This window comes from Stylophora pistillata, chromosome 8 (genome assembly GCF_964205215.1).
Source record: "Stylophora pistillata chromosome 8, jaStyPist1.2, whole genome shotgun sequence".
Lineage (NCBI taxonomy): Eukaryota > Metazoa > Cnidaria > Anthozoa > Scleractinia > Pocilloporidae > Stylophora > Stylophora pistillata.
This window is the reverse complement of record NC_142526.1, coordinates 33,419,877-33,530,332: the sequence shown is the minus strand read 5'-3', so window position 1 is coordinate 33,530,332 and position 110,456 is coordinate 33,419,877. Positions and strand designations below refer to the sequence as shown.

Sequence of the window (110,456 nt, the reverse complement as noted above, 5' to 3'; positions counted from 1 at the left end):
TCACTTTCGGATAACATCTACTCCTTTTTTTTTTTTTGTCAAAGCGTCTGGAAAACTATAAATAACGGAGTCAAATCTGAACAGATTCAAAGTCTAATAATCTGATAATTAAAAGCATATCTAAAACTTTACAGAAAAGAGAAAGGTGAATGGCAAATCTAGAACCCTATTTCTAGATTTTAGTTAAGTTTGCGAAATCGTTGCAGATTAGTGACGTAAATTGATATTGGAGAAGATTCTTCCTAGTGTGGGACTGACTTAAGACTAGGCTAGGCTGTGTACAATTCCTGAAAATCTTGTTCGTTATTTTACGAATCATTTGATGTTTCAGTGTTGACAAGTTTTTCGTATTACATTACTAAAAAAATTGACTTAACGCTCCAAGGAGAATCTCTCTCAAACTTAACTTTTTAAGAGATGAAGCTACCGTCTAAAATTCAAACGTTGCTGTTGGGTTTATTAGCGCATTGACAACCTTGTAAATTAGCTCAAACACACTGAAAACATTTGTATTAGTTTTTGTATATCTTTATACTTTGTTCAGTGCGATCTTACACATTTCGGGTTTGAACTTTTCGTTGGGAATAAGTGGTACAGCTTACATGACATATTTTATATTTAACCGCTGTACTATAAATTTGTGTGTTCGACCCTCGACGAGCGCCTTCGATATAGCATCACCCTACTTCTGTCACGCACTCCCCGTAAATAAATATCCGCGAAATTCGCCCGCATTGAAATAATAGTTTGGCGTGTTGGATGATAAATAACTTATTAGACGTTTTGTTGTGTAGTATCGCTGAGTATTTTTACTCGTTATTTGTATTTTGTTTCGCCCTACGGGCTCGTCAAAATACGGCACAACTCGTAAAAATACTCAGCGATACTACACAACAAAACGTCTAATAAGATGTATGTAATCCATCGTAAAAATCGTAAAGTAATCCATTGTTCAAATTCACGTGCTTTGCATGCCTATCATGGATCGGATGTCGACTCCTTATTCTCCTACGTCACGGGAGGTCAAAGACCCGTCAAAGGACAGTGATCCGAAACATCAGAACTTCTAAGACATGGCAGGGACGAGTGTTCGTCGAGCACGACACGGGGTCGAGTTACGTGGACCCGAAGTCTGCGGATACGCTTAGTTTTCTTGGAAAGGAACGGGTTCGCTTTCCGATTACAGACGAATATCCATCTTTGGCAGTGTTTACTAAGAAGTTCGCGGAATTGGCCGGAATAAAGGCAGAGGCCGAGAAACGTGGCCTCGGTTCTTGTGTTGAACTTAAATTCTGTTGCCTGGAAAAGGGAAAAGATGGCAGTAAGGCCTTTGCGATAAATACACAAGAGCAATGGGATGAGGAGAGACCACTACTATCAGGAAATACATCTTCATTATAAGGTAGGAATTTGTTTACTTCTTATGAAATAATTCAAGGGCCGTTCTGAAAGATACAGACGTGCCGACTTTTCTGTAAGTCAATGTCGTTAATAAGTTACTGATCAAGGTTAAAAAGAAGAGCAAGAGACTAAGGCGACCACGTCAGAATGATGACATCGCTCAAAGCGCGCGGAAAGAATTAAAAGTGACACGAAGGTTTTTATGACCTCTTTATGTGTGGCTTATGACCCTAGAAAATACTTTTTCCATATTACTTTCCAGTAACCGTTCTGAGAAAAGAAAATATCTTTGAAAAAGCATCGCCTGTTATCAAGGTCTGCCGCGCCACCGATAATGTAGATACTAGCAAGCCAATAAGCAAACCCAGAAGAACTGGAAGGAAGAGATCAGCAACAAAGCTGGAGGACGAAGAACTTGTACAAGAGAGGTTAAGAGTTCGAGCGAAATGAAAGACAGAGGAGAGACCTCGAGGAGATGAACAAAGGTGGGTGTAAAAGTTTCCGTCGCTTGAAAGAGAGGGGCGATAGGTATTTTTGTAGTTATTTTAATCGCGTGGGTGGCAAGGGGGGGTAGGGGATGGGGAAAATCTGGCCCGTTGTTTGGTCCGTATAAGGACGTTAACGCTTAAATAATAAAGACGAAGATCTATAGTGAGGAGGCCGTAGTCATTGCTGTAACAAAAAAAGAAGGTAATTCAAATGGAAAGGGAGACCAAGCAACATTTGCGCAGGCTATGGGCATATGTGTGGAGCACGAGAAGAACACTTTCATCACCGATGCTCAAACAGGCTCTGTGAAGCTGGTTACCTCGATAAAAGGCATTGTAAAGTATCTAGGCCATCTTGGACTCCTTTATAAAGCCTTTTCTGGTCATGTGAAACATCAGACTGTACCAAAACGTTCCCTACCACAAGCAATCAAGCTTCTGGAAGAACTTGACAGTTAATTGGAAACAATAACAGAAAAAGCGTTATCGCATAGCAACAATGTCAACGATACCAGCACAGGTAAACCAAGCGGTCCACAAGGAACTATTTCTGATCAGACAAAGCGTTCAGTTAGTAACATGATCGTAAATGGACTGAAAGATCTGGAGGCTTTAGTTAAAGAAGAGAATCTAGGCTTCGCCATTGATCTGTACTCCTGTGTTACAGTTCAGGTTGGAAACCTCCACGCAGTTGGTCATTTCAAAGACCAGTTTCCTACGCTTTTGCAGTACGCACGGAATCTAGCAAATACCGTATAAGAAAGCATTAAGCGTGTAGTACCCTGGAGTGCCTACTACTTCGCGCACGACAAATCGTATTATCCTGTGTTACGCCAGAGCACTCCACTAAATGCCATTCCGAAGCTGGAGCATCTCAACGCTATAAGGGAGTTGAATATTCAGGAAAAAGACCTCATGATTGAGTGGGCGACAAATAATGGGAAGGCTGCACGGCAGAGAAGTGTGAGGCAAGAGACCACCATGTTCAAGGCCGGAACATTGCCGTTAAATATGTACAGAGCATCTGTCTATCCTAAAGATAAAGTCTGATTCAGCCATAACACTATCCAAGAGGGGACTGTTACTTCTGTTACAACCGTTACGACTGTTACGCATTCTACATCGCACGAAGCCATCGAAGACGATAAAGTAGTAGAGGCAGCAGAGGTAGAAGAGGAGGAAGAGTATGACACTGACTCAGACGCTGAATATTCTATTGCGGACAATGACGAGGAAGATTCTTTAGACGATTTGGTTTTTCTTCGGGCAGTTACAACGCGAAGAGGACGAAGGGTCAGAGTTTCCAACGAGAGTGATTTGAGTAGGTGATTTACGATATGCAGCCTTTACGTAGCTTTTCACGATTTTGGTTCTTCTAACATTCTTTCTAGCCTAAGAGAAGGTTATTAAAAGGAGTATCTTACTTCTTTATTTTCGCGATTCGGGAAAATGAAATTTTAATATCCGTGATCGGTGATTCGTCATTTTTTCTCTTCGTGAACCGTGCGACAGACACCACCCCCCCCCCCCCCCCCCCCTGTATGACCCTCACAGAAGCTCTTATCATCAAGAGTCAGCTCAGGTGGAGTGGCCATGTTGTCCGAATGTCAAAAGATCGACTTCCAAAACCGGTCTTCTATTCACAACTTAAAGAAGGATCGAGGAAGAGAGGTGTTCAGAAAAAGAGGTACAAAGACACTCTGAAAGCCAATCTGAAGAAGTGCAACATTGATATCAGAACCTTGGAAACTGATGCGAAAAACAGAGATTTCTGGCGTGAAACCACACATGAATGGGGCAGCGTTCTTTGAAACAAGTAGGTGCGCACCATTAGAGGAGAAGAGACGTTTGAGAAAGGAGAGACAACAGGAAGCTAGAAATGATCTCCCGCCGCCACCTGGAACCACCTGTCCTCAGTGCCAAAGAACATTCAAGGCTCAAATTGGTCTCGTTAGTTATCTAAGAGTCCACAAGCAGGGTAATTGATTTGAAGACCATCATCCTCGTTTCGAGGGATAGCCTCGACGACGACGACTATTATTCAACAACAACTCGGGTATCGAAGTAATTTGAATGTATCGTTTCTTTGTTCCCGTCGTAATTCTATTTTAATCACTTCCCGCCATTTTAGTTTGCCGCGGTAAACTGGAACTTAGGCTTGTTCCAATATAACCTTGTCCGTAGATATTAATTTCAATTGGTGGTTTGGCGGTTCCGATGATTTATTCCAAGGTACAAAAAGAAATAAGTTCAACTGGCGTCTGAGCTAATCAAACAATGGAATAGCGGAATGGAGCAATGGAATGTAGAAAACATGTCACTTTCAGAATTTAATTTGGACAAGTTCTCCTATCAACGAAAGTTGTTGGCATCTGCGCGCGATCACACCGGCATTTCTAGTCAACCATGTGCATCTACGAATAGGTTCACTTTGAATTCGCAGTCAGCGCATAGCTCGAGATCTGGAAGGAAATCAAAGGACTCGCTTTCGAACTGTCATAGCAATGAAGAAGATAACGGGCTCGGATCATGTGCAGACGATTCAAGTTCTACCGCTGCAATAGTTGCTGACCAAGAGCCTTTGGACGTGATGGAAACTCAACCAAGCGAAACTCGGGTACAGGTTGTCGACGCTTTAAATTCTTCCAAAGAAAACGTGAATCCAGGTAACGAAATCACAATTATAGATCAACTTCTGGTGATTTTAGTGATAGTTATTAATTGTTAATCATGGTAAGGTTATGTAACCACACACTAAGCTAATAATCGTTGATCGTACATTGCATTCATTGTTTTTCAAATTAACCCGTGGCAGTTATTTACAGCAGTGGGGTTGGTGTGGTTATTTTGACTCCTCTAGATATTTCACAGAGCACAGATCAGATCTTTTGTCCTTTTGTTTGAACCCTTCAACTCCCAAGATGTGATTATCGATTCTCCCCTCCAGCTACTACACTTTTCCTTGTTAAATATGCTACGAGAATTTGGTGTTAGATCATGATAACAACTTCCACCTCATGAGTTTGAGTATTCTTCTTACCATTTTACTGGAACACATGTGGATATTATGGGGAGAAGTTATACTTTAATCACCTCTGGGAGTTAGTGTTAAACATGTCTAAGAAAAAAGGTTGTGATTTTCCTACACAACTGCTTAACAAAATGGTACCATTGACTCATTAAAGGTGATACTCCAACAGATATTTTTTTCTTTAATTGCAGATTCAAATACCTCATTTATTATTTGCCAAAGGCGAGGTGAATATCGTTGAATAATCTCCAAGATGAAGTCAAGGAGATTATTTGTCAATATTCACCGAACCTGAGGCGAATAATTGTTTTAGTATAATATCAAAGCTGAACAACAGAGAAATTTCTAAAATCATAACACTTTTAATTAGTAACATTTATTAACATTTCATTTTAACATTTTATATAAACCACGTAGAGCGGTTTATATAGCATCATAAAAGGAACCGCTCGACCAATCAGATTGCTGGAAACTCTTTGCTCAGCTCTGAAATTCTACTAAATTTAGATAGAACCAGCCAGGCATATAGCAGTCTCTCAGGGTTTTCAAATTTAAAGAAAGTAGCAGGAGGAAATTGTAAAGCAGGTGGAGCATTATCTCATCTTGATGACAGTTTCCTTGTGGGGTAGGGTGTTGGAATGTGAAAAGTACCCAGTGCAAATGCTTGAAGTAGCTGGTGACTTGTGCCAGGTGCTGGCTAAATTTGAAAACCCTGGTCTCTGTCTGCAGCTAGAGTAGTTATATGCTAACATGCAGGTAGTGACTTACAATACCACTAGCCAGCATTAGCTTTGGTGCAACCCCAATAAAACTTTGTCTAGTACCATTCCCCTAATTTGGAGTATTTGATGTGAATTAAGATATCAATTAGTTAAAGTGTTTGTTTGAAATTTCTAGATAAAGACCACATTGTGAGTTTTAAAGCAGGAAATAAAAGAAAGAGACATTTCTTTATGGAAGATGAGGATGATGGAGATAACAATAAAGACAAGAAAAGATCCTGCAAATCAGAGGAACTAGGAGGTCTGGACACCAATTGCAACTCCAGAAAAAATTCTACAAGAAGGGATGTGACTTATGGAAAGAAAGGTCAGCATTTTAAGAAGTTGAACATGTGCATGTACACTGTAGATGTGCTCATACAGGTACCTTAACCTTTTAACTTCAAGTGATCAAGACATAATTTTTCCTTACAATATCAATTCAGTATCCAGCAGACAAGTGATGAGAGTAAAGAAAGATATCACAAGGGGGTTATTCTCCAAATTCACAGCATTAGAATAAAGTTGCATGGCAGACCGGCAGAGAGGGAAATCACTCTTTAGGAGTGAAAGGGTCAAAATGTGTGCTATAATCAGGATTTATTCTAGGAATTGGCAAAAAGGGTCATCTGGTGGCTGAAACAAGACTAAAACTTTGCTGTCCCCCACCCCCCCCACCCCAACCCCACCATTCCAAAATTTGCAAGCCTGATGTTCTAAACATTCATCTTTGCTTCTTCCTGTGTTTGGTCTTGCACAGAAGCAAGGAAGCTTGCATCAATTATTTGAGCTTGAACTAGTTTGTCTTGATGTAACAAGAATAAAGGTCTAGCTCCTCTCTGTCACAGTTTAGGTATCTCTTACAAGATTTCCCTTCCATGTACAATGCACTGTTACCAAATTTGTGTTCTTGATTGGAAAGAGACACTGGCATTTGTGATGGTTTGCCATATTCCCAAGAACACTTATCAATGAATCTGTAATCCAGATCAGTGCTCAATTCTACACTTTTTGGTCCAGAGTCCTTTTTGGTTTACCGCATCGTTTACTTATTTACCTCAAATGTGTTTTAAAACTGTATTAAGTCTGTAAATTACCTGTTAGGTTACTTTTACAGCACAAGAGAAATAGACAGTTCATGGACTTTTCACACTGTACAAGCTCAGTACAATTTAGGTATAGCAACGCTGCTTTTTCATGGGATAATAATTAAAGTTAATAGTATTGTACTAATTGCTTCATTTCTTTTTCAATTTCATTTCTTAGAAATTCCTGAAGTTGTCTGTTTATCAAGTGATGAAGCTGATGATAGTGATGTTGTTATTACTGGTGAGTTACACAGGTTGTTATTTATCACATTCTTAACAGGTTATATTTTTAGTGTGCTGCATAAGGTCTCATAAATTGTCACAAATATGATCATCTACATGGTAATTGATGAAAATTCATAGAAATCTGAGTTTTACTAAACATAGATTTTTAGAATCAAATACATGAAAACATTGCAGATGGTTATTCAACTGTTCAACCAATTAAGTGAATGATTTTGATGAATTAAAGAAAGGCAGTACCATCAATAATTATCTCAGCCTTTCAAAGGCTCAGATATGTAGGTCAGAGAGTCCAGAAGCTTCTTTGCAAGCTTGGCATACATGTATCAACTCACTCATGCTCCTTTAAATTGTGATTATGGCAGCTACCACTTGATGCCTGTTTTCACCTCCTAAAAAAAAGGGCAGCAAATTAGTGAGCATATAAAAGGACCTTGTGCTGCAACAATTAGATCACCCTGATGAAGGTACTAGACAAGAGTGTGGAAATGCTGGATCTGCTGACGAATTGTAATTTCCTGGTTACATTCGTGAAATCCTTAAACCAGAGTAACATCTTGAACAATGTCTTTTATTCAAGCTGGTTGCTTTGTGAACTTTAATTTATCTTCTTTGTGTATTAAATTTGCAGATTTCATAGATATCAGTCAAATTGATATGGAGAATGACAGTGAAGATGACAGCCTGAGTAAAGAGGAGATGGTTACTATGCTTTCATTTTTCAATGACTGTACCGTTCAAGAGCTGGCAGCTGTTCCTGGTTTGTCCTCCAAAAAGGCTGAAAAGATCATTAAAATGAGACCATTTGAATCCTGGACTGATCTTGTAAGAAAACAGCTACTGCCACACATTGTTCTGGAGCTTATTGGAGACAATTTTTATCCTTAATGAAATAAATGTTTTGCTAAAGTTTGTCCCACAAGACTGAAATTTTTAATAAAACCTAACTGCAGAGTAATTGTGCTTGAGAATATGCAACTGAGAATCATGTTATTGTTTTGTTTCAAATTCTTAAAAGTTTTTGGAATTAGACACATTGGAAAATAAAATAAAATTTTTTTTAATGACATCCCTCTCCCCTATAATGCTATTTTCTCCTCTGTTATTTTTATCCTAGGTTTCTAAACTGGACTCTGCTAAGAACTTATCTTCAGAGGTAATTTTTCTTATTTTTATTTTTAATATTATGTACTTAATACCTCAAAGACAGCCATTAATTTTGTTTCTACATGGAATTACAGAGTTCACAACGTAGTCCAATTAATAATTGATATTGTGAAAATTGTACATACAGGAAATATTTTTGTTAATTTTTTTTTGTTGTTGTTGTGAAAAGCAAGCAGTTGTTTATAGTATTCTGAATAATTGCTAATTGGTCTTTTAGTTGATAGACAATTGTCAAAGTCTGCTCGAAGAGCGCAAAGCTGTTGAGAAATTGATGAACAAATGCGAGAACATCTCCAACAAAATCCAAGACATGTTGAACTCAAGATTAAGTGTAAGTTGTAAATAATAAAGGCTGATAGTTTCTAATGAAACTGTTTGGGGCTGCATCGGTGGGGGTAACGAAATAATTTGAATATATCAACAAAGTTGAAATGGTAAATTGGCCACCGTTAAGTTGTAAATAATTGGGTATTGACTAAATGATGATCATTGAAATAAACTGGCATCAAAATTGATCTCAGCTTGTCATTCAAATAGCTTTTTTAGACGTTTTGCTCTGTGTGCTACAGATAATAATTTTGAAATAATATTTTGTATTTAGGTTGACAAGAATGATTCTTCAAATAGTAAAAGAGGAGCTGTGATAACTTCACAACCAAAAATATTAAATAAAAGGTAATTAAATAACTGTGAATATATATATATAATTTTATGAAAATCATATATTTGAACTTCACTGACATTGGATTTTTTATTATCTAGACTTGCTTCTCTGGTCCCATTTTTTGTGTGAATATTAATCAGTGAGACTTGGGATCTGTAACAACTTCTTTCCATTAAACTAAGCATGTGGTTAATTAAAAATGCTGTTGGTCAGAGACAGCAGTGCCATATTTTCTTTTAAAACTTAATCCCTTTAATGTAAATTTGAGATTTTCACCTTTGTTAGCCTTCAGCTTAAGCCCTACCAGTTGACAAGTCTTAATTGGCTGGTTCTGATGCATGAACAAGGAGTCAATGGAATATTAGCTGACGAAATGGTAAATAATGTGTTTGCTGCTTATTATTAGCAATACTCTAAGCTTCTGGGTCATGTTTTTGATACATGAGCATTTACTGTACATGTTTCAGGGTCTTGGCAAGACAGTTCAAGCCATAGCTTTTCTTGCACACTTGTGTGAATCTGGAGAAAAAGGCCCTCATCTGATTATTGTACCAGCATCAACTCTTGGTAAGAAGTATTTTATTGGTTTTTTTTTGTTGCCTTTTATTGTTTTCTCCAAAAGTGTTTTCATGTGTTTAAGGCACAGTAAGATTTGCATTCAAACTGACTTCAAGTTAAGTGGTTTTGTAAAAATAGACCTTTTAGGTTGTTTCCTTTTTTAATGATCGCAGATAATTGGTGCAGAGAAGCCAAGAAATGGTGCCCATCATTAGAATTCTTTTTGTATTATGGTAAGAGCTAGGGAAAGTTCCTTATTTGGATTTCACTTTCAGTTTTGTTTTGGTTAATTTAACCTTATAAAACCCGTGGGAGACACTCTTGAAACCCTTTGGAACCCTACGGTAACTTTCAAGAGTCTTTTAAAAGCATTTCGGGAACATTGGTAGGAACTCTCGAAACCCTTCGGAAACTTTCGGAGACCCTTTACAAACCTCTCGGACATTTTCGGAGACCCTTCGGAACCCTTCGGAACCTTTCAGAGACCCTTTGCAAACCCTCTTGAAACTTTCGAAGACTCTTTGGAAACCTCCCGGAAACTTTCGGAGAACTTTGGGAAACCCATCGGAAATTTCCCGACACTTTTTATGACCCTTCAGAAGAAATTGGAAACAGTCAGAAACCCCGCAAAAACCTTATCGAAAACCATTGTCCCTAACTTGACCGAGCCAACCGGGTTAGCAGTCCCGTATGAAGGGGCTCATTAGCCATGTTTTCATTCAAACTACCACAATCGATAGCGCTAGTACAATGTACAATAATTTATATCATTACTATAATTGCTACTTTTAGGAAGTCAGGCAGAGAGGCTTCAGCTGCAATGCGAGGTGGATTTAACGGAACGAAAACCTGATATTTTCATAACGACGTAAGTTTAAAGAAGTGTTCCTTAAAATCACCGGTGCTTGGCGTTTTCGCCGCTACTCGCTTCTTAAGCGTTAGCTTCTTAAATTAGACAAAGGAGGGAGATATTTCCTTGAAATAAATGTTAACCATTAGTATCTGTTAGCAGTGACAGCTCTGGGGGAAGTTTATTTGGGTAAGAAAAAGAAACGCAGAGGGAAGAAAAACCGGCAGGTGAACACACAGACAACCATGTAAACTGGATTAAAATTAAAGTTTTTTTGCTGTTTTGTAGCTACACAGTCGCCACTGGTACAAAAGATGATCGTTCCTTTTTAAGAAAACTCAATTGTAATTACGTAGTACTGGACGAGGGGCATATGTTGAAAAACATGCAGTCACAGAGATACCAGGGACTTATGAAAATGAAGGTGGGTATGCTGTTTACTGTCTGGTAAAACGTTGCATCAACCGCGTTTGCGTTCAAAGGTGAATGGTCGAGCATGCTCAAATTTCTTGATCCCGTGTTTAGTTCTCCAAGGAAACAAGAGAAGCAAGTAACTTACTTTTCTTTCCTGCTCGTTGGCTGGGTTTACTTAGGAGGTTCACGAAAAAGCACAACCCAGAGAAGCCGTCTAATGTTTTCAACTTAGAGACTTGTAGATATAAGTTAAATGATCGAACCCATGCCACGGTTGTGTTCACGCTTTCAGAATCTTTTTTGACCTTCATAAACAGAACCTCAGAAGAAGTTGAGACTTGAAATTGTGCGGAATAAGTGGTGAAATCACGAATAGCAATTATTTAGTCACGCTCTTCGCGTTTCACGTAAAATTCTCCCTTTGGCCGCGGATTACGACGAATGGCAAGTTGAAATTTAGATACGAAACGCTTGTACAATTGTACCGGTAGATGTACCATCTTACGTTCTGTTTCTTTTATCCCTTAAAGGTCCGTCGCGGGCTTCTTCTCACAGGGACACCACAGGTACATTTTGTACCATTAGATATACCTTCTTATGTTTTACGTTTTGTTTCTTATATCGCGTATAGGCCCGTCGCCGGCTACTCCTCACAGGGACACCACTACAGAACAACTTGTTAGAGCTGATGTCCCTGCTAAGTTTTGTGATGCCGAGCATGTTTGGTGACAGTGTTCAGGGGATCAAAATGCTCTTTTCCAACAGCAAAATGGTACGACCACTGTCTATTTTCTCCTTACAATATTACCCCTGAGTCAAGCATTGAGGTCACTAGAATAAAGGAAATGATCACAAACTAAAGTAGTTCTTGATTGATTGTTAAACAAATTCTCTTAGTAAACACTTTAGGAATTATAGAGAGAATGGTAGGGGGGATATTAATCAGAAGTGTTTTATCGGGGTCTTATTGTCAGTTTTCCAAGTGCAAGTTATGTTTTTCATAGAATGGTGAACCAGGTAGTAACTACCAGAAAGCAACAGTAGCTCAGGCCAAGAGAATCATGAAACCATTTGTTCTGAGAAGGCTCAAGAAAGATGTAAGTATTCTTGAAATGAAAAACGATTCAAAAGTGAACCTTTATTTTTCTTTTACGCTATTTAATCTTGGTTAAATACGCTCTCAATCTGAGCCCCGTTTCATGATTCGTGTCTCATTGAGTTGTATGCAGTCTGACTTTCTGTCTGTCTGTCTGTCTGTCTGTCCGTCCGTTCGAGACAAAGGTTATGAGACGAGAAGAGAAAATATCAGTCTAAGAAGAGATTGGAATGAGACACCCGTGCCTTGTCTTAGTCCCCTGTCGTCAACACCTCAACTGTGTGTTCGCTTTCCTTGGGTAACACGCTCATAGAAATGTTTCTGGAAAGACGGAGAGCAAGTCGTCCAAGTTGCCATTGCGGGAGGGAGGGAGGGTAGGGGAGACTTGAGGATCGAGACATGAGTCAGATTTTTTTTCTTTATATCTGCCTCGACCTTTTCATCCTTGCTTATTTATCAAACGTCCCTCTGATCGCGTCTTTTATTCTCCTTAACTAACATCTCGAATTATATCGTCATTTGGCGGAGAAATTATGTTCTGATAACTTTTACTGATTATCCTTCTCCAGGTTCTACAACAGCTTCCTGCCAAACATGATCTCATAGTCAAGGTGGACTTGACCGAAGAACAGCGTCAGTTGTACAACTACAACTTTGTGAACTGTTCAAGACAATTTAAGGAGTCGGGTAAGGTTGTAGGTACATTTTTCATGGTCAAAATTGCGTCGCCATAGTACTTCATAAGCTACAACTTTGGTCATTCAAAACGGTCGTGAATGCTTGTCTAGTTTGTGATTGGATATTGAAATCGGAGTAGCGCCATCAACCGGATAAAATCGCTATCAACTGGATAAAATCGTTATCAACCGGATAAAATCGTTATCAACCGGGTAAAATCGTTATTCACCGGATAAAATCGTTATCCGACGGAAAGTTGCAAACAAAGCAAACTACGCTATCCTCTGAATAGCATAGTTTTCTCCATGAAAAACAGCTTTCCCTAGACAGAAAATCGGTGGACAGACCCGCTATCGATTTCTTGTCCAACTTCTGGGAGCGAAAAGGCTCACAAGATCGTAGCTGCCAATTTTTCCCCTGATCATATCAGACCACGTGATATCAACCAAGACCTGTTCCTTTGTCTGATATCCTTTGAACGATTACTGTTTGACTTTCAGGTGAATGCGACTAAATTCAAGTTGCGAATTAGTAGTATAGAGTTACATTCGAAGCTATGGCGTGTTATGAAATAATGATAAAGAAAACTCCATATACTGGATTTAATTTTTGACGTAAACGATTTTTTGTTTTCGGCTAAGAGAGACCAGCGTCTATTTTCTCCTTACACAATATCACCCCCCAGTGGCAGATCCAGACGTTGAGCTAAGGGGGAGGGGGAGGGGGACAGTTTTGTGTGTGTGCGTGTGCGTGTTTGTGTGTGTGTGTGTACACCTGCCCGCTTTTCTTACCTCCACGTTTATTTTTTACCCAAAATAAGGAAGGGGGTGGCGGGGCCCCTGGGCCCCTCCTCTAGATCCGCCACTGACCCCTGAATCACACGTTGAGGTCACGAGAATAAAGGATTAAAGATTAAAAAAGCTCTTGATCGTTAAAGAAATTCTCCATGTCAGCACCCGAGGTAATATATAGAGAACAGTAGGGAGAATATACAAACTGATGTTAGAATGTAAAAGGTTAACGTGCTCTTTCTTCTCTTCAGATGGCGGCTCACAGTACAGCAATATTTTGATGTTACTTCGGAAGGCCGCCAATCATCCTCTGCTGCTACGTAATCGCTTCAACGATAGCATACTACTGAAGATGGCTAAGAAATACTGCAAGGTTTGAACTTTTATTAAACTTAAAAAACAATCTGTGAAGTGATTAATGACGATGACGTTGACGAAGACGCAGTTTGTCGCATTTACATTACTGCTCGTTTTTTGAAGTTTAAAACAAATTTGTAAGAATGAATAATGCCGGTGATAACGTCTTGAAAAGATGGCGAAAACTTCTAAGAGTTTGCTTGTTTGTAAATCGATGTTATAATGATTGATGCGTTGGTTAATGCTGCTGTCTGTAATTGTTGTTTTAAACAAATAAGAAAAATTTCTGTTTATTTCCCAGGACCCTGCGCACCGCGATTGTGAGCCGGATCTGGTTTTCGAGGATATGACAGTAATGTCAGACTTTGAACTGCATTGTCTCTGTCGAGAGGAACAGGTACAATGGAAGAGAACATTTCTCCTGATATTTGTAGGAAAAAAAAAACAACAACAAATACAAAAAAACAAAAAAACAAAAACTCTTCGTGCCATGGGCGTTTCTTTGCAGCTTCACGCTCGAAGATTTGCGTGACCGACAGAATTACAGTGGAACCTCGATTTAACGAAGGGCCAAGGGACTGGGGAAATTGGTTCGTAATATCGAGGTTCTGTGGCATATATTTTACTGTAACTTTAGCCGGGTTGAAACTGAAGTATCGTTCGTTATACCGAGGACTTGGTTATATAGAGACTAAGAGGTTCGTGAAATCTAGGTTCCACTGTATAGTGAAGACGATGGTTTGTTCGATCACGTTATGTGAACTAAACTGAGAACTTTAACCGTGTAACTTCCAAGATTTTTATTTACTTCAGAAATTTTCACCTCTAGTGCCATACATTTTTCCTTATAGCGGTATGCAAAAGAAATGCCAACGGTCATCCCTACAATAATCTATATTAATCAACTAGTTGCAGTTGTATTGTTTTATATAATTTTTCTTGTTTTGGTTTGTTGTTTATTTGCTTTGTTTTCATTTTTATTTAACGATGCAGAGTTTGGCAGATCATTGTCTAAGTAAAGAAATTATGATGAAATCAGGAAAATTTGAGTACTTAGATACGCTATTACCTGAATTAAAGGAAAAGGTTTGTATTTGTCTGACATAAGTACTTCGTAAAAATATTCGAACATGAACGTCATCCAAACGTATCACATATGTGTGTGATCAGAGTTTTAACTTCAGTCTATCGGTGTCCACTGTCGCTTTTTAGCCTCTTGTAGCACTCATTACTTTCCGAAGAGCGGGCGAAATGTCGTCAGAGAACTTACGCGAACGTCAAGCGAACTTACGCGAACGTCAAGCGGTAGTAACTGATAATTTGCTTTCTGTGTGTCGGATGTTTGTGTGAAAAGGAGATATTATATTTTCCGTTGGGTCTACAAGGATCTATAAGCAAAATCCGAAGTAAATGTTGCCGATTGCCGTAAATGCGGCATAAATCTATTACGAGGTCGCGATCGTTCGCTTGCCTGCATCGTAAGATACACTCCACTTCGCTCGTAGGCCGCCTTCCGGGTTTCGTGAACAAGCGATAAAGCCGAGAGAGGTTTGGGGCGAAGCTCCGCTGCTTGAACAGAGTGTTAGAGAATTACACAACTATTAAAGGTTCAGTTTAATCAAACCTTGACTCCTTAAGTTCCGTTTTGTTCTTTTGGTGTTTCTAGAATTGCCGTTTGTTGCTGTTTAGTCAATTCACCATGATGATGGATATCATTGAAGTCTATCTGTCGAACAGAAGTCATCGTTACTTGAGACTGGATGGAAAGACAGCTGTAGTAGATAGGTAATCTTCTGTTTAGCATTTAGTTTGTAGTCTCCTTCACGGTGGTTTTTTGGATCTCACCGCTTCCCTAGAAGGTTCTTTTGGAGGGAGCGTTGAGTGAGATGCCCAAAGAGCGGCCGCAAAGGGTGATGAAAAAAAAAAACCTGACGCCTTACCACCCTAAAGTGCAAAGGTAGCCTATACAGCCTCCTACTTTTTTCTTGTTCGTTTTTCCAGATCTCATTTTGGAGCAGTAGGATTATTCTTAAGTGGCACCATGAATAATCTCAGAGCTCCAGCATGTTGTATTGATCCATGTCTTGATTTGAAATAGATTGCAACCCGTCACATAATCACTTAATTAACTGATTTGATAAGATCTTTTGTCTGAAAATGTGGCCATTCCCTGCGAGTTTAGCCGAATTTTAAACAATGCACCCCTCTTTTCCGTTTACAGGCAAAACCTAATTGATGAGTTCAATGGTGATCCGGACGTCTTTGTCTTTCTTCTCTCGACCAAAGCAGGTTTGTCATTCTTGGCTAATTCATTTTCTTTTCCAACTTAGGCGTCTCAATCTTTCATAGTCAATCTCCTTTTGTGAGTAAACGTGATATGGCTATCTAATGGTTAGCGCGAGGTCTGGTTGTGGACCTGGCTGGGTCACCGTGCCGTGTCCCTGGGTAGGACGCGTTTCTCTCTTACGGTGCCTCTCGCCATCCAAGTCCATGAATGGGTTCTAGCGAGAAAGGATGGAGTTAACTCACGGTCCCTTATTATAGGACGGAAAGAAAGGATGGAGTTAACTCACGGTCCCTCATTATAAGCAAACTCCTAGGCAAATTAGGACGAAGATTGTGCGACGGACAAGCATACCATCCAGGAATAGCTGCAAAATTCGACCGTAACCTTTGGTAGTCATGAACCAATTAACTCGTAAGAGTTAACCTTCGTTTACAAAGCCGTAGATATAGCCTCTTCAAAGCCCTCTTTTCAAAAGAACCATGTCTTCAAACATAATGAGAGATACTTTCTTCATCTGTAGGAGGCTTGGGTATCAATCTGACGGCCGCCAATGTTGTGATCTTGCACGACGTTGACTTTAATCCGTACAACGACAAACAAGCAGAGGATCGGTGTCATCGGGTGGGTCAAACCAGGTACGTAGGGGTAACGGGTAGAGTAATTTCTTGGACCCTTCATTCATGGGGCGACATTTGGACTAGAAAATTTCCCTTGAACATATTTGTCCCTTCAACGAAGATGGCGTGCAATAAAGGTGTGGTGCCAGAGTTACAAGAACCTTTTTTCAGTGGGAATTAAGGTGTGTCTCTTGGATAGAGGTGTCACAGAAGAGAGGAGCTGATACAGGTATAAAATCAAATGGGATTCACCGCTTCATAAAGTGACGTTATGTTCACCTAACCAAGCCGGAGAATTTAACAGTACGCTTTTTGTCCGTGTTTACACAATTCTGATCCAATCTGAGTTCAGAACAACTCCGGATATACGGTGTGGTCCGCATGTGAAAGGAATTTAGTTTGAATAAAGCTTGAGTGAGATTAATCTGTTAGACCTGAAATGAACCAGATGAGTTGTCATGTCCTGTTGAACTGATTGACTATTACTTTAATATTCCCTTGCCTTGTTCTATGTGATTTATTCGACAACATTCTCCCCTCAGGTCTGTGACAGTGTATCGGCTGATTGCTAAAAACACTGTAGAGGAAGCGATTCTCCAATGTGCGCAGACCAAGCTTCGACTGGAGCAGGATATGGCCCTAGCTGGTGAGTTAAAATTTTACACTTCTATCACTTGGCTCTGACGCTCTTTAAAGCGCAGTTTCGCGTTATTTTGCTTCCTCTTGCTTTTTCTTACCATTATCGTGCAATCTCTGGGGTTCCCCGTGGGTCTTGCTTCATAAACGTTTTTTTTTTGTCTTCGGCAAAGTTCGTAACAGGAGTAAAAAAATTAGTGCAAAATAAATATTAATCTCAGCGCGCCGGAAATCGATATTTTTTCACTGATTTTTTTTTTGTTTTTTTGGTTTTTTTTTTTTTTGGTTTTTGTTTTGACTCGGGTGACGAACTTTACTGGAAAGGAGGGGCTGCTGGTAGCTTAATTTTTATTTCTTGACTTTTGGTTCGTTTGTTTGTCCAGGTTTAAAAACTGATGCATAATACCTAGTCCACTCCTTTGTAATTTTCATAAACCACTCCGAAAAATAAATAAATGATAGAACAAAAAGGATAAGAAAGGACAACTTTTGTTGACGTTCTTCGAACCACTAAGATACACGAGGACGCGGCAAATACAAATGAAATAAATGAAGCGCAAAACTGACAGGAGACCAACTTGTTAGCTTTTGGAAATGTTCATTATCTTGATAAATCCGGCGATAGCTGCGAAGAACAGTTGCTGATTTCTTGAAACGATATTTCCTTGTTTTTTTTCAGACGATACAAAATCTGCGAAAGATGTGTCAGAACTCCTTAAAGATGTGTTCAGTTCATCATGATGCATAAGAGCAATTAATATGTTCGATTAGCATAATGAGTTTGTTAGCAAAAGTTAAATTGAGTATGGTTAAAATTGAATTTGACGATTCAAATATCTGGAGAATGCCTTAATCGTAGAATTGTAGTAATAAGACTTGTTTACTCTAAAAATAAGACTATTTTGAACATAAGAAACAGTAGTGCATAGCATAACTTAGATGCGATCAATCTAGGAAAAAAAACTGTACTTTTGTAAGAGTTTTTTAGCCGTTTTTATTCCTTGGGTTTTTTTGGCTTGTTTCTTTGTTTGTTTTTTTTCATGAGGCACAATCGAACAGTAAGGGCTTTTCAAAAATTTATTTTATTTACTAAACCGAAAGAAAGTAATTGTGTTCATATATATCATGGTATTAAATCGCAAGAAAGTGTCATTTATTCATGTGGTCTTTGGTGTGCAAAAGGTACAAAACCCGTGTTCCATTGTTTAATACTATCAGTGATAGTTGGTGTTAATATTCCTAAGCGGCTTCTTGCCCTTAACAGATGGCTCAGGAGCTTTTAAGCCAGGAAATTGCGTCGTAATTTCTCCCGTGTCTGTGCTTGCTGTAACGTTTTTCGTTGGACGGCGTGTTCTAGAGCGAGGCGGTCTATTTCTTGTAAGTTGTACGAGTTGAGGGGTGTACGACTCTAAACAAGCAAACAAAGGGAAAAAACGACGCGTTACTATTAAGAGGTCGTTATGCTCTCCAATTTTATTGAACTGAAAAAAAATTGGGTTCCATTTTTTTAGAGGAGCTGACTTGGTTTATTCATTGACTGAGGTCTGATTGTCTCAAGCACGTGAATAGCCGTTGTCAGTCTAAGAAGTACGTCCAACGGTTAAGCTAAGGACTTTCGCTACAGACGGTTCTGCAACGGACGGCTTAAAAAAATCAGTTCTCGGTGAATTCCAGCGTGGAAACGACTTGCTTTGATTGCGGTCTTATACACGACGCACTAACGAAACGCTCTTACTTAACATGCATAACGCTGCACATGCCAGCCTGTTTATACTTACCTAGTCCACTAAAGGAAGAGGGTTTTTCCTCACAGTTCTCTTCTTCCTGTATCCATGAACATTGTCTTGTTAACAGTTTTGGGGACGAAAATGTTGCTTCAGCTGTAGCTTGTGTAGACCTAGAACGGACAAAGAAAACCGTTCGTTAGAAAGTCCACTTTCCATCCCGTTGCCCTTCCGTCATTGAAGGGTAAACAAGTCGTCAGCATCGAGTGCGGGTCAAAACGAGTTTGGTCCCAGTCCCTTTCGTCAATATCCTGTCAAATGTAAGTACGCGTAACCAAAGATGTTTTATCGTGATGATGTGGTGCAGCGACATTTTTCGCGCATCGTTGCCTGGAGACGACCCATAAAGGTCAAACAGCTCTCAAACATCGCTGGTGGTAAAGCCCAGCTGAACATTTCTATCAGCTGTTTTTACTTGTACACCTAAGACACTTTTAAGCTGTAAGTTTTCGGTTATGTTTCTTGTATTTCTCATTTCTAAATTGTTTCTTTATTTTCTATATTGATTAGTTTACACTAAATGTAAGCCAGGAATTTTACACTGTTAAGTGTAATATTTAAAATTATTGAAGCCTTTATTTCTTATTTTTCATGAGAAGCTTTGTTCCAACTTTGAATTACATTAAAAAACTCACCCAGAGGCTTGGCTGTGTTTGGAATCAAACATCTACAGGAACATAAGTAATAAAAACTTGATTGAAATATTGCTTTGCACTTGTCTTGCCATTCTACTAAAAATGTACGTGTAGAGTAGTAAAATAGGCGGATTATTGAACATTGACTCTGGACAGTGTTAAATGAAGCCAAATCATGGTATCATCCTATCCTCTAGTCCAAGGATCAAGGAGATGTGGAATGCTTTATACACTGTTAGCAGGTTTTCTGTATTGTGGTTTTTCTCACCTATATATCAAACAACAAGCCACTGCGCCCCAACGTTAACTACTCGGCAACTAGCCTGCAGAACAGACGTAGTTTTTTTGGCGTTTCTTAGTCGAACGGATGCGAACACAAGGGGAGTACAAAGTGCGAGTCACGTGCGAGGTGATAGGAGAAAAAAAATCTAACTTTCGCGCTCCTCCTCAAGCGCGCGACTCGTGCTTGCCTCGCGTTTGCTTCCGTTCCCCTGAAAACGGGAAAACTGAAACTACGCCTGTTCTTCAGCCTACTTGGCGACCGGTTCATGGATCAAGATGAAACGCGAATGCGTTCTACGGCAATTGTATCAAAATGTGCAGCACACACTTGGAAAGGCTGTGCAATCTTCAATAAAAACTCTCAATTAGCTACAATAATGGCATACCTCAATCGGTTTGTCGAGAGAAAACTGTGCTGTGCTTAGGTCCAGAGATTTCACTCTTAGCCTGCCGCTTTCGCAAGCTCTAATTCCAGTGCTACAATGTATGATATCAAAAGTAAAACCTATTAATTAACTGATGAGAACTGCTTACAAAGGAAAAGCAAAAAGGGGTTTATTTAATGTTCTGCCTGGAATGAATATTTATACTTACTAATTCTTATTTTTTTTTATTTATTTCTTATTTTTTTGTTGTTATTGCGGCAAGTTTCCTCATATGACGTTATCTAGGGAAAACAAACTCTTACATGCAAAAATTGGATCTTTGGACCTTTTGGCAGAAAAGATCAGAACAGAAGAAACCAAGAAAATTTTATTAGGACACCATTACGGCAAAGAGCACTCTTAATCAGCCGACATTTTAACAAGTGCTACATGTCTGTTTTATTGCTATGATTACCCATTGGATTATAAGCTCGACTATTGTAATTGTTTTGACGTAAACTTACTTTTTTCCCAGAACTTGACTAAAAGACACTGGTGTTTTTTAATGATATACACCTGTCTTACTGGCTACCAAGGAATAGATAGCTAGCTAGTAGCCTAGCCAATTAGATTGCAGCATTTGTGGTAAAACTCGATTGATATCAACTTGCAAAGGATACGACGGACGTAAAATTTAAAATTTTTTGAAAATTGCTATTTGTAGCTCTTAAAAACTGTAAATTATATTGACTTACCTAGGGGTCTGGTTTTGCTTTGAATTAAATCTCTACGGGAAAGTATTAAAAAAATGAAAATTACATCTATGCAACGAAAAGTTCTCCAGATATACCAGAAGACCGAGTTGGTTGTATATAAGCCAGGGAAGAATAACTAAAGTACTGCTTAAATTGTTATTTTGGCTTTTAAATCGATGAAGTTCATCGGCTAACTGCGTTTGTTGATATAGGATAATTCCATGGAAAGTGTATATGAACGATTTTTATTCACGAGTTACCCGCATCAAAAAAACGAACGAGTAACTGCAGCAAACGAGAGAGGCTGTTGATGCATTGTAACGAGTGGGTAAATATCGTTCAAGCACTTTCCGTGGTATGATGTTTTTATTTTTACTGTTTAGTTTTAGCAAAACAAAAACCTATTAGGACTTAGTCCCTCGCGGTTTTCCTCGATTTAGGCAGTTCGGTTGATTTTGCTTTGAGTTCTCATTGGCTCTCAAATGTATTTTCCTCTTACTACTTTGGTTTTGGTCTTAAGACACTCGAGTCGAAAAGATCACTATCTCAAATCTTGTTTTATGTGCATTATGCGTCTTTGTTGCGAGCAAGTGGCTGCATTTACACTTTGCTTGTCATGAGAAATTAAAACAGTGATGGCAAAAAGTACCCTAAATAATGAGGACATACCTCAATCGGTTTGTCGAGAGAAAAATGAGCTCTGCCTACGTCGATTGACTTCGATCTTCTACTACTTTCTTCTCCAGAGCTACAAGAGAATGAAATAAAGGTCGTATCGATGTTATAAGTCAATGAATGACGAGGGGGGGGGAGTTTCTAAAAAACTGTGGTGTTGCGTCAGCGGGAGAATATAAAAAGTAATTTGACGAAGGACTAACGCTGGAAACGTCAGCTTGAAAACTCTTTACGGTGGCTAATTTACACTCTCAACTCAGTTAATAAATCCAAATTATGAAAATTCATTACTTGACGAGGGAATTCCGCATTAAATTGCACGCGAAAACCGATAAGTTTGAATGCTTTTGACTGTTAAAATAATATTTTTTTGTAATCAACAGGTGGATCACGGGCGCCCCAGCCTTTTCTCTCCTACCAGCTTCGCCATCGGTCTCTCGCCGACCAAATTTATTAATGTCTTCTGCTACACTATCGAGGAGACCTGAAAAAATGTCGGAAACCTGTGTTGAACTAGACAGGCAGGGAAATTATACTTGTACTATAGATTACAGATTAAATGAACTTGAAAACTCAGCCGGTGAGAAATAGAGACCAGTCAACTGCTGGGTAAGATATTTTTCATTCCTACATCAAAGTGACTGAAAAAAAAAAAAAAAAAAAAAACAGGCAAGTTGCTAAGTCTTTCGGTCATTCTGATGTAGGAGACCTGGTGGTCGGAGCACCTGACCTTACTCTTCTGTTCCGGAAATCATGGTCTTTCGCAGTTCTCATAAATGTCGTAGTTTGTGGATTGGTAGAAAATCATAAGGTCGAATAAGTCGTGCTATTGCAACGGATGTTCCCTAAACTTTAATATGCGATAAATAGAGGGCTATATTGTAACAACATCGTAGAATTACTTCATTTCCATTCCAGACTTGCTCACTGAGTTCAGGGCATTTCCACGCATGGAATATAACCTTACCTGAAGGCTTGACTTTGTTTCGAGCGATACTCCTTGAAAAAGAACAAGATTCAATCATACATTGTGTGTACGATCTACTTGATCTAAATTCCTTAAACTGCAGTCCTAGGTTAATATTATTTATCATTGAAGCCCCGGTCATACATAAGTTTAGTTTAGCAACAAGTCAATGTAACTCAACAGAGAGACTGTGTTTGTAGTGAAATGATAAACTGAACTGAACGTTGTACCGAACGTAAAACCATGGAGTGGGCATGCCGTAAGCCTTTAGTTAGACTTACCTCAATTGGTTTGTCCAGGGAAAAATCCGTCTTGCCTATGTCAAACGATTTCTCTCTCCCCATTTTGTTTTCTCGGGACATATCACTAGACGTACAAGCTTTCTAGTCCATAGCGAGTTCGGCTACATTGTTTCTTTTATGACGTACTTGATTTCGTCATAATGGCTGCGCGTGCACTCTGTTCATCGCTGTCAAAAAGTGAAACCCGACATGAAGGTCATTAACAACAACGACGAAAATTTGTTTATTCATAGAAATTGTAAGTCATCATTTAGATAGGCCATGGCAATGGCCAAGGGCAAAAGGCAAAAGACAATAGGCAAAGTGTTATGCAACAGCACAGTGTTGTCAAACCAGTATATTTATGTCGGTAACTTACGCTTTTTTGCTCGTACGTTCTCTTAACTACTTTTATTTCTGTGTTCGGCGACCTATATATCCAAAGTCTGTTTATAATAACTAAACAATGGCCGCCAATAAGAAAGCATGATCACAATCTTTTAGTTATGGGGAATTTGAATGATAATTTCTCGCTATGCCTCCAACTGAAGGAAAATTAACTTTTCTCTTGGTCGGTCAGTTAAGGCGCTGGTATGGCGCACGCACGACCGGTTCATCGTGGGGTTCGCACTGACTTATGGGATATGCACACGGGAAACACTTCGCAGAAACAGCAGGGTGCGATAAATCCATTTACGAGAAGGAATAGCTTTATTGCAAACTACGTATGAATTTCGAAAGTAGACCAACAGCAAAAAAAGATTTGTACAGTGGTATCTGTTGCTATTTGAAACCGTGTAGCTCTAAATTTGACTCTTTTAATCTTTTTCGGATTTTCCTCCATTTCAAATTACTAGGAATTCAGAGATTAAGATTTTTATTTCTCTAATCTTGGGAGCCATTAATTTTTTTTATCTAAACAGACTATGAACATATAGGTCACTGGTCCTTTTTAATTTTCGTACTAGTGAGGAGACTCACTCTATTTAAACGTAGCAGTCCATACCATTTTGTGGCTAGTGGACTGAATCGTAACTTTGAGTCGTTTGACTTTCTCGTGATTATTGAAAGAAAGCAACCCCATAAAAATTCATGGAAACTCAATAGCTGTCCAGAGGATGGATTAATATGCATTTTTTATTTACTTAAGCCCAGTATTAGTCTCTACGCTGGACGTTTCAATCCTCTTATTACTAATGTCTTATCGTCTATCGTCCTCCATTACTTACCAAACGATCCTTAAAAATATCAAGTGTTTGTATAAATTATTACCTCTGCGCTATAACCACTAAAGAAACAATCTTCAAAACATAATTTTACAAGTTTTACCAGTCTTTATCACGGAAATCTGACATACATTGGTCTTTTTATCCGCTCCATTTTCCTATGGAGATTTTGCACTGGTGTGGGCAAAGCAGGTTTTGCCAACTGCTCTGTTTATTTTGTCACATGGTAGGAATTTCATAATGGCAAATGGAAAAAAAAGCACTAAATGTGTTTGGTGGTTATGGAACAAATGTCCTTTGCAACCGCGGAAACTCTATCATTTTAAGAATCCCTCTGTTAAGGCGTCCGGCACGAAACCAAGATATCCGGCGCATTCTGGGTGCTTCGTACGTTTGAATAAGTCAGGAAGCAGAAGGCCTAACTAATTATAATTAGCTCGGCCGCTCAGATAAATAGAAATTTGCTTTTATGTTGTTGGGAGTGCTGACGGGAAAGGGACTAATTTTTCATTCCCGAGATATCCGGGAGAATAGCCTTGACGTCAACACGAGTTTTGTTTCAGTTTACCGCCTGCGGCGATAACACGTTTTATTTATACGTTTTCCCGGTCAACAAGAGGCGTATCTGGCGGTTGTTTGTCCTTCAGAACAAAGCTGCAAGCGGTTAGCGCGCAAAGGTAAGCAGAATTAACATCTGACATTAGATAATACAAAACCAACTGTTCTGCCTCTCCATGTAATGAATGAGCGCACTAGCTGTGCGAAACAGGAAGAGATGAATCAGTGTTAAAGTTCGTATTTACAATTCAGTTGACTTCGAACCGAATATAGCATATTTATGTTTTCGCCGTAGAGTCTTTTTTAGTCTCTAAGAGTGCGAAATATTTGGCATTACCAGTGAAGTTTAGCGAGTGAACATCGAGCAATCCGGCTTTAATGTTGAAATGTTCGTTTTCTCTCGTAATTTTCGCTGAGGCCGGTTCCTTTAAGTGTGGTATTTACGATGGATTAAGTCATGATGCAGAGAACTTTCGTCGTTGAAGATTAGACTCCTTGAATTGCACGCTTGCATGTTCGTTTCTTGAGAATTGCACCCATGCATCAGAATATTAATTGCTCATTGATTACAAAGTCATACACGCATCCCTTAACAGACTTACGAAAAGATGAGCTTATTCAATTTTATGTAGGAGTATTTATTTTATCTTTGAAGTAGCTAGACACTAATATCAAAGCAAAACCACTGCATTTTTAAGCAATGTGCATTCAATGAAATCCTTATCTCGGAATTTGTTCTGGACCAATTTTGACTCATTGTTACTCGAATTTGTTCCACGTGCATTCAAGATGTCATCGCATACAATAAATTTCGGAAAATATTTGTCACTAGTGTCGGTTTCATGCATCGGTTTATTTTCTTTAGCTTTACGGGGGCATAGGAACAGGATTATAACAATTTTATCGAAAAAATCCTGGAAAAACTCAAATCCTCTTATAATAATTCGCAAGTGATGCTGATGTTTTGGCTCAGAGTATTGACCATAAGGTCGTGACCTGGGCCATGCCACCCGCGCATCAGAGACGGAAAACTGGTACGACAAACTCGCCTGATTCACATCCGGTTAAAAGAAATTAAGTCATATCCGGTCGCAAAATGATGGCGGTGACAACGCGAACATTGGTCCGATTTAACAATATCTTTCGCTCAATTGTGAAGTGAAATGGCTGAATGCGGGTGATGTATTGATTTCACGTTCAATAAAATACTGGCATTTGTTCTGTTCCGAAAATTAAAATCTTCCTCGCGCTTAGCTCTATAAAAACTAGCATTCGGATCTTCTTCTCCTATCCTCCGTTGCCCAGTCTCCAACACTGCCTTTGTTTGTTGTTGTTGCCTCGCGTGACTTTCGCTTCATTCCCAGAGAGCGTTTGTGAAAGAGAGAACGACTTGCGTGACAAGAACAAACATCGGCTGCAAAGATGACAAGCACCCATAGCGAAAACCATTTCGCCCAAACAACCTACATTTCAAGTCCAATGTTTTTCCTCATGGAAATACTCCTGACTTTTCGCCCTTTAGGCCAGACTAGAAGGATGTTTTTCATGTGACTGGCTAAGGTTAGCCTGCTAAGTTCAGACACAACTAAACTAGAGTTGTCCTCTATCAGTGCCTTCCGGCCCCCATAGTTGCCGTTTGTGAAGGAAGGATAAGTGCTGTTCATCTTGATCACTGATAACAGTGTGAGCCTGCATGGATGCATTCTTTAATGCCGAAAAAACTAATTTGAACGCAGATTGCTAACAAGTCTACCGCCAGGCTCTCCGTCAAGAGTGGAGACAAGTGAAGAGGATATGCGGGCGAAAATAAGGCGGGAGATTAGGAAGTCCCCGAAAATTACTACGCGTCGCTTGTTCGTCCATGGATTGAGAGTCTGATAAAGGCTGTCGTGCTAACATGTCAGCAAGACGCTGGTACAGCGGTGACCTCTATGAAACCTTTTAGAGAGAAAAATTTGCACAGTCCTTGTTGCTGAATTTACAACATTTCTTTTTAAAATTGATTTCTCCCTGGAAAGATGAGCATCAGGCTTGAATTTCGCTGCTGTTTCGCGTCCAACCTCCGATTTAGGGCAGGTTCCCATACGGAAAGATGAGCATCAGGCTTGAATTTCGCTGCTGTTTCGCGTCCAACCTCCGATTTAGGGCAGGTTCCCTTACGGAAAAGGTTCCCTTTAGCAAGCCCATCTTGGCGCTGACATTGTTTAAACTGTCCAGCCTCCTTTTTCACTTGCCGCTCTTAATACCTTAATGTCCCTTTATTATCTAAATTGAAATCTTTTACCATTTTAATTGTGACAGAGACGCAACAAAGGTATCAATTTGCTTCGCGAAGCTATTTTGAATTGAGACCTACGCGCGAATGGTTTCGCATAGTTTATCACAAATTCGCTATTCAAAATTGTCAAAAAGAATGTATTTCAAAGGTATGTCAAAGGGAATTCATATCCTCTAATGTTGATTCTCTCAACCACAAACATAATGAATTAAACATTTTCGTGCTTTAGGACAGTTTAAGCGCAGTTATCTGCCTGAGCAAGAGATATATCCTTTGATACAACGCCATATCAGATAAAAATAATGATATTGCTCGGGCCTAATCACGTAACAGCATAATCATGGCACGATCGGTCTTTAAAAATTGCTTTTAGACCTACGTACATCCCTTAATTATCAAGTTCATTAGTCAGTGTCCGGAGTTACTAATTTAATTTGTGATGAAGGGATGAGAGATTAATGCACGGGTAAGGCCGCTAGTAAGAGCGTGCTAACAAGATTTCAGAACAGGTGAATATTTCAAAATGTGGTTATCTTGTGTATTTGTGTTTTACCCAAAACAAACCTTGCAACCGAGTTTTTTTTTCCTTGCAGATAAGCCTTATGCAATTGAAGTGGTCAAAAATTTCTCTCTCTCCTTATCTCTGGACATCACACTTCTCAGAAACGCTTAGGGCGTAAAGAGCGGCATTGAAAACGGACATTAGTAAACAGGTATGTCATTATCGGCAAATTTGAGATGTTATAACGTATTCAAAAGTAAGGATATACAAATGCTGCATTCCTAATCGTTCAGTATACATATAACCCAAATAGGTCATAACAACAGCACGGTACTGTAAACTGTAAACTTTACTTTAACTTTACTCTAACTGCACTTATCCGGTCAATCCAGTCTTTCCGGTAATTTACTCATTTCAACGTTGTGATATCTTCTTGTATTTTTTTCGCCTCAACACGACAGAAAAACGGCGCCGTGTACTTCCGTAGAGTTTTTGAGATTTCACTGAATTGTCAGATAACTGCCACATTGAAAGGGTCATCTCAGACTTCAATACATCAGGCATGACCTCGCAACTGGAAGCTGTTGTCGTTCGCGAGTTCTTTTCACGAGCAGTGGGCGAATGCGACTCTACGACGAATGGCGATGTTTTGTCGAACGATTCACCGCGGCTGGAAACCGATACCATACAGAAATTTTTATCGGTCTGTTTAAAGCAATACTTTCACTGCTTCCCAGACGAATCAAAGGTAAGATTGTTTTTCTAAACCCTCCTCGTAAACTGAATTTAAATCTTTCCGCTGTGAGGGCTTGTGTTTTTAATATGTTAAAGGTCCCTTATTGAATACAGAAGAAAATTGATGGCTCGTCACCGCAGCGGTACAAACGATAATAAGTGCTGTTTCTCCTTTCGCAAAAAGTGCACTCCAATTTCAGACAGGACACATTTTTTCCCGTTTTTTTAGGTTTTCTTTCCGGAAACCTCCGCCGGCTAGTGTTTTCTGTCAACGCAACTTGTAAAGCTTATTGTGGAAGCCTCTCTCCGGGGCTTTCACACAAAACGTTTCTCTCACTGTGGGTAGAAGTGTGTCATCTGTAATCACCTTTTCCTCCACTAGTTCTTAGTGAGGTCTCTACAGACACTACTCAAGTATATCAGTTAAATTTACAACGAAAAACGTCTAAATTTCCAAGATTTTCCAGCTCTCCCTTCGTTTCCGTTTAAGCAGGCTGACGGTATCGTAAGATACCTCTCTCCTTCCGGAATGTTTTAACTCTGTGAATGATTATCAAGCGCTAGCTAGTGGCAACTAATAGATATTTCGTAAATTCAAATTGTCCCTACCTTTTTCTGTTAATTTCATTATTGCGGTAGACCAAAAAAATGCAATATTTTATATTTCTAAAATTCTGGCCAAAAATCATTTACTTTCCGTTATTTAGACTGCTTTTCGCTTCACTTTCTTGAGTTGGGAGGCCGAGAAACTCTTACGAAATCCCTTATCATCTTTAGCTGTCATTTCACTTCTGAGTGTGACCTTGAGTTGCTTGTTTGCTAAGAGCTTTATGGTATCAGCCATAAGCAGCACTTCACAGCTTTTGTTGGCTGATTAACTCGAAATAAAAGCAAGAAACTACAAATTAGTTAGCCTTAGAAGCCAATTTTTTCTAAGGATGCAACTGACAAATCACCTGAGAGAGTAGTTTGGTTTATTAACTTTGTTACTGGGTAACGTAAACCTGAAGTAAAAGAAGTTGTCACCATGCCATAAATAGCTTTACGCGGTGAGAATTTTTGCCACATTGCATCCAGTTCCCTTAGAATTCCTTGGACGGGGATAACTTTTGGGTATGGGGGTGGGGGGGGGGGGAGGGATAGGGGGTTAGAGAAAAGGCAGGACCAAAAATGGTACGTTTTAGTAGTATTTCGAGAAAACTGAGTACATTGCAATCGTGTCTTCTCTCATTTTATTGATGACAAAATGGCGCGTTTAGGCTCTGCTAACATTGCTGTGAAGGTTGGGGTAGGGCGAAGTGAATTGATTGTCTCTCTTTATAATCTCAAAGATTACAGAATGAGTGGATGAACGATACTTATTTGTGTGTGGTCTCCCGCAATTTATCAATTCGGTGACATGCATCACAAGTTTGAACTGTAATGTGATCACTGATCTTGTTGTTTGTTATCCTCCGCGTTCTTAATCTGACAGATACCATGAAAATAAAAAGCAGCAAGGAAAGGAGAAAGAGGAGGTCCAAGGGAGAGAAAGAACCTTGAAAGGACCATTCATGTTCCGGCTAATTCTTATATTCCCGCGCTCGAGAATAATGATGAGCCTCTCTATAGGTACCCACGGTCTTCGTTTTCTTCGCGATTTTTTGCAAATTTTGGGGGTTTTTTTGGGAAGATCTTCGTTTTTCGGATTGAAATTGTTTAAACGTTTATTCAGTGTTATTCACAATTCACAGTTAATAAAAATTTCACTTCAATAGCAAATTGCATGACTCCCTATTTAAATTCACGAAAAGCAATTTAAACAGTTATTGAATTGTTGGATTCTTTGGCGACGTTCTGTTTGTTCAGTGTTCTATGACCGTTGACACCGTCGTCAAAATTGCAGTGAAATGTGGTCAAATGCCAACATTCAGAAATAACAGAAATTTTCTGTAGTGTTTACGAGTTTTGACAGTGTTATATCTGAGTGTTCAATTTGATCACGCCAATTTTGATCAATTTTCAGATCTTCGCTTTAATCTTGAGATCTTCGTTTTTTCCGCGGTGATCTTTGAGTCTTCGATTTCTTCGGAAATACCCATAGAGAGGCTCAATGATGATAAAGTGCTCGCTCTCCAGACCCCCTAAACACTCATAACCGTGAAAAGCTCTTTAGTACTGAATCCAAATTCCTAGTCAGGAAAAAGCACTTTCTTGGCTCCTATATGGAATGTTGAGTGTATTTTTATAATCTTGTTATAAGAGGTTTAACGTTAATCTTACAAACCCTCTTATTGTTTTAGACAATAGACAGGGGTGACGTGAATAAGATCATCAATCCCGGTCAAATGAGATTGTCAGAATATACCAGAATCCACTGTATGTTAACAGTTGTGATGAATCTCATTACCGCTGCAGACAGCGACGCAACAATCTTTTTGCTGAGGGATTACTCATCACCAAAATTTTTTTGTTTTGTATATCTTCAGGATGCACCAGAAGACAACAGTGTGGAAAGCCAATTAAGTGCAGATATTTCTTGCAAATTTTGCAAAGACGACATGGCACCAGTAACACTGGCTTTGAAGGTGAGATTTTTTAGATGCAGCAGAGCTGCTCTTCTGGGACACTCTTTTCTAGATGTCACTCTCATTCAAGGGACACGAACTTGAGTCCCTCTTTTCAAGGAACATTTTCTCTAATCTTGACTGTGTCCACTAGGTATAGGTTCCGCTGCAGGTCAAACATTCCTAGAAGCGACTGGTAGCCTTTAACTTTGTAGTGTGCATTCTTTTAATCTAATTGGAAACACTGTCAAAATATGCAAGACATGACTGCCAGGGGTCAATATACCCTTTTTGTACACTTTTATCCAGGTGTCAATCTCATTCAAGGCACGCAAGCTTAAGTCTCGAATGAAAAGAAATCTCTAGAACCCTTCCTACAATTTGCTCGATTGATGTGACCTCTTTTCAGGAACGTTTTCTCTAATCCCGAGGGTATCTTCTTGGTAGAAGTTTCCCTGTAGTTTTGACATTCATTGAAGGGGCTGGAAGCTTTAAACAGGGTGTGCATGTGAACTTGGTAACACGAGTACCTATTGCTTGGTAAGCCCAAGATTGTTATTAATCTAATTGAAACGCCGTCTGAATAAGCTAGACATGACTTCGAGAGGTCAATATCCCATCAATTACTCAATTTTCCGTCTTAAAACGGCTAGCGAAATGAGTGATTTTTTGTCCCGGATAATATCAAGGTCTGAAGATATCGGCCTAACCACCACTCCACTATAACTTCATGGCTAACTTTCCTTTCCCTCTACTAGGCCTTCAAACCAGCATTTCGTGAAAATTTACCAGTAAATAATTCAGGCTCTGAAGACAGTTGATGATAAGCTCAAAGCTTCAACTATTTACTCCACCTCGTGTAAATGCTGATGTTTAAAAATGTTAGGAAATCTTGCAACCTCGTTCCCAGGGCCTTTTTCCTTAGTAGGGAACGAGGTTGGAAATCTTGACTAAATGTGAGCTTCCAAAGAACTCTTCATCACATCAAACCCCATGAAAGTCAACATCTGAGAATTATTTTTAAGCTTTCCTTAAAATAAAAGAAGAAACCACAAAGTTATTTTTGAATAAATACATAACATCTATGCGCCTAACACTGAGTCCTTTTGTGAAGATAACTGCTGACGAGAAATGCGTATCGTTGGCTCAGTTGGTTGAAGGCTATTACTGTATTTACAATATGATAGTGCGCTGAGCATTTTAAATTCGTTGAACCAAAACATCTAAAACTTTGCATTTCACAAATATTCAATTGTTCGAGATAGGAGTTTAAAAGGTCACATTAATAATCGACTAGGTATAGCGAAGCAATTTTTGGTTTAAAATAGTCTGCCATCAATTTAATCGTTCTAGAAGTATCGTGTCTTTGAAGTTGACAATGCAAATAATTTATTCCAGTGCAATCACGCGTCATCGAAAAAATTACGACACCAGAAAATGATGAATTAATGTTTTTTTTTTGCATATCTCATCACATTACCCGGCATGAGCTAAATACAATATAGACAATTCACATTCTGCAGTGCATATTTACTAGAAGCCGCTCTGACATCTCAAATTTGATGGCTTTTTTCTTTTTTTTTAAACATTCTTCGCATGGCCAATCGACACAATTACATTTTTGTGAGAAATGGGCGGGAAACTATTGTTGCACAAACAAACGCTCTCGGAAACCTCTCTCATACCTTGTTCAAAATACAATGGAGCAATATTTTTATGCGCGCCTATACTTTAATTTATTCAGTTCTATATTTTACCCCGGCGCAAAAATCTTATGATTAATGACATTCTGCCTTGCAGACTTTGTCTTGAAAAGCCGCTTTAAATCAGTTTTAATTCTTCTTTGAAAATTATGAAACGAAAGCCACTTAAATCTTAAGGTAAGTTTCACGTTCATCTGTGGTAATATTTTCGAATGGTGAAGTCAGTTTTGTAGAGTCGACAAATTGCAAGCGGCGAACATCGAAATTCTTGTCACAAACGAAATTCTATTCGATTTCGTTGATGTTCTAAAAGCGTACAAGAACTTAAACACAGCAGAATGAAAAAGGCTTGAACTAGAGTGGCGGTTGATGTAACGATGTACCCAACTGGTGAAAAGGATGTAAATCGTGTTTTAAAAGAAACAACAGAGGTAACATGCAAGCAGCGCTCCTTTAAACCGCAATAATAAAGTTTGATCAAATTCCATTGCTCATGGCCGAGGGGGCTTCGTTAATGCTTTGATTAATATTCGCCTGTGGCGTTGAAATAATCACAAACTATGATCAACATAACGTTTCTGTCTCGCGTAGTACCGATTGAATTTTGAAGTGTGATTTGCTTCAACTCAACAGACACTCGTCATGTAGACAACTCTACAATGAGCACACGGAACGGTTGATAAATCTCGGCGTTTTGTTAAGAAATCAGGAAAATAAAATCGGAAAAAATTTTTTTCGTTTTAAAGCGATTTAGCATTCACGAACTATCTTCTTAAATTTTGTAATTATTCATCGCACGAGATAATAGATAAGTGGTCCGATAATTTGATGGAAGCAGTTCTTTTCTATCGCACGTTAACGTGTGCAATACGTTTGTCATTATACCTACAAGTTGATGGTCTTGTTGAAAGATGCGATGGTAAAATATTCATATCGTTCTTGACCGCATCATGTCATATTTCCTTTCACATTTTTTTATGTAATTCATCGGAACTCCTATGCTGGCATTTCACAGGTCCATCGGATCTAATGTAAAACGTCGCCAGAAAATTTATTGCGAGTTTGCGCATAGATTTTCATCTCTATCGTCAAAATGGGCAGCTCTAAGCGGTTCTCTCTGAAATATTCGATGCTTTCTCCCCCACAGAATCACCTTGACGTGTGCCCTTTGTTTCCAGTCAAATGTCCTAACATGTGTGGAAAGATGGAGGTACCTAGAGAAAAGGTAAGCTGTATTTTAAAACTTAAAAGTTAGGGCCGCTTCAAAATCGGTCCCCCTAAACGATCTGGCCAGCCTAGTTTCCGATATCCCGTGATTTTCGCTTCACTACGCTTCACAATGCAAGTAGCGTCTCGGCGTGCTTACCGGAAGAAGGCTCGGTTAGCTTGATCACGGTTTATAACGAACCAGAACTAGTTAACCGGAGAATGCAAACTTCGCTAAGCAGCTCTTGCCCTTTTCTCTCTGACAAAGCTAAAACTTCTCCTGTGGTCAGCTCGGTAACCGCGATGAAAATTCCCATCTGAAAGGGAAGCAACTCAAGCGAGATCGTGCCGCTAAACTGACGAGCTCGGTTCCTGAACCTAGATGAAGATGCCTTGATATATAAACTAAAAATTGAACATAATGAATTTCTGTATAACTATTTTTATGAAAATTAGTAATCGATTTCAATTCCACACAATCTCTGTAATATTCATTTCTCAGGTTAGCGAAAATTTTATTATGCTTTGCGTGATCCGGCTGACTGCATTATATTGAGAACTTGGTTAATTTTAGTGTTTAAAGCTCAAATAATCACAGATTTTGCTGGATTTTCGAAGTTCTTGATATCTTTCGGAAGAAAGCACAAGTTCTTATCGGTTATTTTCATTGTGTATCATCAGTGGATCAAAGAGTGCTAGATATATGCTGCCGGAAAATAAAGTGATTTTGCGATAAGAACCATCTGTTGATGTGAAAGGTTATCTAAGTAGAACCATCTTAATTTATTTCAACGATGTTGTTACCCCAAGAAGTATCGATTAATCGATAAGCAACTAGATAGAAATAATCTATTACAAGAAACGCAACTACATTGTGGGAATTAGAATAAGTTCATGAAAATATTTGGGTCAGACTCGGCGGGGTGTCTGTGTTATGAAATGCTAGTTTATCCGTCTGTTCACAATTTATCTTGACCCCAGTAAATGTTAAACCTTCGGCCACTGCGTATCGTTTACCTATCAACTCGAAAACAATGCACTCACTTCATATAGAGCATTTAAGGATATTTTCAAATGTTGCTACCTTTTTTCATTTCAAATTTTCATCTTGTAAGTGGAAAACGACTTCAATTTTCGCAATAGCCTCAACTCTAGTTTTCTTCAGTTTCTCCACAGTTCTGTGTAGCCATTTGTTGAAATAGCTAAATGAAATTCAAGGAACCTTAGTGGCTGTCAATTCGGCCCCAAAGTCTAAATCATATATTTGAGAGAATTTGAACTCGGCGAAGTTCTTAATGCCGTCGCCCTTTACAGTTTATCAGTGCGCAACCTGCTTCTGGGAAGAATTTCCATCAAATGCAAAGTAATTTCCTAAGGATATTTCATCGATAATGTTGGCAAAGGGAGACCAAGGGTGCGATTTAAGGAGTACGTGTTATAACCAAATACTAAGGCTTCGAAAACTGCCTCCAAGAAATTCAAGCAAACTGAAAGTATAGTGATTCTTTGTGAATTGCATTGACCACGTGCACTTATTAAAGGGATACTACTTTAAGGTAGAAGTGAGCATTGCATTTGGATGCGATTTTCCTAACCACTGGACATCCAATTTGCATTTATATGGAGTGGTTGCGAGTAAGTCATAAGTCTATAATTAAGCGAACTTCGACCTAATAGATTAAAGAAAGGCGCCGACATGATGCGTTTTATGAAAAGATAAGCTGCTTCTTCGGAAAACACCTTTTCCGGCTTTTAAAAAATATTTGAAACTATAAGATTTGCAGCTAATGGACTTAGCAAAGGTGTTTTCTTTGCCAAAGACCTGCGCGGTAATGTAGATTACGCAACGTCAAATAAACAAAAAGGTCGAAAAGTTGCTGAAGCGATTATTTTTTCAAAGTGAGGACATCTTGTCTAAAAATTCAATGCTATGTTGTAAAAATTGGAAACTTTCAGCCTATGGCGAAAGGGACTGTCTAATAGGAATTCTACGAGCTATTCTACGAGCTATTCTACGAGCTATTCTACGAGCTATTCTACGAGCTATTCTACGAGCTATTCTACGAGCTATTCTACGAGCTATTCATCATATCTAATACAAAAATATGTTGTTTATTTAGCCCTGGGCTACGCTCAGTTTTGCCACCCACAGAAAAAGATCAATAAACAACGATAAACTGCTATACTTTTTATAAAAAACCAATGTAAATAGTGTTTTTTGCTTTTTAAACTTGCAGCTTTCCAATCACATCATGGAAGAATGCCCGAAGACTTGTGAACATTGTCTCTATCACGACATCGGTTGTGCCTTCCAGGTAATTTCAAAACTTTGCTGTTTTTTTTTCCACTGTATTTTCTTCCCCTGGTCATATTAAGTTATTATAAATAAGATCTATCAGAGAATTGAAATTGAACTAAAATTCAAAGGGTCACAAAAAACATCATTCTTATTGAGTAGATTTTTTCTATCCCGGAAAGTGTTCGATCTGATTACAAGCCGAAGAAATGGGGGAAAAAAGTCCCTAAGTTAGTTGATCGTTTTATACCGAAGCATTCAGAACAAGATATATGTAGGTCTCTCCTTGCCTGTAAGATGGCATTACGAACCTCTACTGTCGTGAAAATGTCCACTGCAAAGTTATACATGGACGTACCAGATTTCAATGGCTTATGTTTCTTGAGCCGTGATGCGAAAATATGAATTCAGTATTCAAAAGCTGCTCAGATATCCCAAGAAATCCACTTTCCATTCATAACAATTGAGATAGAAAACGCAGATGCGCAATAAAATACACACAACGACTTATAAAGTAGGATGACCCACAAACATCATTTCGCCTTCAGAGCTTGGCATATAGCTGTGTCTGAATCGTGACTTTTCAATCTTTTCACTCCAAAATCAGTCTCGTCTTAAAAAATAAGTAACTCCCTCCATGCTTTCTCGTCACTGGGCACCAGTCCACTTCATGGCAATAATAATGGAAGACACAAGCAGTTGTCACGAGCGTCAAATGATGATAAAAAACAAAGTTACACCATGTTACATGCCAGTTTTTCGATAAAAGCGATAAAAAACAAAGTTACATGCCAGTATTTTCGATAAACGTGGTTGCCCTGATTCTGTCGTTCAAGCTGGTTACCACCGCGCCCAACTTATTAATCGACATTCAGCACTACAAACGTAGCAAAAGGAACATTCCGACCGCATTCCATTCACTCTCACGTTTCACCCTCACAACCACTCAGTTAAATCCATCATTCTTAAAAAATTTAAATGACTTCAAAACGATCCAGAGACAAGCACTATCTTTTCGCAGCCTCCGCTCATTTCATTCAAACGCGACAATAACATAGGCAATTTTTTGGTCAGAAGTTCTTTTCAGACTAATGACCAACCAGGCACTTTTAAATGCACTCGTGCACGATGCAAAACGTGTCCTTTCATTCATAACACTGAGAAAATATCGGGACCCAAACGATCTATTAAGATCACCAATCACTTCACATGCACCTCCGCCAATGTAATCTATTACATAACTTGCATTTATTGCAAAAAGATTTACATCGGCAAAACAGGCAGAAGACTAGGTGACCGATTCCGAGAACACCTTCGCGACGTGGAGAGGAATGACAAGAACACATCGAAACCAGTCGCTAAACATTTTAATTTACCCAATCATTCCAAGCAACATATGGCAATCTGCGGTCTTTCCTTACACTTAGGTAGCACGGAAAGCCGCAAAACTCTTGAACAAAGGCTCATCTTTCAAACCGGCACTCTAAATCCCACAGGTATCAACGAACGCTTTTCATTCCACTAAATTATTCGAGTTTTTCTCGTTGCCATGTTCCCACCAATCACGTAGCTCCATTTTCTGCCTTTAAAGCCACACACAACCCACAATTCCTCTATTCGCTCCGACGAAGGGCTAACGCTTTTATAATCGTAACGGTGGCCAATATACCATTTCAACTTTGTTGATATATTCAAATTATTACACCATGTAAGCTTTTAGATTTTAGATCTACAGAGATCGCTATCAGATTCCCTCTAATTAAGCCAAAGAGGACTCATCGGTTCGCCTAGGCTATATGCTAGGGTTCACAAGCTATCTCAAATATAGTTGATAATGAATCATCTATCATGGTGGTTGCTTGTTCTTACTCGGGGTACCAAAGCGATCCCTAAAACACCAAAAATGTGACTTAATCATGGCTCTGAGCGTAAGGACAACAAATCAGTAATTCGTAAATCCAAGAAGCTCATGGGAACTCAAATCTCCCTACCTAAGGGCTATTCTCAACTCGTTGAAGGATTAAACAGATAATGACTAAAGTGGGTAACATCTTGGGGAAGTATCTTCGAAAATCTCCTGCCCTTTTTCCGGAGTAATACTTTACTACCTATAGAGGCTGTACTCTAACGCTCAAATACTTAACTTTATTAATTAAGAGGGATCACGCTGAGAGATTGAATCTGCCGAATGCCTTTGGTAATCCTGGTTGATTTATGTCTAGATCTTTCCCATTTTGGAAGTCCTCGGAGTGTCTAGAAATACCCAATGCTGCATTACGGATATGTATTCAAGTGGACATCCCACGCAGCTTTTATCCGCTTTTCACCATTCATTTCTGCAACATGCGAAGTATAAGTAACATTACTTCCGGGAGACTAGATTCCGTCAGTGTTAAAACAACTTGAAAACTTTGGAATAAGCCCTCAGTTTTAGCTCTTATACCTTCTCAACTTATGATCCGTCTACTCCTGAATTATGAATTTACTCTTTTCCTTTTTGTTCAAACGTGACTTGTGTAGGGTGCTAGGAGTGACTTGACGAAGCACCTTCAGGATAATTCCGAGGAACATTTACAATTAGCTTTGGAAGTGATCAGAGAACAGAGAACTGAAATGGGAATACAGCGAGGCCGACTGAGGAAACAGGAGGACAATATAAATCAGCTGATGGAAAGTGTCGCCAAACTGACAGCACTGTGTGAAGAAACACTAAAAAATAATGCCGACCAGGAAAAAACAATCAATCGATTGTCTGAACAGTTAAAAGAGCAGAAAAAGCATCAATCTAAACACGAGAAAGAGTTGAAGCAGAGAATGGCCGAGTTAGAGAACCGCGAGTTAGAAATGCCCCACAACGGATTAGCTCGTTCTCCGAGACTTGACGGTTACGGAGAACTTGTTTGGCGAGTTTCGAACTTCTCCCGAAGATTGCAACGCGTCCAGTCGGGTCGCTGCGACGACCCGATGACCAGCGAGTCCTTCTATACTTCGGCATTCGGTTACAAGATCGTCGTATGGGCCTACATCAATGGCAGAGGCAAAGAAACTGGGCATTGCTTGTCTTTGTACGCCTGCGTCTTGTGTGGAGAGTATGACGCAGTACTTTCCTGGCCGATCAAACCTCGATACACATTTTCATTGTTAGATCAAAATCCAAATCCTGAGGCGAGAAAGGATTTAACGCGCACACGCAAAGTTCATGACTTCAAACGTGATGACGTCAGAAGAAAGGGAATTGATCGGCCTGGTCGAGATGAGAGAGCCATCATCGTTGGATTTGACGATTTTGTTAGACACGATGAACTCGAGGCTGGTAACTTTTTAGCTGATGATACTTTATTTGTTCGCATTCTTGTCGACATTCCTGAATCTTGAGGAATTTCCTTATGCGATTGGTGTTACTTGAGGGGAATTCCTCGCGATTTATGTGTATTTATGAAAAAGAACCCAGATTTTTCAAATTCGTCATTTACAATCCGCGTCAATTTCCTCATCCTTGAACATCCTCGCTCCTATATCCTCACATAAACTTTCCTACCATAGTAAATTTTTTCAACACAGGGTTCAAACGTCGGGCATGCGCAGAGAGATCATTTTTTTTGCCGGCCGCGCGTCAATTTCCCGCGCAAAATTTTAAAGGAACAGGAAACAATATATGGGAAAAAAATTTAATTCTATAAAAAGAAACACATGTATGAAAATGAAAAACGCAAGCCTTGTTACACACAGAGCTCACGGTATCCTGTTGATTTACCCATTTGTTTTTAGCTATTTGGCTCCAAATACCTTAACTTGCTGCCCTGTGTAGCTGCTTGCAACTACTGCAAGCACATCCTACTCAACGCTCACACGTGTGCAGATGTTTGACGCTCTGTTAACTTAAGATGAGGTCACTTAACATGCCACCAAAAGGAACTAAAACTGTATTGATGCAGCTCGTTCAACGTCAAAGCTAGAACTTGCATATTGGACAATTTGATAAAGATGCTTTTGATTGTTGCGATATGTTACCGGACTTATAAGCCCACCAGAGCGCACGCACTACCTTGGTCTCTGTGATTATTTTGATTTTGGTTCTAATGCACTGAACTGAAACTCGCTCAACTATATACTCAACAAAACGTCTCTCTCGTAATGCTTCAATGACGAATGTACAAACTGGCTCTAAGGTGCAATACGGGATTTCCATATAACTTTTCAGCTAGAATTACAGATTCTTAATTCTATTTAATCAAAACAAACTTGTAAGTTAAACGTTTCAAATGTAGTTTGGTAGTTTCTCTCTGGATTGTCTTCACTGTGAAGTCTCGCCTGGTGTGAATAACCTCTAAAAAGGAAATTAACCTAACCAATATTTATATTATTTGGCGATCTTAAAACATGAAATGGTCACGAGAAATAATGCTAATGGTGTTTCGTAACTGTAAATTCTGATCAGTGAAGTTAAATAAACTGAGCTAAGTGGCAGTAAATGATGTTTGATGACAAGTGATGGTAAGTGACAGTGACGGACGCTTAGTTTAGGCGGAGAATGACATTTAGCGACAGTGAATGACGCTCAGTGACTGAGAAGGACACTTACTGATAGTAAATGGCCTAGTGATGGTAAAAGACACTTAGTGACGGTAAATGACGCTTATTGACGGTTAATGATGCTTAAAAGCCGTAGGTAACGCTTAGTGACTAAATGCGCCTATGACCAAAGATGATGCTCAGCTACAGAAAATGAAGCGCAATGACTGTAAACTGCGGTAAATGATGTACATTTACCATGAGTTATGCTTATTGACATTAAAGGTGGTCCAAAAGGAAAACTGCAGAAAAAAAAAATTAATAAAAAGCAAAACGAAAAAGGGCGACGAAAATGATGACAATATGGGAAAAAATAAATAAAAAAGACAGGAAAGACAGGTTTGTCTGACTGAGAGTGTAATAGAGCGTTTCTGGTCAAGAATAAAGGAAATGAGTCATACCTAAAACTGATAGAGGCGATGTAAAAGAGGACATTAGCACAACCTCATTTGCCGGGCTCGTTAAACTCGACGATTCGGACACTTCTTAAAGAAGCTATCCATGTGGACGCATTTACTTTAAATGCATTTCTTTCATTTTCATCAGACACGGCTTTTATCTGTTTGATCAATCAACAAGGACTTGCAATGTTCGAATCTTCTAGCCGCTTTGCGATTTTGGACACTAATGGCCGATTTTGGACACCATTGGCCCACAATAGAAGAGGAAAGACTTCTCAGCCCAGAACGAAGTCTGCCAAGTTTTGCCCAATATTCCGTGATCTTGGCTTTTGTTTGTTTCGGAACATCTTCGATATTTCAACACTTGGCGACGATTTCTTCGGATTACTTCGAATGTTACTCGGAATTAGCCCGTGATCATACTGTTTCGCGGTGCTACGTGTTGTTTTGTTTCAGGATGGCGCGTGAAAAAAACATAGCTTTACCTTAGTGAAATGACTTGACGGAGCATCGTGATAATTTGAAGGATTTTCTTCTCAAGAGAGAGCATTGTAATGTTTGAATCAGTGAATTATGCCCCATAGATCCGAAGATAAATTTTTTTCAGTTCTTGTCGCGACACACAAAAGATGATGAACATCTCAAAATAATTTAACAGTGCCGTCTTCGGTACGTAATTTACTTGCAGAAATAACGACGTGGGAACTTTTGAAAAAAATTTTGCTTATTCGAAAGGAGAGCATTTGACCGGATCGGAGCCGCTAAATTTGCGAAGCAAGCGAGGTCCGAAATACCTTGAGTTTCACAAGGTGACCCTATGTGATGGGATGATGGTGCGGGTGAATGGCGGGATATCCTTAAACGTGGAATAAGTTACGGTTAACGTATTCCCTTCCTTCCTTCATTCTTAAATGTAGTCCTATCAAAAAACCGTTGGGGAAAATATGAAAGCTTTGGAACTTGTTGTGATTTATAAGTGTAGGGAGCAAAGGGCGAGATAAAACTTGCATCAAAAACTAATTATTTATTCATGTTCGTCTCACACCTTAGGTCAGCGTGCAATGTGGTTGAAGGAGTTGAAGTGTTTCGCTTCTTCGCACAGAAACTCGACGTATTCTGGCGGTTTCTGCGCTCGTAACAACTTCTAATAGTATTTTTAAGACAACTGCTTCCTTATGTCAGGCTTAGGAGCCCAAGTGTGGAGATACTGTTGGTAAGAGACTGCGCAGTACTCTCTACTTCGAAGGTCTAGTCAAAACCTATCTCCTTCATAAATAATTTACAGAATTTTTGATAACTTCGTCTCAGATTTTTATTCTGTCAGTCTTCTGAAAGATACTAGAGAAACATTCTTATCTGTAAGTTGTCTTTGTCATCTCGTTCACAGTTAAGCAAGACACTTTCGCTTTTGTGCTCTGGGTTTGCCGAGTTACCTTACAAGCCAGTCTCTGGACCACTGGAGTTTTTTTTGTAAAAACTTGTGTTTTTTTAACTGCTATCCAGGCAGTTAAAACTTTCACACTTTCAGACACTTTCAGACACTTTCGCTTTTGTGCTCTGGGTTTGCCGAGTTACCTTACAAGCCAGTCTCTGGACCACTGGAGTTTTTTTTTGTAAAAACTTGTTTTTTTTAACTGCTATCCAGGCAGTTAAAACTTTTAGACACTTTCGCTTTTGTGCTCTGGGTTTGCCGAGTTACCTTACAAGCCGGTCTCTGGACCACTGGAGTTTCTTTTGTAAAAACTTGTTTTTTTTTAACTGCTATCCAGGCTATCTAAGGAATAAGTTTAGTTTCCGGTCTGTATCCTATAATCGTACGCGGCACTCGACAAGACGGCTCTATTACCCCGCTGTTGCTTATTGTAGGTTGTTGATTTACTCTTTAAAGCAGAATCTTTTAATTTTAAGATCTCCAAGAATTTCTTTCTGGGAATTTTTCTTTTCTCGGAAAAAAATCCCAGAAATAAATTCTTGGAGATCTTAAAATTAAAAATAACTCTCCTCCTTTAAAGATTAAAAAGAGAAAGAAAAGTGACCGACGGGGCCGGAACCCCTCAGATGTGCTTTAACAATTAAATTAAACGACGGCTGGGGGATACATCCGCCGCTTAATTTGAATTGTTAAATGTGCACTACCGCTAGACCACAGAGGCTTTTGGTAAGAGGACACGGCAAATTTTCATTAGAAGTAGGTTCGCTACCATTGTTAATTGAAACAATAGGTTCGTTCAGAACCTGTCTCACCTGGGTGGGAATAAATTTTTTTTATTTTCTACCTTTGTCCAAAAAAAAATTTCATCTGCCATTTCATAATCGTATTGCATTCCACTGAATATATTATTTGACTTTTCAAGGTAAGATTTTTCCAGCCCAAATGTCTCTTGCCACTCAAGATCAAAAATTAAACTATGCAAATGGGGCTAATGAAGTAAATCCTTGTAGTGTAGGGTTACACAAGAGACCAAGAAAACCGTGTAAAGCAAAATTAACATAGAGTCAATATATTTTTATTTGTAAATGTCTCAAAAGTTTGAGATGTCGACTTTCATCTTATCGTGTATTGTCACTGTAGCTTTCATGAAATTAAAACAACATGTCACTTTGGCAAATTTTAAAACGACTTTATTCTACTAGTAGAAGTCTTATAACAACGTTTCAATTGTATTACTTCTGCACGACTTTCATAGATTTTTAACGACTTTTTTACTTGCACTACTACTGCTAGACTTTGACAGATTTTTGAAGATCTTTTCTCATTACACTACTTATGCAGTTGAGAATTTTTGATCGAATTTTCAGCTGCATTTTGACTGATTTCACAACGACTTTTCACTCGCATTGCTACATTTTGAAGATGACGTTTTAGTTTCACTGCTATGACTAGATTGTGATAGATTTCGAAACGACTCTTTAGTTGCACTGCTAGTTTGACAGATGTTTAAGACATTTACTTGCATTACTACTGCTAGACTTTGACAGATTTTAGAATGACCATTCACTTGCATCATAACTGCTAAGCTAAACATATTCTTGAAGACTTTCAACTCGCACTTACAAATTTCAAAATTCTTGCCGAATGACTTTTTGACGTCTACTATTTCAGAATTTTCACAACTTTTTGAGCGATTTTTCAGCGGCACGTTTACGATAAATTTTTAAACCACTCCAAACAAAGAAAGTTTTCTACGACATTCTGCCTTCTCAACGAAAATTCCCCCCAATAAAGTAAGACTTATTCACTTAAAAGGTTTGGTATGGGCAACATTTTACGACTCTTAATAGGTAAAGTAACACTTGAATAAAATTTCAAAACTACTCTCGCTGCTACGAAGACGTAAAAAAATTCTTACTTCACTTGACAGTTCTTGTTATTGGCTTAGATAAAAAATAGACAGAGACTTCTCTCGTTTCCTTCTTCAATAATGAAATTCCAGCAACCTGCAAAAAGAAAGCAAGAATGCAAGGTGAACACAATAGACCCACACATCTCAGAAGGAGGATGATCAGGATCAATCACAATTTCCAATCTATTATTTCTAGGAACAAAGGGAGCCAACCTAATTCTAGGGTATTTTTGCCGAGATTTCTCACCAAAACCTCTGTGGTCTAGCGGTAGTGCACATTTAACAACTCAAATCGAACGACGGCCGTATCCCGCCGTCGTTTGATTTAAGTTGTTAAAGCAACTCCTGGGGGCCTAAGGCCCCGTTGGTCGGTTTTCTTAATTCATTTAATTTTAGGAGCTCCGAATATTTTTATCCGAAAAATTACTTCTTCAGAAAAAAATTCTCGAAGCTCTTAAAATCAAATAAATTCCTGCTCCTTTAAAGATTAAAGATAAAAAAATGCAAACTTTCAACTTAAATTTAAACGACGATCAGTAGGTATGGTCGTCGAACGAGCCAGGTAATGTGCAATACCACAAAAACATCAGTAATGCCAAATACAGAGAAAAAGAAGAAAACCCTGACGAAAAAATATAATCTACAATAAACATCAAACTTGTAGAGCATTTCCTCTTTTAAAGGCATTCACAATCTTTTTCATGGAGACGTTTCTTTTGTTTCAGATTTCTCTGATGGACATATAATTTTCAACTTTATCAGTAGTAAGAGTCAAATTCCATTCTTAGGAAATTGGATACCATCAATAAGATAATCTCAACTTTACTTCAATATTCAATTGGCTTGTTTGAAATGAAGCAGTTGTAATATCTTGTAGATGTTTGTTCTATATGTGTTAGAAAATATTGATACACTTTTAGTTTGTGTTAAAATTTGAAAATTTTTCCCTCGATCTGTAGCAAACTTTTGCTTTTAAATTTTTATTCGTAGTTAAGCATTACCGTTTCGTTGGACAAAATGATGATTATGTTTAAAATGGTTACTATTTTCGATCTACACAGATTGACACAAATTTATCGCCTCTTTTTTCTTTTACACAGCTACAGTTGTAAAAGAACACATCGAAGGCTCTCCAGTAAGACTGTCATATAAAAGACTTAAAACGATGTAGCACAGTGCACACAAAACTCGATGAGAAGGAAGCTGATTTTGTAACTAGAAACCAAAACTTTCTCCCATAAACGCACGTTCAGGTTTTTTTCCTTGGGTTCCCTTTTGTTTAAAAATATGTGTATCATGGAATTCAATTCCGTAAAAACAATCTGTATGGTTTTAAGGTGAATTGTCTGAGTTTTTCACTTATTCCCAACTTGTCTAAATTTGTCACGGATCACAATTATTTGTCTTTTTCATTCTGAATCAATTTCCCGTTTTTAAAAAACAGCTGTTCCATTATCCAGTTGATTCCATTATGATCTCTCTATATTGGTAAATACACTATTTGTTAGCCAAATTTCCTTTGAGTTATTGTACTTCTTGACTTAACAAAAACGTTCACTAATGGAAGCATTTCCTCTGTAGGGTAAGCCACATCTTTTCCTACTAAGTTCAGTATTTCTCCATTAAGCTTCCATCAAAATTTATCAAATGATCAGGAAGATAGCTTCCATTTTGGTACGTAACTTTTAAAAAATCAGTATCAGCTTAGTTCATGTGTACTGATGCTATAAAGTAGAAAGAACAGCATAGTTATCTGTTCGAGAAAAAGTATTAGACAACCTTAAGAAGTTTTTCATACACGCATAGAACTCTTTCTGAACCCTCGCTTCTAAAAACTCTTTGATGATGATCCATTGCTTTACATGGAAGCTGCCTTGGAGTGAATCTAATCTTTAAAATAAAGTAAAAAATATCGAAATTGTTTGAGTTGATGATCGAAGTTTTTCATTTGTCAACTAGCTATAGTTCATAATTTTTTGCAACACATTTTTCAATTGTCAAACTGAAACTGTTTTAAAATTGCTTAGAACTACTTTACAGTTACAAAATAATTTCTCTTTTGGTGAAATTTTTCTGTTTAAAGGTCTCAGTAAATTTGAGAACTATTCTTTTCAGTTCAAAACCTATTTCTTTGCTGATGAAAGAATATCCTCTTTTACTGAGGACAATCCGCTGATCTAGAATTTTTGTTCAATCACGTGGCAACCTGAATTAGGAGAGGAGTACCTTGACTTTGCTGCACAATTTTTAACATTAACATCCTCTGTTTCTGTCGATGAACAACTTACGAGCGACAAAAAACATTTTCCATGGTACGACCTCGTTCTGAAAAGCTTAGAAATATATCCCTGACACAAAAAAACGCGACTGCCTTAGTATGTACAATTTTGCATCAACAGGTTACGATCTCACTCGTCTACTCTGTTAATTGTTGGTCTACTATCCTTAAGCATTCTTATAAAGGTAACTTTCGGTAATATTTTTGGCCCTTCCTAGATGGATATTGTAAAAAAAAAAAAAGATTAGATCGCCAGGAGACCCTTGTAGAAGTAATAAAGAGATTACTTCATGGAAAATGCGCGCGTACAATTCTTATTCACTCGTTGAGGAGTATCAGAAAACTCACTCGTTCGTTTTCTGATACTTCTCAACGAGTGAATAAAATCGTACAAAGCATTTTCCATGGTGTAATTTGTTTATTTTATAGATATTGAGCATCTTAAACGTAAAAGAGGATAACCTGAATTTTGCTTTTTAATTTGAAACATTAAATCGATGGTTTTAATTTTATAGGAAAAAAGTACTATCCGTGAACAAACACATCGTTATCTCTCTTTTAAGAACTTCTTTTGCAGAGCAAGTAGCTTTACCCCTTTTGATACCACATGAATTTTTAGTGAATGACTCTTTTTCAAGTTGTAGAAATGTAAAGAAATAGTTCCCAACGTAATAGCCGCCGTTCTATCTTAGCTCCTTTAGCTTGCAGATATGAATGAGATTGATACTTTGTACCCTTCCAAAATAGGTTTCTGAAAAGCTTTAGTTTGTCAGGGACCTTAGAGATTTATATAAACACATACTTAAGTAATTTCATTGGTAAATAAGGAAACTAGTCGAGGTACTACCACAAGCAAAACATTGAAAATCGAGTAAATTACTTAGCTTTACTAACTTCAGTTAAAAATTTTCCTTCGACACTTTTCGCCTGCTGAAACTTTCTTCGATGAGTTATTCATTGCATTGGTTCTATCCCTTGGAAATCAGATAATGTGCAAATGGTATCCTCGATACCTTGTATCAAAATTCTCACTATAAAATGTTGAATATGATTTTTGAGATAAAAAAAAAAAGTAGCAATTTTTTCGGGTCTTTATCGTTAAATAACTAACGACTTAAGTAGTCTCCTATTCAAATTCAGAACTTGTCTTCCTTGATTGAAAAATTTTGTCTCACTTAAAAAAGTGAAATTCAAAATCAACGATTGACAAATACTAAACAACACCTTCTCCTAAATTAAATACACCCATAATGTTCGCTCACTTTCCTCGAGAAATATAAAAGGCTGTCTGCTCAATTGACAAAAAAAACAATTTTCCACTTGGTAAATATTTCTCACATAGGTAAAACCAATTGCAAATATCTTTTCTAAATTAAAAAGTTATCTATGGCAACATGGGTGTAAAAAGGCTAATCTCCGTACTGCTGTCCAAATTACGATTGTTAACATTACAAGCTTTCACTGCTAGAAGCTACGGTTAGGAAAATTATCTTAGAAGACCTACTTCCAAAGAGGCATAAAACCATAGCATTAGAAGTTTCCTTTGGCGATGGATACATTTAATGAAACAATAGATACGTAGGAGTCGAATTTTATCCCTTAGAAAGTAACTTATGTGCAATTGATTTTTAAAAAAATGATAGTCAATTAATATCCTAAATTGATCGATAACTGGGTTCTTTTAATTATCGTTTTCAAACTACTTACTAACTTTGTTTAACGTTAATGTTTTGAACATAATTTCTCATTTCGAAAGGCGTTATTTCAACATGGAATTACATAGACCCTTCGATTCGACTTATTATAGTTAAAAAAGTAAATTTTTGGAGTTAGCTGAATATTTTCCCATAGTCTTTAATGTCTAACTTATTAAGAATATTTAGGAGACTTAGCAACTTATCTCTTGCAAGAACGTGTTTCATTCGAGAATCAACGGACCTTTTAACTGGTTTCAACCGCTCAATTTGTTTGGGCTGTCTTTTGTTCTTCACTGGAAAAGGTAATAGGTAATTTTTTAATCATACAAATGCCTTTCTTTAGATTTGTCTTTCTCTTTCTATCTTTATTATTTCCTTTGAAATCTTTCTTACATTGAAAAACGTAGCTTTCAATAGTTTTGAAAAACATCTTTGCGTTTTTGCAATAGTCTAGTGTTCTTTAAGACTAAGACGAACAAAAACAAGACAAGGAAACACGATGGCATTATCGGAATAATACATATTTTGGCGACGTTCTCGAAATTCCTACTGTAATAGATTGCTTTGAAATACTTGCAAAACAATAATTCAAACAACTTACATTTAGCAGGTTTCTTCTTCATTCTTCTGTATATTTCCCATTCCAAAGATCCAATCCTCTTTGAGTCCTTGTTTTTATTTTATCCTTTCGACTTTGCAAATCCAATATAGGAAAAAAAGTGACTAATAAAATCAAACACACATGGTTAGTTTTCGTTTCATAAGATAAGATATAGTATGTTTAAACTAGTACTGCCGGTGTTGTTTGAGTGCTAATAGCCCAAATTCAGAAACTCTTTACGGTGGCCAACTCACATTATCTACCTAGTTGAAAGAAACCAATTATCTTGCCACTTTAGGTGGTGTCAAGTTGAAGGATCATTAGACAAGCAACTGGTCTGTACTGTCTGCTGTTGGAAACCACTTCAATTATAACAAATCCAAGAAATAATAAAAAAAAGTTAATTTCTACGTAGACTTTTTTTTTCTATTTTCCATAACTTCTGACTCTGACTAGTTTTAGCGTTCAATGCAGACCAGACTTACTGCACGAGATACTAACGTACCAATCCAGCGTTAGAGAATTCAAAAAGTGCGCGAGTACTGAAGTAATAATTCAAAGTACGATAATCCCAGAAAATACACGAGATACTAACGTAACAATTCAAAGTAAGACGATCCGGAAAATGTGCGAGATACTATTGTAACAATCGAATGTAAGATAATCCGAAAATGCGCGAGATACTAACGCAACAATGCAACGCAAGATACTACCTAAAAGTGGGCGATATGCTAACCTAACAATCCAGTGTAAGATAATCCTAAAGATGCGCGAGATATTAACGTAACGATGTACGTTAACGTACCTAAGTTAGTCCAATGGAAGGGAATCCTTAGAATGCGCGAAATGCTAAGGTACCAATCCAATGTAAGATAGTCCTTAAAAAGCACGAGATAATAAGATTACTATCCTCTATAAGATAACCCTAAAAATGCGCAGGGTGTTAACGCATCAATCAAATATGAAATAATATAAATAGAGCGCGAAATATTATTGTAACCGTCCAATGTAAGATAATCCAAAAAGTGCGCGAGACACTGAAGGTACAATCCAGAGTTAGATAATCATAGAAGATGCGCGAGATAATGACGTACAAATCCAAAGTAAGATGATCCTAATAATGCCCGACATACTATTGCAACAATCGAATGTAAGGTAATTCAACAAAATGCGCGAGATACTGACGTAAAAATGCAATGTAAAATAATCAAAAAAGTATGCGATATCCTAACCTAAACATCCAATGTTATTTAATCTTTCTTAAATGCACGAGAGACCTATGGGCGAAAATCAAACGTATTATTCAAATAAAATTTTATCCTAAAAGTGCGCGAGATACTTACGTAAATTCCAATTTAAGATAATACTGAAAATGCGTGAGAAACTAATGCAAAAATTGAATACTAGATAATCCATTGTGCGCGAGAGACTAACGTTAGATTTGAATGCAATGTAATTCAAAAACTGCGCGAGATACCAACCTAACAATCAAATGTAAGACAATCCAAAATATGCACGATGTAGTTACGTAACAGTCCAATTTAAGATAATGCAAAAAGAACGGAAGATACTATTGTAACAATTCAAAGTTAGATAATCCTAAAAGTGCGCCACATACTAACGTAACATTCGAGTGTAAGTCAATCCTAAAAGTGCGAGATAAACGAACGTAAAAAATTCAATGTAAAATAAACCTCAAATTGGCAAGGTAGTAGCGCAACGGTCGAGCCGGTAAGATAATACTTACAGTGCGCGAGATGTTAATGTAAAATTCGAATGTAAAAAACTAAATCTTAACAATGCGCGAGATACCGATTTAGCAATGAAATGTAAGATATCCCTACAAGTCTACGAGATACTGAGGCCGCAGACACACACAACGATTTTGTTCACCGATCGAGGCGAATTTTATCTCTTGTAGAAATCGTCGCGATCGGCGTCTAAAATCATCAAGTGTGTTGCTAGCTCAACGCAACGATCGAATGTAAGACAATTCTAAAAGTGCGCGAGATATTAACGTAAAAATCAAATGTAAGATAATCTTAAAAGTGGGCGAGATATTAACGTAACAAACGAATGTAAGATAATCCTAAAAGTGCACGAGATATTAACGTAACAATCGAATGTAAGATAATCCTAAAAGTGCGCGAGATATTAACGTAACAATCGAATGCAAGATGATCTTAAAAGTGCGCAAGATATTAACGTAACAATCGAATGTAAGATAATCCTAAAAGTGCGCGAGATATTAACGCAACAATCCAATGTAAGATAATCATAAAAGTGCGCGAGATATCAACGCAACAATCGAATGTAAGATAAATCTTAAAAGTGGGCGAGATATTAATGTAACAATCGAATGTAAGATAATCCTAAAAGTGCACGAGATATTAACGTAACAATCGAATGTAAGATAATCATAAAAGTGCGCGAGATATTAACGTAACAGTCGAATGTAAGATAATCCTAAAAGTGCGCGAGATATTAACGTAACAATCGAATGTAAGATGGTCTTAAAAGTGTGCGAGATATTAACGTAACAATCGAATGTAAGATGGTCTTAAAAGTGTGCGAGATATCAACGTAACAATCGAATGTAAGATGGTCTTAAAAGTGTGCGAGATATTAACGTAACAATCGAATGTAAGATAATCCTAAAAGTGCGCGAGATATTAACGTAACAATCGAATGTAAGATAATTCTAAAAGACTAGTGCTCGAGATATTAACGTAACAATCGAATGCAAGATGATCTTAAAAGTGTGCGAGATATTAACGTAACAAACGAATGTAAGATAATCCAAAGGTACACGAGACGTTAACGTAACAATCGAATGCAAGATAACTCTAAAAGTGCGCGAGATATCAATGTAATAATCGAATGTAAGATAATCCTAAAAGTGCGCGAAAAACCAACGTAACAGTTGAACGCGAGAGAATTTTATCGCTTTATTCTATTACATATTTGAAGTTGAAAAAAAGAACTTGCAATTGTTTCGTATCAACATTGCCTTAATCCATTTTATGATAAAAAAAAAAGGCGAAGAAAGAGCGTTTCTATCTCTCCCAAATTCTCTTAAGACGTCAAAATAACTTTTCGCTACATATTCCCTTCTGAAAGCCAGCAGTGTTTGCCCGGTGGCGATCCCAGAAACCTTTGCGCAAACACGAGGCTCCCATTATTGGCAACTCATCATCATCATTACCGCTTCTCTTCTTTATGTCAAAGAAGGACTAAATAGTTCTAAACATCATTCATTATTCATATAAAAAAAGGAATGTTTGCCATTCACATCATTTTATAATTGTTGACTTAATTCCTGTTTTCTTAAAACAAGTCTACGTGACAGCGTTTTTCACGATCACTCATTTTGGTTTGCATCTGTGGTTGGGTGTTAGAGAAGCAACAAGCGCGTTTACAACCATCCTAAGTGTGACCGACTGCGTGCATAACTGACTGCATGTAGAATAAAAACGAGTATAAAATGATAAGCGAAAAATTATTACATAAGCTATCAATGATGAGGATGACTTTATTTAAACTCGGACGAAAATGAGGCTTGTTAGGCCTCTAGCATTAGAGATGCTAATATACCGAGGCAAAATATATGAATATAAATTACAGAGTTTAAAAATAAGATAAGCCTAAATATAAATGATGATATAAAATTACAAATTACTTAGATGTCTTATCTCATTCCTAAAAGGGCCAAATTCGGCCATTAATCTTAGCTTATCAGGTAATGCTGATAATAAACTTATTACAAAGGAAGAACTGATCATCGTCACTAGTATATCACGTGGTGCAATGAGAACTGTCATGGCGGCTGCAGTTGAGGGATTGTCTTACTCTGTATCGTGCTTGGCATGCACACATTTCCTTTTTGTATCTTACTCCCCAATTTGATCTTATTTTCGAGGGCAAAGGCGAGAGATACGGGCACTGTATTTCAGTCAAATATGCTTTCATACGTGTGATATTTACCTCAAGAAAACTTGTGACTAAATGACGTTAATCAATCCTCGACGTCAAATCAGTTGAGCTACCCTAATCAGCAACTTCGAAGAAACACACGCTGGACTTGAATGAACGGAGAATATCTAAGGTTATGACGTAGAAGTGATATGTTTTGTGGCCATGGGGAAGCTGCCAAAGACACTGCAATTTCTTGAACTTCTTACGCTCTTTCCACGTGAAAGACTGATCGTAAACATGAATAATAAATTCTAAGAACTAATTGTAATTCAAATGAGTTTTCCGACGACCGACCGAAAAGGATCGAATTGCTCGTTGGTCACTGAATGTTATTCAATTACATAACGAAATGGGAAGGTCAGCTGATAGCTGATTTTAAACTGGATGAATAGCTGTAGAGAAGTGCAAATATTTGTGTAATTGTAGAAATACCTTTTCAAACTCAGATGGGAACGAATCCTTAAAAATGCATATGAAAAAATAAATGAAAATTCCTCAGAAGGCATTATTCGAGGAACTGAATTGCCCGGTTTCCTACAGGAAACAACCAAACAAACAAACCACTTTTTTAACTATTTGCATTATTGAAGGGGAACTTGTTGTTATAGATGTGTTTGGCCGCCATATTTACAATGTTATAAGTGAAATATGAATTGTTTGTCACATGCTTTTAAGTCACCTACGATTTTGCTGAGGTCGCCAAATTTCGCCAGCCTGCTATTTTGCTCGTTTTCGACAGGCGAAGAGGTCAAGTGATTAGTCATGTGATATAAGGGTTAGCTACTATTGGCTCGTTTAGCTAACCTATTATGGACGAATTTTCTCTCAGCAGAGTTGATGTTGTTCTCTTTAATTGACTATATTTCTGCAGGGGGGTGGGGTAGGGAATAAGGCAATAATTTATGTACAGTAGGAGAGGAAATGCAGCGGGAACCTTTAAACAGACTACAAACTTAAGATCATCTCATTGGTCGATGTGTATTTGGATTTTGGAAATTATTTTCTTTGTCCCTACTTAATTGCATTTTTAATCAATCAGTGCCCTACAGAACATGGAATTGGATCATTGAACAGACCTTGTACATACAGGGCTGTCCAATGACCAATAAAACATTTAGTTTTTTTTTTTTTCAGATCTAGAAACAAGAACATTTTGACTGCGAGATAGTACTAGGAGATGACATTCTTTATTTCCAAGGCTCAATATAAAATTGTAACATACCTTGAACGGATCTTCCTCACGACTTCGAAAACATATCGAGCAGGCTGAAGAGAACTTAAGAATAATTGAGGCTTCAAGAACGGCCAGTACCGCCCTCGTGCACGGTCAGTAAGAAGTCAATAATAATAATGATAATAATAATAATAATAATAATAATAATAATAATAATGATAATGACAGAGGTTCAAAAGATCTGCATGCTGGGATCGGCGCGAATCCTTAGAAAGGTGCTCAGTGTTTGAACAACATGATTGACTTAAGTGACTGACGTTACAGGTGCATGGTTTGCGCCCGGCTGATGCACAAAAAGAACACTAGCAGACTGTGGTAAAAGAGATAATAATAATAATAATAATAATAATAATAATAATAATAATAATAGCAATAATAATGATAATAATACTACTACTACTACTATTTTTTTTTTTTTTTTTTTTTAAAAAAAACAAAAAAAAAAAAAAAAAACTACTACTACTAATAATAATATAAAGATAGGGAAAATATTACGTCTAATTTCGAGAACGAAAAAGTGTGTGCATTGGCACAAAGTTACATGCCAGGTATCACACATTTTAATCTCTGTGGACGAATTTATTATACTCAGATTTCTTTTACTTTTGTTCACCATACTAAAGAAGCAGCTGCAAAGTCGACCGTCCTCATCACTCTCGATAGCAAATGGACGCTTTTTCTTTTCTTAACGATTTTACATCACCATCAAATATCCGGAATGTGCAAATGTCCACATCAATGTCGGGCATGCGCAGGGAGATCAATTTTTTGCCGGCCGCGCGCCTGATTCCCGCGCAAAAATTTCAAAGCAAACATAAGAAACAATATATATGAAGAAAAAAAAATTGAAAACGTTAATAGAAATCTGTAGAAGGAAACACGTATGGATAAGGAAAAAATTAAGCCTTGTCAAACGCAGAGCTCACGGTATCCTGTTGATTTATCCATTTGTTATGAGCTTTATCGAAAAAACACAAAAGACAAATTTGGGAGGTTTGAGTGCGCTCGTATTTAATTTTAATAAAAGGCACAAAACCGACAAAGGAACTACGTAACAAACAGTAAAACTTCGAGACTCGTTACACTCTTAAATTTGCTATTCTTACTTCACATCGCATGGTCGCATGATAAGTACATGTACGAGTCAATATATTACAATAGAAGTACAAAACTACTGGAAAGCCGTTCATTTACCAATTTTCAACATTACGTATAAATTAAATAACTCCTACCATAAGGAATTAATATTTTGTTTACAATTTTTGACTTCATAATTAATTTGTGTATGCCCAAGTAAAATGATTCATATGGCCTGCGAGCTAGGGACATTTAATGCCTATGCAAAAAAAAAGTCCCCTAATGCCGTTTTCATTCTTTTCCCGCTACCTACATCTAATAGTATAATTTCCATTTTCAATATAATTGTGTCATTCATTTATCCAATACAAGTTAGATGGATAAAGTTTCAATCAAAAACGTTGAAACACTTCCCGATTACCTATGATATAAGCTCCTTGCATTAAAATCATGGAAAATTATTTGATTGTTTTAATAACCGCGCGCAAAGCTAATAGCTGTGACAAAGTAGATTCTAGAGAATTTGATTCTTTCCTTCTTTTTCTGTTTTTCATATCTTATTGCATCCGTCTCAGGAGGCTTTGAGCGTATCAAATTGGCGCCTGCGCCACAGCATAATTAGTATAACCTCATACCCACGGTTTCCTCAGGATGTTTTTTCCTTCGAGACCCTATGAAAGAGGTTGTATCTACAAAAGTTCTAATTACTTTAATTTCAGACTTGGTTGGCGAGACGAATTTTTAAAAGCGGTATTCCCCAAAAACCTTAGTAAATATTATCAGCGAAAGACGAAACGAATTACTTCTTTATTTTTTGGCTCCACAAAATCAGCTGTAAATGATATCAAAATGAGCGTAAACGAGAAGTACCACTAATCACGTTTCACGCGCTATATTAAAGCTGCCATGTAAGATTCAATTTAAAAAATCTCTTCAAAATTAGTGAAAGCTGATGGAGACACTCTCAATAGGAAAAGCGTCTATAAATTGCTGCAAACATATTGTCATTGACTCTATCGCTTAGATCTAAGATTCCTTTGTAGAAGACACCGCATCTGTAAGAATCCTTTCAAATAGTTGCGTGACGACCCATGTCACACAAGACTTCATCTCATGGAGACTTGCCTGACGATCAATGTGACGTTGAGTTGAGGAAAACCCTGTGGTTCCTTTGACCAACGAAATCAAAACGGAGACAATATCTGTTATCGTTATTCATCCGTATTTTTTCTGAGTACGTAAAATCATTTAAGTTTCACTGGTCGGCATCTTGGGTCTCCATTACCTTCAGAAAACACCTCGCAAGATCTCTTATTTCGCTTTGATCCTGAAAGGCTTCCTTGAATGATGTAGAACCGGCAAACTCCAAAACCAGTGAAGAATCATCGTCGTTTACTCTTCCCTGAAGGCACAAATATAACACACTCTGCAGGTTGAAAGTCACAGAATGTCTCATCTTTGAACTGCAAGCTCACGTAACTTGGTTCTTGTTGGCCTCCGCCGCCTGACTAGTGGTTGTCTGACGCGATTCTTTGTAAGATGAACTAACTGGACCGGGGTGGCTGTAAAGAAGAAGTAAAATAACATCAAACCCTAAACATGATTGACGGACAAATCAAAGGGAGCACACCCAAAAGTGAAACTGAGAGAAGCAGGAAAGCAAGACATTTTTATTGAACTCTTTAACCCTTTACACAGTAGCATAAGTTTGCATATTCTCTCTCTAATATTCCCTTTTTGTCACAACATCACAAGGGGGGGGGGGGGGGAATTTTTTTTTGCGGCTCCACCTCCAAATAGCATTTCACTTCCAATATCTGGTCATCAATTCTTCTTGCTAATTCCTGCTACAATTCTCTCTGAATTATTCACGAGAATTTGGTCTTTTATCTACAGGCCAGTGAAAGAAAGGACAGGGCGTGACGGCCAGTGAAAACAAAGTGTTATAGGTTGAAAAACTACTCACCAGGGAGGTCAAAGGAAACTGCGCACTCTTCCACTCTCTCCTCTTCAGTTCCCTCCAAGTCGTCATCTGTTTGACAGTCATCACTAGTCATGTCTTCTCCACTGTCTGCCCCCTTCCGGGGCTCCAAGCTTGTCAGTTTGGCTGTCAAAACAGCTCTAAAAGAAAAACAAAATTATATACGATACTGAAAAATTAAACTTTGTCCACAACTGAGAATTCCACCAGTACCAGAATTTGCCAAAACTTGACTATCAGTACCTTGAACATCCCTCCCCCCCAATAACAGTTTATGTTTAAGACTAAATGTGTGATTTCCCCGTTCGATATGGCACCCCACGGCACTCCACTGAGTTTGCATTCGCACTACTTGTTTTAAGTCTGAGGTAAGAATACCGTGGAGGGAAGCTACATGTTGATCACGGATGAAAGTAAAAGGATATCCCGATTGCCGATCACGTAGCAAATGATCTTCAAGTACATGTAGCAGAATGTTTGATAAGCTCCCATCATTAATACTCTTGAGTAGGAAGCGGTACTGTGATCAGACTGTCTTAATGATAATGATAATGATGAAGGGTTTCTATGGCGCCATATCCTAAAGCTCATGGCGCTTTACCGCAGTTTGCGGGGGACTTTGGCCACACTGCATTGAGCAGTTTACAACTGATGCCCCCAATATCAGAATCAAAGCCAGACAGAGAAGATGCAGAAGACGGGGCCCACGGTTTTTCGTCCTTATCCGAGAAGACTAGAATGTCTCACAGTTTTCAGATATCGTAGCAAAGGCAGCACATTCTCCTCAGTTATTTTAAGACCCAGAGTGCTGGTCCGGCCTAGGGCTAGACCCTCGACCTTTCGCATGGCAGTCCGATGCTCTATAACATGAGCTGACGTGGCGGCACAAAATAATCACACCGCCAGGGCTTGAACTTGGGTCACAGAATCCGGAGTCCAGCGCGCTAACAGTCAGGTTATTACGTCTCACACGTTTCTGCGTACAGTTATGCGATAAAACTCTCACCTCTGTTCTCGAAAATCAGATAGTTGCCGCGTGAGAAGTCGCTTTTCTTCTTCTTCTTCTTCGCCTTCAAGACCGTTCTCTACCAAACCATCATCCTGTGATCAAAGAAAGCGTATTAAAGGGCGTAAAAAGTTAACAAATGTTCGTTTTGGTAGAGTCGAAGCGAACTGTGTGACATGCTGACGTCCTATGCCGATCTCGCAACAAGCACACTATTACAAAAGACACTGTCACATGAAAGTCAGGGTGACCAAACAAGCACAGTCACACAACAGTAAAACCAACGCACTTGGCACAATTATACTACAGTTAAGGTAACGTTAGAGCCAGGTCACACAGGTCACACAACCCTCATACATATGTAAACGATACAGTCACACAACAGTCAACATAACATTAAAGGTGCAGTCACAGTACCACAACATTCATTGCCACAAATAATTTGGAAGCACGTCCTCATTTAAACCGCTTCGGAACGTGCGTCTTGTTCACCCGCGGGAAAGTTCCAGGCCTTGGACAAAGTGAGCCGGCGAGAAGTCTGCCAGGGTGTCCTACTGATCACTGTTAGTGACAGATCCCCGTCAAACCTCCCCAGATCCCCGTTAAACCCCCCCAGATCCCCGTTAAACCTATCCCCAAATCCCCGTCAAACTTCTCTCATTTAAAATTTCCCCGCGGGCGCAGAAACGCATTTCCTGCAGCATTTTTAATGAGGGCCTACTCGCAGGCTAGGTCACAAAGCGAAACTGTAACACAAAGTTGTCACAACAACATAAACGGCATACATGTAGTCAAACTATAACAAAAAAAAAAAAACGGCATGTAAATAGAAAAAGGAAGATGGCAAGGTTTGAACTCAGTAAAGAATAAAAGATGTTTTTCGTCTTGTCAAGAGCGTGGGACTAAGAAAAATTCTGAGTTAAAATGAGGGCTGTTGAAAAGACGAAAAACATCTTTCTCTAATAATGGTATGGTCACACAACAATTTACCGCAACATTATTGTCGCGACCCTAAAATGCGGTTTTCCTAACAGAAAAGTAACAACACATTACCTCTCCTTCGTTGACGTTCAACAAGGACAAGCGTCTGTGAGCAGATTCTGACGCAATATCAATTTCTCGGATGTTGTTGATGGTCGCTCGGATCTTGGATAACTGACCAAGAATAAGGGTTTCAAGACATCTAACAAATTAGAAAGCAAATGTTATAATTGAGAAGATCACAAAACATACTCATAATGATAAATCGTTGCAAGTGGAACTGTTTCAAAACCTCTTTAGAGGCTAAGTTCTTTTTCGGGTTCGCTTTTCTGCAACTGGTTCGATTGCGAGTAATCTGCGTCTGTTTACCTCACCAGAACGTGCAGACTTACTTGGTCTGTTTACTGACGTCTTGCATGCTTTCCAACGCGCTCATTCCGGGGGGTGTGGCCATGATACACTGTGCCCAAATTATTGACAGAGCATTTGCATTCATAAGGTTCACCTCCTGTTGTTGTGTTATTCTACGAGACAAAAAAGGAGAAAATCAATTCGGTAAATTTACTTTCCTAGCCACAAGTTTGGTGAAATCGTGCGAATAGTTCACGTTGGTGTTAGTTTTGCCTACTCTTCAAAAACATACTTAACCTAAAGAAACTTCATTTCACCGCAACTCCTCAGGCACTGTTTTTTTTTTTTTAATCAAATTGGCTGAAGCTGAGTCAGTGCTCCACTTCAAATTGGTATTCACAAATAGTTTAACGATCTTACCTGGCATTGACCTCGGGCCGATATTCTCCCAGTACGGCCCTCGCGCTCGGTTAATAAGATATATATCTTACCTGGCAAGATGAAAAACAAGTCTCTCCAAAGTGTTTTGACACGCTCGAGGTAACTTTTGTACCAGATTGTAAAGAGCTTGTAAACGTAACTTTTCATCGGATAGTTCTGCAACAAAACAATGCAAAGTAGTGAGACCAATTTGTTTGTGCACCTCTCTTTGACCGCAGTAGGTGGCGAGTTTGAATCACAGCTGCAGCAAAAAGCTAGCCAAATCGAGCTGATTGTCGATCAAAATTTGGCCACAAAAGTAACACACCACGAGACAACCGTGAAGAAGACATAAGTTGATAACGAAGGATAACATGGCTGAACTGACCTGCAGTACGTATAAAATCCATGTAAAAATCTGCAGCAATAACGGGTACAGCCAGCTGCCGGAAGAATAGCTTCAAAACGCCAGCTACTACATGTACAGTGTACTCGTCTAATGATACATTTTCAATTCCTGCGAAGAAATGCCGTCAAAATAAGCGGTATAACACTGTAAGTATGTAGGAGAGTCTTACAAGTGTGGTGGATCATCACTGCTCAAGTTAAATAAGATTTCCTTAGGTTAAGGTCGCGATAAGGAGTATTTCTTCTCCTCGTGGACGGGAAGCTAAACAATCTCAGCCAACCATTTACTCTCATGTAGGGCTAACGCTCGAAATGTCAGCATTAGAAACTCTCTACGGTGGCTAACTTAACTCCTTAACCTACTTGATGAAACCAAATTATCTTTTAATACCCCCTACCATCGCAGCACTACAGTATCTCTTGAAACTTTAGTACCCCCTTAACCCCTGAATGGTTCGTGTTGCTTACTAAAGGGCGGTGCGACGAACCAGGAACACAACATAACGCAATGACCCGGCCAGGGCTCAAATGCGGGCTCAAGTTCCGGAATCCAATGCGCATGCCTTAAAACCAACCAAAACGCCTCATGGAGAGACGAGACCATCTATTTTGCCGCTCTTTCACCCCCTGTGAAGTGGTTGAGCATACTGTTTGCGTCGCAGTTTCTAAGTAACGTGACGTGGTATTATCGTCGCTCAAATCAGAGCTGCGTAGTTACGTAGAAACGCTGGCAACATTAGAATAAAAACATCTAGAATATGTAAAAGTCAGAGAAATCTCCACTCACCCACAGTACAAATTTCGTTCTTAAGCTTTTTTACTGCAACATTGCTCGGTGATTTTCTATAGAGACCCTCACTGTATAAACCTTCGTATTCAGGAAAAAGGAATAGAAAATGAAAAATAAATAACATGGAGAAGAAATGAATGAGCACTTACAGAAACAAAACTGGATTTGTCTTGATTGCAGTCACACAGAGCTCTTCATCACTAACATCACTGCGACACTTTCTCTCATTTCAAGAATTAGTTAAAGTACCCAATGAACGATTCGATGACACGACTGACAATTTAACCATTCTGTGATAAAGACCAACTTTGCCTTCGTCGGCCCTTGCACTGCAGCGACAGTTACTCATTCATTATTTCTTCATTTCTTTTAATCACTTCAAAGAATCGTTAGCAGGTGACCACAATAACCACGTTACTTACCTCTCGCTTCAATATCTTGGATGAGTTTGTCCACTAATGGTGGTACAGAATTTTCATTCGATACAAGGTCCGATAGGTCACCACCGAACAGTTCCGTCTGAAAAGAATCAATGAGCTCATATTGAATAAAACACAGGAAAGACCAGGGATAAATGTATAATACGACGTGCAATTCTGTACTTCTAAATCGCACAAAAACTCCGCCAAAGTACAAAGGTGATCTCGGTATTAGAGCACCTTACCTTTCCTTTAGACCTGTTCGTTCCCTTTCTGCAAATGTTTTGAGACTTGGTATGACACTTCTTGTGGCAAGTGAATCTGCACTCTGCGAGAGACAAGGCAAATAGAGTTAGGAAGGTCGACTGACACACTTTAAATGAAATCCAATATTTCTACCATACTGCTTCATTGTGACTGACAAATTGCATAGAATGTGTACCCAGTGACCTACATCATTTGGGTAGTTTTCTTCTTGTACAACACATGATAAAAGGCCCACTGGATTCCCTTCTTTAAAGACCACCATGTTCATTTGTATTTGCATGTGTTCTCAATCAACACAGAGGTACTGAATACATGAACACTTAGCAAGTCATGTTCGAATTTTTCTTTTTGGACGTTTTTGCTTATCAAAAATGTTCAAAAAAGCTGACTTGTCGATTGCCAGTTTCAAATTACATAGCTGCAAAAACAGAATATTGGGCAGAGCTTTTAGCTACAATTCTGAAACAATAATCAAAATTAAGAAAAAAAGTGGGTACGGAACCTTGGCAGACGAATGCTTTGTCCAATCCCCATATAAACCCTCCGCACTGCTCACAAAATGTCGGTATACTGAATTGAGTGGTAGAGAATCTATGACCGTTGAACAACTGCAGTAAAAAAGACACTTATCAAAACATGAGGAACAAAAACTGTCTGAAAACAATAATAACCGAGCTTAACTCTGCGCTTCCAAAATCTTAGAGTAAAGATTTAAAACTACGCTTGATGTACGACTCCGCAATCCACTACTGGACCACCTTCTCAGCCTTGTGGTGGGCTGGTCGCTCGGTGAGGCAAACGCCATTACATGTACAGAATTATGTGCTACATAGCACGGTGAAACGAAGAGATCGAAGAGAGTTTATTTTACTTCTTTTCGAGTGTTGCCGATGAAAGCTTTACCGAAAACTTCTTATTGGCCGGTTTAAAATATGTACATAACTTACTGACAGGTCAATTTTAATTTTATTGCGCATCGGTAGATCGTGGAAACAATGTATGTACTAAGTTGAGTCTTTAATTTTATGGTTTGTATGAGATAAACAAAGAGTATTGAAGATCGATATCAAATAATCATAATGACAATATTAAAATATAACGAGTAAAATTGGCTGGGAGAAATGATAATTTACTGTAAAATTTCTCATTTCACGACGAGTCTTTACCACTGCAAGAAGGGTGAAATATCGCTCCATCCTTGATATATCCACATTTCTGTTCCCTTCCCCATACAATAGATCAACGAAAAGACAACACCATCAACAGAAAAATTCTAACGAAGAACGCCTGGCACAATTTTCGAGCCTTATTATCAAGATTGTTGCCAACCCGGACTTATAATTATTCGGTTTCCTTTTAAGTAAGAACATTTTAACGATCGAAGAAAAAGGAAGACTCCAAACATAATTAAATGTCTTGTTTACAATCCTCACCGTGAGCTCAGATGGTTTTCGCTTCTTCAAATGAGCTTTCTTTTGATGCTACGGAAGAGAAAAATTGGGAAAAAAATCAATATCAATGCTAAGTTGATCCGAACAGTGTAAACTCGCATAACATTTGCTCAGTCTCTGCAAGATAATAACTCTTGCCACCACATTAGTGGTCGTGGTGTGATAATCTAGAACTGCGAAACAAAACTTCTTTTTTTCGTATTTCTCTCAACTTCGTTGCAACTTCGTTGCATGTTCTTCGATGAGTAGTTTTTTTACCTTGTCCCTAGTGTGTTTGGCTTCCGATCGCGTTCTGTAAAAAAAGGAACAAACAAACAAACAAACAAAAAAAAACCCAATTGAGTGAGTAAGTGAGCATCAACCTTACAGAGTAAATATGGGCCACACTACAAGACGTTAGTAAAATCTGGCCTACATTCAAATTCGTTCAAATTGTTACATCAAAGAACTAGTTTGCATGTCATTCTATTTGTCTTGTTTTTTTTTTTTTTTTTTTTGTTTGTTTCCATTTTTTGATAAGTCATAGTTTTTGTTGGTCACCCTTACAGGCCATTTGTTTCCTAACCTCATTCCCATTCCTTTTCTTTGTCAACTTTGTTTGCATTTCCTTTCCATCTAGGCATCATTTACATGCAATTCGTTTCTCAGCCTCGTTTAGAGGTCACAAGCTATTGAGCCTCGTTTGGATGTCACAAGCTATTAAGCGTCACTCCATGAAAATAGTATGAACGCCTTTTCTATATCTTCAAGCCACCGACTATTGATTATGACGAGTGCTACGATTGGCTATAGGATGCCTGATGAAACAGCCAATCACCTTAACGCGATGAACTCAGACAGCACCCCTCCGAAAGCATTCACACCCATAATGACAGGAAAATTGGCACTGATGCGTTCGCTTTTGATTGTCTTCTTCAGCGTGAATTCAAACTGACCCATCAAGTCTTCATAATTCAGAGTAAACGATTTGTCTTCCTGGAAGAAGAAAAAGTCAAACACGGTTGAAAAAATATTTCGGCAAAGCGACGTTTAACGTCTCTTATCCTGGATATCTAGGAAAAGCTTTTAACTAAAAATAAAAGTGGCTGAAAAGCTAAAAGATATTTGACGAAATATAAAAGATCACTATGCCATGGTTGATATACCTTCATGAGGACGGCGTACGATGAAATGAGTTGCATATGGAATTCTTGAAGAGCCTTTCTAAACACGCGGTCAACGATCGTGTCACGCTTATTTTCTTCTTTATTCAAACTTGACACCTAGTAAAATACCAAAGAAAATATATGATCTCCGTTAAAAAACATAATATACAGAAATCCGGTGAGTTGTACCTTTCTCTCTCTGTCGTCTGTCTGTCTGATTGTCTGTGAGTGTGCGAGTGTGCGGGTGTGCGTGTGTGTGTGTGTGCGTGTGCGTGTGTGTGTGTGTGTGTGTGTGTGCGTATGTGTGTGTGTGTATATTATACTGTCATTTGCTCTACGTCTGTCTGTCTGTATGTATGTCTGCTACACCGGCTCAATGCCAGTCTGTCTATTTGCTGATGAAGAGATTGGTACCTTATTCATAAGGAAAGCCTCTAGTGCACCCAATTCTTCAGTGCCCTGGATGAGCTTCCTGCCGGTATTTTTCCACTGGACGGGTCCCTGAGGGTGAGCATAGCTGACTATCTTGGTTTGTTTCAAGGCCTTAGTCATATCTGCAATACAACGATAGCATAGAAAGTGAGTGTTTTATGCATAAGACTTTTTAAAATTACCAATGTATTGATATAGAATCAAGATACTTTCACTCCAATGATCTCAGCATTGAGTCTCCTTACCGTCTGTCATAAATTTCTTATAACGTTAGCTCTGAGAATTTAGTCTTCAATCATACAGGTTTCGCTTGTTGATGTTTTCCTTCACTCTTATCACCCTTCTACTTAACAACTCCTTGGAGTAAAAGAGTTAAGCGAACCAAAGAACCCAAGACCTGGCCAAAAATGTAAACGCCCTGTTTCTTGATTCAACAACAGAACCTAAAAGTAATATTCTGAACGACCGAGGTTATTTACACAACCACTGAATAAGATTCTATTTTAACCCACTGGATTGATTTCCGTTTCATCACAGGTAAAGATCAATTTAACTGGAAATCACTGTAAGCATCAACACTTCAAATACTTTATGTCCTGACCAATCGAACATCTCGAATAAATATAGAATAATTTAGATCTCAAAATGATAAACTCAAGACTCAAATAAGGCCATGATGCTCGCAGTTGAGCTGCAATTTAAGCAAATGCAGACGAGAAGCCTGAAAAACATTCAGGCTTTGCAAGGATTCAAACCCGTGCCACCCAGATACTAGTTGGGCGCCTTTACTGGCTGAGCTGCGAAGCCGCACGTTGAGAGGAGCACATTTCAGAGGGTTCTTCTTCCCCGTGGACGATTCTGATACAAATTGTAATGAAAATAAATTTCATTTGACCTGCGGAAAGATAACAAGTAAAGACTATCAACTCTAACCGTCACTTGATCCTATCCGCCCATCCAGCTCCACGGGTTTCTTTGCATTATTTCTGTTCAAACTGGAATCAGACTTTCTCCTGAATGAGTTCCTAGGCGCGATCTTGCGAAACAACCCTTTCTTGACCTTGCCACCATACTCAGTGCGACTGAGAGTGGCTGCAAAATCTGCCTTCTCAGTAGTTTTCCCAACAGCTAAATCATCCTGGAACAACGGGGGAGAGGTGGTTCTTCCTCGGTCATCCAGAACGTCCGAGGTGCTATACCGATGCCCGGGCTTCATTTTGGAGGAAAGGCGCTTTCGGAAACTACTGGTGAGTCTTCGTGAAAGTCTCGGGTTTGACTTGAAATCGTCGCCCCTTTCGTTTCCTTTGTTAAAGGTGAGTGTCGGTGACGGAATGGGACTTAGCTTGGAGGGTGCCACGCGTTTGGTGGGCGAAGGAGAAAGCTCCAGCGGCGGTGGACGACTCCGCGCGAATTCAGGGCTGTTTGGTTCCGAATTGGATCTCTGGCGGACAACCTGAGATAAATCGAAGAGACTATTAACATCATTATTGTCAGTCATAAGTATCCTTTTCTCAAAAAGAACAAAAAGGAAAAAAAAAAAAAAGAGCAGAGTCGCACTTTCTAGAAAACATCCGTGAAAGATTTCCGATTGAACACCAAATTCTCAGAACTAAATTGTACAAAATGTTCTCTCTACAGTTGGGAGAATATATAGTGGGAGCTAAGGAGTGAAAGTCAAAGACGCCCAAATTGTCTTGCATACCGGGCATTTTGATCCATTTGGTGGCGAGGTACCGCTGAATATCTTGGATATGTCCTTCACCCTAGAAAGAGAAATTGCGTTTAAGCTACGACAGTCACTTGCTGTGTGACGGTTTGTGTTTGGTTACATTTTAGCATAAATGGTCAAAGGTTACATTTACAATCCTTGTCAATGTTGTCATTCGTTTATCGTGTACTTAATCATATCCTTGAGATTCTTCTACCGCTTCAAAACTATTTTCCAACGCCTTACAAACAAAAAATAGTGTTTATGATATCGTAGTACTTCTCACTTAAAACCTCAGACCAGACAAAACTCAAACAAGTAAAAAGAAGTTGAAATTCCTTATTTCACTTATTTCTAGGACTCGTCGTAAGATCCCATACGACTGATCCAAAACTATCACAGCGTGGAATAAAGGGGTAATTTTTCTTAGGAAACCGCGGAGCTGCGTCGGTAGTAGGGTGGGGGTGGTTACTTTGGTGTTATTAACTAAGTTAATAATGAATGTTGGCCACCGTTAAGAGTTTTAAAATCGACGTTTCGAGCGTTAGCCCCTCGTCAAAGTGAAAGATAAAAGGTTATCGCTCGAAAAGTCAGCTTTAAAAACTCTTTGCGGCGAACAATTTACATTATCAACTTAGATGCAATGAATATATGAAGTTCATATATTTTGAACTGCGGTATTAGATACGTGTGATGTGCAATCCTCGCAGTAGATAGCGCTATTTAAGCAATAGCGAGAATCAGACCTGAAAAAAATCAGGCCTGTACGGGATTCGAACCACTGACCTCTGCGATACTAGTGCAGCGCTTTACCAATTGAGCTAACAAGCCAACTGGAAGCAGGCCGTTAAGTTGATTCGTAATAAACCCGTGAAAGTGATAAGTGAGATGCAATGAATATATGAAGTTCATATATTTTGAACTGCGGTATTAGATATGTGTGATGAGCGATCCTCGCAGTAGATAGCGCTATTTATGCAATAGCATAAATAGCGTTTAGCTCAATTGGTAGAGCGCTGCACTAGTATCGCAGAGGTCGGTGGTTCGAATCCCGTACAGGCCTGATTTTTTTCAGGTCTGATTCTCGCTATTGCATAAATAGCGCTATCTACTGCGACGATCGTGCATCATATGTATCTAATACCGCAGTTCAAAATATATGAACTTCATGATATGAATTTATCACTTTCACGGGTTTATTACGAATCAACTTAACGGCCTGCTCCCAGTTGGCTTGTTAGCTCAATTGGTAGAGCGCTGCACTAGTATCGCAGAGGTCAGTGGTTCAAATCCCGTACAGGCCTGATTTTTTTCAGGTCTGATTTTCGCTATTGCTTAAATAGCGCTATCTACTGCGAGGATCGTGCATCATACGTATCTAATACCGCAGCTCAAAATATACGAACTTCATATATTCATTCTATCTCATTTATCACTTTCACGGGTTTATAACGAACTGAATCAACTTAACGGCCTGCTCCCAGTTGGCTTGTTAGCCCAATTGGTAGAGCGCTGCACTAGTATCGCAGAGGTCAGTGGTTCGAGTCCCGTACAGGCCTGATTTTTTTCAGGTCTGATTCTCGCTATTGCACAAATAGCGCTATCTACTGCGAGGATCGCACATCACACCTATTATCAACTTAGTTGATAAAACCAAATTATCCTAACATAGCAAAGTAACAAAGTATTCTTACCTAGAGGGACTCCGTTGTCTAGGCGATCCTGGATTTTTTATTTCTTCGTAAATATGTGAAAGTTCTTGCACATCACTTCCTTCATCCTCCTCAACACTAAAATCATCCTCGGGAAAAAGTGCATTGTAGCCTTGAGGGTCACTAAGAGATCGATTAAATTGCCGAGGAGATCCCTGCAGACTGAGGACCAAACGGAAGAGTGATAAAGAGGTTAAGGTGAATTCTGGCACTCCAGCCAAGTGGCTGACACTGCTAGAGATTGTCCCGCTTTCTGAAACAGCAGTGATAAGGAGTTTTCCCGACTATCCCTGAAAGGGACGCAAAACTATTGCAGGTTTATATCCACTCCACCCCCAGACCAACACGCCCCCACGAAATTTTGCTCCTACCGTTGATTTGCTACATGGTTGGAAAGAGGCATTGTAAGAGTAACGTGTCTTGTCTAAGACCATGTAACAACGACCCTGGCGACCAGCGGTCAGCAAAGAGAAAAGTGAACGGAAGAAATTTTCCGACGAAAGCTACCGGTATGTTTGACAATAGTTACGTAATTAAGAAAAACTAAAGAGAAAATCTTACGGTGATAGAGGCTTCGTCTTGTGTTCTTCAAGTCTTTGTAAATGCCTATGAAGAGATACATAAAAACGTGAAAAAAATATAATAACAGAGATGTTAAGCGTAAAGTCTTCCATCAAAAACACTCAACTCTGCGCGAGGAACGACTTTGTTGAGAATTGGACTGCGTGACTGTCACGCTGTGGAAGTGAACTTTGCTCCCTTTGTTCTCGTTTCCCATTGATTGGCTGTATTCACGTGATGTAAGATTAGATTTTAAGAGAAAATAACCATGTGCGAGGCGACGTGTGATTGAGCGAGTTATTTGGTTTTGGGACATTAACAATAGTTTAAGTGAGTCGAATCTGTGAGTCATTTTTTTAACGTGAATATTATCGGGAGAATCTCTTGTGTTAGAAGCAATTGGAAGATTCCTGACACACTTCACAAAAGCGAAATCAATGTTTGTTTTTCCCCTTCAGTTTGGGTAATGTTGTCTTCAATCACGATGACGCTTTCGACAGAGCTAATCCTAGTAGTATGCCAGTCGCATGTCAAATATAAACCTGGTAACAGCCTAGCTCACCAAAGTGTCTCTAAATCTCAGCTCCAGAGTACCGAAGCGCGCAATTTAAAGGTTTACGGTTCGAACCTCATGAAAGCAGTTTTTATTTTTTTTGGTGCGTGTCGCTCAAGTAAAACATCTCAATCATTTTAATTCGAAGAACTTTAAGTTAATGTTTAATGTTAATAGTCAAGAGAAGATGAATTTATGTTATTTTTAGACTCAAGGAATGTAGCTTCTCGGGTATGACAAGTGTACCTCGCACCCTGCTTGAATTTTTTGACGCAGAACCAAGAGAAGCTACATGGAGTGAACCCGTGATGGAAGACAGAATTGATTATTTTTAGATCCTTTTAAGAACTCTCGAAATAACTGTGATCTTACAGCAAAGATGGATTGCCTCAGGAACTAGGCCTTAAAAAGAGCTTAAGTTTGTTGGCATGATTCTCTCGTGCAGCGATTTAACCTTCACGATTTAGTAAAGATAGGACCAGAGCTACGAAAGAAGCAAATAAAAAGGGGAAAAAAACCAAGCGGGAAGAGGTTCCTTATCAACCAGACTGTGATTACAATTATTAACTACTCAAACGTCATTAACTATCGTGACAAACCTTATTCTCGCCAAGTGTCCTCTTGCATGACTTTGAAGCAAAATAACTCTCTCACGAATACTGTGATACTCACGCCGCGCCAAGTACATTCGCCACAAGGACTGGATCCGAAGAGCAGCAAGAGACTGTTCCTCGAGGTCAGCACGAACTAAGTAACCTCGCCAGCAGGCCTGAAGTGAAATCAAAATTTTCAATAAATGTCTAAAATAGAGTGTTCCCAACGTTGCTTGAGTCTAATTTTACAAATACTATGGAAATTAAGAAAAAATCCTCGAGAAAATGTTTGGAAATCGTCCCTCAATGAGGAAAGATACTCTACATCAAACTCTTTTGATAGAGACAACCTTTGCCATAACTCCAGTGTGTCAAATAACCCTGTCTTACACTCACCGTTTTTTTTCATTGGGGCAGGGGAAGGGGGAAGTTTGATTCCCCTCGCGTTTTGAACTGAATATCCATAGATCCAGATTAAGTCCTCCATTCTCTGTCCTTACCTGTATCAGGACAGCAGCATTTCTTTGTCGAATAAACTGCTTTCTCTGTAGAGTACCTCTGATCCATCGTTGTAACACACAGATTTTGTGGATCTGCTCCAAGTGCAGCCGAGATTGCAACAAAGCATGCTGACTGTCTCGCAGAAATACCTGGGGAAAAGGAGGAAAAGAAGCCAAAAACATTTTTAAACTTGGTTCCCTGTGAGAGTCGTATGATACATTTTTTGGAGTTAATTAATTAGATAAAAGGAGAAAGAAAAATTGAACTAATCCAATTTATGAGCTTGATGATTGATTTATTCATATGTTGACTGGTTGAGTAGTGGCAGTTTCGTATGACTTAGCCTGCAAGTGACCTTCTTGAGCTTTAGCACAAGCATTTCTTCGCCTGAGGGAAAGAGCGAGACCTTTAGCAACGCGAGCCCGCGAGAGGTCTGCAAGAGACCTACAACTCATTATTAGTGCCAGACTCCCTGGCAAACCTCTCCCTGATTCGTCTCTAATTTTCCCGCTGGTGGAGAAACGCGCATCCCGCAGCCCTTATAATGAGGGTGTGCACACACGCTAAGTCCTATGGGACAACCAATACTTAACCAAGGAATGCTTTAAATAAGGGTGTGCTTACAGGCTGTCATATGGGACCAACAATACTCAACTAAGGAATGCTTTAAATGAGAGCGTGCTTACAGGCTAAGTCATATAGGACCACCATTACTAAACCAAAGAATTCTTTTCATGAAGGTGTGCTCACGCACTAAATCATATGGGATCAACAATACTCAACCGTGCTTACAGGCTAAGTCATACGGGACCACCAATATTAAACCAAGGAATGCACGAATCAATCGTCAAGCTAACTAGTTAGATTAATTTAATTTTTATTCTTACTTTTATCTGATTAACAGCCACTTACTTTTTCTTTGCCTATCTGGAACTCACGAGGATTCAGTTTCAATGATTCTAGAATACCCGGCATCTCTTCGCGTACATCTTTGATATCCTTCCGCGGAAACAGCAAGCTGTACCGTTTCACAAATTCCTAAAGGAAAAAAAATAGAGAAGAAACGTTTTGGGCTTGTGATTCAAATGAGATTTAACCGTTGTTTAGTGTAATGGCATTTCAAACATTGGTTGCCTACAACATCTGCTTTCGTTTGGCTCTGTTTAAAGACTCGGTCCTTTTCGTTTTTCCCTTTAACCCTAAGGATTACTAACGTCTTATTTCTCCTTACGATATCACTATTGAATTAAATGATTGAATTGAATTAAACAACGCGATCATAAGATGAAAGGAAATGATCTCTCACTAAAAAAAAGTTCTAGATAGTTCAAGATATTCTCCTTGTCAGTACTTCAAGAAATGCGGACAATGTGGAGGGAGGGTTACAAAGTTTCAGGGGCAATATAAGCTGGTAGAATTGAGGATATTACAAATCATGCTTGGGTCATTTTGAGTCATTAATTATCGTTCTTTCTCTCGGCGTAAGAAGAGCTAAGAACATCCAATATAGGTATGCTTGATCCTTGGGTTCCTCACGCGACGATAAAAATTCAAGTTCAGTGCGTTTAAATCTATTTCGTCCTCGACTACAAATGTTCCTGTTGGGGTTCATGAGAAGAAACACGGGGCTTGCACTGTATCTCGGAGAGCTCCATACAATTCCTTATAATAAAATTATAATAAATTGTATGAAGCTCTCCGGAATACTTACAGTGCAAGCCCTGTGTTTCTTCTCAAGGATATAACCCTTTTATCTATCTACCTCATTACACTGATTACCGTGAAGTTCAAGCTTAAATTTGTACGTCAAACAGGCGACTCAAAATCTTGTTACGACTAACGCCTGAAATAGGCCATTTCCGAATTACCTCTGGCCTCTTTTTCAAAGCGAGGCCTGGTACTCAACCATTCGTGTGAAAAAATAGCTTAATTTGCATGTGAATGAAAGGTTATTATCACGCGAAATGAAAACTTATGATCACCTGAAAGGATGAGCGCTAGAACTCTCTTTGAAAATGAGGCTAAAGGTAATAAGGAAATCGGCTATTCTGCACAATTAAGAGGAAAACATCAAACGTTCAGGGGTATGAAGGGGAAAATGACATCAGAAGATAAATGACAAATAAATTCTAACACGTTAATTACAGAAAGTGAAAAAACTGTCAAATTGAAGAACTAATTGTGGCTTCAATTGACCACTTTCAAAATGGCTGCCGGATTAATATTCTTTTGTTTAAATTTAAATTAGCCTTTCTGGCCCCGCTTGAGATAATGTATTCTTTTGAATTTTGTACTGGAGAACGAGCCCAGAAAGGCTAATTTAAATTTAAACAAAAGAATATTAATCCCGCAGCCATTTATGAAAGTGGTCTACAGTAATAGGTGGTTTGCACGTTGGTGGACATAACAACAGATATCTCATTCGCTTCTTTTGTTCGTCCACCAGCATTTGTTCCTTTCACCATTGTTAACTATGTCTCTAGAGATTGGTTGCAAACCACCAATTGGACCCGTGCATCTCTCCTACCAGACGGGTCATTATCAAGTCAACTAATATGACCTGTCTCGTTCAATCTTTTCGACTTTGATATAATATCATTTTACGAAGAGTGATAGCTTATTCCCCAAAATTTTCCATACGGCACACCTTTATTCAAGCTTTTTACACTGTTGTTGTCCTGTTGGTCTGGCAACTTAAAGTTTCTGTTGTTCAAAGTCTGTTAGAAATGAGGACCTGATCTAAACATTGTCAGGATTAACAATTGCGCAGACTTGAAGCTTATTAACCTTATGGTCGGATATCTTTTCTGTTTCCGTCAAGGCTCGATAATGGAAAATGAATATGAAAACCTCGACAGTAACACACACAAAAAAGAAACATTTTGCCTACAGGAAATAATTCATTGTCAGAATAAGATAAAGAGAAACTTGCAATAAAAAAGGTGGAACACTTAACACGACTAAGAGGCATTGAACATTGTCTAGGGCGACAAGCCACTTTAACTTTTTCGCGTTGATTTAGACAAATCCACGTCTCTCTCAACAACCTTAATTTCGTCTCAAAAGCATAGGCCATAATTACTTTTTACTTGTCAAGACTGAATACCAATTGAAAACCGGAAGGAAACCGGTTGAAAATAGTCTAGATTACTCAAAGACTTGCATCAAAATTTAAAGAAAAGAGAAAAATCACGCGACGTAGCTAACTCCAAGAAGCGATTCGAAAATCTTACAAACAAAAGTATCCCTTCTAAAACGCATTACATTAAATTCGTCAGTAAAATTCGTTTCATATATATTGATCATTTAGGATTTCCCCTAGATCTGTAGGAAACAAAATTGTTATTTTTCCCCTTAGCTTCAGACCCTGATCACAGTGTTTGATATTTTAGACCAAAAAAAAAATTAATGCTTTGACAATTTAACTTTTACCCGCCTTGTATAGAGCTACATGATTTAATCAAACAAACGTAAATTCAAATAAAAAGTGATACGGTACAGAAGTATCATTTACGTTTTTCACGGACTAAGGTCGATGACCGGTAAAAAAAAAATCATGAAACAACGTCATAACAAAGCCATCGATCACGTTCTATGATTTACGTTTGCGTGAAGTGAGCGCGTTGCAGTCGTGCCAACAAAAAAAACTATTAAATATCAGTTTTCCCTTCTTCAAATCAATTCTGATTGTTTTGGACGTCTCGAGCCCTAACCAAAACAAAATATACACCAATAACGACAGACACCATTCACAAATCGATGATTTCAGGTTAAATTAAACACTACAATTGCCGGAAGTACCACCGAGAATTCCTCGTATGAAATTGTTCGCAGTACGTGTGGTGAAATAACTACAATTTTGTATTTTTTATGCGCATCCAAGGCCTAGCTGAAACGAACTGTAGACAAAAATGACGAGACTAACATCTATACATGTTACCAATTAATCCAGATTAAAACTCTATCAGGGTCGTTTGCGGCTTATATTAATAATTGCTTTAGAGAAGATAAGCGTTAGAAAGAATTTTGGTGTCTAAAATTTACGACTGAAATCTATTTTCGTCTCGTAGTCAAACAAAGACCGGATGAGTAAAAATTTTCCAAAGATAAAACCCTTGCTTCTGTTCTACAATATGGTCAAATATTACTATCATTTAATTCGAAATACACTGTTCTGTATCGCACCTGTTGAAGGAAAATGCTATTGTAGTCGAGTGTTTCAAAATGAGACATGAAATTCTCGAGTTTCGGTCAGTAACAGTACGAATTACGGTGTAATTGTTACCTTGATTAAGTGAAACGCAGCGAGAGCCAGGAGTAGAAGAAGCTTTGAACCTCCAACGCCGACTTTCCGCGCCGAAGAAAACACACACTTCAAAACCATTGTTAAGCTGTACATTCAATCACGACATCAAAGCGAAAAAAACCAGTTTTCGCTTTCAGTAGAGCTCCAGTTTACTATATCGTCATGACTTGGCGATTTTTTCGCTTAAGCGAAGATGAAGGATGAGACGAACAAAATTTTCTCTGCCTAACTTCGAGCGCCGGCAAATGCCCGATGCCACTTAAATTCGCCTAGCGCGTTTTAGCGACAGATCAAGACGCTGTAATCAAGCCGAGAATTTTTGGTCGTCTTAAAATTTGTTTCTGATCCAAAATATCAAGTGACGCTTTTCCTATCACCCGCTGATCTCGAGCAAGAGATCAAGAGGGTTTGACCACGAGATATCCGGTTGAGTCATCAAGTCTGTAACGCAAAGTTCCTCGAGAAAATTCTCGCTACTTGCTGCTTCGAGCTTCCTCGTAAATCAGTAAGAGAATTCGGCATTTCTATCAAGATAAAAACCCTTTCAGCCGATACGTACGTGTGCTCTCATCACCTGCTACCGTGACAATGACTTGAGACCGTGACGAGCAGATGCATGTGATAAACCCCAAAGGGTGAAAGGTTGACTACATAATTTCTTCTATCAAATGCCTTGTAAAGAATATTTACAGAAGACAACTGCTACAGATTGTTAAAAACAAGAATGTGAATTTTAGTCAATGGTGGCCATATCCAAATCACCTTAAGCTTTTTGAGTACAATAATTTGCAAGACACTCCAAGATAAACATTGACACGCGTAGCAATCAAACAAGGCATTTGAGCGAATCCTCAAAAAGTAAAGATCACATTGGAAAATTAAACTATAAAATTTGAACCATTTCGCCATGTGGACCATTCGAAGAATCAAAAAATCTGCCAAAAACGTTCTGTCACCGACAAAATAGATTCACGCAAAAGTCCGAAATTTTTTAACCGACAACTGTTATGGTTCCTAGGTCGTTTGAGATATGACTGCGTAGAAAAAAAACTGATTTTAAAATTCCGATTCTTAGTTTAATTCGTCTGGCTTCATTTCTTACGCCTCAACTTTATTTCACCATCGTAAATCAAATGATCAGAGTTTGATTTTCCCTTTGGGCGATAGAGGAGAGTACAAAGTTCTACATTGAATTTCCGTTTACATCCTATTCATAGTCGGCGATTTTTCGGCTCAATCTTCAAAACTTTCGCTTAAATCCGTCTTGTCTGACAACAAAAAGGTTATGGTAACAATAACAATAACAATAACAATATCCACGACTGGGGGGTTACTAAGCCTGTCATACTTGGCGGTAATTCCTCCTTCTTTGCAGGTTTAACGACACGGGACAGGGATTTATCCGAGAACAACTCACGAAAGAGCGAGTTATCGAGAATGACTGTAGGTTTAAAGCTAATGGTAGACTAATACCGCGTTTACTAATGTCTTAAGGAATATCTGTGAATGATTTAGATATTTTAGCGAGTACACATGAATATTCAAATTGACGAACAACAGTATTTACTAGTTAGTCTCGGCTACAAGATTAACAACGCCAGGCAAACTATTCATACTATCACCTAGAAACCACTCACGTTACTCCTCAAAAAATAACTGCCTTGATACAAGTTGTCGTAAAAGAAAAGTTGTAAAAACACCGTAGAATTGATCAAACGCGTTTGGTGGCAACGCAGAAAAACCAGCAGACGAAACTAGATATATGGATCATGTTACGACTGACAACTGCAAGAACAACGACCCAAGGGGGTCAATTCCATTGAAACTATTCGTAAGCTGTAAGTAGATCTTAAGTGTTTTGCTACAGAGAGCACTGATACAATAAAGATAGTGAATAATGCCACAAGAGACTCTCCCTAAATAATGGGGTATTTTCTGGCTCAAGAGGTTCTTTGGAGTCTGTAATAAGATTTACCGAACACAAATGAGGATTATCCATGGCCTGGACCTGAAAATGGTTTGCGTCTAATTAACACTAATTAACATTTCATTTCCTCGCGCGACAAACAGACAAGTCTCCATGTTAAACTGTTCTTTGGAATGTCTCACGACGCACCCCAACCCCCACGCCTCCCACCAACACCAAAAATAGATGGATGCCCAGGTCTGATGGATGCGCAAGCGTGATGGATGCGCAGGCCTGATGGATGCGCGAGAGCGACTGCAAATAAGACAAATGCCAAACAGAATGAAACACAAAGCATGAAATCTGCAGATTGTGCCTGATATTTTGGTGTGTAACAGTCTCATTCGCAGCCTTTGCTTGCTTTGATTTCATTTATCTCTGAGAGACTGTGAACGTGATGCGAGACGAGACCAATCAGTCACAGCCAATGAAACTGTATCAGCGGAAACAGTGAAATGAAAAAGTTTCAATTATTAACTCAATCTACATTTGAAAATAAAGTGAGGAGCATTTCACCGATAATTCAGAAGTAAAAAGCTTCGAAAAAAAATTAAAAAGTCAAGTTTAAAAACGTAATTTAGTTCCTAGACCCTGACCTATGAAATACTCAAGACGTTTCTATCTTTCAAATCTTCCGCCAAATATTTCTGTATCCTATTTAACCAAAGTCTGTTCGGGCAGTAATCAAGATTTACAAAATCCTGTGAAATACCATATGTGACGTATACTTAAAGTATATCGGAAGTCTCTGACCAGCTGAGCGTGAATCAATTTCAACAAATGTTGGCCTTCTCAAGGCCTTCACCTGACATGGGGGGTTTATGAGTAAAAACTCGTTGGGAAAAATGTTAAATTTAGGGGAAAAAAGTGGGGGAGGGGGAGGGGGAGGGGGAGGGGGAGGGGGAGGGGGCAAAAACTGAATTTACTCTCCTTAAAGCCTGGTTTCCATATAATCGTCCCTATCGCAAGGATCGTCTCTGTCGCTTGAAAAGAGCTTCCCGTGGTGAAAAAAGATCATCGAAACGTGATGTAGTAGTAGTATTCTTAACAGGTTCGTTTCATCATTGGAATCACTCAAATGTAATCATAAAAACAATCTTGTACAGCTACGAATATTAAGGTGCGAACGTTTCAAACGCCCTTTTTCAACAGAGACCTACCAAACTGTTTATCGTATCTCCAAAACGCAATATGGTAGAACATGTGTGCTACTGTTGATCTCGAAAGTACGTAGCCAGGCGTGTTAAACTTTCTTTTGAACATCTTTCTTTATGTAAATGATTAAGTTTCGTCAAGAGATTGCAAAATGATATCTTGGTTCCGTTAAAGACTCCTACTCTAGAAATCTAGGAAACACTACCCATATAGATAAGGTTCTCAACGGAAGTTTAGGATCAATGTTTATATCTGAGCAACGCGCACCTATTCTCCTCTAACCCAACAGCAGTCGACTGATAACAGGTTAGGGTCAATGTTGGCTTAGGGGAGGGGTATGTGTGCAGTTGATCGGAAGTTTCATTTGCTGGTTGTTAAGAAACCGTTTAAGCAACATGGGACAAGAGAGCTTTTAAACCGGAAATTACGATTTCAGAGAGTTACCTCCACAAGTGTTGGTTAAACACCAAAACCAAACTGGAAATCTGTAGCTATAAGGCATAAATGACTAGAATTGACACGTTCTAACCAGTACCTTGAATCATGACTACTAGTCGAATCTATAACCACGAACAAGAATTTTATCCAAAATATCATCGGCTACCGAAAAAACTGCGCGACGGACTTTGCCGAAAATAAGGAAGTGCTCGTAGTTTTGACGAAGAGCTAATCGTTACATTGGGTTAATGAGAAGGGAAATTCAGGAATAGCTGTATGAAGTATAAGCTACATTGCTAACCTCAAAAGTGAACCGCCACTGATAGCCAAGAGTCCTGATCCGCACAGTCTCCAGCATGCCAGTGTACCTCAGCTGACGAACCACCAGATCGCGATCGTATTTCATTGGAGCCTGGAAAAGATACAGGCAAAATGATTACAAAAAATAGTAATGATTCATGAAAAGAAAATTTTCAGAGTCTCTCTTAGAAAGATCAGTTATGACTGCGTCTCGAATTCTAACGAAGCTTCTAATTTGAAAAACTAAACCTTTTTACTGCCAAGATCTAACAAACGGTCATTCACTCATTTGTTGGCTGGTTGTCAGGATTTGAGGAAGTGAAACGATATTCCCAGTTCATAATTTTCTTAATTCCTAACATCTCACTACTTGCTAATATATCAAAATTGTAAAGAGACCTTTTAAACCTACTAGGAAGAGAGTCTTAAGGGCTCGAGGGAATCTACGATTCAATGCTAAGAGATGTAAATAATAAACTTACTTTCTCTGCGTTGGATCTGATGCAGCGAACAAAGAAAGGCTGGGCCTCTTCCAGGAGCTCCACTAGACGACCAAGAGACGACTGAAAGAAAGGGAAAGAAAATAAGAAAATGCAAAGTTCATATACGTCATCTGACACGTCGTTCAAACGTGCCTGACATCATAAACCTGATGTATATCATATTTCCACTGGAACAAAAACCGCCCGCACGGAAGCAGGTCACAAGAAATTAACAAACTTGCCTTCAAACAACTTGGTTTTCACAATTGGCTTGATAATGTGAATTGGCCACCAAAAGAGATTCGAAAGCTGATGTTTTGAGCGTTAGCCCTTCGAGAGAGAAAATCAACCGCAATACCACAGTTTCTTTCCAAAATTACCTCGTGCCCTCAAAACTATCTTTCAGAACGAAATGTGTTGTCCCAAAGTGACATTAACGTCGTCGGAAACGCTAAACCATTCTCCCTCCTAATTTTTACCCTTCTCGGAGCTTTCAAATGAGATAGAAGAACTGCTTCCCTCAAAGGTTAACAAAAAGATGAACTTTCACATCCACCCATTCTCTTCTCGTCTTTCAACAAAGTGATCTCATAACATCGATGTTCAACGCTTCAGTCTGCCCCCCCCCCCCCCAAAAAAAAAGGAAAAAAAAAAAACTTCCACAAAATTGACCGCGCAAGAGAACAAACCTGGAACTGAGCGCTGACTGTGGGTGGGTTTTTGGGCGTTCCTTTCCCTCGCTGCATCGTTCTGAACAGGTAATCAAACGTTCGCACAGTCATGTCGCGTTTGGTTTCTAGACCTTGACGAATCTTTGAGAGCGGCTGAAAGAAAATCAGTTCACCACAAAGAAGTGAATTTTAAAATAATACGTAGAGCCTACTTTTTCTGCGGTTTAAAAGGCAATACGAAAGCTGGTGAGGAAAGCCTTGAAGGAATTTTATAAAAAGAAAAAAAAATTGTTCTCACCTTGGCCACCTGTTTGTTACTTTGCATCTTCCTGAAAACAGTGAAAATAAAAATAAAAAACGCGAAGTTAGTGAAGTGCCATGACAGAGCGCATTTCGATTTAAGTGTCGTAAAAACCAACATGAAAGCAATTTAAACGAAAGCATTCTACACAGAGAGCCAAGGAGAAGTCGAAGGAAGAACAAGCCAAATGTCTGAATTTCTGCATATCTCTTCTCGCAATTCATTAATTCAGTTTCCCGTATCACGAAAATAAAAAATAAATAAATAAATAATAAAAAACAAAAGAAACTGAACAAACCTGATCACCCTCGAAGCTTTTCGAAACAGATTCGCTGTTTCGTTGTTTGGGTATCCTTCATCAGAATTAAAGGCATGCAATCTGACAGACAACAAAAGTAATCAAGCACAACTCTTTGTGACAACAGTCACCCCTGTTACCTGTTCTGCCACATTTGAAAGATCCACATTTGAAAGATCTTACCTTGATCCCTTCATGTTCTGCAATAAAAAAGAAGAAATTCAAAATCTATCCATTGCAGTCCTAAGTGGTTAAGCTTACAATTACATGTTTCATTAAAAAGCATTCAAGAGAATAGATCCATGTACGGTAGATTTCTCAGTGTGGCAATGTATATGAAGCAATTTCAAGAAAATACAAATAACGTAGCTGTAAAACTAAAGCCTGAAAGAATTCGGGCTCAAACGGGTTTCGAACACATGAAAGATCTAAAATAACGATGCAGTGCTCCAACCAACTGTGCTGCATAATAATTGACACATTGATTTTTTCAACCCCAATTCCTTCAATTTTATCTCTTTAGTTCTCGCAAAGTTAACCTGTTCGCCCCCTTCACGAACTTTTAGCCAACACTGAATTGGAGAGGGGGCTGTATATGATTTATAGTGTTATAGTGATTTATAGTGTTTATAGTGTTATAGAAACAGGAATATTATTCTTCACATAAATAGAACTCTTCTGACATGATGTGTCAACTAGTTTTGATGCTGATTTTAGACATGAAGTGAGTTCACACAGGCCAGACAATAAATAAATTTAAGAGGATACACGAAAAAATTAATATCTTCACGCAGCAGAATTAAGATGTTCATCACAGAGCCACAACTTTAATAATTCCATCATCACTAACGATGCATTATTTTTTAAGTTCAGTCACAACTTATTTTAATTAAGAGTCACTATGTTTAGACTTTTCTAATGGGCCTCTTTAGTTAAAAACTGGTTATAACTCAAGGAAGAATAACTTACAGGATCTTGCTCCCAATCTCTGTACACCTAACGGATTCAAACAACAGTTTCTTACTTCAACCGCGTGGTTAATGACGGATGCCGAACGGAAATGGTTACACAGCCATGTAAGAGAAGCGGACAGTACTTATGTTTTTCTTCTGTTTTTTTCTTTTTTTTTAACGAGATAGGGGTCACTAAATTTTAAGATTATGAGATATCTTATCATCAGTATCTTACAGAAATAGTAGTTGCCGAGGCTAGGAATGCGTTTGAATAACTTGAACTACTTGCAGACTAAGACATCACGTCTCGAGTATCACATTCGACGCACGTATAAACTATAAAAGTCGACTTTTATAGTTTCTATACGTGCGTCGAATGTGATACTCGAGACGTGATGTCCTCTCATTCTGCAAGTAGTTCAAGTTATCATCAGTAATAACTTATCATAAATCAGGGTTACTAGTTTAGTAATAAATATCATGTAACTGTTTGACCCAGTTTACTACTTCAGTCAAGGAAGTTCATGCATCTCTGGTACGGCGCTTAAGTGCTTTGTCGGCCTCCACCTCCAAAGTTCACTTGGTATTTATGGGCCGCTTCACGAGGTCTAGCCTACTGGTTGTAAACCACGGTTGTACACAATCAGTGGGCCTTGCGCTTTCTCTATAGGAGGGTTGATTTAATTAAATCGATGTCATTCTACTGCAAATTTTTGGCCCTCTTGACACTGATCGCAAAAATCAATATTCAGATAAAAGCGTCAGCTAAACTGAGAATTGTTTAGGACACGCTTTTGTTAAACAACGGCTTAACTTTGTTTAAATAACCGGCCCTGCCTGTTCATTTCTTCACTCGTTTCACAATTTATTTCAGTATTAATTCCTTAATATCTATTTGCGGTTAATCATTTATTCATTTTCCATTCATCACTATAAATTTACTGTAAAAAAAGTGTTAAGAAATAGCGATCCGGTTGGCTGTCGCACGATGAATAGTCTTATGACACAAAGGAGATCTTATATTTTCTCAGTCAAATGAAGGTTACAGTGACTCGAACTCTTGGGGTAAATGAAATGATTTGCAATTCAAATACATGCAAAGATTTTGACCAGAAACGACCACTAGAATACCCACAGCAAAACCACCAAGCCCGAGAGCGAGGAAGAGAAATATAAAAGAAGAAAATTCAACACACAAAGACCAGGGTCCAGTTGTATAAAGGGCGGAGAACGCTGTCCAACGGATAAATCACTATCCAGCGGATAAGTGATAGAAAAACGTTTATAACATAACCAAAGTAAAGCGCGCGCTCTGATTGGTCAATTTAGCGTCCCCCATTTGCCCATGGGTGTACGCTGCTGACGTGAGCAAATGCAAAGACTATTTTTCCGCGCGCGATTGTTTTTCTGGTCACGTAAGATTTGTTAAATAAAAGGGAACTCTTTAGCTACAATGTATCAATGTTATGTTATAAAACAAATGGTAAACACCACAGCGTACACTATTGAGTTATGGATGCACTTGGGAGGTTTGCTAAGCACTCAAGAAGCTAGAGTCGCTCTCGGCTATCGCCTCGAGCGACTCTTACGCTTCTTTCGTGCTTAGCAACCTCCCGCGTGCATCCATAACTCAATAGTGTACGCTGTGGTGTTTACCATTTGTTAAACTGCGCTATCTACTGGTTAAAAATACATCTACTGAAGAGCGTTATCCAACCTTCGAACAACCGGGGCCAAGCCTAAGAACTGAACACTGGCCATTCAGAGCCAAACTGTTCTACTAGCTACACTCTTCTCTTTTCTCGGCTACACAGGTGATAAATGATTATATAAAAAAGAAAAAGGAAAAAAGAATTGTGTTCATTTAGTATTCTTACAGTTTTCCTCTTTCGTCCTCCAGGACTTTTAACCACACGATCATTTGCTTTTCCACCTTTCAATCCAAAATGAAAATTTCTTATTAGAAAATTATAGTAGACTGGGGGGGGAATATTATATTTTCTTAGTTGGACGAAAATCTGGCTTTGAAACATAACCAAATTCATGAGTGTTTATTTTCGTCGTTGCTGGTATCAAGCTCCAATGTAATAAAAAATTAAGTTATTTCAATCAAAGAGAGGTATTTTGGGGCAATGCATGTTTTTTTTTTCCCTTTTCTTACTTGAGCGATACTCTCTGCCCGCCACTTTGAAAGCATGTACTGCTTTGAAAAAGGACCTGAGAATTGACCATCTGTACACTGCTAACGGATCGGCTCCTGAAAGGAGGAAAATTAAAACAAATGATGAAAAGAAAGTGGCGTAATCGCCAACCAGAGAGTAGCGTTTTTCACTTGTCAAGCAATGTTTCCTGTAGAAGTGAAAAGGAAAGCGCAATAAACATTCTCACCGAGTAGTTCCCTCACATATCTTGAATCACTGTTCTTGAGAAGGCTTAAAATGTCCGGCCTCATGAGATCTCTGTTCTTGTCCAAAAATCCCTGCAAAACGCAGTACAAATTGGTTTCTTCTCATGTCTTTTTCGTGGCCCAAGTTTGAGATGTTCAGCCTCGCTTCTAGGCGTTCCATTCGCAAAAAGAAGCACGATAGTAAACGACGCGGTAAAAGCAGATAAAGAAAATAAACGAGGGGGTTTGGGTGGGGTCGCGTAACGAACGCATAACGAACGCGTTTTTCCCCTGTTTACGTTCTGCCGCTTCTTATCGCGCCGTTTACCAATTCGCTCCGTTTTACTAAGTGGACGTCTCAAACAGGCCATGGGAAGGGCAACACTTCCTAGGAACAGTTGCGAGGAAGACTATTTTTTTCTTTGATACGGTCAAAATGTGAACATAGTTAAAATGCATCCTTCAAAATTTGCTCCCTTCAATTTCTGTTGACGTATATTTCCTTAACAACTTGTACGAGCTCTATGAACTCCTTGACGCTACGTGGGTAAATTGATTGATTGATTGATTGATTGATTGATTGATTGACTTATTGACTAAATTATTTCTTGATTCTGTGATGAACTAACCTGGATATTATATTTCACATTTCCTGCATAATGCTTGATGACAAACGCCTGCTGTATAAGAGACTGTTCGTAATGCTTGTGGCCTGAATGATTCTTGTCCAGCTTGGCTAACAAAGAACTTTCTGTTGCACCAGGAAAGCTGAGGAGACAAAGAAGACATTGTGAATTGACTGACTCGATGATTGGCTGACTGATTAACTTAATGATTGCCTGATGGACAGACTGACTGACTAACTGACTGCCTGACTGACAAACTGATCGATAGAAGGTGAAGGATTGCCACACAGAGATAGACAGAAAGACACAAAGATAGACAGAAAGATCAGACAGAAAGATCAACTTTGTAATATTGGTTTGATCAACTGAGTTGAGGATGAAAATTGGCCACCGTAAAGAGTTTCAAATCCGATATTACGAGCGTTAGCCCTTCGTCCGAGCGAATGGAAAGATCAACTGACTGCCTAGAAAGATAGAAAGATCTGACAGATTGATCAATTATGTAACTTTGGTTTTATCCACTCAGTTGATAATGCAAATTAGCCACCGTAAAGAATTTCAAAGCTGACATTTCGAGCGTTAGCCCTTCGTCAGAGTGAATGAAAAGATCAAATGACTGACTAATTAACTCACTTAATGACTGACCAACCGACAAGCTCACTGAGTTACTCTCACCAAATGACTGATTGATTGATCATTTTTGTTGTTGAGAATGGATTAAAAAATAGACTGAATGATCAGCTGATTGACTGTCTGTTCAATCAACAAAGTCACTGACAACATTATGAATTATTATAACTGCAGCACACTTTAATGTAATCAGTTGACTTACCTGCTCTCCTCGTCGATCAAGTTTAACAGACCTGTTGGCCGACCACAAATCAAATCCAAACATGCCGCATTGTCAACAAACTCCACACTCCTCCACTCAATTCCTTCAGAAATATATTCATCCTAAAAAATAAATCCAAAAAGACAGGTCTTCATTCACACACGAACAAACACAAATGTAACTGAATCAGTGAGAGCGACGATTACCCTTTGCCCTCCTGCTCACCTCATGTATGTCACAAGATTGAGATAGAAATGTTACATGTGCACTAAAAAAACGGACAATTCAATTTTCTGAAGGTCAAGAGTTTTCTGACATCTACGCGTAGCGAAAGTTTTCATGATTACTTTTTGAGGCTCGACTAAATCGCACTAAAAAAACAAGAGGCCATATTGCGGCCTTCATCTGGTCTTCATAAATGGGAATGGAGCGAAAGCGCTGTCGTTATGTAAGCGCGACGGAAACGCTAGGTACCTAGCGTTGCACGAACACTGCGCGAAAAATTTTCGGTTGTTGTTCGGTAAACTTCGAATGTGGGTTACATGATCGGTGTTATGTTGAAGTGGATTCGACCGTCAAGGAAAAGCATAAAATTGCGCCTTCTTTGCCACCTCACGACGCGTGACAGTGTTTACACTATTGTATTCAGCACCTGCGCAGAAACACCGGAAGTGCCTTTAGAAAGATAGACAACGACAGCAGGGCACTCTGAGACTTGGGCTTTTCCACAGGAAGCTTAAGTAAAAAGGAAGTCAATATGTCCCTACCTGCTCTAGCCTGAACACATGTTTGTTGAAGTAAAATTGAAGCTTTTCATTGGCAAAATTGATACAGAATTGCTCAAAACTGTTATGCTGGAAATCTTCAAATCCAAAAATATCCAAAACTCCTATAGAGCATCCCTGAAATCAAACAAAACAGTAGTGATTACTATCTAATTTCTGAGTCAAGAAATGTGTAAAATACACAGCGTAAACATTTCAAGCATTGTTTTAAAAACTACAAGTCATCCACAGAGACTCCCACTAAGTTACAGAGTTAAACAATGTGGCCCTGTCCCAGCATATTATGCCAATAAAGGAGTAAGTTTCTAAAAAACTGTGATAATGCACCAGTGAGAAGTATTACAATAGAATTTGGTTTTATCAACTGAGTTAATAATGTAAATTGGCCACTGTAAAGTTATTCAAAAGATGATGTTTCAAGTGTTAGCCCTTTGTCAGGGAAAATAGAGGGATTGTAAGTAGTGTCTGGTTTGTTTATAGTTTAGTTTAGTTTATTGTGGTTTGCCAACATACAACACAAAAATATATAAAAAAAGGTACCACAAAGACAGGAGAAAAAAAAAACTGGGCACGCCCCAATTGGCATTTGTTCCCCTAACAAACTACAACAATAAAATCACAATATTCATAAACAATATTTAAAAACCAATAAAAGTCAGATTAGAAACTAGGGCAGAATGCACTTGTCCATTTTGTCTATATAGTGAAGTAGAAGAGAGTGTTTGAAGGTTTTGATAGTTTTGGCTTGTTTCAGTTCGGGAGAGAGATTGTTCCAAAGTTTAATTGATCTTGAGAAAAAAGACTGGTTGAGTAGTAATCGGGCGAAAGTCTGAAGGACGATAAGGACCAGTCATATAACGAGATGCAATGAGAAAAACGAGATGATTAAAGTTTACATCAATAAGACCAGATCGGATTTTAAAAAGTAAAATTAAGTAACGAGATTCCCTTCTGTATTCAAGTGGCAGAATTTTAAGTTTGATGAGGTTCTCAGAGTAGGGGTAAGCGTCTCTATCAGGATAATTTATGATAAACCTGGTGGCTCGCCGTTGTATATTCTCTAGTAGCTTACGATGTTTAGCAGTGTAAGGAGACCATAAGGACAAGCTTTCTAGTAGTTTCGTCAATTATATCCCTTCCACACACTTGCTTAATGAGACCAAGGACTCTATTGGCTTTTGCACAGGTCTGCTCAATGTGTGTAGACCACGAGAGCGAGTCTGATGGCCACACCCAAATCTCTTGTAGTAGAAGGAGAATCTACTATTTCATCATTTAAACAATAATTTTGCTGTTCTCGGCAGCGAGATCTTTTCTTGGACATATGTAGGACTTTCCATTCATTAGTACTGAATGCCATGCCATTGCCGCCGCATCATCTTTTGGAACAATGAAAAATCAGCTTGAAGTAGTGTGGTGAAGTAGATGGAGCTTTGCAACTGGTGGACACATGGTTATGCAAAAAACACAAGAACACATTATATGAATGAAAAACCTATGCAAGCCTACCTCTACTACGTTCAATTGCTTGATAGCCAATGCATGGTTCACTTGCAACACAATCCAGTCAAACAGAGTGCCATACAGCGCTTTAGCCATTGCATCTCTTGTGGCTATGGCCTGAAAAAAATGAAGGTATACCTCAGTATTTTTTTTCCAATACAATTAACGAACAGGTTATACATAATTTATCTTTGCATTACTGAGTGCCCATTCTTAACTTTTTGTTATTTATAATCCAATTTCTTTTCTTCTTTGCCTCTTCATAATTCCTACACATGTCTTGGAAATAAAAATTTTCTCATAATTTGAAAACCTAAACAACAAGGTTCCAAAGCTTAAACTGCTAATGCAAAAAGCTCTGTGAAGCGATCAAAAGACATACGCTAGATACAATTTTTAGGTCAACTAAAAAATTGTTTATTACTGTAAGAGGCTTTAAAACTCACCTCTTCGTATTTATATGGTACAATAAACTGCTCATTTCTGGTTTTCGTTTTCTTTGTTGTTAAAACTTCAACAAGATTCTGCCGAGTAACCTGAGTAAGATAACAGAAAGACATAAACAAAGATATCTGCTTATCAATGTATTAACACAGCAGGTGAAACGCAACAACAGCACATCAAATCAAAATCAGTAATTAGAGTATATACAGAGATATTTAACTAAACACAAACAAATTCTCAACACTTGACAAACAAAACACTACGGAAAGTCTAATCTAGAGAGTTCTTTGTATGCATGAAAGATAATTTACAAATTGAATTAACTCTACACACAAAAAAATATATCTACTGGGGTATACGTCAGAGTAGTTAAAAGATCTTGAAGCACCTTTACAGTGTATTGTACGGAAAAGAGCCTGCTCTTTGACATTCAAAACCAAAACTAAAGGCTGTTTCAAAAACTTTATAAATAGAAAATCAAAATATTACAAACTTACTCCAGGTATGAGTTGCATAATTTTGTTTAAATGTTGGACGTGACATCATAAGTTGCTTAAAGGAGTGAAAGGTTATGACTGCTTTGATTAAAGTTCAAAATTGTTTTCATTAAATCATAGCAATCTGTATCACTCACCATCAGGAGATCACACACAATGTCAATGGTGTGATCTTCACTATTTCTTACAATGGCTTCTTCATGTCCTGGTCTCTGTTAAAGAAAAACAGCAATCATATTGACATTGTAAATGTAAGTAACAGAAAATAGATTAAAAGAAAACACAAAAAAGAAATAAAAGATCATACTTGTGAAATGTTGATATTTCCAATATGCAGTACAGCAGATAAAATGCTAAAAATTCTGTTGGGAAACAAAAATAAGGGAAAGAAAATTTTAAAAAGGTAAGCAGTATATAGAAATACCAATACTACTAACTTAGAAAACACATAATGTAGGGTTTTAATACCTTGGAAATGATCCTACATCATTTCCACTGACATGAGAAATTCCCTGATTCTAGCTAGTAGACTACTAAATAAAATAAATTCACCTCTTTTGCACATCAGCTGTAAAGCCCACCATTTCCATAGATTTTTTGAGTCTTAGAAATTCATAGGCTTCGTCGATCCCTTCTAGGGAGTAGCATTCATTCTGGTAATTGAAATAGAGTAGTATTGGCTGTCTATTAACCAAAATGATATTATATTTTAGAATTAGAGCATTATATCAAACAAAACTAACATCATATATTAAAATGGAGTGATATTATATTCACCTTAGGTGACATTCAATTAGGAGTGATTTGTGGATATTTTTCATCAATTAACAACAAGTTGACCTTGGTTAAAATTTGAGTGAGTGATACTAAATTTAGTTCAGTCCAAGTGATATTATAACCAGATTTCCTCGACTGTTGTTTACACTAAGTAGGAGTAGACTAAGTGATGTGCTTTACAGCTTAAGCTAACAGTTTATTCAAAAGAAAGCATACGTCATTCTATCATAGCAGTCATCAATAACATGTCAACCTTCATAATTTCATTAACTCTTTACACCCTAATATCACTATGCATGCGTGAAAGCAATCCTTGCAGTAACGAACACTACTTAATATGTGGTAGTGGAGGTAAGGCCATGACCTCTGTGATACTGGTGCAGTGCTCTACCAACTGAGCTAACAAACAAACAAACTGGGAGCTGATCATTATGTTGGTTTGTATTAAACTCATCAAAGTGATAAGTCAATGAATTTGACAATATGAAAATCATGTGTACTGTGGTTTCATGAAATAGATGAAAGTGATCCTCGCAGTAATAAACCCTACTTATTTCATATTACCTTGTTTGGCTGTATTTCCACTACTACATATTAAGTAGGGTTTATTACTACAAGGATCACTCTCATCTATTTCATGAAACTACACACATACATAATTTCATAATTTCAAATCCACTGATTTATCACTATACATATATTCTCTATTCCTAACGTACTGACAGGAGAAATTGTTCAATAATCAAGAGCTCCTTGAGTTGGTAATCATTCTTTTATTCTCCTGACCTCAATGTGTGATTCAGGGGTGATATTGTAAGGAGAAATTAGATGTTAGTCACTCTTTGGGGTCAAATAGTTGAATAGTACTGAGAATAAACGACCAGGGATTTTAAAAACCATTGGGTAGAAGGCAAAAATGACTGCTGTTCAAAGTTTTGATGTTGTCTAAATCATCGTTATCAAGAGAATGTTTGCCAGTGAAGTGAAAAGTACGCATAAAGATAACAACAGAATATTGTTTAGACTTGTGTGTTCAGAGCCCACTGAAATGATCACTTGGACTGGATAGGTTTGTATGCTAAATAATGGTCAACTGCCATTTTTTTATATTTCATGACAATACATGTAACATCCTGTACACAATACAACCAAATATAATGAAACATCTTCAATTAAATACTGCCAGGTTTTCACAGATAAAAATTGTTTCTCTTATCCATAAACTTGTTTCATATGCTTTTCAAGTGATACCTGAAGGCTACCTTGTTGCACAGGGCAGTGATATGGGGGTCAACCAAAACTTCAACACTTACAGCATTCAAAAGTAAATAAGATAATTGAAAGAGTACCTGATTAAGGTAAGAGTACTCCTGTGGTTTTGTGAGGTGGAGTTCCTCTTTAACTTCAGGGCTTGCTCCAGCAAGTAAATAGTAAAACACATGGTAATTTCTACAAGATATCATGAAAATTTAGGTTGGGACTTCTCTTGTAATGTTCACTAAAGTTTGAACATTTTGTGAAAACTAAGTGGAAACTTAACACTGACAATAACTTGAACCAGGAATACCATTTAACCCTCTAACTACCATGATCTGATTGTTAATTCTCCCCTCTACAGTGCTCTAAGCTCAATTTTTCAAAAAGTCGCCGTTTGCCGACCTTCAATTGTAAAATGGTCGCCATAAAAAAAATTTAGTCGCCCCCTTTCACCCCCCCTCAAAAAAAAAAAAAAAAAAAACAGAAGGGGAGGACACTTCATGATACATTACACAATTGGCTAATGCACCAAACGGCATGTTTTCTCACTTAGGTTTGCTACTGTACGTAAGAGAAAGAAAAAAAATCACTTAGGTTTGCCACTGTACGTAAGAGAAAGAAAAAAAATCACTTAGGTTTGCTACTGTACGTAAGAGAAAGAAAAAAAATCACTTAGGTTTGCTACTGTACGTAAGAGAAAGAAAAGGAAGAGACTGTGTAGTAGCAAAAACGATTTATTTCAACATTACAAAGCTGGTGAGACGGTACAACATTGCAAACTGCCCCTTCCAATCGATTGAATTTGCCATTTTTTTATGCAGTCAAGTTTCTGAACAACGAGAGGCGAAAAGAGAAACGCAGGTGATGCCACCGCTTGTACTATTGATTAAATCCGTCCTATTGTTCATAATTTTTCAAGTAAGTTTCTCTTTTAATCTGTTGGTCGCCAGAAAAACAGAAGTTTAGTTGCCAAATATCTTTTCACTCACCATGGCGACCAAAATGGTTGCAGCTTAGAGCACTGCTCTAGCTGCTATACATTTCCTTGTAAATTGGTTATGAGAATTTGCTGTTCAATCAAGAAAACTTCTATTTGATAGGTTTGAGTATTTTCATCACCTGCTTGGTGGATAATATATGGATACTACAGGGAGAAGATACATTTTGGTCACTTTTTGGAGTTAAAAGGTTAAGCAAAATAGAGTTAGATAGTTTCCCAAATCATCTAATCCAAACAAACCAAGTTAGAACATACTCTACAGCCTTAGCTCCAGCTCTAAAAAATTGCTCCTACAGTCTTATAGTTATATCTTAATTATTGTTAATTATTGATTTAATGCAATTATCCACTAAAGAATTTACTGTAATCAAAACTTTACCTCTCCTCTGGAGCTTGTGAAACAATTCTTGACTTTTCCAACAAATACTTCCTCAAAGCAGCTCTAATGAAAAAAAATCATAGACTCAAGTGATTTTTAAGAAGAACACATCTATTGAAGCTGAAAGAGTAGAAAAGGCTTGGTACCACTGCAACCAAAAAAAGTAGTGCTACTAAATTAAGCAACAGACTGCACTTTGTATCAGTTTAGCAGCATAATAACCCATTGAAAAGTTGGGACAATGCTCAAAAGTTTTAAATTCACTCGCCTCTAGCTCGTGATTTACAAACTTTCTCATATTAATCCCAACATCCTGCCCATTCTACCAGGTTGTTGGGAGCTACTATTGACTGATGAGACACAAAGTGAAACAAATTATAGAGGGTTCTTCTCTTCCCTAGAAGGAAAACTTTAAGAGGAATTATCCCATCAAAAAGCTTGAATTTTTGTCAGGCTTCTTCTTTGCAATTGCTTAAATGGCAGTCCACCTCACTTGATTTCTTCCACAGGTCAAATGAAATGTACTTCATTACAGGTTGTTACCATATTTTTCTACCCCTCCACCAGTTTATTTCCACTTCGATAATTCCTGGCTATTGTGATTACCAGTACTTTTGCTGATTGTGCCTTCATGACACTCATCTGCAAACTGCTCTATTTTCAGATACAAATAATTAAAATTATCTTAACTACTATGCTAGGTTAGGCATAATAGCTACAAGAGAGAATTACTGATCAGAATGTTGTGAATTGAAGGGTTTTCCCTGAACCCAAAGGAGATCAGTTAAAATAACAAATTTGAAACAGGAAGCAAGGTTGAACCACAAATATGTTATTACATGATTCCCAGAAATAGACATACCCACATACAGCTCCATCAGGCCTGAACTTGATTTGAGTAAATTTACCAAATCTACTTGAATTGTTGTTGTATGCAGTGTTTTGAGAGGTAGGTTAAAAGTTCTCTTGATGAACACTCTTGTAAGCAGAAAACCATACTTTCTCTGCCCTCCTTCTTACACATGAAAATTTGCAGAAGTGGCTGTAGGCACTTTTGCTGAATATAATAAATTTAGAGACAACCTTTTTCCAAGCTACCATGAACCTCTGAGTTATATTTTAATCCATCAAATTTACATCACTGCTTATCAAAAATATTATGATTTTATAATGCATTGAATACTGTCCCATATTTCATTGTTTCTTCTTTTGTCCTAAATTTCCCATTACATTTCTGTATACATTTTAAACATATGCTTTACAAATCCCTCTTTTTTTTTTTTGTTTGCTTGTTGGACAAGCTCCAACAAGCCACCCCTCCATACACCTCTCCAACTGGTAGGCACTGATAAAAAACATTCTGGTTTGTGACCCTCTCCAGTGACAAACACCTCAAGGGTGTCTACTAATAAGAATTCTCCTTCGATATGCAAAAAGAAGCCACATGTATTCTTACTGGTTAACATGTAAACAGTTATATGTTCATTCAAAAATGTGTTTTGATAAGATAACTATGCAATTTAATCCCATGAAGGAGCAGGTCAATGATAGTGTTCCACCATTCAAAACAAATCTACATTTTGGTATCTGTCAGTTGGTTTTTATTTAGGTTTAACACTGATTTCATGCCATGCAACAGTTACTGCTTTCATCGGAAAGAGTTCCATATAACCCCATACATCAATTATGCATTCATTTCATTAAGACAAAATATATAAAGGTTTCTTTGCAACACTCTATACATAATTAATGTATGGGGTTATATGGAACTCTTGCCCTTTCATCTAATAATTTAACTGTACATTATGCTGGGAGAGATAATAATTTATTGAAATTTGGAGGAACTATCAAGATTTTCAAATTAAAAAAATGTAGTTCCTTTTTCTAGCATAAAGCCTACACAACATATAGAAAAAAAGTATCCTTTGCAAATGCTTTGAATGTGTTTGTCATACAAAAAAAATCCATGACAACCAGAATTATCATTAGCATGGACAATCTCAAACCTTTTTTAAAACATTGCATCGGTATATATGGATATGTTTCAAAGCTCTGAATTGTGACTGATATTTTCAGCAGGTTGAAAGTAATCCAAAGCCACTAATGTTGCCTTTAATTTTGCTACAACAGCAATATGTTGAGGTAATTTTTTCAAACCTGCCTCCAAGTTATCATTTCAATTGTTCCTCTGCCTTGTAACCATAGCATTTAAGATAAGTTCAAAGCAAACTTGAATGAGTAGATCTAGTGCACTTTTAGAGCAACTAAAGATAGATATTTCACTTTTTTTCTCCAGGTAAAGATGCTAAAATTATGCGATAAGCTATTAGTAATTTTTGATTTAATTAAAATAGCAACGAATTGCGGCTTCTTATAATTACCAAATTATCTCTCTATATAAATGTCTGGAGGCAATTTTTTCTCTAGGAATTATAAAATAATTTATTTTTATACTTCTATGAGCCCTACTTGAGACTAACAAAGATGTAAACGAGGACATTTTCAAGTCAACAAACTAATTTGATTCAATCAGTAGAGCTAATTTACAGATAAATAATTCCTAACTCAACTCACTCAAAGCCTTGTACTCGACTTGAACACTTCAAATACTCAATCTAACCACAACAATATCATAGATCATTGAGTATACTTGTTAAAGATGTAAACTTTAAATTAAAGCGCTGCAATCAAGCCTAAAAACACAATCACGACGATTACATACCTCAAGGACCGGACCGACACCAAGAATGGTCTTCTCCACTGACGTAGCTTGAGTTTTTAGACCCAAAGCCGTCAAATGATGAACTATAAGCTTAGTACTTTCCGTTTTCCCAGATCCACTTTCGCCACTAATCACAACACACTGACTTTTCTTCTCTCGCAGCATACGATGAAAAGCTACATCGCCAATAGCGAAAATATGTGGAGGAAGGGACCCTAAGTTCCGGTTGTTGTATGCATTTATAAATTTTGGATTGTACATAGGAAAAAAGCGAAAGGGGTTCACAGCGATGAGTATTTCTCCCACGTAAGTATAAATACGTCCTTGGGAAAACCTTTCTTCCAAATGTTCGAGCAAAGTTTGCTCTGATAACGTTGGCAAACGACAGAGATCGTCATCAGGAAGTTTGGATTCCAGATCGAAGTCTAACTCGTGGCAGTTCCTTACGCTTTCGTGGCAATCCATCCAATGTTGTCGGAGTAGTTCTGGTTTCGTTTCGTCTCTATCGTCGACTTTTTCTCGGATAAAAAGTCGATATGAAGTTCTGACTTTTGGAGGCAACTTTCTCCAACTCTGTTGAACTTTGTAGGGTTGGTCAGATCCACTTAGGACCCTCTCGCTGTCCTCGTCCAAAACACTATCTCGATAGCAAACCTCGACCAACTCGAAATTCTCCGGTTTTTCGTTTATTTCCAATTGTCCGAGAGTCAATCTTAATACTTGCCTTGTCGTGGCAGTCTCCGAAACCGATATCACAGTGGACTGGACAGCGGCGAGCAACTGACCGGCGAATATGCGAAGTTTAACATAACGAGTTGTGCTACCTCTCCTCTCAGCCATAGAGATATGGCGGAAAATGATACTTTTTACTCCAGTGACAACAATCTCCTTGTGTTGACATTTCTCTCCAAGATTCCAACGCCCTTTTGAGTCCTTGCTTCAGCCGTTGTTGCGATCCTTTAAAACTCTATTTTCCGAGCAATTTCTATCATCCCGTGGATCTACCGGTCCTCTGATGTGAAACAGTACCTCTATAGAAAAGATAAACACAATAGAGAAAATGAATACATTAGGGAATGGTTTAGATTGTCATTCATCACTTTCCGTATATAAACAGTTTTCTTCCTGCATATGAAGTCACACATCCGTCAATTTTCCAAATTTTAATTTGAAATTAACCCGCCCATACTTGTACATATTCTCCACCGATTACATGTCGTCCCGAAATACCGGCCGTATAATTTATTGAATCACGTCTACCCTCCATTGACAAGAAAACAACGCACAATTCGACCCCCGATGGTCTCTCAGCGGGAAAAAGAAAAAAGCAAAGAAGTATTTGAAGAAATGGCAATCTTTTCTGGCTTTGTTTTATCAGATGTGGCTCCTATTTTGATACAAAATCTTTTACACAAAAGGAACCGAGCAGTGAAATTCGCCCTATTCTTTACAAACAGAGTGGGTTAATATTGACAAAAGGTTAAAACTCCATCATTGGTTAAGTATTTGTTCTCCAAATCCTTTGACTCTGCGAGTTCACGCAAAATTATATTATGTTCCAGTTGTCTGTAAAGCTACATCACGAGCTCTATATCCGCAGAGAAACCCCGCTAACATGCAAGAAACAACACGCTCCGAATATCCGGTTGCTCGATACTAACAGTTTACTGCTGTTAAGTGCTCAAATGAAGAAGAAAACAGAATTTATCGCTAAAAGAATATCAAGACACGTGTCAATTCTAACCTTTCTTTTTAAAGATAAATTCAGTCGTATTTGATCTACATCACTGAACCTTAAAAAGAAATGTCATGATTAGAAAAAATTGATTTGAAACTTGCCTTTAGGTATGACCAAGGTCAACCTCGATGAAACGTTCCACAAATCCCTCGCACTAATCGAATATCTGCATCACCGATCATTAATCGCGACCACAACTTGTAAAATTTTCAAGAGATCCCAAAGCTGCGTTTTCCTGAAGGGCAGACTTTCTCGGTTTTATAAAATTCTATGCTAAATTGCACGACCGAACGACGATGGAAAAACTGCAGTGCTCGGTCACCGCGCCCGCAAAGTGAATTCAACAAAACAGCATGCGCACCGCAGGTAACGCATCAGGTGGCCTACTCTTAACTTATTATCAACAAAAGCCAAGAATATAAAATTCATTAAAGTTTAATTGAGTAGATGTTTGTTTTGGCGGAGAATTTCCATAATTTCCCAAGCAAAAGGTCCTCCAGTCCGGTAATAACAACAACAAGCTGACCTTTACTCAAATTAGAAAACTTATCTTTTGTTGCTGTAGAAAAATACGAGGCTCTGTGAACAGTCTGCCCTCTTTCAGATTCAAAAGGCAGATACTGATCGCCGACTTTGGCACTTCACTATCACACTTTTGATTCTCGAGCGTGGTGTGACAGAGGTGTGATTGCTAAAAAACTTCCAGCGTGACGTCACTTCCGTTTCGAATGACGTCATTGACTTATTATCTTAATTCCTGCAATTACAAACTTACGTCATTTTTCTCGTATTTCTGCGATGCTGAGTCAGTTGAGAAATTCATGAAGAGTCCATGAAACATGCTCAATATGCGAAAGTATATATAATTGTAGTCTTTGTAGACTCCACACTCAAATAAAGCTCAATGTTGATCGCCTTACCAATGATTGGTGATAGTCACGCAATCCAGCTTTCGTGCTTTCAAGGATACAGCCGGATGTCTCAGAACTATAATCGTGTTTCTTACAAAGTAAAAGCGTATTAGACAAGTCGATCATAAAAGGAACAGCATTTTGGCGCCTCTAGAGTGTCAGGAACATCACCAAGAATTGCAGTGCCAGTTTTGAAGTCATGACTGTTAATACTGGTCCTTCCGCTGAAAGCGCAATCGAACGATACACAGAGAAATCATCGTTTCGTATAAGTTGTTTAATTGTTGTTGGAATTGTCGCTACTTCAAGTTTCTCGCTCGAAAAAAAGAGCGTGTAAATCCGATAATACCCTCTGTGTTATTAATTGCTTTTCTCAAAATTATTTAGAAGACCAAAAAAGGAAAAGCTGGAAGACGGATTAATTCAGATGAATACCCGAGAGTGATTAAAACCACGCCAATCACTCCGAGGTCGAGAGTTTCGACATGCAAAAAAAGAAAAAAAAAAGCACACAGATACACGGGATGACTGTAATGTGGTCTGGCCTGTTTACTGGGTAGCTTGCGAATATGCCTGTTACAGATGTAAATGTAAATAACTATACACGTATTTGCGATCACACTTTTATCTTTTGTAAGTTACAGCTCTCTCTGTTTTTTTTTTTTTTTTTTTTTTTTTCGGTGACAAAATTATCTAGCACTTTACCAGACTACGGTAAAAAAAAAGGAACGCCTAAGGGCAAAAACCGCAAAAACTTCAAAAAGGTATCGTTCTTCAGGCTTTTTTTCTTACAAACGCAAGCAGAATTTTTTTCAAAGAGTTAGTAAGGGTGTAAATCTATAGTCTGCCATGTTTTTCACTACTGCGAGAATGTCCGAGCTTTTACACTAGGCATGTTTGCTTTGTTTTGTTTTTCAGTGCCGACTTTCTTTTATTTTTTTTAAATCATTTTTCCTCCCTTTCACATAGTGTGAAAATATAAAATTTAAAAATACTCCTCGTCAATGTAATTAGCACAGCTAATGTAACAGGAAAAGGTGGTTCTGAATGGAACAAGAGGTGAAATAAACAAGTTAAACAAATGGATTTCATGTTGCCCCAGGTCTGTTAAGTGATAGCCTACGAATGACGTCAAAATGCGGTAAGGTCAGAAAGTGACACACGAGACGCAGCCGAGTGTGATCTATTTCTGTAAAGACCCTCAGCCACATGAAATCCTACATGTTTTATATGATAAAAAAAGCAAAATGTTGTTGATGGTGACGAAATCTGTTGCGTCTGTCCGATAGTAGATAGTAAGCAAGAACCAATCAAAATGCATGTAGGTCTCAGGTTATCGTATAATACACAGTAATAAATTAACCACAAGGAATAAAATTTGTTACGTATTATATGCAACTTTCTTGAGTGTACAATCCTGACTTATAACTTTATTTTATCGTTACACATATCGAAGTCCGTGATTGGCTGATTGAGCTCAGTATGCGTGAATAACATGAGAGAGTAGGTTGTAAGAGAATAACACAGACGCATTTCCTCCAAGTGTACACATCGCTGTTCGTGCTCTCTCTTCAAAAATGTCTAATTAAACTACCAACGAGAATAACAGCATACTCCGGGAAAAGTTTGAAGTTGAATTGTAAAGTAACTAGAGACGAGCACCCAGTGATTAGCTGGACAGACAAGTAGCTCGTCTCCCGGCCAGGAGGAGTTTTATTTCAAAGGAAAGACTGGTCATAACAGATTACGTAGTAATGATGCGGGAAACTATACCTGTACTGCTTCAATAGCCGGGGGATTTTCCATCGAGGCCTCTACTGTAGTGATAATAAAAGGTTAGATGAAGATAACGCGGGCGCTTTTTGACCCAATGCAAATTTAAGGTTACACTTAGAATTTTTCTATGGTTAAGGGCTTTTACTATAGTAGAAGAAAGTAAACAAAAGTTGACTATGGTTAAGTGTGCTTGTTGACTTAAAACATTTCCCAGACGGCTTCTTGTCCAAACTTTGTCAATCAAACTGCAATTTGATGAAAAAAACAAATAAGGTCAGACATTCCCCTTTTACTTTCGCGATTTTCGTCTGAAAAAGAAAAAAATATTGTATCGGCAGTGAGCCATGGATTCAGCACGCATGGTCCTTACAATTGGTAATCGCTGCTTTCCGGAAAGCTCAGAGATTCAGATTTAGTGTCCTGAACATGTATTTTCTTCTTGAGAGAAGACGACACGACATAATCAGTGCTTTCCTCGCAAGAAGAATAAGATGACAAAGACAAGCTTTATATACAAACTGTATATCAGTGTAGTTACGGGAAATTACACTCACAGTGAATGCTCTTTAAAGACGATGAATGCTGTATAGCTAGCCTACATTCTGTCCAGTGACGGTGAATGATGTCTTGTGACGTTGGATGATGTTTGGTGTCAGCGAATGATGTGTGATACAAGGAAGGACGCGCACTGACAATTAATGATTTCCAGTGATATTAAATGATGTCTAGTGACGGGGAATGGTACCGAATATCGTCTACCTTCGCATAAATCGGAAACCGTGGTGGGTATTCACATAAGACCTAGTCTTAACTGGCCTAAGACATATACAAGAAGAAATGTTCGCCTGATACGTGTCATGAAAAAAATGTCGACGTAATGAGATGTTCAATTCGTTCGCATGGTATTCTAAGGACTGCGTGTCTTGCCAGAGAAAATGCACGTCGTGTGAATCGCCAGCTTCCCTTAACCCTTAGAGAGGCTAGCATCTAAATTCTCCTTACATTATCATTTTTCAGCCATTAGGATTGTTAAACGAATTCTCCTTGTCAGCTCCTTGTTAGGAAATGTGTAGAGAACAGTATGGAGTTTATGCATACTGATGTTAGGGTGTAAAGGGTTCAAATGGAATTCACCGTGAAAACATTGCTACTTAGCGTATTGTACTGAGAAATCTATATTAATCCTATACATCGCAGCATTTATAGTCACGGAAATGTTTGCCAGTCACATTCTGGTATTGGCGAGACTTTCATAAATATCCATTCAATCCTTCCGAAATGTCTGTTGTGTTACCTTGCAGCCATGCTGACTCGGTAACATTACGGACTCAACAGGTCTATAAGCAAAAACGGCCGACGCGAAAGTAGTTTTACACCACAGGTCTAACATCAAAAGGACTCTACACTTCAATGTCCAGATATAAAAAATGTTCGAAATGCAACGATTCCAGTCTTTGTCAGACATCTTTGACAACATCATCCATGTTGTGTTCTGCCGCTACCATTTTCGCTTTGTCCACTGATCTTATCAGAAGAAGAAGTTGGATAACCTTCTTGATGCCGTTTCTGCAAACAAATATACGAACAAAATAAATCAATAAACACTCGTGCCTTTTCTGACAGGGGACTTTCTGAAAGTGTCCCGTTTGGATTCGTGCATCATTGAAGAATTTATCCTCAATTCTTCGAGCTCGTTGTTTACAATTTGTACAAATCTTCTTCATCGTTAACAATCCTTGTTGGGTGATATACTTCTTCTTTTTTTTGGTTTGTATTTTATCAAACCAAAAATACAGGAGGAACAGGAGGGAAGGAGGGATGGAGGGATGGAGGGAAGGAGGGAAGGAGGGAAGGAGGGAAGGAGGGAAGGAGGGAAGGAGGGAAGGAGGGAAGGAGGGAAGGAGGGAAGGAGGGAAGGAGGGAAGGAGGGAAGGAGGGAAGGAGGGAAGGAGGGAAGGAGGGAAGGAGGGAAGGAGGGAAGGAGGGAAGGAGGGAAGGAGGGAAGGAGGGAAGGAGGGAAGGAGGGAAGGAGGGAAGGAGGGAAGGAGGGAAGGAGGGAAGGAGGGAAGGAGGGAAGGAGGGAAGGAGGGAAGGAGGGAAGGAGGGAAGGAGGGAAGGAGGGAAGGAGGGAAGGAGGGAAGGAGGGAAGGAGGGAAGGAGGGAAGGAGGGAAGGAGGGAAGGAGGGAAGGAGGGAAGGAGGGAAGGAGGGAAGGAGGGAAGGAGGGAAGGAGGGAAGGAGGGAAGGAGGGAAGGAGGGAAGGAGGGAAGGAGGGAAGGAGGGAAGGAGGGGAGGGAAGGAGGGAAGGAGGGAAGGAGGGAAGGAGGGAAGGAGGGAAGGAGGGAAGGAGGGAAGGAGGGAAGGAGGGAAGGAGGGAAGGAGGGAAGGAGGGAAGGAGGGAAGGAGGGAAGGAGGGAAGGAGGGAAGGAGGGAAGGAGGGAAGGAGGGAAGGAGGGAAGGAGGGAAGGAGGGAAGGAGGGAAGGAGGGAAGGAGGGAAGGAGGGAAGGAGGGAAGGAGGGAAGGAGGGAAGGAGGGAAGGAGGGAAGGAGGGAAGGAGGGAAGGAGGGAAGGAATCGCAGGAGGGAAGGAATCGCAAGAATGCCACAGAGCGTTATGAGGGGATCAGGTGAATTTCATCGTGACACAAACAAAATCCTCCACAATGTAGGTACTTTTACCACTAACTGTTAGTGACTCAAACAGCTTTTTCAGCCATTAGGATTAGTCACATACTGTTGGCTAAACGTCGAGAGTATCATCTGACGACAGTCGCAAGGACTCCCTTTCCTGCATGAGCCTCACAGCTTTATTTTACTATTTAGGAAACGATTTCCACAGTTTACGGATTTTTCGACACTAATCACAATTCAAATCGTGCAATATTTAGTATGTCTCACCACTACACTGAAATAAAACGACAAGGAAAGAAACGGACTGCAATAAAATCAACTTTGAATTTTGAATTTTAATTCTAAAAAAGCTCAAAGTACCTTGCTTTTTTTTTCTCCGCCTCAGGGCACCCTGCACAAGATCGCTGCATGTTGAGAGCCAATGTTGCAAGGAAACGTGCCAGAGCTTCTAACGAAGGTACTGTGGTCTGCTGTTGCTCGTTAAACCACTGTTTGGGGAACGTGGCTGCGATCTGCAAATGGGAAAAATAGAGAGGCTAATTTTTAAAGTCCCCCTTAATGCAAGTTTTGGGAATTTTATATTCATAGTACATCAGTTCTACAGTAGCTTCTTGCTTAAGACTGGGCTCCCTCCAGTTATTTTCTCCTTTCTTGGAGTAACTTTGGTATGAAAAAAGTTTGAAGAGGCTAAAATCGAATTATGCGCACTTGCCGTAGCGTTTATTCAAAACCGTTGGGGCGTCTGGTAATAACGCGATGACAGGGAACAAAAATACTGAGGAGGGAGGGGGTAATTGGAACTCGGGTGAATATTAGAGCATGAACATGCCTTGTCGGCGCTCGAAATAACCAAGCGAGAGGGATTCAGACCGGTGCATGAGAGCGAGAGATCACGCACATGAACGACAGTTGTCTGATTACTCGTTCGTGTCACTCTCCTCCTCGCCACGTGTCCTCTACCAAGGCCATGATAGCAGTTGTACTTTTTCGTCATCCGCGATCATTTTTGAGGAATAGGTTCGCTAGTATTAGAACTGCCTCGCATGGAGCAACCACAGCAAATGCGAGCACATCTATGAAAACCATCCCCGCATTTTACTAATTATAGTCAATACTTGGCTCAAACTGGGTCAAAAGAAGAGCGCATTTAGATGTACAGTCGACTCCCCATAACTCCAACTCTCGCTAACGCGAGCCTCAAATCGAACTGTCGCTCACTCCAACCTCGCTGACTCGAACCAAAATCAATTTCCCCTGGATTTCCGTCCTACATAACCGCAAATTCACCCTTGCTAACTCGAACCTTCCACTAACTCGAAGCAATTTTCGTTTCCCTTCAGGTCATTCTCTCTACACTCTTGCCCTCGATAGCTCGAACTGAATTTGTCGTTTACAGGGCAACTCAAAACAAACAGCGTCCTGTAGTCTAAAACATTCACTGTAATTTATTTTGAAGCAGCCTTGTAATCTTTCTCCTTTTTTGTTTTACACAAAACGTGTCAGTCCAGTGGTTGGTTTGGGGTACATTCAATTACGGTACCTGTATCTTCAACTCCCCATAACGCGAACGTTTTTCAATTTTCCTTGACGGTTCGAGTTACCTTGATTCGACTGTAACTCGTAAATCAACGGTGTTAAGGATGAAAACAATACTTACAGCTTTAACTTTCTCCAGGCTGTCATAGTACAGATGAGAGTGTTGTAGTGCTAAAAGAAGATATCTGTTCAGCAACCCATCTACTGCCAGTTCCTGGAGTCTGGCAGAAGAAAGAAGACCTTCCCACTTCAAGATGTTTCCCATGAGCTACAATAGAGGACAAAAAGGGATATGCAATGCAGGTTTAAGTCAACACCTTGTTTCAGTAAAAATTAAAAAATAAAACACTAGTGCACTTCTGAAGATTTGGGAAAATCAATTTCAAAAATCAAATACCTTTACACAACTCCAAAACTGTCTTTGCAAAAATGGCAATGCCCCAGAAGATTTATTGTCCAATAAACTGCTCAAAAACAAACAAACAAAATAACTTATGATAATTACAAAAAATTGAAGAATGGTCGTCAGAATGTTTTGACAACATGCAGGTGACCTATCTATATCGTTAGGAGTGGAGAGGACCTGAGACGACAAAGTGCATTGCCTAAAAAATACAGTCGAACCTCTCCACAACAGCCTCCTTGAAAAAAGAAGAAAGTGCCAGTTGTGAAGAGGTGGCCATTATGGGAAGGAAGGGGTGTTATGTATGAACAGCCCGCCACGACCAAAGAAAGGGGCCACTGTGGACAGGGGGTTATTGTGGAGAGGTGGCCATTAGCAGAGGTTGGACTGCACAACATATGCATTGGTGTGAAAGGTGGCTCATTTAACCACATCTGCCTCAGGATCCAAGGAATATCCCAGCAGAGATGGTAACCCTATAGTCAAACTGGTCAATGATCTTTGCCAGAAACCAGCTATTTTTCACAGTTCTCTTTATCTTCAAGTTGTAATTAAGAACGAACCAACTTTTACCTTTTGGGGTAGAGTGGAACAAAAACATCATCGCTCACACATCTTCTTAAGCGGGTGGTTATTGCAGCAAACAGTGACTATACAACCGGGACAGAAGGAAGAATGAAGCACACATTGATCAGTGGAATGAAATATTCACTGATGATTCATTCAATGGTTAACTGTTCAAAAAATAGACTGAATGCTTGAGAGTCATACCTGAGCAAAATTAATATTTGGACTTGAACATTTCAGATTTCAATCAGTGATTCACTAACTTATATACAGACTGAATGACTGACTAATTTGGATATATCAACAAAGTTGAAATGGTAAATTGGCCACCGTAATGATTACAAAAGCTGACGTTTCGAGCGTTAGCCCTTCGTCGGAGCGAAGTTGTTACTCCCACCGACGCAGCCCCAAACAGTTTCTTTCGAAACTATCAGCTTTTATTCATTTGAATGACTGACTGTTTGATTGACTTTCTGACTTAATCTTTTGTTTTTTTTAATGAATATTTTGCTGTACATATTAAATAAATAGATAATTAACAAATTCACAGTGGTTTAACATGGTCTGTACTCTTATCAACAACGATATTCCTCATCACGGTGGTCAGTGAGATGATGAATAAAATTTTCCGTAGGAGTACAGACCATAGACCACTTTCATAAATGGCTGCTGGATAAAAATTCTTTTGTTTCAATTTAAATTAGCCCTACTGGCCTCATTCTCTAGTACAAAATTCAAAAGAATACATCATCTCAAGCGAGGCCAGAAGGGCTAATTTAAATTTAAACAAAAGAATTTTTATACGGCAGCCATTTATGAAAGTGTTCTATGCTGTTAATTTGTTTTCACCACAATATCTATGTCAAATATATCGATTCTTTCAGTGCATGACAACTGTTGTCCATACTCTTATCTATAACAACAAATTGGCCAATCAGATTGCAACATCACTGCCATTTGTGGTAAAAATAAATATTTTTGATTGTGATCCTTTTCTTTTGAAGGGGAAACATCATCAACCTGTTTCTCCCTTTTCAAAATGCAAACATTTTAGTTTGTTTCCATTATTGCATCTTGAATAAAACACTATGTTGTTATGTTATGTGACGTTATGTTACTGGTTGCTTGACCTGAACAAAAGAACCACTCACTTAATTAATCCATCAATCAATCAATCAATCAGTGAGCCAATCATATGCAACTTTTTTTTTAAAAAAGATGATGATATCTATGTATGGAAAAGCAACAAAACTAGCCACATAATTATGAACAGTCTGAGGTGATTCAGCTTCAAAATATATTTAATAAGACTGAAGTCGATCTAACTTGTGTTGATTTATCCTGAGCATGAAAGTTTGGATACACTTCAGCCATTCCTCTTATTAACTTAATGGCCAGCATTGTTTGCTTCTGTGAAAGAGGATCCCAAACATGTTCAAAAAGACCTATAGTAAGAAAAAATTCAAAGGTCGGTTAATACTTTAAAAATTGTGCTCAACATCTTTTTTATTGGTTTCTTCACAAGAATAGGAACAATATTATTACCAGTTAGTTTTGGAATGACCGCCTTTTCTAACACCATTGGGATAAGTTTTATGTCAAGATCGTCAGCATCTATATCGTAGGGATCATCTCCACATCCAAACAATACAAGACTTTTGTACCAACGAAAGTCTTCAATCTCTAAACATTTTCCCTAAAGAGAAAGAAAGAAAAAACATTAAATTGCAGCTGCAATGAGCAAAATAATATAACCGATTCCATTAAGGTGGTAATTGATTGTTAAATGCCAATGCTTCCAAAATATTAGCTTAAAAAAATATAATTGTAAACTTGAGAGAAAATAAAACATTGCTCATTCGTTAATGAGTAACAGAGCAAATAACAGCTCAAGGACACTCAAAATTACACCATGAATTTTTTTGGCTGTTTCTAATCATGACCCCTGACTAACTAGTTCAACTGCCCAGTTCGAATGAAATTTCACCACTATTTGCAGGATTTGAATTATTAGCACCAAACAGCACTGCATTATAAAGAATCTGCCATCACTTTTATGCCTTCAAGAGTTGAGCAAATTAAAAATCACAGGAGCAAAGTATTGCTGTCTTGATTGTCTTGCACCACCAACAAGCTCACAAACCATCCTCATGGTGAGCTATTTTAACCTTAAATTTAATCCAAATGCACATCTTGTGTAACCTGTTTCAGTGAAACTTTGGATGTGGCAAGGTGCTCAGCATGTACACCATATGCTTGCCAAGTTCAGTTGCCCTTTTGTTCACAATGTTCAAAACAAAGGTATCAATTGTACCTCAAATGGGTTCCAGTCCAAAAGTTGCAGTCTAATAAATGGAGCAAACAGTTTAGGAAGACAAAGTGAAATGTATGCATTCTTATAACAGTCTTCGTGTTTGTTCTTCCATTCTTCAAATCTTGATTTTAAGGAGTCAATGGAACTAAAATCCTCAACAACATCCTCAAAAATAGCTTTCTCCTCTGATAAAATCCTCTCTAAAGAAAAAGCAAAACAGAGGAAAAAAATAGATTGCAAGTCATTATTCACTAAGTTGTAAAAATTTTTTGCAACAATCGAATTTATCACTTTCTCCAGAAATCAACTTTCAAAACTAAACACAACAAAATTCACATAGTGCTGTTAAATTGTGACATTGTGTACTTAGAATATTGCAATGGAAACATAATAAAAAAATGAAAACCCAACATCTGGCCATTTCATGCAGACAGCCTGTTTAACAGTGATGCCAACAGCAGCACATCAGCCCTGCGGGCATCCTAACATTGTGATTGATATTCAATGTCTTCAAGAATTCCCACCAAACTCACATGGTTAACACTTCAATACACCATTCTTAGACCTGTCTAATTAAACAATTCCAAAAAAAAGATCTTACTTGTTTCTGCCCTAAACTTGACAGCATCTGCTTCAATTTCTTCATCATCTGTTGATTGTCCTTCATGGTGAGTGTCTGGTACAGAAGATTTGCCCTTCTCCTTTTCTCTGTGTTTTCTCCTCCGTGCTCTTCTTCCCTCTCGTTCAGCAGCACGTCTTAACTTCGCCTGATCTGCTGCTTTAGCTGAGTTTTGGCGTCCTACATGGAGGAGACAGAATTTTTACTTAAGCAGGGAAACTAAAAAGCAAGACACTTTATATGCTGTACAATACTCCCACCAGTGACCAAGATAGAATTTCTCCTTACTGTCTAATACAACATCAAACAGACAAGTGATGAGAATCAAGAAAAATATCAATGAGGGGATTACTGGTAATATAATATAATAATATAATATAGTTTATATCTGACCACTTGCAGCCCAGAGGCTGAATTACAGGTGCAGTTTTTTAAGGTTGAGAACAGACGTCAGCATATCAGGCACCTCTGGCAGCCGCTTCAGTCCATCGACCTCACCTTCCCACCCATCCCACCCCAGGGGAGGACATCCATCAAACAGTAATCTCATGCATGGGAAATTAACGTCTCCTACCCCAACCCTGCAGGAGACAGGACCTCCATTTATTGTCCTTATCTGAGAAGACTAGAATATCTAACCATTTCTTGATGTTACAGAAAGGTAGCAAATTCTTCTTAATTATTTTAAGACCTTGAGTGTTGGTCCAGCCAGGGCTCGAACCCTTGACCTCCCGCACAACAGTCCAGTGCACTATCCATTGGGCTAACTGGGCAGTGGTTAAAATACTACATTCTCCACACAAACATCATAAGAATTGTAAAGCAGACAATAAGAAGAATTATGAATGAGATCTTGGGAATGAAAAGGTTAACCCTTACACCCCAACATCATCTGTATTCTTCATAATGTCCTCCATAATTTTCTTAAGGTGCTGAAAAGGAGAATTTAGTTGTTGATCATTTCCTTTATTCTCATGACCTCAATGTGTGATTCAGAGGTGATATTGTTAGGAGAAATTAGATGCTGGCCAGTCTTAGGGATCCAATGGTTATAGGATGCTTCATGGAAATACCATATTTTCTTAAACTAAGCTTTCGTTTTGTGCCTTATACATGTGCTTCCACCACAACTTCTAGTGTGATCAGAGACATTCCCAAACTCTGGTTGATGAACAATTGATATGTCATACTTTGCTATGCACAACGTAAGGTGAAATTCCAAGCTACAAAACTATCATTCAGATTAGAAAATTACCAGCTTGGGCATTTAGAAAATCCTCTGCTTGATCATTGACATCTGTTCGCCTCCTCTGGACCACTAAGCTTGCTCGATTCTTCAACAAAGCATGCATAGACCTTTCTAGCTCATCAATTGCAGGTACCTGTTAAAAGAAACAAAGAAATAGCATTATTAACAGTCAAGCAGTACCATTAATGATGAGATGCATCTTGTTTGCTGCATTACACTCTGCAAAATTTAGTGCTTTAAAAAATTCATCTCTGTCAAACAAACTCATCCAACAAGAAATTTGCGACTTTACCATTCATCCTATCACGTTCTTCAGGAAGTTTACATATACCAGGCAAGCTGTAGTAAGTATGTCTTCAGATAAGGCAAAGTTTGGTTTAGCCACTTTCCAGTAACCAACTAATACTTACAGCTTTGGTTATATCATGCTTGTATCACCCACCTTGTTATTAAGGCATTCTATCAAGTCCCTAACATATCCCCTCATCTCTTGGAAAAAACTAAATCTCTGCTCTGCATTTCTTCCCTGTCGCTCCAACTTCTTGATGTTACACTGGGCAGTTTCCAGCTGAGATGAAGCTTTTTCGCAGTCCATTATATGTTGACGATGTACCTCTTGAAGAGTTGCCAACTGCTGTTTCATCTTGTCACAGATCATATCTACAGTAACAGCATGACGACTTTGCAGTGAACTGGTTGTCAATGCAGGTCCATAAGTTTGATTTCCATTAGTGTGTATATCATTATATCCTGTTCCATAAGTGTAGGGCTGCTGTATAGTTTGATAACCTAAAGAGTTCTCTTCAGTGAATTGTTGTTGATACAATGAGCTTGTTGCCTCAGTGGTTTGTAGTAATTCTGGTTGAGCCATAGGCACTGATACACCTTTGACACCTTTGCGAATTTGCTCATCTTCCCAGAGTTTTAACTCTTCATCATCTTCAGCCTCTTCGTTGTCAGAATTCTCTTCAAGTTCTTGATTAGCGAGAGCAGCCTCAACCTCACGACGACGATCCAATGCAGGAAATCCTCGCTTCTTTGTAACAGAGAATGTGATTGGCCCCTCTTCCCCCTCATCATCACTGACATCATTCTCATCTTCTCTCACCAGCCGGCCTGTGGATGCAAAATTTCCCTCGTATTTCTGTGTGTCATCCAAAGGGATAAAGTCTTGCTCAGTTTGTCTCGCCATTTCTCGCCGTTTGCGTGCTGCATGAATCGTTGCAGCATCGGGTATGCTAAAATCAGTTTTACTTCTTGAATTTATAGCTGGCTCCTTCTTGATAGGTCCTGATGCTACAGAATCTGTGTCATCTTCCACTTCTTCTCCGTCATCCTCGCCTGCAATTTGACACAGCTCAGCTCTCAGTGCAGCCAATCTTTCGTCGGTATCATCTTCTCTCTGAGCAGTATTTAAGTCATTTTTCTTCACAACTCTCCCTTTATCAAATTCTTCTTTCTTTTTCCTTTCTTGTTCCAGCTTCTTCGCCAGCCGACGGCTTTCTTTTGACTTGCGAATCTTGAAAACTTCACCCCCGTCTCCACCGTCATCCTCGAAGCTAAGCAAGGAATTAGATGACGCGGTCTTGATCTTTGATTCTTCCTTCCGTTTTGGTTTAGAATTTCTGTCTATGGGTTTTGAAATCACAGGAATATTTTTTAATTCCTGATCATCAACAGTTTCGTCGTCTTCGTGGTCGATTTTTTTCCGAAAATTTCGTTTGGAGTGTTTCTTGAACATGGTGGCCATGATTATGACAAGCGCGAAAAGTGCTACGGGACACTATCCCCAGTGTCGCTCTTTCAACTAAGTTTGCCTGATTGCCTGACTGTTTTCATCTTCTTATTGGCCATCAAAACTCCGTACTTTCCTATCAAAATGTCGTACTTTTATGGAAGTGGCGGAGGACAAAGGCAACCAAAATGGAATTACCAAACAAATCTAGATCCAAATTTATTAGCAACAGTTCGAGATGAAATGCTTCGGAAAGAGGAAGAATACCGCAAAGAACAACAGCGGATTGAGGCGGAACAAAAGAAACTAACGAGTTATCTAACCCAACTTCAAGCCATGGTTCGCGATCTTCCTGGGTAGAAATTCACTATTTTTTGTCGTTGTTTGTAAAATATTGCGCTTTATTAATATACGTTTACAATGACTTCTTTCCCCCATGTGTTTTCCGATTAAAAAAAAAACGTCTTTTTCATAAAACATTGCAAGAGAATACTCGGCAAGAAAAGCTTGTTAAAGAAAAA

The 110,456-nt window shown here is 38.6% G+C and overlaps 7 protein-coding genes and 2 long non-coding RNA genes across 14 annotated transcripts in view; 4 read left to right on the top strand and 5 right to left on the bottom strand.

Moving 5' to 3' along the window:
• The first annotated feature begins 3,843 nt into the window (after positions 1–3,843).
• Positions 3,844–18,283, top strand: LOC111325927 (SWI/SNF-related matrix-associated actin-dependent regulator of chromatin subfamily A containing DEAD/H box 1). Its single transcript, XM_022929846.2, has 23 exons — positions 3,844–4,555; positions 5,818–6,009; positions 6,948–7,010; positions 7,644–7,837; positions 8,130–8,168; positions 8,397–8,510; positions 8,781–8,854; positions 9,129–9,219; positions 9,311–9,410; positions 9,575–9,634; positions 10,194–10,269; positions 10,540–10,675; positions 11,297–11,437; positions 11,670–11,762; positions 12,331–12,448; positions 13,482–13,603; positions 13,889–13,984; positions 14,581–14,673; positions 15,254–15,372; positions 15,809–15,876; positions 16,395–16,509; positions 17,034–17,137; positions 17,807–18,283. Exons 1-23 carry the CDS (start codon positions 4,180–4,182, stop codon positions 17,866–17,868), a joined length of 2,646 nt encoding a protein of 881 aa, XP_022785581.2. The 5' UTR covers positions 3,844–4,179; the 3' UTR covers positions 17,869–18,283.
• LOC111325928 (uncharacterized) lies at positions 18,191–23,004 on the bottom strand. The gene is made up of 8 exons (XM_088729406.1): positions 22,872–23,004; positions 22,591–22,622; positions 21,618–21,696; positions 20,949–20,980; positions 20,215–20,305; positions 19,547–19,578; positions 18,906–19,024; positions 18,191–18,535 (listed from the first exon to the last, which is right to left on the bottom strand). The coding sequence occupies exons 1-8, from the start codon at positions 22,950–22,952 to the stop codon at positions 18,342–18,344; spliced, it is 660 nt and encodes a 219-aa protein (XP_088585532.1). The 5' UTR covers positions 22,953–23,004; the 3' UTR covers positions 18,191–18,341.
• Positions 23,005–24,464: 1,460 nt separating this feature from the next.
• Positions 24,465–40,393, top strand: LOC111325919 (TNF receptor-associated factor 2). 3 transcript variants are annotated; one of them, XM_022929835.2, is made up of 7 exons: positions 24,465–24,774; positions 27,527–27,646; positions 27,897–28,183; positions 30,639–30,737; positions 33,567–33,644; positions 35,863–35,940; positions 38,442–40,393. In XM_022929835.2, the coding sequence occupies exons 3-7, from the start codon at positions 27,998–28,000 to the stop codon at positions 39,294–39,296; spliced, it is 1,296 nt and encodes a 431-aa protein (XP_022785570.1). In that variant the 5' UTR covers positions 24,465–24,774; positions 27,527–27,646; positions 27,897–27,997; the 3' UTR covers positions 39,297–40,393. The 3 variants fall into 3 exon arrangements, with proteins under 3 accessions (XP_022785570.1, XP_088585525.1, XP_022785572.1); XM_088729399.1 differs by lacking the exon at positions 24,465–24,774 and having other exon boundaries at positions 25,905–27,646; XM_022929837.2 differs by lacking the exons at positions 24,465–24,774; positions 27,527–27,646; positions 27,897–28,183; positions 30,639–30,737 and adding an exon at positions 32,616–32,850.
• A 3,101-nt stretch (positions 40,394–43,494) lies between these two features.
• LOC111325921 (uncharacterized) lies at positions 43,495–53,031 on the bottom strand. Its single transcript, XR_002694396.2, has 3 exons — positions 52,799–53,031; positions 48,815–48,936; positions 43,495–44,332 (listed from the first exon to the last, which is right to left on the bottom strand). It is a non-coding gene; the product is annotated as an uncharacterized LOC111325921 (long non-coding RNA).
• A 1,977-nt stretch (positions 53,032–55,008) lies between these two features.
• LOC111325894 (unconventional myosin-IXb) lies at positions 55,009–92,686 on the bottom strand (the record flags this gene model as incomplete). The annotated part of the gene is made up of 44 exons (XM_088731554.1): positions 55,009–56,662; positions 57,067–57,221; positions 58,088–58,182; positions 59,141–59,270; positions 59,461–59,592; positions 59,911–60,016; positions 60,228–60,356; positions 61,035–61,115; positions 61,460–61,556; positions 61,702–61,784; positions 62,226–62,331; positions 63,157–63,204; positions 63,433–63,466; positions 63,992–64,149; positions 64,320–64,436; positions 64,734–64,873; positions 65,685–66,204; positions 66,454–66,514; positions 68,154–68,333; positions 68,733–68,777; positions 69,885–70,054; positions 70,379–70,528; positions 71,292–71,417; positions 78,546–78,656; positions 79,027–79,107; positions 79,716–79,850; positions 79,996–80,026; positions 80,297–80,377; positions 80,480–80,496; positions 81,266–81,292; positions 83,127–83,182; positions 83,411–83,506; positions 83,638–83,728; positions 84,265–84,403; positions 85,094–85,215; positions 85,861–85,995; positions 87,388–87,498; positions 87,828–87,917; positions 88,460–88,534; positions 88,630–88,684; positions 88,875–88,975; positions 90,449–90,548; positions 91,736–91,798; positions 92,598–92,686. Coding segments are annotated over 44 exons (4,779 nt in total), but the record flags the coding sequence as incomplete, so codon positions are not given.
• A 1,695-nt stretch (positions 92,687–94,381) lies between these two features.
• Positions 94,382–96,850, bottom strand: LOC148725925 (unconventional myosin-IXa-like). Of its 2 annotated transcripts, none has more exons than XM_088729401.1 (2): positions 96,202–96,850; positions 94,382–95,488 (listed from the first exon to the last, which is right to left on the bottom strand). In XM_088729401.1, exon 2 carries the CDS (start codon positions 95,295–95,297, stop codon positions 94,404–94,406), a length of 894 nt encoding a protein of 297 aa, XP_088585527.1. In that variant the 5' UTR covers positions 95,298–95,488; positions 96,202–96,850; the 3' UTR covers positions 94,382–94,403. The 2 variants fall into 2 exon arrangements, with proteins under 2 accessions (XP_088585527.1, XP_088585526.1); XM_088729400.1 differs by having other exon boundaries at positions 96,297–96,850.
• A 3,172-nt stretch (positions 96,851–100,022) lies between these two features.
• LOC111325884 (PAX3- and PAX7-binding protein 1) lies at positions 100,023–109,970 on the bottom strand. The gene is made up of 11 exons (XM_088729389.1): positions 108,643–109,970; positions 108,207–108,333; positions 106,934–107,131; positions 106,333–106,532; positions 105,564–105,714; positions 105,345–105,463; positions 104,025–104,101; positions 103,446–103,512; positions 103,170–103,316; positions 101,873–102,024; positions 100,023–100,448 (listed from the first exon to the last, which is right to left on the bottom strand). The coding sequence occupies exons 1-11, from the start codon at positions 109,948–109,950 to the stop codon at positions 100,340–100,342; spliced, it is 2,655 nt and encodes an 884-aa protein (XP_088585515.1). The 5' UTR covers positions 109,951–109,970; the 3' UTR covers positions 100,023–100,339.
• Positions 103,218–105,006, top strand: LOC148725924 (uncharacterized). Its single transcript, XR_015990323.1, has 2 exons — positions 103,218–103,351; positions 103,619–105,006. It is a non-coding gene; the product is annotated as an uncharacterized LOC148725924 (long non-coding RNA).
• Positions 109,971–110,003: 33 nt separating the features above from the next.
• LOC111325860 (protein DGCR6) overlaps positions 110,004–110,456 on the top strand; it is a 4,684-nt gene continuing 4,231 nt past the window's right edge. The window contains exon 1 of one of the 3 annotated variants that reach the window (XM_088729404.1): positions 110,004–110,291. In XM_088729404.1, the coding sequence (XP_088585530.1) occupies positions 110,080–110,291 (212 nt within the window). In that variant the 5' untranslated portion in view covers positions 110,004–110,079. The remainder of the gene's footprint in view (positions 110,292–110,456) is intronic. The other 2 variants (XM_088729405.1, XM_022929775.2) reach the window with 2 other exon arrangements.

Bases quoted from the DNA above. Each gene is read 5' to 3' on its own strand.
- LOC111325928 (XM_088729406.1), bottom strand. From the start codon at position 22,952: ATGTCCCGAGAAAACAAAATGGGGAGAGAGAAATCGTTTGACATAGGC. The intron at 19,579-20,214 runs GTATGCCATTAT...ATGTTCCTGTAG, and splicing joins CTCTCGACAAACCGATTGAG to ATGTTTGATTCCAAACACAG. The intron at 18,536-18,905 runs GTAAGTATAAAC...TTGCTTGTTTAG, and splicing joins CTCTTCCTTTAGTGGACTAG to AGTCGTACACCCCTCAACTC.
- LOC111325884 (XM_088729389.1), bottom strand. From the start codon at position 109,950: ATGGCCACCATGTTCAAGAAACACTCCAAACGAAATTTTCGGAAAAAA. The intron at 107,132-108,206 runs GTAATTTTCTAA...TCCTCCATGTAG, and splicing joins TTTTCTAAATGCCCAAGCTG to GACGCCAAAACTCAGCTAAA. The intron at 100,449-101,872 runs GTACTTTGAGCT...ATTTGTTTGCAG, and splicing joins GCGGAGAAAAAAAAAGCAAG to AAACGGCATCAAGAAGGTTA.
- LOC111325927 (XM_022929846.2), top strand. From the start codon at position 4,180: ATGGAGCAATGGAATGTAGAAAACATGTCACTTTCAGAATTTAATTTG. The intron at 7,011-7,643 runs GTGAGTTACACA...TTAAATTTGCAG, and splicing joins TAGTGATGTTGTTATTACTG to ATTTCATAGATATCAGTCAA. The intron at 8,169-8,396 runs GTAATTTTTCTT...TTGGTCTTTTAG, and splicing joins CTAAGAACTTATCTTCAGAG to TTGATAGACAATTGTCAAAG.
- LOC111325919 (XM_022929835.2), top strand. From the start codon at position 27,998: ATGACCTCGCAACTGGAAGCTGTTGTCGTTCGCGAGTTCTTTTCACGA. The intron at 28,184-30,638 runs GTAAGATTGTTT...GTATATCTTCAG, and splicing joins GCTTCCCAGACGAATCAAAG to GATGCACCAGAAGACAACAG. The intron at 30,738-33,566 runs GTGAGATTTTTT...TCTCCCCCACAG, and splicing joins CAGTAACACTGGCTTTGAAG to AATCACCTTGACGTGTGCCC.
- LOC148725925 (XM_088729401.1), bottom strand. From the start codon at position 95,297: ATGGCTGAGAGGAGAGGTAGCACAACTCGTTATGTTAAACTTCGCATA.